The following is a 121,174-nucleotide window of genomic DNA, read 5'->3' as shown; positions in this document are numbered from 1 at the left end:
CTCACAGCAATGTTTCAGCCTGCAAATTTATTTCAATTCACATTTCTGTTTTATTGAATTTGCATATGGGAAATCATAGATGTATAACTTGATAAATTTGACAAGCTGAACACACCCATGAAACCAGCATGCAGATCGAGGAAAGCAAACATTACCAACACCTCACCCTGCAAGGGTAACTACTCTCCAGTTCTCTAACACAGTTTATTTTTGCTTCTTTTTGAACTTTTTTGTGAGTGGATTTTTCACTCAACATTGTGTTTATGCCACTCATCCATAATATTATATGAAGTTGTTAGTTTTTTCTCATTGCTCTATAAAAACTAGCTAGGTTGGAACTGAAGCATTTGACCAATAATGAGCACTTGGGTAACTTCCACCTTGGAATGATTATAAATCATTCCTCTGTGAACTTTTTTTTTTTCCCCCCTCAGTGCTGGGAATGGAGCCCAGGCCTTATGTATGCTGGGAAAATGTTCTGTCACTGACTATATCCCCGGCCCCAACCGTTTTATACATGCCTTTTGAGAAATATAAATATGCAGTCAGTCATGGAGGCATATACTATAATCCCAGCAACTCAGCAGGCTTGTTGCCAAAAGCACAGTCTTTGTCTGGATGTCAATCCAATAATCAGGAAACTGTTTTGAGAAAAAGGAAAAAGAAGGTTTATTGCTTTGCTAGCAAAGGAGAAATGCAGGGGATTCCTGTCCCAAAGGCTGTATGATTCTGCCCATCAGCAGGAACAGGGGGCTTTTATAGAGGTGATTCAAAGAAAATGAGATTAGAGAGGAGAGATCAGGAAGAAGTTTAGGCAAAAGAAAATCAGAGAGGAGAAGACTTAGGGAAAAAAGATTGAGAAAAAGAACAAAGCCACAGGGATATAGTCAAAGCATCAAGAGAACCCCTGTTACAGGCTGAGGCAGGAGAATTGCAAGTTCAAGGCCATCCTGGGCAATTTAGGGAGAGTGTATCTTAATGAAAATAAAAAGGGTTGGAGATATAGCTCAGTGGTGGCAGAACATCCCTGGGTTCAAATCCCTAGTACATCAGGTACATATATATATATATATATATATATATATATATATATATATATATATATATATATATGTCGAGTTTCAAACATTAGGATGTTCATATGAAAAAAGGTCAAGATACAGTTTTTCTTTTAAAATATTTTGTAGTCATTAATGGGCCTTTATTTTACTTATTTATATGCGGTGCTGAGAATAGAACCCAGTGCCTTACACATGCTAGGTGCTCTAACATTGAGCCACAACCCCAGCCCCAAGATACAGTTTTTATTAAACCAAAACAAACCCAACAACATCAGTAGTTTTCTTATAAAAGTTGGTTCACATTTCCTTATAATAACTCTTGACTGGAACTGAGGCATATCTTCAGTATGGCTTCTTCATCAACCCCACAAACTCCCTATGACAATCCCAGATTGACTGACTGACTTAAGTAGTTGTGTTTGTTGTTGTCTTTTTTTTTTTTTTTTTTTGGTACCAGAGATTTAAATCCCTTGGGTGGGCTTAACCACTGAGCAACATCCCCAGCCCCTTTTGTGTTTTTTAGTTTTGAGACAGCCTCACCACTAAGATGCTGAGGCCAGCTCTGAATTTACAAGCCTCCTGCCTCAGCCTCCCAAGGTGCTGGCTGCTTAGGATATCCTTCCCCCAGATAACTACAAAACTTATTTCCTCACTTCCTTCTAGCCTCTGTTCACATGCCACCTTATCAGGGAGGACTTTCCTAACTACACACCCTATAAAAAAATGGCAATTTCCTCCTGTGCTATGCTTCCTATATTCTTCTACTCTCCTTTCTTTTTCTTTGTTTTACTTATCTGACACATTTATTTTCTCCCCTCTAGAATAGAAGCTCCTTGAGCAAGAAACTTTCTTGTCTAAATATGTAGTTTCCACAACTGGAACAGTGCCAGACATGTAGTGGAAGTCTGGTAAATATTTGATGCATGAATAATTATATTAAGGGCTAGAGAAGGGTTTCAGTGATAGAGTGCTTACCTGGGATACATGAGCCCCTGGGTTCTGATCCCCAGCACTGCAAAAAGTAAACAAATAATAATAATTATAGACAGTATTCATTGAAGGTGACTATGTACCATGAATTGTTCTAAGCACTTTACACATGCTTTTTCTTAGTGAGCTTTTTCTCTGCTGTGACCAAAAGATCTGATAAGAACAATGTAGAGAAGGAAAAGTTTATTTGGGGCTCATAGTTTCAGAGGTCCCAACTCCATTGTCAACTCCCTTGCCCTGGGCCTGAGGCGAGGCAGAACATCATGGTGGAAAGCAGCTCAGAACATGTCAATCAGGAAGCAGAGAGAGAGCTCTCGCTTACCAGGGACAAAATATAAATCCTAAAGGCATGTCCTTCCTGCCTACAGTCACCATCAGTTAATTAATTCAAGTGGATTAATACATTGATTAGGTTAAGGCTCTCAAAACCCAATCATTTCACCTCTAAACTTTTTTTTTGCATTGCCTCACACATGAGCTCTTGGGAGACACCTCATATTTAAACTGTAACACCTTTCTTTCTTTCTTTTTTTTTTTTTTTTTTTTTTTTGTGCTGTGCCACGGTTGGAACTCAGAATTTCACACATGCTAGCCAAGTGTTCTGCCACTGGTCTATTCTCCCAGGCCCAACGTGTTTGTTGTTGTTTTAAAAAAATTTTTTATCTCAACATATGTTTGATCCTCACAGCTATCCTATGTGATAGATGGTATTATTGACTCCATTTTACAATGAAGAAACTAACATATTCATTCTGAACAGTAGATGCTTTGTTTTCACTTTTTGATGGTACAGAAGATGGAACCCAGAGCCTCCTCACATATGCCAATCTACACCTCAAGCTCCATGTAGCTCAGTGGTATAGTGCTTGTGGGTTCAATCCCTAGTACCACACACATAGAACAGAGCATCTTCTTTTTGCTTGGAGGAAGAAATGGGCTTCGTCCATCATGATATTGAAGGACCGGTAGCAGATGGGTAGGAAAGATGACAAGATCACTCCAGGCAGAAAGAACAGCATATGGTATAAAGAGGCTTGGGGGTGCCTGGGGATATATCTTAATGGTAGAGCCCTGCCTATCATACATGGGACCCTGGGTTCCATCTCTAGCACCAAAATGGGTAAGACAATGCATAAATAAATAAAAGAACTGCATGTACAAACTCATAGGCTCTAGAAAAAAATGCATATTTGGCAACAAGTTCAGTGGGACATAGAATGGGGGAGATGTGGCAGTTGAACTTGAGAAATATACAAGGGTGGCTTGGTTTGTACATGGTGTGGAGTACAGAGAACCAACAGAAATTCTTATTTTTTTAAATTTATATATATTTTTGGTACTAATATTGAACCCAGTGTTGCTGAAGGCTTGGTCCTTATCCCTGATGCCAATCCAATAACAAGGACACAGTTTTGGGAAAAAGGAAAAGGAAGGTTTATTGCTTTGCTAGCAAAGGAGGTACACAAGGGATTCCTGTCCCAAAGGCTGTGATTCCGCTCCTCAGCAGGAACAGGGGGATTTTACAGAGGTGATTCAGAGAAAATGAGATTGGGGAGAGATCAGGAAGGAGAAGATCAAGGAGGAGAAGTTTAGGGAAAAGAATATGAGAGAAGATCAAGGAGGAGATCAGGAAGGAGAAGGCTAGAGAAAAGAAAATTGGGGAAAAAGAAAAAAAAACCATGTAAGTTGCATAGTCACAAGGGATATAATCGAAGCATCAAGTGAAACCCTGTTACACCAAGGGTGCTTAACCTCTGGGGTACACCCCAGCCCTTTTTATTTTTTATTTTGAGACAGGGTCTTGCTAAATTGTTTAGGACCTCGATAAATTGCTGAGGCTGGCTTTGAACATGTGATCCTCCTGCCTCAGCCTCCAGAGTTGCTGGGGCTCAGTGTTTCCATAGCAATGTTTGCAGTATGCTTAGTGTTTGCACACTGATTCAATCCCTAGAACCAAGGGGGGTAAAAGATATGGAATGCTTCATCCACCCAGTGGCAGAGCCAAAACTAGAAAATAAACCAATTCCCAGTACAGTATTATATTTTCCTAGCCATAACATGATATCATACATCCCATACTTCCCTTCCTTCTTCCTAATCATTAAATGTATCAGTCTTGTGTATTCTCTTTCTACAGGAGCCTCCTAATCATTAAATGTATCAGTCTTGTGTATTCTCTTTCTACAGGAGCCTGTTAAAGCCAATGTGGTAAACTAATTCAGGTTTAGAGATTGCCCTTTCCCCAAGGATATTTGCATTTTAACTGGGGACTACTGGAGAAAAGGCAATCCCTAAGGAACTAATCAAAATTTCTTGTATCATGAAGAAGTTATTGGAAGTAAGGAGTTTTTACTTCTCTCTCTTAATGAGATCATAGGAAAAATATGAACAGTTGCCTTTTAAAAAAATTATCTTTGCAACAAACCTGTTAGGTAGGTATTATTAACTTTTTTTTTTTTTTTAATTGTGAGAGTCTGAGAAGGGTTTAGTAATTTTCCTAATGTTGAACATCTGGTGGGGAAGCCAGTGTTTAGACTCTTCCTATGTAGTATATGACTCCCAGTCTAATCCTCTTTTTACAACCCCATGCTGCTTCCAAGGGTAAGTGTAGGCAACAGCTTACACAGTTCATATATAAATCTGGGCCATGGGGTTAACTGGCTGATTATCTTTAATAAAAAGTCTTAGTAGGTTCATTTTATTCCCTTGGTGGGATCTAACCTTGGAGACTTGACATTTTACCATCTCCACTAAAAGTCTTCCTCCTTTAGTGCTTGACCTCATCATTCCAACCATAAGTGTGATTATGGGAAGGAAAATGCATTGAGCACTTTGAGCAAAATAATAATGTAAAATCCAAGATGCCATTTATTTTATTCTTAGTCCACCAGTCTTCCGTATTGAGCGAGAGGATTATGTTAGGTTGACAACTAATAGTGCATTACTTATATGTTTACTACTATTTGCAGTAACAAAAGCAGGTATTGATTGAGTCTTCCTAGTATCAACTATCCCTGCATGAGGTGGGGTTTCCCCTGACTAAAAATGCTTCTGCCGATTCTTCTTCGATTCTTCGAATTTCCTCTGGATTCTGGGTCCTGAATACACGATTTCTTTATCAAATGCACTGTCTATTAAATAGTTTTGTAACCTTGGGCAGATTAATCTGTTTTCCCAGTTGTAAAATGGAGAGACTGATAGCTATTTTGTTGTTGAAAGGCTTTGATGTGTTTCTGAGAGCCTTTACTGACAAAGTGTGGTCCATAGCAGGGTTCCCATGGTGTTAATTTTCTTCCTGCCCCAGGTCAAAGGCGTTCTTTGCTTTGAAGGGCGGGGGGCGGGAGAGGTGTGCACCCGGGAGCTCCAGCCCTTCAATAAATTTTCTTGGGCTTGAAGTGTTGAAGCTGGCCTGGAACTTGGGACCCTCCTGCCTTAGCCAATTGAGTTGCTGGGATTCACAGGCGGTGCCCCACCCTACCCGGGGGATGTTTTTTTTTTTTTTTTTTTTGAACTCAGGGGTGTTTAACCACTGAGCCACATCCCCAGCCCTTTTAAATATTTCATTTAGAGACAAGGTCTTTCCGAGTTGCTTAGGGCCTCGCTAAATTGCTGAGGTTGGCTTTGAACTCGCGATCCTCCTGCCTCCACCTCCTGAGCCGCTGAGTCCATTGGGATTACAGGTGTACACCACCTGGCCTGGCTTTGAGTTCCTTCTCAAGGTCCATGGATTTATAGGTTCTCTGGACTTATTCGAAGTACTTATAAAATGTGATGTGTGAGGTGTATTTTTTTCCTGGAAATAAATTTAACAGATTTTGGGGTCAGCGATTTCTCTGAAAAGGGAATCCCCTAATGCCAAGGTGTGACTACTCTTATTTTGTTGGGGGGGTGAGGGAGCAGGGTTTTTTTTTGTGTGTGTGTGGGGGGAGGGGGGCTGTATCGCTCTCTTGGGTACTTTTTTTTGCAGTCTAACAGGGGATGACATATTCCTGAGAGAGATGGGTGCTTGATGCCCCTCCAAGCCAGGTTCCATTAATTTTCCCTGGGCGGCGGCGGTGGGGGGGCGCATTCAGTGAGGAGGGCTCTCAGGTTCCCTCCAAAATGGGGGTGGGGTTTCATTTGTAGTTGGGAAGCGGATTTATTTAAGGTCTCGAGGGCTTCAACTGCCGCTCTTTTATTGAGAAACCGGCCATTGTGAGTTTCCTCAAGCTAAAGATCCTCTCTTCAGGTGTTAGTCAAAACCTCGTGGCGCTACCCGGATTGCCCGCATCCTCCTAGGCCCAGTCCCGAGGTGGTGGGGGTGGGGAGGCCGCTTCCGCTCCTCCAGTCCACCAGAGGGCGCTGCGGCCCAGCCTCTTCCTTCCCGGGGTGCTTCGCGCCGGGCCCTTCCGCGTGGGTGAGTGAATGTGAGAGTCAGCGCTCGCGCCGCCCGCCTCCGCCGCTCGGCGCCCTTATTCCGGCTGTGAGGGGCGGGCGCGCGCGTAAAAGCATAGAGACGGGCGTTGAGTTTTCGGGCTAGAGCGTCGCCGAGTCGGAGCCGGAGCCCGAGCCGCGCGCTGTGTCTCCGCTGCGTCCGCCGAGGCTCCCGAGTGTCAGGGACAAAAGCCGCCGCTGCGCCGCCTGCTCCCGCCGCCGGGGCTCATCCGCCGTCGCTGCCGCCCTGAGGAGAGTCCGCTGCCGTCGCCACCCGTGAGGATCCGAGAGCCATGTCGGCCAGCAGCCTCTTGGAGCAGGTACAGGCCCAGCCCGCATGCCTCGGCCATTGTGTGAGGCGAGACGGAGCCCGACTAGGCCCGGGCCCGCCGCCCCCGGTCTGGCCCAGCCGCGCCGGCGCTTCTCGCGGACTGGGTTTCGGGCCTCTCGGGCCGGCCGCGCCCAGCGTCTCGCGCCTGGCCCGCTCTTCCCGCTTCTCCCCGGGCCTCGGAACCCACCGGCCGCGCCGCGCTCCCTCCCCTCAGCGGGCCTGGTTTTCCTTCCTCGTTTCCTTCCCCTTCCTTGAAGCCCTGGCTCCCTCGCGTCGCAGCTGGCGCGTCCCCCGCTTTTTCTCCCGCGGCCGCGCCGGCCTAGCGCTTTTCCCCGCCTCCCGCTTTCAGCCTCCCCCTCACCACCATTCCTGACGCCTCCCCTCAGGCCTGCTTCTTTATTCCCTTCTCGGGCCCTGCTTTCATTTGTCTTTCCCTTTCCGTTTTTTTTTCCCGGACAACTTGCTGCTCCGCGACGTCCCCTTCGTCCGCAGAGACCCAAAGGTCAAGGAAACAAAGGTAAGCCCCGCTCCGCCGGTGGCCCCGGGCTGGGAGGGGGACGCCGCGGTGGGGGCGGGGTCTCGGGACAGCGCCCCGGGGAGGGGACCTCTCGGAAGCCGCTTAGTTCACAGGTGCCTCCCGCTTAAGTGTTTTGACCCTTTCCGAGGGTTCTTGCAGCTGGCGAACAGCTTTTTCGCTAACAAGGAGTAATTCATTCAGGGTGGGGGTGGATTTGGTTTTGAAATGCCCCAGGTCCTTAGTTTCCTGTAGGTCTTAGAAGGCCTTTGTTTTTCATCCTCGTGGATCACTTTCTGGAAGTAACTCACACGTGATGGGGGAGGGGAAGCGGGAAGGAATTGTAATCTAGAAGAGCCAATAAAATGACCTTTTTTTAGATCAACTTGTGCTGGGTGGAGGGAGGCGTTTTCACTCAGGAATCTTGCCTCTGCCCTCTCATCTTTATCCTTTTGAAGTTCAAACTTATTTGCTGTCTGAACTAGTTATGTTTTTCTCTGGCTAGGATATATTTGACTGACTTGGGAGAGAGATTGTAGAATTGCTACACTTGTTAATTTGCAGTTTTTTCTTTTAGTACAAAATGGATCTGTACATCAAAAGGATGGATTAAATGATGATGATTTTGAACCTTACTTGAGTCCCCAGGCAAGGCCCGTGAGTAATTGACCATTTACATATTTGATCAAAGGGTGTAGCATAATGTTGGTCTTTCTCTGTCCTGTCAATCATTTTGAGGGGAGAGTCACTTTCTTAATACTTATTAGTGTTATAAAACAGTTGTTACAAATGTTATAGTCTGTAAGTTTCCTAGCTCTGTATTGTCAGCAAACAATATACTGAGACTGTAGTATTTTGGTAACATTTTACTGTATACTAACTGCAATACCTGTTAGAGTAATTGGTCTTCCAGTGCAAAGCATGAGACTACTTGTCAGTGGTAAATTTTCTGGAAAAATTCCAGAAAACTGTTTTAGGAAAATTGGGTTAATAATGATGTTAGAATTTTTTTTTTTTTTTTTTTTTTGGTACTAGTAATTGAACCCAGGGGCCCTTTCCTAGTGAGGTACATTCTCTGGACTTTTTATTTTGAGACAGGGTCTCACCAAGTTTCTGAGGCTGGCCTTGAACTTGGATACCTACTGCCTCTACCCATGGGAATAATTCTAACAAAATCACCTCAACTTCATTTAGAGCTGACTGCTTTCTTTCTCTGTAGTTCTAGTTAGTGGGCTCTTAGTTTATCAGAACTATTTTGGATTTTAATACTTATTTTTTGGGGGTGGGCATGTGGTACTGAAGAACTCAGGGCCTTGCATATGCTCATCGAGTGCTCTACCACTGAGCTGCATTTGCAGATACTTGGTATTTTGAGATATACTTAACATCTACAGAGACGGACTTTGTGTACTTTCATTTCTCACTGAAGGGAGCTATAGGATTTATGAAATAAAGTGCTGCTTAGCATAAACTAAAGTCAGACAGAATGATTGAGTGAAGAGCTAGCCCAGTTGTAGAGGGCTTGTGCAAGAGTTGTGCCTGGGGATGGGGCTGTAGCTCAGTGGCAGAGCACTTGTTTAGCATGTGTGAGGCTCAAGTTCGATCCTTAACACCACATAATAAACAAGTAAAATAAAGGCATGCTGTCCATCTACAACTACGAAAAAAAATAAAAAATAGTTATGCCTGTATTATCCTCTGTACCACCACAACCCCCATTCCCCAAAAATGATTCAAGTTTTTGCAGTGTAAAGCCTTATAATGCGAAGATTAGTTGCATGTCTATTCACATACTGTTAATATGACCTGTGCATGTAGAAACTTGTTTGATTCAATAGTTCTTTTGTATTACTATTTCAGGTCCCAGAGGGACTCAGAAAATTTTAGCTAATATAACTTCAGATTAATAGATCAAAAGGAGGAAAGTCAAGATCTCTTCTAAGATTGTAAAAGATCAAGAAGTTCATGGAACATTTGTATAAATTCTGAACATATGCTGTATGAAATACAGTTGGTAGTGTTCAATAATTTGACATGTTAGTGCGGAGCCATATTTGGACCTGATACTTACATACATAAAGCTTTTAGATTTCCTCTAAGATGTTTTGCATTGGAAGTATAGAAGTCACCTAAGTAGGGCTAGGAATCTGGTTCAGTGGCTGGCATGCATGAGACCTTGGGTTTGATCCCTAGTGTTGCAACAAAATAAAACCACCTGAGTGATTGGAAACAATTTCAGAAAAGGCATCCAGTTAATCAGGAAAAATAGGGAAGGAAGTAGAGGAATGAACTACTAATAGATTCTTGATATTGACGTAGTTTATTTATATAATCATTATAACAGGGAGAGTGGGAACATTTAGAAACATAATTTGAGGTAATTCTTGTAAAACATTGCATAATTCAGATTTTTTGAGCTCAGGGGCACATAGGAACCTGCCAATTCAGGTGTAGGCATTCAGCTATAGTTTGGCATAATCTATGATGTTAAGTGCATTTAAGTTTTCTTTAAGTCAAAGCTTAAATGCCCATTTTTTAAAAAACGGGGGAGAAATAGAAACGTTGAATGAGTAGATGAAGAAAGATTTTTTTTTTTTGTAGTTTATCAAGAGTAATTTTGTGTACTTCTTTTGGCATAGGGCTGAAACCCGTGACTGAAATCCAGGGCTTCACACATGTTAATTCATTTACAACTTTATTTATTTTTTATGTCCTGCCCCTTTTATTTTTTATTTTGAGACAGTCTTGCTAAATTGCCTAGTTGAGCCTTGAACTTGAAATTCTCTTGCCTCAGCCTCCTGAGTCCTGAGTTTCTTTACGTAATGGATTTGGGTCTGTGTTAAAATTTTAACACTGTCTTGGAGAATTTTTAAATTTGAGAGGAAATGTGTGGAAAGTTTTAACTTTGTCTTTAATGACAAATTAATTGGCCAAGGAAAATGCAGCCATTTTATCATATCCCATTAGTTGAATTTTTTAAAAAAAACATTAGTTATACATGGACACAGTATCTTTATTTTGTTTATGTATTTAAATATTTATTTTTTAGTTTAAGGCGGACACAATATTTTTATATGGTGCTGAGAATCGAACCCAGGGTCTCACACATGCTAGGCGAATGGCTATTACTTGAGCTACATCCCCAGCCCCTATTTTGTTTATTTTTACGTGGTGCTGAGGATCAAACCCAGTGTCTCATATGTGCGATGCAAGTGCTCTGCCACTGAGCCACAAGCCTAGCCCTGAAAATTTTTAATATTGAAGAGATGTGTTTTTTATGGCTAAAGAGTATTATTGACCTTGGTAATACAAGCTTAGGTAGATACGTTTATCTTAGACTCTTATTTAAGATTCAGTTGACTAGTTAATGAATCCTTAAATTATCAGAACTATTGGAGTTAGGTGATTTTTATCTATGTCAAGGTATACATACTTCTGGCTTTTCACTTAAGGGGTGTCCTGTAATTAAGATTTATTTAAAAATTCTGTTAGGCACAAACTAAAGATCTAGTGATTGATGTTTTTGTAATAAAATTTATATCCTAATATGAAGATTAATTGTACATGAATTCATATTTTGACTACTTATTTTTTTTTAAAGGAGTGTGGATGTATGTTGTCTTTAATTATACTTTTCCTATTTCTAATAGAAAATTGTGCATCTCAAGTTACAGATCTTTGATTTTATAGGTGAAATAAAAGTTTTCTCATTTTAAGTCCTTTGGAAGCCACTGAACATTTTCTTTCCAGGTTATAATTATAGTGGCATTTTTTGACATTCCTAGATGGTTTTCCAAGAGGATAGCACAAAATTTTATGACTGATGCTTGTGTTAGATCTTAAAATTCCCAGTACCCCCGCCCCCCCATGGACCTATTAATCTGGTTTTGGTAGGAAATATAAATACTCCTGCTCTTCCAAAAGTTCTACTCCTTAAATCCAAAGATAATTATTATTTTTTAGTTGTCTTGTTAATGCATTATAGTTCTACGTAATACAGGAGTTTGTTTTGACATAATCATATATGCATGGAATATAATTTGTTTTATTTTACTCCTCAGTGGTTCCTCTCCTCCCTCCCTCTTAGTTTTTTTTGTCTTTCTGAATTGATAATTGATTTTAATAAAAGTCTCAGTCCAACACTTAACATAGAGCAAGACATACTTTTGATGAAATGGGTGTTTTTTTCCTGAATGTATTAAAGTTAAGGTTCATATTTATTCTACATATCAGCTTAATTATAATGCTTAAACATTTCACTTAATGTACCAAAATTCCTTAGAATACAAGGACACCAGTGAGTTTACAGAAAGAGATTATTGAATGTGCTGTTCTCCTGTTTTTTATGGTAGATTTGGCTGAAATGCTTGATTGATGGGGGAGAAAATGTCCTGTTATTTTTTTGATTGATTTGCCTCTTTCTTTCTTTCACAGAATAATGCATATACTGCTATGTCAGACTCCTACTTACCCAGTTACTACAGCCCCTCCATTGGCTTCTCCTATTCTTTGGGTGAAGCTGCTTGGTCTACGGGGGGTGACACAGCCATGCCCTATCTAACTTCTTATGGACAGCTGAGCAACGGAGAGCCCCACTTCCTACCAGATGCAATGTTTGGGCAGCCAGGAGCCCTAGGTAGCACTCCATTTCTTGGTCAGCATGGTTTTAATTTTTTTCCTAGTGGGATCGACTTCTCAGCATGGGGAAATAACAGTTCTCAGGGACAGTCTACTCAGAGCTCTGGATATAGTAGCAATTATGCTTATGCACCTAGCTCCTTAGGTGGAGCCATGATTGATGGACAGTCAGCTTTTGCCAATGAGACCCTCAATAAGGCTCCTGGCATGAATACTATAGACCAAGGGATGGCAGCTCTGAAGCTGGGTAGCACAGAAGTTGCAAGCAGTGTTCCAAAAGTTGTAGGTTCTGCTGTTGGTAGTGGGTCAATTACTAGTAACATCGTGGCTTCCAATAGTTTGCCTCCGGCTACCATTGCTCCTCCAAAACCAGCATCTTGGGCTGATATTGCTAGCAAGCCTGCAAAACAACAACCCAAGCTGAAGACCAAGAATGGTATTGCAGGGTCAAGTCTTCCACCACCCCCAATAAAGCATAACATGGATATTGGAACTTGGGATAACAAGGGTCCTGTGGCAAAAGCCCCCTCACAGGCTTTGGTTCAGAATATAGGTCAGCCAACCCAGGGGTCTCCCCAGCCTGTAGGTCAGCAGGCTAACAATAGCCCACCAGTGGCTCAGGCATCAGTAGGGCAACAGACACAGCCATTGCCTCCACCTCCACCACAGCCTGCCCAAATCTCAGTCCAGCAACAGGCAGCTCAGCCAACCCGCTGGGTAGCACCTCGGAACCGTGGCACAGGGTTTGGTCATAATGGGGTGGATGGTAATGGAGTAGGACAGTCTCAGACTGGCTCTGGATCTACTCCTTCCGAACCTCACCCAGTGTTGGAGAAGCTGCGATCCATTAATAATTATAACCCCAAGGATTTTGACTGGAATCTGAAACATGGCCGGGTTTTCATCATTAAAAGCTACTCTGAGGACGATATCCACCGTTCCATTAAGTATAATATCTGGTGCAGCACAGAGCATGGTAACAAGAGACTGGATGCTGCTTATCGTTCCATGAACGGGAAAGGCCCCGTTTACTTACTTTTCAGTGTCAACGGCAGTGGACACTTCTGTGGCGTTGCAGAAATGAAATCTGCTGTGGACTACAACACATGTGCAGGCGTGTGGTCCCAGGACAAATGGAAGGGTCGTTTTGATGTCAGATGGATTTTTGTGAAGGACGTTCCCAATAGTCAACTGCGACACATTCGTCTAGAGAACAACGAGAATAAACCAGTGACCAACTCTAGAGACACTCAGGAAGTGCCTCTGGAAAAGGCAAAGCAGGTGTTGAAAATCATAGCCAGCTACAAGCACACCACTTCCATTTTCGATGACTTCTCACACTATGAGAAACGCCAAGAGGAAGAAGAAAGTGTTAAAAAGGTAACCAGCTTACCATTCTTAAGATTTTTAAGGAAGGAGGAGGGACTAGAGAGAACAGGAGAGGTATTATAGTGAATGCTAATAAAAGCTCTGTACATAACATCACTTAACAGTTGAAGGCTTTATGGAAGTATAATTGGTCTTAATATTTGAATCCTGGTATAAAGGAAGATGAGAACATTCATGGGAGACAAATACGGACTTAAACTGCCAAGAAATTGTACTTGTTTGATGCAGAAAGGTGAAATGCAAAGGGAATAGTTGAAGTGATAGAATGATGGAAATTCAAGTAGAAAGACATTAAGGTTGTAATATGGGAGAGAAAAATATGGAAGTTCTCCATTGGAATTAATTTTTGGCTTGGTGGGGTTTTGTGGTTATTTTTAAGAATTGGTGTGTTACCAACCCCTGAAATCATCTGGCTTTCCTGTGACAGTTGGCAGTGTTTTTCAGAACTTTCTTGTTCTGTTCTTTGTGATCTTCAGTGTAATCTCTGCTCTCCAGAGTGCTGGGGATCAAACCCAGGGCTTCGTGTGCTAGGCAAGTACTCACCACTGAGCCACATCTGCAGCCATAGAAATTACTTTTTGTTATATAAAACTTGGTAAATAGATATTCAGAAAAATCTCATCTCCTGTTTCTGACATTTTTTTTGTATCCCAAGAATCAATTTTTACTGATTCCTCTGTAATGTGGGAATCTTGGGCAGAATAGAGAATGACTCCAAACTGAAGTGTTTATTTGAGAGAGTTGGTAATGCTTGTTTTATGGGTATTACTGAGTACATGTAAACTTTTGGGACCGTGATTAAACAAAAAAAATACTGGTTGGGCAGATTGGATATTATCTAGTACTTGGCCTTTTTGCATGGGGAGGAGGTGGTAATCAGGGATTGAACCCAGGGGCACTTAACCACTGAGCCATATCCCCAGCCATTTCTCATTTATTTTTGAGACAGTATCTCACTAAATTGCTGAGGCTGTCCTTGAATTTGTGATCCTCCTGCCTTAGACTCACTAGTCCCTAGGATTACAGTTGTGAGCCACCATGACCGACATAGATTACTCTTTTTTTTTTTAAATATTTATTTTTTAGTTGTAGTTGGAAACAATATTTTATTAATTTATTTTTATGTGGTGCCGAGGATCGAACCCAGGGCCTTGCACATGCTAGGCTCAGTGCTTTACCACTGAGCCACAATCCTAGCCCCCACATATATACTCTTAAATGGAAGAAAATAGATGAAAAGATAATGGACAAAAGAGAACATTTTTCTTCGAGAGTCCAGGGTTGGTTAACTTTAGATATTAAAAAAAAATTTACTAAGCTCATGTAGAAGTATTTTCCTTAAATTTGTATGAATTCATACGGATCTTGTATAAGGTATAGGATCTGAGGCCTCATGCCTCAAGATTATTAATAATTCCTTTGAGCAATGGATGAAGGGCTCTTTGGTAGATATTATTTGGAGGAGCATAATTTTCAACTAAAGTAAGGATAGTTGCCATCTCTCTAGTATAAACAGATGAATAAGAAATGGAGGGCTGGGGATGTGGCTCAAGCGGTAGCGCGCTCGCCTGGCATGCGTGCAGCCCGGGATCGATCCTCAGCACCACATACAAACAAAAATGTTGTGTCCGCTGATAACTAAAAAATAAATATTAAAAAAAAAAAAAAGAAAGAAATGGAGATAAACTTGTCATGACACTAAAAGCATTGGTAATGGAGTGCCAGGTTATTGAAAAGTTGATAGCAAAAACATTGTCTGATAGTCCTTTGAAGTCCTCTCTTACCCCAAAGTGGTTTTTTATTTTGAGACAGGGTCTCACTAAGTATTAAAAAGTATCTGTTGAGTTGTGGAGGCTGCCCTTGAACTTGGAGATTCTGCTTTAGCCTCCTGAATTGCTGGGATTATAGGTGTGCACCACTGTGCCTGGCTCTTACCCCAAAGTTTTAATAATTTAGAAGTTAATGTAAGGTGGGAATCATGAACTGAAATTGAATTCCATGCGAGTATGGGTTTGTTAGGATAAATCTGCTATGTTTAACTATAAAGCTCATAAAAAATATAATCTTGTAGAAAATGATAGTTTACTGATTCTGAAGGATTTTAAAGATATCTTCTCAGGCTCCTGTTTCTACAGGATAAGAAGATAGAAGGTCATGATTTTCATAGGTATCATGTAGTGGCATAGCAGATTATTATGAACATCTATGAGAGCCTTTTAGATGCTTGGTTTAACCACTTGAAAATTATACCATTTCAGGGGCTGGGGATGTGGCTCAGTGGTAGAGTGCACACCTAGTATGCATGAGGCACTGGGTTTGATCCTCAGCACCACATTAAAAAAAATAAAGAGATTGTATCCACTTAAAAAAATTAAATTAAAAAAAAGAAAAGAAAATTATACCATTTCATATTAGGAATCTTTACTTCTTGTTGGCAGAGTTCTGTCTTGCTTTTTTTTTTTCTTCTTCTTTGGATTAAACCCAACCCAGGGGTGCTTTACCTCACTGAGTTACATTCCTAGCTCTCTTTATTTTCTATTTTGAGACAGGGTCTCCCTTCAGTTAGCTGGCCTCAAACTTACTCCTGCCTCAGCCTCCCAAGTTGCTGGATGCAGGAGTGTGCCACTGTGCTTGGTTTGTCCTACCTCTTAAATTAAAAGCAGGAAGGCAAAGAGGAAAGTGTTATTTGTTTTTAAAGGAATGCATAGTATAGATGTTAAAGGTAAGTTCTGTGTGTTATGACCCAAAGGGGAAACCTGGGGTTCAAAATGAAGTTTGGGGGGGCACCAAAAACAAACTTGGGTACTGTTAATTAATGTTGACTCTTATTTAAAAATTTTGCAGCACTAGGAATTGGATTTAGGGACCACAAGTACTCTACCACTGAACTGGAACCCCAATCCATAATTTTTTTTTTTTTTTTTACTTTGTGGTACTAGAGATTGAACTTGGGGGGGGGGACCCCACACTGAGATGCATCCCCAGCCCTTTTTATTTTGAAATGGTTCAGCTAAGTTGCCCAGGCTGGCCTCAAACTTGCAGTTGCCTCAGCTTTCTGAGTAGCTGGACCTTGCTACTTAGCTGATATATATATTTTTTTAATATCATTTTACTTTATTTAACTGTCATTTTCAGAGCTGCAAACAAAGTTGGAACCTGATTCAATAAACGGTGTCATATTTAAAAGGGCCTTTCAGGTTTTTCTTCTGAAGCTATAACTTTTTATAGGATTCTATCATGGTATTTAGGCATTTCAGTTCTGTTTTCAACTTGAAATTACATTATTTCCAGTTTCTTGGTGTAAAACATCAACTATATGTCAGGTCTACTTAGTTGATATAAGGATGTGTTTGGATTAAATTCTCTATAGAGTGATTGAGTGAATGATAATTGAACTTTGTAAAAAGGCATGGGGCCAACCAAGTTCAGTGTTACATGCCTGTGTTCCCATCTGTTTGGGAGGCTGAAGCAGGAGGATCCTAAGTTCAAAGCCAGCCTGGGCAACTTGGTGAGAGACCCTGACTCAAAAAATAAGTGCTGGGAATGAAGCTCAGTAGTAGAGTACCCCTGGATCCAATCTTCATTTACCCCCCCTCCCCCCAAAAAAGTGTAGACATATGTTAGAATTGACCAGCTTTTTTATGTTTTCCTGCAAGAGTTGTAATAATAAAAGTTTAAGGTCTTTATTAAAAGATAACTAATTCTTAGACCTGGGGATGTAGTTCAGGGGTAGTGTTTGCCTTAGCATGTGCCCTGCCTGGGTTCAAGGGGGAAAAAAGAACTTTTGGGGTGTGTGTGGGGTGTTTTTTTTTTTTATGGGTCTGTTATTAATAGTTCTTCAAAAACATTTAATAAAGATTGTTGATCAGTGAATATCTCAATTGCTCTTGGGCTGGTAAATAAACCACCAAACAAAAAATTAAATTTTTCATACTCATGTCAGATTATATTTTAGTTTACTTTCTATAAGAAGAGCTGCTGAGGTTTCAGGAAGGTGCTTATGATTACTTCTAAGCCCAGTTACCATTTCATTCTGTATTGCCTTACTTCTCTTACTGGTTACTAGTATCCTTAGCATTCTTACGTAACTGTTCTTAGATTCTTTAATTAGGCTTCTAAGAACAAATTTCATAAGAATGGAACTTAGCTTAATGAGGCATTAAACTCATAGATAGGGTGTTTATATGTACATCTTTGTATTACAAGTGTGCAAAAAAGGTATTCATGACAAATAGGAACAGTAGCTCAACCATAAGTAGTGAAGAAATTAAACTTGATCCTGATGATGATGTCATAGTTGTCTAAAATTCTGTGATTGAGTTGCTTAGGCTGGACTAATTCTATGATTGGACTGGTGTTTTGCCAAAACAAACTGAAGCAGTCAGAACCACAGCCATTTTAATCTATTATTACTGACTTATTTTGTCATATAATCTAATTCAGTGGTATAGAGGCTTCAAGTATTGGATCTGTCTGGCTTGATATTTCCAGTGAATTTCAGTGATATTTTTGATATTTATTTGGTATTGTATACTACAGAAACTGTTTTGTAACCTGCTTTCTGTATTTTTAAAGAACATTTTCCTAATTTTTTTTCTTACACGTTATTGATGGACCTTTGTTCTCTTATTTATATGCTGTGCTGAGAATAAACCCAGTGCCTCATACTTAAGCAACGCTAGCCTCTCTTAATTGTTAAATATGATTTTGTGACATCACTTTTGATGACCTCATAGTGTCCTGTCAGAGATTTGCTATAATTTACCGGTCCCTATAGTTGAATGCCAGTAATTCATATTTTGTAATTTTTATAACTTTTTTTTGGTACGAGGGGTTGAACCTTGGTGCACTTAACCCCGTAGCCGCATCACCAGCTCTTTTTTTGTTTTGATATGTGGTCTCACTAAGTTGTTCAGAGCCTTGCTAAATTGCTGAGGCTGGCTTTCAACTCCTGATCCTCCTGTCTCAACTTCCCGAGTTGCAGGTATACACTGTGCAGGGCTTTTCTTTATAACCTTTTCCAGATAAAATAATACAGTGAGTATCTTTCGGTGTTAATATTAATTTTTTTTTTAGGCTAGGTCCAAGAGTGTATGCTTTTTGGAGGTCTTGGCTGTCATATATTGGTATATGGGTCTTTTTGTTCTTACCAAATTTTTTGTTGTTGTTGAGAAATTGGTGGGAAGCTATTATCCAGAAGACAATAGTAAGAATGTTTTGCGTGTCATCCAGTGATTTGGGAGACTGAAAGAGGAGGATTGCAATTCGGAGACCAGTCAGCAATTTAGCAAACCTCTAAGTTAAGACCCTGTCTTAAAATAAAAAGGGTTGGTTATGTCACTCAGTGATTAAGCACCCCTGGCTTAAATCCCTGTACAAAAACCTTCTCTTTTGACTATTCTTTTTTTCTTTTTCTTTTTTTGGTACTGGAGATTGAACCCAGAGGTGCTTAACTACTGAGCCACATCCCTGGACCTTTTTAAAAAATATTTTATTAGAGACAGGGTCTCATTAAGTTGCTGAGGCTGGCTTTGAACTTGCAATCCTCCTGCCTTAGTCTCCCAAGCCACTGGGATTATAGGTGTGGGCCACCACACCCTGCTCTTTTGACTAACTTTGGGATAGTCTGCCAGCAAGAGAAACTTATTCTGTCATTAGTGATGGCTTTTTAGAAACATCAGAAGTTGATTTATGTTTTGTATTTCTAGCCCTCTACAGGTTAAGAATAAGGGAAGTACTCTAGTAGAGGGAGGTAGTAGGGACTACTTCTGTTAAAGCCTCCTAATATAACGTTAGACTTAGGTATATAAGTAAGTTATTTTCTGAATGACTGAAAAAGTAATTTGGTTATGACAGCAACAGCTTGAAGTTTATAGTATTTAAAATGTCATGTTTTATTAAGTGGAAATGGAAGAATTTCCTTAAGACCTAGAATTATTCCTATTTTCAAGACCTAAAAATGGTGATTTGGGAGTGATTTCAAATATATTTAATTCTTAAACAGTCTAATAAAATGCAAGATGGAGCTATTTAACTTTTCTTTGAACATCTTTGCTGGGACCTAGACACTGCAGAGAAATGAAGAATGTATTGTCAGGGAACCTTATGTTATTAGTGGTGGATATTAGTACAAAATATAGTTTTTTTTTTTTTTAAGATTTTACCTGAAGTGCCAGTATGGAAGCTTGAAGGAGGTTGGTTGCCTAACCCAGAATGGGGTATAGGTAAATTAGTCATAGAACAATCTTAGAAGTGGCCTCAGAATGTGTCAACTATTGATAGCTACAGGTGTTTTGTAAAGAGTGAATATGGGTGCAGAACAACCCAAATCTGTAACAGTGTATAGATGATACTTGGAACAGAAAATAGTTTATAGTTTAAGAACAAGTTTAATTGTGGCATTGTGGAATGAGTATACCAAAGGAAAGTTTGGAGGTCAGATTAGGAAACAAAGATGGTAAATGAAATAATCATGCAGCTGGTTTGATACAGAAATCTGTCGATAGGTACAAAGTTGGTTTTTAAAAAACCATGGGGCTGGGCTGGGGATGTGGCTCAAGCGGTAGCGTGCTCACCTGGCATGTGTGCGGCCCGGGTTCGATCCTCAGCACCATATACAAAACAAAGATGTTGTGTCCGCCGATAACAAAAAAAAAATAAATATTAAAATTCTCTCTCTTTCTCCTCTCTCTCTCACTCTCTCTTTAAAAAAAAAAAAAAAACAACCATGGGGCTGGGGTTGTGGCTCAGCAGTAGAGCGCTCACCTAGCACGTGTGGGGCGCTGGGTTCGATCCTCAGCACCACATAAAAATAAAATAAAGATATTGGGTCCAACTACCAACTAAAACAATATTTTTTAAAAAAATTAACGAAAAAAACTAGAGGGTGAAAGAACAGGAGTAAAGTATAATTTGAGTTAGGATGGAGGAATTTCTAGATGTAACCTTTACAGGAAGGCAAGGAAAGCTTGTAGAAGTAGAGGTGAATCAACATGAATATATAAATATATAATAATAACTTCAGTGAATACGCAGCACACTTCTTTACCACATTGTTTTATAAATGTCTGTTTTTCATAATAATATGTCTTATGAAGGGCAGGGTTTTTGGTTAAAAAAGATAGGATGGGAATAGGATAGATATTTGTTTTTGCAATATTGGGGATTGAACCCAGGGCCCCCTGCATACTAGGCATGTACTCTTACTGCTGAGCTACACCCTAGCACTGGAGACTGACTGAGCTCAAACTCCTAAGGTATGTGGGTCACCACACCATACTCTTTAAATTTTTCTAATAAGCAAGTCTTTAGTGCAATTTAGATGACCATTTTTTCATTAATAATTGTATAGTGAACGCCTTAAAAAATTACCCACATGCCAAATATGTAGTTGAATTCACTGGGCATCAACTGATCTTTTCTTTCATCATGTTCTGCTGGGGATTGAACCCTGGGTCCTCACACATGGTAGGCAAGCACTCTAACTTTGAACTAAACCCTCAGGCCCTTATTTCATTACTATATTTAATATACCTACTTAAGTCAGAAATTATAGAAAGAGGAACCAATAACTTTTTTGCGGGGGTTGTGGTGGTGGTGGTGTGGATACTTGACTACTGAGCCATATCCCCAGCCCTATTTTGTATTTTATTTAGAGACAGGTTTCACTGAGTTGCTTAGCGCCTCACTTTTGATAAGACTGACTTTGAAAGCGATAGTCTGGCCTCAGCCTCCCAGCCACTGGGATTACAGGCATGTGCCATTGCACCCAGTGGAAATGATAACTTCTTAAAAGACCTGTTAAGCTTGGTGTGGTGGCGCATGCCTGTAATCCCAGAGGCCTCGAAATCTGAGGCAGGAAGATAACAAGTTTGAAGCCACCCTCAGCAATTTAGCAAGGTCCTTAGAGATTCAGACATTGTCTCAAAAAGGCCTGGGGATAGTGGGGTGCTGTTGGCGCATAACTGTAATCCCAGTGGCTCAGGAAGCTGTGACAGGAGGATTGCAAGTTCAAAGCCAGCCTCAGCAATGGTGAGGCAAAAAGCAACTCAGTGAGACTCTCATAAAATATTAAAAGGGGCTGGGGATGTGGCTTAGTGGTTGAGTGCCCCCTGAGTTTAATCTCTGATACCAAAAAAAAGCCTGGGGACAGAGCTCAGTGGTTAAGTGCTCCAGGGTTTTTAGGCTCTGGTATATAAAAAAAATAAGATTAAAAAGACCTTTTTAATACTGTCCTTTCCTCTTCATGAATTTCCTGTCATCTTGAGTCAGCTAAGCCTTGTTCATTCTTGGTTTCTGATCTGGACTGCCTCATGTATGAATCCCCTCTGTAGCATAACTATTGAAACTTTTTTAGTCTCTACTAGAAACTTTTTCTCTGCAAACACTGGGGAATGAACCCAGTGGCATTCTTCCACTAAGCTACAGCCTTAGCCTTTATTTATTTATTGAAACAGGGCCTCACTAAGTGCTTAGGCTGACCTCCAGCTTGCAATCCTCCTGCCTCAGCTTTCCAACTATTCTAGGATTGCAGGTGTGTGCCACCACTCCTAGCCCCCCCCACTCTTATTAATTAATTAATTAATTTATGTGCTTGGGGATTTAACCCAGGAATGCTTTACCACTGAACTACATCCCAGCACTGTTTTAAATTGCCTCTTGAGAACTTGAGTAGGCATCCTGTTCTTTTCATGTGTTTATAGTTTGTTCATTTGGTGTTTTTGTTTTTTGCACTGTTAGGGATCAAACATGAGCATGAGTCCTACCACTGAACCATACCCCAGCTCTGTATTTTTGTTTTTAAATGATATGTAGTAATTATACATACTTATGGGGGCTTCTGTTTTAATTAGAATGGTAAACTGAGTGTTTTTTGTAAAATTCTGAGACTCTCTGTTGCTGTTCTGTAGATAAACTTGTCTCCCTGATAAAAGGGTTGAGGAAATTCTTTGGTTTCCTCATCATCTTTGTTTTTTGATGGATAAAATGGTCTTCTCTGCACCTCTTTAAATAAAGACTACAAGACAATAGATGATGTTGAATTTGAATCTTGTAGAACCATGCCCTTTGTATCCATCTTTCCACAAGTGTTTGTATTAATTGCTAGGATAGAAGAGATAAACAAGGCATCCTCTTTGCCTTAGGAGCAGGCAAATATTAAGACCAATGAAATGGATAAAATATGACATAAGAGCTGTAATAGGAGAATGAACAGATTTTCTTTATGGAGGAGAGTGATAAATTTGGGGGGAAGTTAAGATTTACAGAGGAGGTCATGCAGAATAAGTAGTAATAAGAGTAAAAAACACTCAGGTAGTAGCACAGTGCTGGGCACATTGTGCACACAAAAATTATTTTGGGACTAGGGGTGTAGTTCTGGTAGAGTACATGGCACAAGGCACTTGATTTAATCCCTGCCACTAAGTAAACCAGAACCAGAAATTTAGGGTTTTTTTAATCTAATACTATCATTCTCTGATTTCTGATGAAGGAGAATCAGAAGTTATTTATTTAATATCTCATAGCTAGCTAGACGTAAGTTTTCAGTGATGTTTTAGAATTGGATGGTTGCAAGCTAGCTGTTTAGCTTTCAAGAATCTTAGGAGAGCTGGGGATGTGGCTCAAGTGGTAGCGCGCTCATGCATGCGGCCTGGGTTTGATCCTCAGCACCACATACAAACAAAGATGTTGTGTCTGCCGAAAACTAAAAAAAATAAATATTAAAAAAAATTCTCTCTCTCTCTCTCTCTTTAAAAAAAAAAACAAAAAACTTAGGAGCTGGTTCAAAGTATAGTCATAAGTAAATAAGTTATAATTAAGTACATTGTATTGAAAGGAATTTAAATACATTTCTGTATGTTAAATTACAATATAAGTTTGTAATATTCAGTTTTACAGTTAAATTACATAAAATTAAGTATCATTGCATTAGAAAGGAAAAAATATTCACCAAGGTGGGGGGTGATCCCAGTAAAGGCAGGCTTAGGCAGGAGAAGGGCAAGTTGGAGACCAGTTTGGGTAGCTTTGCAAGACTGTCTCAAATAAAATGAAAAGGACTGGGAATATTGGGATGTAACTCAGTTGTAAAGTGCTTACCTATGAGGCCTTGAGTTCAATCCCCAGTACTGCACGTCCCCTCCACCCCCAAAAAAAGGTGGAGTGCAGGATGGAGAAAATATTAATGCAGATTATTTAAGTCTGTAATTATTACATTTTTTCTGAACAGAAATTTGCTAGGCAAGTGCTTTACTACTGAGCTAGAGTTATATCCATGGTCTTCTTGCTCCCCCTCAATTTTGAGATAGGGTCTTGCTAAATTGCTGAGGCTGGCTTTGAATTTGTGATCTTCCCACCTCAGTCTTCTGGGACTATAGGGGTGTGTGTGCCATGATACCTGAGAAGGCCTGTCTTCTTTAAAAAAAAAAAAAAAAAGTAATGGTCAGGTGTAAGTGTATCTATAATCACAGTGGCTTTGGAGGCTGAGACAGGAGGATTGAGAGTTTAAAGTCAGACACAGCAGCAGATTAGCGAGGCCCTAAGCAAATTAGACCCTGTCTCTAAAGTATTAAAAAAAAAAAAGGGGGGTGGTGGTGGCTGGGGTTGTGGCTCAGTGGTAGAAATCTCGCCTAGCCCATGTAGGTGCTGGGTTTAATCCTCAGCACCACATAATAGTAAATAAAATAAAAAGATATTTTGTCAAACTATAACTAAGAAAAATATATTTTAAAAAAATGGCTGGGGATGTGGCTCTGTGTTTAAGTGTCCCATATTTAATCCCTGGTACTGAAAATATATATATGATAATAGTAATTTGAGGAACTACTCTTATAGCATTTGGGAAATCATTTTCCATTTTAATAGAAGGTACTCATAAGATTGAAATAAGAGCCGAGTGTGGTGGTGCACACGGTGTAATCCCAGCAGCTGGGGAGGCTGAAGCAGGAGGATTGTGAGTTCAAAGCCAGCCTTAGCAAGAGCGAGGTGCTAAGCAACTCAGTGAGACCCTGTCTCTAAATAAAATGCAAAATAGGGCTGGGGATATGTGTAGTTCAGTGGTTCAGTGCTTCTGAGTTCAATCTCTGGTACCAAAAGAAAGGCGGGGGGTGGCTTGGAATGTTGCTCAGTGGTAGAGTACCTCTGGGTTCCATCAGTACCCAAAAAAGAAAAAAAAATAGTCTTATAAATAGCTTATAGATAGTCTTATAAATACTTGTGACATGTTTGGAATGATAAGTTTAATATGATGTAGAATGATAAGTGTTAAAATTTAAAATGGGAGAGGTTGCTTAGGCCCAGTATATGAAAGGTTTGGATTTTTTTCATATGCTTTTGTTTTAATTGGGTTGTAAAGGAGGTAGTTAATTAGGGAGTGACAGTTTGGAAGCTGGGAAGATTGAAATACTTCTTGTACATTGACTTTGGCATCCTGCTAGGCACTTTCATTGTTTTTGTTTAATCCTCCACCCCTTGGAGGCAGTATCACTTACATAAGTAAAGATAAGGAAGTTGAAATTCAAGTTAGCAGCTTGTTGAAACTTACATTAAATACATAAAATGAAGAGAGGTAAATAGGTGGTTCAGAGTAATAAGACACATTAATAATGTTCTGGGAGGAAAAAAGGCAAAAACCTGAAGCAAGATAATGGGAATGAGAAGTTAGATTTGAAGAATGTGATTAGACATATTTCCTGACTAGTTTTTAGTTTTTTTTTTTTTTTTTAAGAGAATATGGGAGAAGCAGCAGTTTAGGGTTAGGATTTGGAAATATTGTGGCACCCCCCGCCCCCCTCCGTAGGGGTTGAACCCAGGGCCTTGCACATGCTAGACAAATGCTTTATTATTGACCTACATTCCAGCTTTGTTTGTTTACTTATTTTTATTACTGGTATCTGGGATTGAACCATTTCATTTTTTATTTTCGGACAGGGTCTTACTAAGTTGCTGAGGCTGGCCTCAAACTTGGGAATTCTTTTCTTAGCTACCTGTTGCTGGGATTATTGGCTGTGCCACCATTCCCAGCCTTTGTATTGGCTTCTTGAAAGAAGTATTGGTTGCCTGTGGGACAGGAACAGTAACAATATATATGTTACTGTATTACAGATGGGGATCTGGAGCTTGGAAGAGAGAGATCTGCTGATGGGAATTTGGGAGTTTTTGGCTGTGTAGGAAAAGGCATAGAACATTTTATTCCATGATGATTCAAGAATATTGATAATGGGGGCTGGGGATGTGGCTCAAGCGGTAGCGCGCTCGCCTGGCATGTGTGCGGCCCGGGTTCAATCCTCAGCACCACATACAAACAAAGATCTTGTGTCTGCCAAAAAACTAAAAAATAAATATTAATAAATAATAATAAATTAATAATGAATATTAAATTCTCTCTCTCTCTAAAAATAAAAAGAAAAAAATTGATAATGAAAATGATGAGTAACAATGCTGAATAGTTCATGTAGAATACTAGCTGGAATACTATGCATTTTATGTAAGTTTTCATCCTTGTGTTCTTGTGAAATAGGTACAACTTTCTCAATTTTATAGATTAACACTAAAGCATGGAAAAGAGTGAATAATTTTTTATAAAGTCGCACAAATTCAGCAAGCAGAGCTGTTAGGACTGGGATGTGGCTCAGTGGTAGAATGCTTGCCTGGCATTTTGGAGGCTCTAGGTTTGAACTTCAGCACTAAAGGAAAAGAAAAAAAAAGAAGAAAGAAAGCAGAGTTGGTGTTTTAAATATATAGAATGGTTCCAGAGTCACCATGAGGCGATAGAGAGAATCCCCAGAAATAAAATTCAAAGGATAGGTTAAAGAGGAAACAAATGAAAGAAATGAGAGGGAGTAGTCTGAACTTAAGAAAGAACATGGAGGTATATATACTCAGCGTATTCAGAAGACTGCACAGAGGTTACAGATGCCAAAGTAAGATTGTTTTGCTGTTAGGGATGTGAAGGTTTGATCTCTACACTTCATTCAGTAGCATTTGTTGTTTGTGTATCCTTCCAACTCTTCCCTATGTGCTGGATCTTTCCACCTATCTGTTTGAAGCTTTAATGAGAGAAGACTACTTTTTGTTTCACTAGTATGGACAATTTGCATAATTTGGTCTATGTAACAGTGTTTCAGGTACAACTGGTATATATTCCTTTGCTTTGTTTTCCAATGCTGGGGATCAAACCCAGGACCTTTAGAATGCTAGGCAAGTGTTCTACCACTGAATTATAAGCTTGAAAAGGCTAAAGATTGATCCAAAAAGAACTGCTATTTTTCTAAACTTAACATTTGTAGGGCAAGCTAATTGGCAATGCAAGAATAATTTAGCCTATACTCAGAATACATTGAACTAAGAACCACTTAGATATGAGACATTCTACTTTTGTCAAAAGTAACTTTATTCCTCTTAGCAGTTTTTGTTTTGCTTTTTTTTTGGTGGGGGGGGTACTGTGTTGTTTTTCTTGTACTGGGTTTTGAACTCACTGAGCTATATATATCCCAGTCCTTTTTAAAATTTTGAGACAGGGTCTCATTAAGTTGCTTGAACTTGAGGTCCTTTTACTTCTGCCTCCCCAATTGAGATTATACCATGCCTGGCCTATTTTCATATCAGTTTTAAAACTTTCTAGTCTTGGATTAGTAATGGATTTCTCCCACCCCAACAGTACTTACAAGGACGAATTTTACATGCACAGCTTGATTCTTGAATCATCTCCTTCATGAAGCATAGTTTAAAAAACACTAGATGACATTAAGTTTGGGGTGGGAGGAATGGTGCCTGGAAGTTGATCTGAGGGGAGTTTGTTTTGATATCAAGTGAGGATTCTGCAAGTTCAGCATCTCTTCAAGGTATGTTGTGATGTTTAGTTGGGGCAAGGCTGTGTTAGGGGTTACTGCTAGAAGAGAAGAAGAGAAAGGCTTCAGCAGTTTGAATAATGCTGTAGTGTAAGGGACAGTGAGATAAATTTACTTTCTTGTAGCTCTTGAAAAATTTCACGTATAGAAGAAAAAGTTCTGTTCCTGAATTAGGGCAAACAAAGGTGATCTCTTTTCTGCTTTTGTAAATTCACTATTGAATTCTGTAAGTTTGTAAATGAGCAAGGAGAAAGGTTGAGTGTGGCACCTCAGATAATCCTTTCTGGCTTTCTCCTTTGAAGTAGGTAGCGGTTTAAATTTGTATACCGCCACCACCTACTGGACACAATTCCAGTGCAAGCAAAACTAGTTCAAATAGCACTCTAATGTTTTTCATTCTTGTTAAATAAATAGTTGCTAGTTGAACTGATTCAAGTAGAGTTAGTTATAGAAGATAGCAAGGAATCATGACATACCAAATGAAACCATGTATATTAAAGTGCTAATTTATAATATGAGACCGAGAGCAGAAGAGAATAGCAAGACCAGTTAGGGCTACAATCATTAGGAATTTTTTATGGAAGACTTAATTGAATTGGGTCTGGAAGAATGGGTGGGGAAAGAGTGGAAAGATGAAGGAAAATACAGGCAGTTGCTCATCTTTCCAACTCATTTGCACTTACACTTACAGGCTTGTTGTATCCAAGGATTCTGCTTCAGTAATTTTAATCAACTCTGAATCAGAGATATATGGGAGCTGGGCCCACCATCACACACCTGCAATTCTGGTTACTTGGAAGGCTGAAGCAGGAGGATTACAAGTTCAAAGCTAGCTTTGGCAACTTAGCAAGACCCTATCTCAAAAAAAAAAAAACAAAAACAAAACCAAAAAAAACACCAAAACAAAACACCCTAGGGATGGAGTTTACCTTTGTTTCAGTCCCTAGTAATGGAGATGATGTGAAGGAAATCTTCTGTACTGAATATGTACTAGATTTTTTTTTTTTTTTTTTTGTCATTTTCTTAAACAATAAGTATTATGGAGGTGGGTTTGGGTAATGGTAGTGCTTGCCTAGCATGTGCCAGGCCTTGTGGTCAGGGGCACCATATGTGAGTTTTTTTATTGTTGGAGGGGATTTAACCCAGAGGTGCTTAACTACTGAGCCACATCCCCAGAACCATTTTATTATTTTTTGGTACCAGGGGTTGAATGTGGGGGCACTCGACCCCCTGAGCCTTATCTCTAGCCCTTTTTATTTTTAACTTGAGACAGGGTCTCCCTAAATTGCTTAGGACTTTATTAAATTGCCAAGACCGGCTTTGAACTAGCCCCATTTTTATTTTTAAATTTGAGATAGGAACTTGCTAATTTGCTAAAGTTTTCCTTGAACTCCTCATGCCTCAGCCTTCCTAGTCGCTGGGATTACTAGGCATGCACCATAATACTTGACCATATGAGAGGTTGTTTACAAATACTGCACCATTTTCTATAAAGGACTTGAGCATCCTTGGATTTTGTTACATGTGGAGAGTTCTGCAACCAATCCTCCATTGATACTGGTGCCAGCTGTATTTAAGATAATTATTGGTGCTTCTTGAAGAGATAGTAGTGGGCCATCTGCAAATGCAGATTTTAGCCCTGTTATTCAGGAAAAATATGCTAATGCAACATTTTGACCCTATGTGAATTTTTTTGGTAAGGTTTGGATAGCACATAGAACTTTTGTTTTGGAGTGCTGGGGATGCCCTATCAATGAGCTACATCCAGAGCCCTTTTAATTCTTAAGTTTGTGACAGGTTTTCACTGTTATTGAGGCAGATCTTCAATAACTTATAATCCTGTCAGCCTCCAGAGTAGCTGAGATTTTGGATATGCACCACTGCACTTGGCCCCTTAGAACTTTTATTATATAAAGATTATATTAATTATAAATTTTATTTGTCATTATAAAATATTGCCAATTATAAAAAGTAAAAAATTAAAAGGCACAACACTTCTGATCAGCCACTCATTGTTTTGGTATTTTTTTAAAATCTCATCTTTACCTAAACAGTTGATTATGATTTAGTCTTTTTAATATATAATACTTTATGTAGTATTTACCCTTATTTAGATATTTGTTGGGTATCAATATAAAGGCCCTTTTCATATATCTTCATTTTCTTGTAATTATCCTGTAAAACAGGTCAAATTATAGTTCAGTAGAATGTTTGCCTGCTCTGGAGTATGTGTTCAATCGCAATATCATCCAAGAAAAGAAAAAAAAATTGTCTAATTAGGAAACTGAGATTAAAAAAAGAATAACTTCCTCATGATTCTTTCCTAGCAAGTAGGATTGAAATTTTTTGCTCCAAAGCTGTTTGCTCTTTTGTCATGCTCCTTTACATTTACCACTTAAAATAGCTAATGGACCCAGGCATGGTGGCCATATTTGCCTGTAATCCCAGCTACTTGGGAGGCTAAAGCTGGAGGATGGCGAGTTTGATGCCAATCTGAGCAATTTAGTGAGACCCTGACTCTAAATAAATAATAAAGGACTGGTGATATAGCCTGGAGGTAGTGTCTCTTGGGTTCAGTCCCTAGTATCTCAAAGGATAGGGTTAAAAAAAGAAAACAAACAAAACAGTGGTTCTTATCTTCTGTACCTGAAGCCAGTCTGATCTTTGTGGTCATATGAGAACATAATTAATTGAAACTTGAACCTTTATTAAAGCACTTTAATCTCCCATCACAAGAATCCAAATGGAGCAAATTGGATCTACTGTTTATAACTTCCATGACCATTTGCAGAAACTTGTAAAGGTTGTGGTTAATTACAGGCGTCAAGAATTCACATGGTCTGGATAATGTACATTGAGAGGCTATAAAATCGAATTGGAAAGTTTATTCAATTTTGTACACAAGCTGCAAGGTTACTTCCCTTTAATGGCATAGCTAGCATTGACGTCCAGACAAGTTCTTGGGTAATTCAAAATGATATATGGCAAAAGTTAGTTAGTTTGGGGTCAGTGGACCTCAGAAAGGGGTGAGGAAGGGAGCAGGATGGACCTGGAGGAGAGCTTTGGAGTACTAATTTCAAAAAATATTAGAGATTTAAGATAACTTTTGAGCTATATGTAAAGTTTGAAAAAAATATATTGGGGCTGGGGATGTGGCTCAAGCGATAGCACCCTTGCCTGGCATGCGTGCGGCCTGGGTTCGATCCTCAGCACCACATGCAAACAAAGATGTTGTGTCTGCCGAAAACTAAAAAATAAATATGAAAAAAATTTTCTCTCAAAAAAAAGATATTGTGTCCACCTAAAACTAAAAAATAAATATTTTTTAAAAAAGAAAAAAATATATTGATACCAGGCTGGGGGTATAACTCACTAGTAGAGCACTTCCCTAGTGTGTCCGAGGTCTTCATTCCATTCCTGACATGGAAAGAAAACAAAACAGGCCTTACATTAAGAGTTAATAAATTACTATTTTACATTTTACCTAGTAAGCATCCTACATATTTCTTATAGGATTAGCAATTATTATTAAAGCTGGTCACCTACAGTCCTTGCTCCTCAGAAGGCTGAGGCAGGAGGATCTTTTTTTTTTTCCCTAAGGTATTGGGGATTGAACTCGTTTGGTTCTCTACCACAGAGCTATATCCTTGACCCTTTTTATTTTTATTTATTTATTTATTTATTTAATTTTCGGCGGACACAACATCTTTGTTTGTATGTGGTGCTGAGGATCGAACCCGGGCCGCACGCATGCCAGGCGAGCGCACTACCGATTGAGCCACATCCCCAGCCCCTTTATTTATTATTTTGAAGCAGTGTCTCACTAAGTTGTTCAGGCTGGTCTAGAACTTTCAGACTTCCTGCCCTAACCTCCTGAGTAGCTGGGATTACAGGTATGTGCTAGAATATTCAGCTAAACATGTTAATTATTTTTAGAGTTGTCAGATGATTTTAAACTAGAAGATTTAACAGTCACTAGCCATTCTGAAATTGCTCAAACTGTTACGTTAACAGCTGATTTTTAAGCTGGGCATGGTGGTGCACACCTGTAATCCCAAGAATTTTGGAGGCTGAGGCAAGAAGAATCTTAAATTTAAGGCAAGCTTCAGCCATTTAGTGAGGCCTAAAGCAAGTTAGCCCCCCTGGGTTCAATTCCCAGTACTTTTAAAAAGAAAAAAGGGTGGGGAAAAGGCTTTTAGCTGGGCCTGGTGGGCCTTGTAATCCCAGTGGTTTGAGAGGCTAAGGCTAGAGGATTGTGAGTTCAAAGCCAGCCTCAGCGCAATCGAGGTACTCAGTGAGACCCTCTCTCTAAGTAAAATCCAACTCAGTGAGACCCTCTCTCTAAGTAAAATACAAAATAGGGCTGGGAATGTGTATGGCTCAGTGGTTGAGTGCCCCTGAGTTCAATCTCCCGTACTTAAAAAAAAAAAAAAAAAGGTCAGGGGGCTTTAAAAAGGTGGTCAATTTTGGAATGTGGGGAGAGGACCCTTTAAGTATATTATGTATGATAGGTCCTTTTAAAAAAAAGATTATAGCCTGGGCATTGTGGTACACATGTAATACCAGTGATTTGGACAATGAAACAGGAGGATTATAAAGTTCGAGGCCAGCCTGGCAATTTAGACATTATCTCCAAAGGGGGAGGGGTACTAGGGATGTATCTCAGTGATTAAGTGCCCTTGGGTTCAATCCTCAGTACCACCCCCTGCCCAAAAAAAAAAATTGTGGAGTGGGTAGGATTGGATTGTTAGGAGGGTTAAATGTAGATGTATTTGCACATAGGTCTTTTTATGAAGGATTTGGGCATACACATGCCCCTCTACATCTTTGTTTGGATTAATCATTTTTTTTTAAAGTTATAGATGGATGCAATATCTTTATTTTGATGTGGTGCTGAGGATCGAACTCAGTGCTTCACATGTGGTAGGCGAGCACTTTACCTCTGAGCCACAGCCCCAACCCACTCATCAGTTTCTTTAATAACTTTTACATGATATTAATAGTGCTACTGGGAATATTAGGACTGGAGAGTGCACAGAGAAAGTATGTGGCAGAGTTCACGATGTTCAGCTGAGAAGTAATTAATGAAATTATTGTGGATGGTGAGATTGAAAAAATTCAGAAGTGGAGTTGAAGTGAAAAACATTTTCATGTATATGTAAAGTATATTCTAATGATTGCTTCATTCTTTGTAAATTTACCTATTAACTACAGAGTATCCTTGGGCTGGGGGTGGGTTGGGGTTTGACATACTATTAAAAACAGTTGTCTAATACAGTCATAGTACAAGTCAAAGTCAGTATTTCCAAACTGTTTTGAGAAATTATTTTGTTGTGAAATTAGTTTCAGTTCAAATGCAGCTCTTAGTGGAGAGCCTAGCAAACAATTTCATTTGGTTTGGAAATAAGTGTTTTCAAATCTTAGTTTTTAGTTATACTAAAACAAAACAAAACAAAATCCTAACTTGTCCTTTATTCTCATTTTAGAAATTACTTGCCAGGTTTATTCAGGTACTGAATATTTTCAGCCTTTATTTCCCTTTCAGTGAAACGTATATTGGATTTGAGCTATGAATGAACAATCTTGGAAAAGAATTAGATGGTAGGGAACATTATTAATTAATGTGTATACATCATCCTGTTGCTTCTGCTTCAGTTTCAAGAACTTAAGTCCAACTGAACGTCTGGTCTGCACCTAGAAAAACTGAGGAGGGGATGAAAGAATAGACCTTGTAACCAAAAAAGTATTTTTAAAAAGGAATAGGGAGCTGGGTGCAGTGACATGTGCTTGTAATCCCAGTGATTTGGAGGCTGAGGCAGGAGGGTTGCAATTTCAAGGCCAGCCTCAACAATGTAGTGAGACCCTAAGGAACTTAGACCCAGCCATAAAATAAAAAGGACTGGGGATGTGCCTCAGTTGCTAAGCGTCCCTGGGTTCAATCCCTAGTACCAATAGATAGATAGGCAGGTAAATAGGATTAGAGCTGTAATTCCTTGGCAGAGCACTTTTCCCACTACCTCACATGTGGGAAATCCTGGGTTCAATCCCCAGTACTCCCCAAAAGAAAATGAAATAAATTAATATGCTTCAGTTTTACTGTCCATTTAAAAGTGGAAGGAAGAGGTGGGGGTATAATTTACTGGTAGAGTGCTTGCCTAGCATGCTCAATCCCCTGGGATCCAGCACTGCAAAGGAAAAAAGTGGAGGAAGAGGGATTGTAGGAAAAATAAGAAAGGATATTAGACTAAATAGAGGAAAACCAAATATATAAACTTAATACATTGACATTAAAACCTTTCAAGTTTCAGTCAGGCACTGGTGAATTCCTGTAATTCTAGCTATTCTGGAGACTGCAGGAGGATTGTAAATTTGAGGCCACCCTGAGCAACTTAGCAAGACCCTGTCTCTCCGAAAAAAGAGCTTGTGATGGAACTCAATGATAGAGTGCCCCCTGGGTTCAGTCCCTAGTACTTTGGTGGAGGTGGCGGGGGCAGCTTTCAGATTTCTAAGAGGTTCTTGTGTTCCTCCCTTATCTGTGACTTTGCTTTCTGCAGTTTCATTTACCTGTGCTCTTTTTTTTTTGTTTTTTAGTTTATTTTTTAATTTGTCTAATTAGTTATCAATTGTGTTCTTAAAGCATTAAAAGGAAAATTCTAGAGAGAACACATTCACATAGCTTCTGTTATATTGAATTATTATGATTATTTTTAGTTATTTTCATGCCTATTACTGTGCCTAATTTAGAAATTAAACTTTCTCATAGGTTTGTATGTGTAGGGAAAAATTCATTATATACAGGGCTCAGTACTATCATTTCAGGGGTCTACTGAAGGGCTTGGAAGGTATGCACTTAGAATGAAGGGCATCAGCTTTTTATATGTGTAAATTTGAAGTAACATTACCACTTTGTGGTTTTTACGATATTTTCCCTAGAGACCAGGTTTGTTTTTCTTGGGGTAGGAAGGCAGGGGAATGCTGAAGATTGAACCTAAGGCCTTGTGCATGCTAAGCAAGCACCATTGAACCATATCCCCAACCCTATGATCAGGCTTAAAATAAGAAGGGGCTGAGGTGGAGTGAGTAGTTTGAGGAATAGGCATTACTTGTTATGTAAGCCATAGGCACAGAGGTTGAGAGTTAGAAATGTATTTTCCTTGTTTAAACGCCCGTCCCTCTTACGGATACTGGGGATTGAACCTAGGGCCACACATTAAGCTAGGCAAGCGCTCTACAATGTCTTTAAATTTATCTTTATTTAAAGATTGGGGCGGGCATGGTGGCACATGCCTGTAATCCCAGCAATACAGGAAGCTGAGGCAGGAGAATTTAAAGTTTGAGGCTTAGGAGAGTTGGAGAGGCACTATCTCAAAAAAAAAAAAAAAAAGCATAAAACGAAACTGTCTGGGGATATAGTTCAGTGGTAAAGCACCCCTAGATTCAGTCTTCAGTAATCCCCTCAAAAATTGGGTAGAGAAATTCATCAAAGGATACATAATTACAGATAGACTGGAGGAATAAGTTTAACACAGCTCTTCTGCATAGTGACTATGATGATGATACATTGTATGATATTTTTTATTTTGTGTATGATATGTTCTCTCCATGAAAAGGACAACTAGGCCCCTTGCCTAGCATGAGTGAGGCACTGGATTCCATCCCTGGCACCATATAAAAATAAGCAAATAAAATAAAGGTATTGTGCTCATCTACAACTAGAAAAAATTAGGGGAAAAAAAAACTGGACAACCATATGAAGTTGCTTACGGCCTCCCTAAGTTGCAGGGGCTGGCTTTGAACTGGTGATCCTCCTGTCTCAGCCTCCTAAATTGCTGGGATTACAGGCGTGCACACTCGTGACTGGCTTCTTAGCACTTTTTCCAGTTGTGGTGGTGTGTTTGTGCATGTTTTTTTCTTTTGAGCTGGTCTTGCTTGGAGCTCATGGTCTAAAGCAACCCTTCTGCCTCTGCTTCTTGAGTAGCTGGAACTACTAGCATTCACTATGGCATATGGCTTCCAGTTTTATTGAGGGTTTTTTTTTTTTTTTTTTTTGGTACCAGAAATTGAACTTGGGAGTACTCAACCACTGAGCCACATCCCCAGCCCTATTTTCTATTTTTATTTAGAGACAGGGTCTCACTGAGTTGTTTAGTGCCTCAGTGTTGCTGAACCTGGCCTTGAATCTTCCTGTCTCAGCCTACTGAGCCACTGGGATCACAGACGTGCGCCACCACTCCCGGCTTTTTTTTTTTTTTTTTTTTTAATAACATTTTTAGGAATAGGTGGACATAATAACTTTATTTTTATGTGGTGCTGAGGATTGAACCCAGTGCCTCATGTATGTTGGGCAAGGTCTCTACCTCTGAGCCACAATCCCAGCCTGTTTTTTTTTTTTTTTTTGTAATATACATTTTAGTTTAGAATCATTTTATTTCATGTCTCTTCAGTCTTTTAACCTTCAGTGACTTCAAGAAACATTGTCCTTAGATCAGTTAAGAAGTGCAAAATGTCTGTTTATGTCATTATTGTTAATGTTAACTTTGATCACTTGTGTATCATCCATAGAACTCTCCACTGTAGTTTTTACTACTTTTTCCTTTAATAGATGGGAAAATATTTTGAGACTGTATAAATACTTGTATCTCCTTAAAGTTTCACCCTTTTGTTTTAGCATTTATTGATAATTCTTGACTGATTCAGATAATACTGTGATAAGTGTTTACTTACATTATAGAGTTAGCCAGTGGAAGGCCCCTTGAATAGGATCCTATTGATTCTTGCTGTTTTCAGTTTGCTTTTTTTTAATATATTTTTTTTTAGTTGTAGATGAACACAATGTTTATATTTTATTTATTTTTATGTGGTGCCTTGCGCGTGCTAGTCAAATATTGTACAGCTGAGTTACAACCCCAGCCCCTCAATCTGCTTTTCTTAAAAATAAAAACAATATTTAAAAGAATCTTGGGGCTGGGGATGTGGCTCAAGCGGTAGCGCGCTCACCTGGCATGCGTGCGGCCCGGGTTCGATCCTCAGCACCACATACAAAGATGTTATGTCCGCCGAAAACTAAATAATAAATATTTAAAAAAATAATAAAATAAACAAATCTTATTCTTAATATCTTGTGAAAAGTTTACAGTTATTTTACTGATTCTAAATTCATTTACTTTTCAAGATGATTTGATGTGAATGCTTAACTATCCTTACATTCTTCAAGGAGATGAATATTAATTACTTTGCTTTTTATATTTTTGCAGTACTGGGGATTGAACCTAAGGGACTAGCACTGAGCTACATTCCCAGCCCCTTTTATTTTTTACTTTGAAATGGTCTTTCTAAGTTGCCTAGAGTGATCTCAAATTTGTGATCCTCTTTCCTCAGCCTCCAGAGTAGTTTGGAATTATAGACATGTGCCAATAAGCCTGTCTTGAGACTAAGTATTTTAAATGCTGTTATTAAAAGCATACTGGTGAACTTAATGTATTTCTTAGGACTTGGTAAGACAGTATTATAAAGTTTTAGGTTTTCTAATTTAGCATTAAAATTTGGGGCAAATTTAATCTGATTTTTGAGATTGAATTAAGAAGGCACAATTTCGGGACTGGGGTTGTGGCTCAGTGGTAGAGTGCTTGCCTTGCATGTGTGAGGCACTAAGTTCAAACCTCAGCACCACATTAAAAAAAAATAAAGGTACCAAAAAGAATAAAGAAGAAAGATCCAATAAAAAATAAAAAAGGCACAATTTCAAGGTGTGTATGTGGGGGGGGGCAGTGCTGAGAATTGAACTCGGCCTTACATGCTATAGGTAAGTGCTCTGCCACTGAGTTACTGCTCTGAATTTTGTTTTTCATTATCCTGGGGATCAAACCCAGGGCCTCAGGCGTGCCAGGCAAATGTTTTACCACTGAGCCACACCCCTAGCACAAGGCACAATTTTATTTAACAGTTAAATCTTCTGCTAAACTTAAAAGTAGTTAGTGAGGTTTTCTTGTAGACCAGGTTTTTGCTTTCTAGGAGGCTTTTTTGTGGTGCCAAGGTTTGAATTTATGACTTTATACATGGTAGGCAAGTGGTACCACTGAACTAAACCCTTGGCCCCTTCCTGGGAGCTTTTGATGTAGTTGTGACTACTCCCATGAAACATGGCAGTGCAATTTCAGTTTCAGTTGGGGGTGCAGGTTTAGGAGGATGTTGAAAGCTGCAGTGTTTAAAGAAGTCTCAAAAGAAGGGAAAAGAGAGATTGAAACTTTACCTTGAAGAACATAAGGAGAGAAGCAAGACAGTCTTTGCTTAAAGAAAATAAAAGCAGTAAGAATTGAGGAATTGTCAGGGGTTTCATGCCTGCAATCTCAGCTACTCTGGAAGCTGAGGCAGGAGAATCACAAATTCAAGGCTAGGGTACTTTCCTATCATGTTCAAGACCTTGGGGTCAGTCTGCAGTATCACCACATTTTTTTAAAAAATATTTATTTTTTAGTTGTAGTTGGACACAATAGCTTTATTTTATTTTTTGTGGTTCTGAGGATTGAACCCAGGATGTCACACATGCTAGGTGAGCGCTCTACTGCTGAGCCATAACCATTATGGTCATTATCACCACATTTTTTAAAAAGCAATAGGAATGAGCTGGATGTGATGGCACATGCCAGTAAACCCAGGAGGCTGAGGCAGGAGGATTGCAAGTTCAAAGCCAGCCTCAGCAATTTAGTAAGGCCCTAAGCTAAACTTAGTGAGACCCTGTCTCAAAAAATAAAAAGGGCTGGGGATGTGGCTCAGTGGTTAAGAGTACCCAGGGTTCAATTCCCAGTCCCCCAAAATAAAATATAATGATGTGACTTAATGAAGAAACATACTTGAAGCCTAAGGTGTATATATGTTGGCAGTAATAGAAGAGGCTAGGTAAGTGGTAGGTCTTTGTAGTTTATGAAAGATAAAACTAGGTGGATGAATTTGATTGTTTTAAGTAAAGTGCTGTTGAAAGTTTGACCAACTCCAAAGATTGTTTTATAACAGATTTTCCTATTATAAATAATATATCCTTTATTGAAACTTGGGGGGAATATATGGGAAGGAAAGGGGGAAAAAATGAATACTCCTGCCCAGGAACATCAAAACTTTTCAATTCTTTTAGGTTGGACTGAATTACTTTTCTTTTTTAGAGAGAGGGGGGAGAGAGAAAGAATTTTAATATTTATTTTTTAGTATTTGGCAGACACAACATCTTTGTTTGTATGTGGTGCTGAGGATCGAACCTGGGCCTCATGCATGCCAGGCGAGCACACTACCGCTTGAGCCACATCCCCAGCCCCTGAATTAATTTTCTTATTTGAATGATAATTGATCCCCACAGACTGGAGTATATGAGTGAATTATTAATATTTTCAAAGCAATTTCTTTTAAAAATAATATCCCTGATCGTGGTTTCTCTGAAATCTGGATATGTGAAGTGTGGGACATCACAAAAACATAACTTATTTTTCTAAATAAGCAATTTGCTTTTTTTCCCCCCTTTAAACATTCATAGAATAAGAGTAGTAGTCAGTTCATTACAGACTCATTCTTTGTTAATTTTTGTGTAAATATTTGTAATAACAATGTAGAAAGATCATGGGTTTGGTAGCCTTGTAGTCCTGGTTATGATTTTGGTTCCTTTTTGTCCTTGGGCAAGTAATTTCTTTGAGTTTTAGATTTTCTTGTCTCTGAAATAAAAAATAAGCAGGGTGTGGTGGCACAGGCCTGTTATCCCAAGGGTTTGGAAGAGTGAGACAGGAAGATTACAAGATTGAAATCAGCCCCGTCAATTTTAGCAAGACTCTTCCTCTCTCAAAAAATGAAAAGTGGGCTGCAGTTGTGGCTCAGTGGTAGAGCTCTTGCCTAGCATATGTGAAGCACTGGGTTTGATTCTCAGCACCACTAAAGGTATTGCGTCCATCTACAACCGTGCCCTCCCCCCCCCAAAAAAAAAAAAAAGGAAAAAGTGTTAGGTTTGTTGGCCTACACACCACCTGGCAACTCAGGAGACTAAGGATGGAGGATTGCAAATTCAAGGCCAGCCTTAATGACTTAGCGAGGCCCTAAGCAATTTAGTGAGATCCTGCCTCAAAATAAAACGTAAAAAACAGCTGGAGTTGTGGTTTAGTGGTTGAATACCCCTGGGTTAAATTCCTAGTACCAAAACAACAAAAAAGGAAAATACTGGTGATATAGCTCAGTGGTAAGGTACTCCTGGGTTTATTCCCTAGCATTGTTCCCGCACACGCTAAAAATAAACAGGAAAAATAACAGTCCAAGTAGGGTCATTATGAAGATTTCTGTAATATATATGTACAGTGCCTAGATCTTGGAAACTTAAGTGATAGTATGATTTCTACCAAAAAAGAATAGCAACTGACAGTCAAATCATAGTTACCTGTGGGTAAATGGGAGCAAATGTATAAATTAAGGTCTGTGAACTCCTATTTTCCACTTGTGGGCTTTTTTTCCCCATTCATTTTTGTTGTTGCTATTGTTGTTGTTGTAGATGGACACAATACCTTTATTTTTAACCCAGTGCCTCACACATGCTAGGCAAGTGCTCTACCACTGAACTACAATCTCAGCCCCATTCATTTTTTAAAAAGTGTATTGTGATGTAATGTGTACAATAGATGGCTTTTAGATTAAATTTATGAAGGACTCATAAAGACTGAGTAATAAAATAAGCCTTTAGTGTTTTTTTTTCCAAGGAAAACACAAATATAATAGTTTTTTAAAAATCCATCCCTAAGTGAATTTATTTAAGCTCTCCCTGGGGGAATGAGGGTGGTTTTCTTGTCCTATCCTGGAGTTAGGTCTTTCTATAGTCTGTTCATCAATGTTTCACAACCCTGTGAGATATTTATCTTTACATTATAGAAAAGAAATTTGTAGTCCATGAATATGTTCAGGTCCCTGGGATTAGTGTAGAATTTCCATGTAGGTTGATCTGACTCTAGTATGCATAGAATTTTGTGTGTCCTTTTTGTGCTTCCCTTTTCAGGCCACTGATGTATGTTTGAAGTTACTTCCATTAGGATGAAGTTACATTAGAATGAAGTTAGGCTAATATTAGCCTAAAATAAGTATAATAATAAAGTGAATCTGTTTAGTCATAAAATAGGACTTTAACGGGCTGGGGTTTTGGCTCAGTGGTAGAGCGCTCCCCTGGCGCGTGCGAGGCCCTGGGTTCTATCCTCAGCACCACATAAAAATAAATAAGTAAAATAAAGGTATCGTATTCAACAACAACAAAAGAATTTTTTTAAAAATGGACTTTAAAGTCAAAGAAAAGTAATTTTTATTAATTGGGATGCTTGGGTGTTGGTAGCTGTTTAAAATTGAAGAAATGTAAGTCAGTTTGCTGGATGTGGTAACACATGCCCTGTAATCCCAGCATCTCTGGAGGGTGAGGCAGGAGGATCACAAATTCAAGGACAGCCTAGGCAACTTAGGGAGACCCTGTCTCAAAAAGGGTTGGGGATGTGGCTCAGTGGTTTAAGTGCCCTGGGGTCAATTCTTTGTACAGAAAAGAAACAAAAGCCAGTTTATTTGTGGAAATATTTAGCATAAATAACTTAAACTTTAAAGTATATTCAGATAAGTTTTAACTAATCATTTCATTCTTTTCTTATCTTCATAGGAACGTCAAGGTCGTGGAAAATAGAAAGCAGTTCTGAACAGACTGCAGCAACGGTTGCATCTGCATATCCTAAGAGGAAAATTGACCTTCAAGAGAATTAGGACTTTTTTCTTAATTTCATTGACTTCAGAGACGATTGCAGACTTGCAGTTTAAGTATTGGAATTTCACAAAAGACATAGGACTTAACTGGAAAATGAAAAAAAAAAAAAAAAGAAAAAAAAGAAAAAAGTAAACAAAAAATTCCTCTAGGTAGTTTAGGTGAAAAATGTCCCTTTTATTTTGGCTTCGGTTGTGATTTCAGAGCATAATGCTTTGGTTTTTTTTGTCTTTTACTATGTTTTTCGGATTTTTAAGTCTGTAAGTGCATACAGTTTTCTCTAATTTTTAAACCCTTTCCTCCTCCCATTTTGACATTTGCACTTGGAGAACACTTGAGTTGCAAAGGTTGGGTGTCCACCCCAGAAAGTGGGAATTTGATTTTTCCCTTCCGAACTGGAAGAACATTTTTTATGAAGAATTTTTGTCTAGGAGAAATTTAACAGTGTTACCCAAGGTTGTGTCTTTAAGGGTGGTTCATTTTCTCTGACCCTTTGTTACTCAAAGTAAAGTACTAGGAGTCCTAAGAAATGTTCTGTTCTTGTACATTATACTGATTAAGTCAGGATTAATTTGATTTCAAAGCTAAGAACAGTGGTAAAAACTCGTTTTCAGAAATGCATTTTGGAAGAGAAAAATATTGTAAAACGTGTAGTGAATGTTTCTTCAGTTTCTTGTTCAGCCAATGAGGAAAGGGCATTGCCTTTCTTTTTACCATTAATCACTTCTCAATAAACGTGAGATCCTGTTGAGCATCACTTTTAGTACCATTTAGTATTATTTGAATCTGCTATATGTTGTGAAAGATTTAGAGTATAAGGAGTTCTAAGAGGCAAGATAGCAACTAATTTAGAAAGTTTGTGTTGAGAGGAAATAGTTCAGGTTTGCTTTGTACCTAGGGCTGTATAACCATGACCCCTGCAAAGCAAGGTGGGTCAATATTCATAATGCTTTATTTCTGGATACTTTCCAGAGAAGATAGAGCCACTGGTAAATCATTCATTCAACAGATACCTGTGTTTATTAGGTGCCAGGCACTACTAACTCCACAAAACTCTGGCCAGTGATGGTAGGGGAGGTGGTAGCACCCAATATCCAAGGATATAAGTGTTTAATCTAAAGTATGGGTTATTGCTTGGTGGTGCATGCCTGTAATTGCAGTAACTTGGGATTCTGAGGAGGAGAGTCACAAGTTCAAGTTTGAGTCGGTCTTAGTGACTTATGGAGACATTTCTTGAAAGGGCTAGGGATGTAGCTGAGTGGTAAAGTGCCCCTGAGTTCAATCCCCAATACTTAAATAAATGAATGAATAAATAGGACTGGGGATATAACTCAGTGGTAGAGCATCTCTGGGGGCAAAACAAAACCAAAGTATGTTTTATTTAGACAGTATTCCACCTGGATTTGTGTCCTAAAAAAATGAAATTCCAGTGAACCCAAGTCTTTGGAGTGACTTATAACCATACAACACTTAATTCATTCTTGTTTTTTCACCTAGATTTGAAGGGCTTCTGTGCCTTAAAGATTTTTTAGCTCTTAGTATGTCCCAATTCAGGGGTTGGGCATGTGGCTCAAGAGGAGAGCACTTGCTGGCATATCTGAACCCTGGGTTTGATCCCCAACACACACACACACAAGTTTAATTTTGGAGAGGTAGTTTGTTTAAAAACATCTGTACTAAGAGAACTCTGAAAATGGGTCTTAATACTTGTTGACACTTTTGCCCTTAAGTGACTCACTTATCCTCTTCTACATAGCCCAGGCTGCTAAGTCAAGGGTGCAAATGAAGTAAGTCAATGCTGATTTTTAATTAACATTGTAGTTAACACTTAGCAGGCAACAACTTTTTATATCAGAGACACAGTATAATATTCTGCATATTCCTGTCAAGCTTTTTGAAGTAACATTTCTCCCCGACCCAAAATTACGGAAATCCTTGTGGTTTTTCATTAGTTTGAATTTGCCAGATTTCCCAGTAAGAAATGGGCTGGGTGTGTGCTGCATGCTTATAATCCCAGTGACTGGGGAGGAGGCTGAGGCAGGGGGATCACAGATTTGATGTCCGTGTCAGCAACTCAGCAAGGCACTATCTTGAAATAAAGGGCTGAGGGTGTAGCTTAGTGGTAAGCCCCTGACCAAGTCCCTGGGTGTGTTGAATCCTCAGAATGGGGTGGCAGAGGGGACAGCAACACTCACTATTTCTACTTTTAGCCTTAACTTGTGGAACTTCTTCAGGGTTCCCTTGGGCTTGTTTAGTATTTTGCTTTCAAGCAGGAAAATAATCCAGAGAAAAGCAAATTTAAAAGCAATTTTACTTAGATTTTCCTATGTTGAATTCAAGTTGGATATATATATTCAAGACTTTTTTCTTTTTCTTTTTTTTTTTGTAATTTGATATGTTAAAAAGTTCAGTAGTTGCTTCCCAGTCTTTATTTTCATATTACATATAGAAAATACTCATATGGCTTTGGGAATAGACAAAAAGGAACTATACCTCCTAACAAAATCACTCATTTCACCCTCCTGAGTGTGAGGGATTCAGGATCGTGGACTTCTGTATTAAAAAGAACCCAAAAGCCACATTGGCTTTTTCTTTTCTATTTTTGTAGTGTAAGAAAATTAGACTGTTGACTCTTGGGAGGTTGATTCCAAAGTTGGTTTAGTGAAGACTCCAAAATGCAGTTGAACTAGTTGTTTACTGAAGACTTGCCACTGGGAATTTTTAACTTTTGACTATTCTCAAGGCTTTGTTCAGAATTTGCTGCTGTTTGTGAATTTTGTAACATTGAAGATAGCTGTTAAAGATGAGGGGAAATTGAATCTTATACCATCAGTGTCAAAAATTAAAAGATTTTTAAGACTTCTAATATGAACAAAATACATAAATTTTATATGTACTCAATTTTAACTATATTTGATTGGCTCTGTCTTCTCCCAATATATTCCATTAAAAAAAAAAAAAACTTTGAAATAGATTTTTGGGAAAAACATGGAAAGTTCTCATGGGAAAAATAATATGGGAAGTTCTTCACTAAGCTTCCCAAGTGTCAACATCCTTATAACCATAGTAAAATCATCAAAACCAGTACTACTAAATGATCTACAGATCTTACTTGAGTTGTGCCAGTTGTCACACTAACCTCCACCCCACTTTCCTGGTTCTGCATCCAGTCCAATCTAGGATTCCACATTTAGTTGTCTTTAGTCTCCTATAGCCCATGACAATTCTTTAGTCTTCATCTTTCATGACTAGATACTTGGAGAATACTAGCCAGTTATCTTATAAAATGCCCTCCAAACTATATTAGATTGAGGTGGTTATTTTACAAAAGTACTGTGCCCTTTTCGGTGAAATTATATCAGATTACATGTTGATATGAATTATTACTGATAACTGCAATCACTTCATTAAAGTGATGTCTGCCAGATTTCTCTGCTGTAAAGTTATTAATTTTCCCTTTGTAATTAATAAGTAAGTTGGGATATACTTTGAAACTCAATTCTTTGACCAACTAATTCTGGCATCTGTGAATTGCTACTGCCTGCAACAAATATTACTGTAGTGTTTGCCTAATTCAATAGTTCTATTCCTTTTGCATTTATCAATTAGAATTCTGTAAGGAGGATGTCACTCATCAATTTTTTCAGTGATATCACTATGGATTTATGTCAGTGCTATCATTTGTTGCTCAGATTATCCCAGCTTTAACCATGAGAGCATTTTCAGTTGACCCATGGCTTCTTTTCTTCCTTGCTAGGGATCCAAATGCAGGGCTTTGGGCATTACATTTTTTGAAACTCTTTTAGTACTACAGGATGTTTCAGGCTAGTTTTGCATTTCCCCTGCGTAACCCCATTTTCCCAAGCAACTCTGGTTCCTTTTATTTGAGAATATTTAAAATCCATCCATTGCTTTTTTTTTTTTTTAATCTTCAAATTGCAGTGTCTTGTTAAGGTGGAATTTTGGGTGGTGGTTTGCAGTGCTGGGAGCTGAACCCAGGGCCCCGTGCATGTTAAGCAAGTACTCTTCCACGGAATGTCATCATCCCCTGCCCTGATTCCTTTTGAGACAGGGTCTCACCAAGTACCCCAGAATGCCTTAAAATTTTATGATCCTTTTGCCTCATTTTCCCCAGTAGCTGGGATTACTAGAATTATAGGCTTGTGCCACTGTGACCTATAAGTTTTTAAAGTGTGTAAATGGAGGATTGGCTTAATAAAAATACTTAATCATTTTATCCCTTAAATAGCACTATATATGAAAATATCTGGAGTTAAGTCTTTTACTTGGCCTAATACTTAACCTACAACGGGGCTCAGTGCACATGGGTTAGTTTGCATCCTGCTCTGACTTCCACCTTTATCCTGAGGTCCCAAACGTTGGAAGTCCTCTCATTAGAGGTGTAGGGCTTTTCCTGTCAGAAAGCAGTCTTTCTGCATTGGGAAGCAATGCCACTATTGCTTGTCACTAGTGGTTTCTGAGCAGTTAGTAAAACTTACCCCTTTATTTGGAAATGTAATCTGCATTACAAAACTGCTGGGTTTGCAGGTGGGAAGCCTGTGGCTGCAGAATTAAGCATCCTCAGCGAAGCTAAGTGAATTAGAGAAGGCCAGTGGGTCCTGGTGTCCGGGATCCTCTCTGGAGCTCCGCCTGAGGCCTTGCTTGGCAACTGGATGGCGTGTGCACGACACCGCTGATAGAAGAGGACAAACCTCTCCCTGCTTTCTCCTGGTTCGGTCCATATTCCCCTGACGTCGCTGCATTCTCTCTCTCTTGCTTTCTCTCTGGCTCTTTTGCCATTGCTTTTGCGCCTGCGCAAAAGCCTCCTCCCCGCCCCCTCACCTCTCATCTCAGGTGAGCTGTGAGTTGCGCAAAAAAAAACTGGCTGTTGGGATTTTGCACCACTCTGCCAGCAGGTTACTCTGGTTCATTGCTTTCTTCAGCCCTTTCAATAATGCTCACATATGAGACTTGGCTAAAAATTGGAAAGCTGTTAGCACCACCTGCTGGCCATAGAGGCTGTTTATGTCCAGCACAAGGAAAAAATTGAGTTCCCCTTTAAAGGGGCAGCATCCTGAAGAAGCTATTTTATTGCACTGCAGTTTAACATGTCTCTTTTTCCATCTCTTTGGCCATTCAGTCTGAATTTTCTAAGCTCCTGTGCTAATGATGGCCACTGGGGGAAAGAAAAAGATTGTAGAGTCCAGTTTGAACACACAGTTTGAAGTTGTGGGAGTTATGCATAGTACTGTAAGACCAAGAGGGGCATCCACCCAGACTATCCTTTTTTTAATTGGCTTTTTCTTCATGGCTCCTCCCCACCTCTACCCTCCTTCACAGCTTCATTTTCCACTCACAGGCACTGTTTCATCCTTAAAGAACTGTGTACGGTGCTGTGCAAATCTATGCATATATATCTTCATTGGAAAAAGGAAATGACTTCTTAAGCCACTTGTGTTTTTTACAGGGGTTTAAATTAACTAGCAATGCTTTTTAAATAGAAGTTCAGGTTTTTGTAAAAAGCACATACTTTGGTGTAAGTTTCATTATCCTTTTAAACGTTAAAAACCTTTTGCTTTATTACACATAAGATCAGTGTGCACAGCACGTGTGTTTTTAATTTATACATACAATTTTATTTTACAAAAATGGAATAACGCCAAGCTATATGCAAGACAACCCTCATCCCCTGCAACACTTTTTAGTTATGATTCCATGAGTTTTCTGTTCTGGCCCACCATTGAAGGACCTAGAACTTTCCTGACAATGTAATATAGATAGCCTTTTGGGATCCTGGGATAAATGGAGCCCCTATGGCCTGGGGCTCCCTCAAGTCATCAAAAGCAATTTGGCAGATGCATATCCTTTTAAATCTTGCTTCCAAACTTGCTCTGGAGCATTAGAATCCAAACTTTTCAGGATTTTTGCTTCCCTGAAGCTTCTCAGTTTAAAGAGTTAGGCACTTAAGCATTTGAGGAATGTTATTTGAGATTTGAGACATTTTGATGCAGAAGTATGGGACATGTCAGGGGGTGTGTGGTTGAAGAGTAAGCTGACCAGGATTGGATAGGGTTGGGGGCTAGTCCATGCCAGGCACAGTTCTATGCATAGACTATGGCAATGGGACTTGCCTTCAGTGGGACTTCAATTCTGGTGAACAGATAAAATATTTATCATGAGAATGAATACTATATTGAAAAGTAACACAAAGTATGAGGAAGGGAAAGCCATGTTACCAGAAGCCCAGAGAGGTGAAGACAAGTTGGGTAAGGTCTTGAAGAAAGCACCCATTTTTGGAAAAAGCATATTTCATTTTCCCTCACTGGTATCTATATCCTTACCTAGCTGAAGTTTCATGTTCCATCATAATTCCACTTTACCCTCAACTCCTTGACCCTTTTTAAATTTTCCTATATTTATTTATTTATTTTTAATATGCTGAGCATTGAACCCAGTGCCTCACTCATGCAAAGCAAGTGCTCAATCACTTGGCTTGACCATTTTATCTCCCCTCCTCTCAGTGCTGAGGATTGAACCCAGGACCTTGCACATGCTAGGCAAGCACCCTGCTACTGAACCATAATCCTAATTACATTTCATTCTCCACCCACCTACACATATGCAGTTCAGAGTGGCTGAAAAAAATCATTTAACCAGTGTCTAATTATTTTTGGGTGGCACTAGGGATTGAACCCAGGGCCTTGAGCATGCTTAGCACTCAGTGCTACACTCCTAGCTTCCAGTGTCTCATTGTTAACTGATAATCATCAACCTCAGGAGGAAAGTCATTTCTCCTGTCAACTGAATCCTAATGTCAAGAAAAGCATTTCATACCCTTTCCCTTTCCTTAAGTTTCCAATACCTCCTCTTCCACCCCTGCATTCAGTTGATGACTTTCCATACACCCAGCTTACCTCTCTATTCCTCTTTGCAACAAAATCCCAAAGAGAAGCTATTATTCTTGATGCCATTTCTCTCCTTCCCATTCTTTTGGACCCACTCCTATCAGGTTTTCATCTCCTTTCAGTGGGATCACTTTTTTCAAGGTCACTAGTTACTCCACATTGCCAATTCTCTGTCCTCATCTTGTTTGACCTATAAGCAGCATATGATGTTTATGCTTCTGTCCTTCACTTGGATTCTAGCACAGCATTCCTCTTGATTTTCCTATTTCACTGATTGTTCCTACTCAAGTCTCCTTGATTGGCAGTTCTGCTCTTTGCCCTATTGGTGGCATAGATTTCATCTAGTCCTGGGACTTTACAAACAGCATCTTCGTACCAACAGCTCACATGTAGACAGATCAGAGCTCCTGAACTTATGTATTTAACTGTAAGCCTCTCCACTGGATGTCTCACCTCCAATCCAGCGCTTCCAAACTCAAAACCCTTCCATGTGTGCTCTCATCAGTAATAAACTCAGCCATTTTCTCAGATCATCTTATTAGTTGGCCATGTGTCACCCTGGCCAAGTCACACACTCACCTAGATGATTGCAGTAGCCCCTTGGCTGGTCTCTACTTCCACATATGCCTCCTGGAGTCTCCTCCCTCCACATTACAACAGAGTGAACCTGTGCAGATGTACATCAGATCAAGTATTTCTCAGTTCACACCTCCTGGCTTGTATCTCACTCAGAAGAGGCCAAAGCCTTTAATGATCCACAGACCTTAAGCCATCTGACCCCATTCCTGCTCTTGTCACACTTTCACTGTTCCCTTCTCTGCTCATCATGTTCTCCCTATTACTCTTCAGATACACCCGATCACCTGGAGGATCTGTCTTACAGCTGCATCTTTTCCCTGGAATGATCTTATAGATCTGCAGTGCCCACTCATTCCTTAGCCTCCTTTAGGTTTTTCAGCAGAGATTGTCACCTTGTCAGGGAGGTCTTCCCTGTCTATATTCTCCACCCCTATCTCCCACACTGCCTGTCCCCCTTGCTGCAGACTGACAATAGGTAGTGATGGACCTAATTCTGTTCACTCTAGCCAAGTCTGTTTCTTTTACTCAGAGATCTGGTGTCAAGAAAGCCAACAAAAAGCTGTCATTTAAAAAAAAATGTATGTATCAGTAATTACTATTTCTCAGAATTTCAAAAATAGTTTCTATTCTCAAATCTCAGCTCCTTCTACTTTACTAGGGTGAAAGAACCCTGACATGGGAATCAGGAACTAGGCTTGGATCTACCACTGTGGAGCTCTGTAACCTGTGACAAACAAGTCATTGAGTTTGGTCTGCTTGGTAAGTGAGGGGCTTGGACAAAATAATCATTCAGGTGAACCTACCTCCAGTCCATCAGCATGTCCTGTCAGCTTCACTTCCAGGATAAATCCCAACGCTGTCAATGTTTCTCCATCCCTGCTACCACAAACCACCCTTCCCATGTTGTTGTCATCTCCTGCCTGGGGGACTGCATCATCTTCCTTATTGATCTTTCTCCTTTCATTTGCCTTCCACATAACTGCCTGAATTTTTATTTATTTTTTTTACAATATAAATCAGCACCTATCCCTTTCCTTCTTGAACCCTCCAGGGGCTTCCTGTTTTATTTAGAATACCCCCTGTGTTCCTTAGCCTGATCTAGGGCACCCTTTGCCACCTGGGTTTGAGTTTGGTCTGCTTGTGAAGTGAGGGGCTCTCAGCCCTTCCAGGACACTCATTCTTGCATTGGCCATCCACTGTTTCCTCTTAGGACTCAACTTCAGCCCATTTCTTAATTGACCTTCTTTTCCTGACCACCTTACCTAAAATCGAATCTTAAAAAAAAAAAAGGGGGGGGGCTGGGGATGTGGCTCAAGTGGTAGCGCACTCGCCTGACATGGGTGCGGCCCGGGTTCGATCCTCAGCACCACATACAAACAAAGATATTGTGTCCGCCAAAAAAACTAAAAAATAAATATTAAAAAAAAATTGTCCACTTGTTATTTTAAAATTCAGCTCCCTGGCTGGGAATGTGACTCATTTGTAGAGCACTTGCCTAGTATGTGTGGGACCCTGGGTTTGATCCTAACCACAAAATTAATAATACATTTTTAGAAGTAAAAATCAGCTTCTTATTTTCTGTTTGCATCATAACATTCATCACAATGTATTTTTGGGAGGGGGTTGGTTACTGAGGATTGAACCCAGGAGTACTCTACCACTGACTTACATTCCCAATCCTTTAAAAAAAATGTTTAATTTTGAGATAGGCTCTCACTAAATTGCTAAGGCTGGCCTCAAATTTGAGATTCTCTTGCTTTGTCCTCCTGAGTTGCTAGGATTATAGGCATGCACCACTTTGCCCAGCAATGTAACATTATTTTATACTGTGCAATACTCATGTAATGGAATACTCTACATCTGTAAAAGATAGGAATCTATGTACTGATATAGAACAATTTCTACAATATGTTGTGAAATAAACCCAAGGTACAATACAGAGTGTATAGAATACCACCATTTGAATAATGGGGGGTATATTTGCTTGTATATGAATGTTATCTCTGGATGGGTACAGAGAAAACTGGTAACATTGTTTGCCTCTATAGGGGGGACTAGGTGGCTAGGAGAAGGAATGGGGAACTTTTCACTGTACATCCTTTTGCGTTTTGAATCATAATGTATCACCTATTAAAAATAAATATTTAAAAGTTGCATACTTGCTTTGTTTCCTATTTCCTTAAAGACAATGATTAAGTTCATAAGAGCATACACCATGTTCTTTCTTGTTCACTATTATTCCTTAGCATTTAACACAATATCTGGCACCTAACTAGTGCTCAATAAGTACTTAAAGAATGAATGAAGATCTCTTCCAGCTCTAACATTGTGGTTCCAATTTTAGGGCTTTGAGAATATAAGAAATAAAGAGCTGGGCACAGTGGAGCATGCTTGTAATCCCAAGGACTTGGGAGGCGAGACAGAGGGATTGCAAATTTGAAGCCAGCCTCAGCAGTTTACTGAGACCCTGTCTCAAAAAATAAAAAGGGAGGCTGGGGTTGTGGCTCAGTGGTAGAGCACTCGCCTGGCATGTGTGAGGCACTGGGTTTGATCCTCAACACCACATAAAATAAAGGTATTGTGTCAATGTACAACTAAAAAACAAAAAAAGGACTGGGAATGTAGCTCAGTTGTAAAGCATCCCTGGTTCAATCCCCAGTGTGAAAAAGAAAAAGAAAAAAGAAGGGAAGAAAGAAAGCCAGGCATAGTGGCGCATGTCTATAATCCAACCTATTTGGGAGGCTGAGGAAAGAGTATCATTTGAGCCCAGGAGTTCAAGGCCAGCCTGGGTAACATAGTGAGATTCTGATGGATAGATGTAGAGGACAGGCCTGTTGCTAGAACATAGTCTCCTACTCCAAGTGAGAGCATATGTAGCCAAAAGAGGACAATAGTCGTTTTAGACCATACCTTTTAGGGCTTTGGAGTAAGACAGTTCAGAAGCAGGCAAAGAAGCTCTCTTCCCTGTGGCTTCAAGACTTTCAAAATTATAACAATGTGTTTTCAAGACTGACTGTGGGCTGGGGATTTGGCTCAAGCGGTAGCGTTCTCACCTGGCATGTGTGTGGCCCGGGTTCGATCCTCAGCACCACATACAAACAAAGATGTTGTGTCTGCCGAAAACTAAAAAATAAATATTAAAATTCTCTCTCTCTCTCTCTCTCTCTCTCTCTCTCTCTCTCTCTCTCTCTCGGAAAAAAATGATTTCTTTAAAAAAAAAAAAAAAGACTGACTGCGCCAGATTCTAAACTCCCTGAGGTCAGGAACAGGGTTTGTGTATAGGAACTAGTATACTCAGAGCTTGGCATGGAATGAACAAAAGAATGGATGGGGACATGAATGGGTGAAGGAATGAACAAATATAGGAGTTGAGAGGACTTCAGAACAGAGAAACTCTAGAACCAAGAGATGTCATACTCCATATGGCCAGGAGGTGACACTAGAGCATTTCTGATACAGTATTTCAGCTCAAGCCTTTGAGTCTGAGGTGCAGAACCTTATCTTGACTAGGCAACAGACAGGGTGGAGTTGGAGTGATTTTTAATATATGTATTAAGGAATTTTCAGAAGAGAGACAGCTGGGCCAGGAAGGCTACAGTCCCACACAGAATTAAAAGCTATGGAGGTAGACAAGTGCTATTGTTCCCTTAGGAACCCTGAGAACGGAGGACTAAGTTTAAGGCATTTAGGGAAAATTCACAGAAGAGATGACATTCGAACTGAGCCTAAAAATGAGGAGCATTTATGTGGTTTAAGGTAGAGAGAACGGACTCATAGGAGATTAGAGGGATATAATAAATTTCCAAGGATGGCTGGATTATCCTGGGATTAATGGGAGATACAAGGGTAGAGAAAAAGTTCTGCTCCCTGAGAGTTTACTTTCTTTTTTAAGGTGTTGGGAAATTGAAGTCAGGGCCTCGTGCATGCCAAGCATGTGCTGTATCACTGAGATACACCCTCACTCTGAGTTATTTATTTATTTATTTTTTTTTTGCAGTGTTAAGGATTTAATTCAGAGCCTGGAACACACCAGACAAATATTCTTCCACTGAGCTACATTCTCAGTCTGAGAATTTACGTTTTTGATAAAATAATAAAAATCTTATGGTTCAATTAATGCAGTGCATACAGAAGGGACCCAAGAAATAGTCAGTGGATTGAGACGTATGTGTCAGGCAGACGGTAGAGGCGAATAAACTTGTTGAATGAATGAATCATGAAACTGGATAGTTTATTTGCTAAATCCTATATCCTGGCCCTGGCTGATGTTTTAAGAGTTTGTTTTCCAGGATTCTTACCCCTATGTGAGACCTTTTTCAGACAACATTTCTTTTTACAAAAGTTGAGAAATCTTGATCCCAAAGGGAAATGAATTGCAATGACCTGTAAGGTCCCTGGCATTCAGAGCCTTATTACAAGTCCTGTTGCTAGAACATAGTCTCCTACCTCAAGGTTGCTGAGACAATAGTAATCATATATACATGTGTATCCATATATATATATACACATAAACCATATGTATGTATATACATATATAAACATATATGTATATACATATATATGTATATTTGTTGTGTTTAATTTAATTTTTTAAGCAGAGATGGAACCCAGAGGTATTTTACCAATGAGTTAATGTCCCTAGAATTTTTTTTTTTTTTTTTTGCCAAGTTGATTAGGGCCTTGCTAAATTTCTGAGGCTGATCTTGAATTTATGATCCTCCTGCTTCAGTGTCCTGAGTCACTGGGCATGTGCTACCACATCCAGTGTCATATATATGTGTGTGTCATATATATTTTTATTTATATATTTATTTTATTTTACTGAGGATTGAACCCAGTGCTTCATGCATGCTAGGCAAGCTCTCTGCCACAGAGTCACAACCCCAGTCTCCACTTGTATTTTTATAAGAACTGATGACACTCATCATTTCTATGTTGACAAACTTTGACATTCTCATTCTTACTTAATTCAAGGGCTGCTTCTGTCCTGAAATATTCCCCTTTCTCTGTATGTGACCTTGTATTCTCCAATCTGCCCCACATCTCTTCTTTTCTTGTTTTCCTTTGTTAGCTTCTCTTCCTCCTCTCTGTAACCCTTCAAGTTGAGTTCCAGCCTCTGGCATCCGCTCACTCTTTCCTTGTCTCTGGGTCATCTCATTCTGCCCCATGGTTTCAGTTACTGTTTGGATGTCAACAGTCCTTGGAGTTCAGAGCTCTCCCCATAACCCTCTTTCTGAGCTCCAACCCACATACATACCCAACAGCCTACCAGACTTTTTCATTTGGATGTTTTTCAAGGCATCTTAATTTCAATACATGCAAATACTCTTCATCTTCCCTACAGAACCTGTTCACCCCCAGGGTTCCAATTGTGGAGAATGGCGGCATCATCCAGTTGGTTGCTTAAGCCAGAAGCCTGTGTGAGTCATTCTTGATTCAAGTCCTGATCAGCCCACCCCCTCAAATTATCCTGAACCTGTACTGCTCCCATCTCCACTTCTGTGTTCTCTAGCTACTTCCTCTGCAGGCCATTCTCGCCTCAGTAGCCAAAGTGACTCTTTACAAATGCAAATAGGAACATGTAATGTTTCAATACCCTCTCATTGCACTTATGTAAAACCCAAGCTGTTAGCCATGACCTTCAAGACTGCATGATCTAGGTGATGCCCACCTCTCAAGGTTCCATCTCAAGCTCTTTTATTCCCCCTCTGCTTCAGCCAACTTGAAGTTTATTAAAGCATTCGTTCACTCATTCATTCGCTCATGCAGGCATCAAGGTATTTAGGAGTGCCTCACATGAGCCAGGTGCGGTAAGAGGTGCTAGGGTGTGAATAAAGCGAATGTCTCTGTCCTCCAGGAGCCCCCCAGTGGCCTCTCTTCCTGGCTCAGGGTCTTCTTGCTGCTCCCTCTGCCTGAACTCCCTTCTCTAACACACACACTCTATGCCCCTCATCTACTAACTCCTACTGCTCCTCATGCAAGTCAAAATTGAATGTCTCTGAAATGTCCCCCAGACCTCTCAAGCTCAGTTAGGATGTTCTGTCATGAATTCCCATGCTCCTCAACCTCCCTTCATGAATCAGGTCTAAATCCCTTTCTGAACCAGAGTTTTCCATAAGACCAAAAACCAGGTCTACTCTGGTCATTGGTGCCTGGAACGTTGCTCAGCTCAGATCGTGAACTTAATACAAACTGTGGAATGAGGAATGAAAGCATGTACCTTTTCACTTGGATCTGCTTTTCTAGAACATTTGAAGATTTCATTCATATATATATATATATATATATATATTATATATATATTATTCATATATATTATATATATAATTTTTTTCCCCTTCTCCTTCTTCTTCTTCTTGGTACTGGGGATTGAGCCCAGGGGTGCTTAACCATTGAACCACACCCCCAACCCTTCTTATATTTTATTTTGAGACACAGTCTTGGTAAGTTTCTTATGGCCTTGCTGAGTTGCTGAGATTGGCTTCAAACTTGTAAACCTCCTGCCTTAACCTCCCCAGTCACTGAGATTACAGGTGTGTACCACTGCACCCCTCTGGGGAATGACATCTTAAACGCTAGCACACATATAGCCACCCTAGTCAAAATCTTGCACAATCTACTGCCATGCTTTAAAGGAGACGGATGACCCATGACATCTTCCTGATTTAATTTTTTTTTAAAAGAAAGAGTGAGAGAGAGTGAGAAAGAGAGAGAATTTTAATATTTATTTTTTAGTTTTTGGCGGACACAACATCTTTGTTTGTATGTGGTGCTGAGGATCGAACCCGGGCTGCACGCATGCCAGGCGAGCGCGCTACCGCTTGAGCCACATCCCCAGCCCCATCTCCTGATTTAAGACAGCCTGCATGAAGATCTGCTGATAAGCCCTTTCAGAACTCTGCTCTTCCTTCAGAAAGGAAGCCCAAGTGTGTCACTCTAAGACTATGGGCTTGAAGCTGAAAGAGAGTCTTGTTTCCAGTCTTCTACTTTCTAGTTGTGGGCCCAGGTCATTCAATGTTTCTGACCCTCACCCTTTCTACCTGTGAAGTCAGGCATGATAATACCTGCATTGCTGGGCCAGTGGGGAGTTTGTAAGCTGTCTCTGTTACAAAGAACCATGGGCCATTCATATTAGTTTCTTTTCTAACTGCAAGGCAGTATGGGTCAGTGGTTAGGAGTTTGGGTTCTGAGAGAAAGACCATGGTCTGATTCTGTCACCTCTTAGTAAACTGACTGGGGAAATAATATCTCTCAGTCTCTGATTCTTCAGGTAGAAAACAGGACAAAACTGGGTTCATGTGGTGCTTGCTTATAGTCCCAGCAATATGGGAGCCTGAGGCAGGAGAATCTCAAGTTTGAGGACAGCCTCAGCAACTTAGCAAGATGCTGTCTCAAAAAGTTAAAAATATTTTTAAAAGGGCTGGGTATGTAGTTCAAGTGGTAGAATGCTTGCTTAGCATGCATGAGGCTTGGGTTTGATTCCCGGTACTACAAAAAGAAAAGGGGGGGGGGAGGGAGGGAGGGAGAGAGGGGAGGATGAGAGAGAGAGAGAGAGAGAGAGAGAGAGAGAGAGAGAGAGAGAGAGAGAATAAGGAGAGAACCATATGTGCATCATGAGACTGTTGTAAGCAGTATGTGGAATTTATGTGTATAAAAAGAAAAAGCTCGGGCTGGGGATGTGGCTCAAGCGGTAGCGCGCTCGCCTGGCATGCGTGCAGCCCGGGTTCGATCCTCAGCTCCACATACAAACAAAGATGTTGTGTCCGCCGAGAACTAAAAAATAAATATTAAAAAATTAAAAAAAAAAAAAAAAAAAAAGCTCGGGGCTGGGATTGTGGCTCAGTGGTAGAGTGCTCACCTGGAATGCATGAGGCACTGGGTTCGATCCTCAGCACCACATAAATGTAAAATAAAGACATTGTGTCCACCTAAAACTTAAGAATAAATATTAAAAAAAAGAAGAAGAAGAAAAAGCTCATCCCTGAGCGCCTGGTACTTTAATAAGTGCTCAATAGAGGGCTGGGGATGTGGCTCAAGTGGTGGCGCGCTCGCCTGGCATGCGTGCGGCCCGGGTTCGATTCTCAGCACCACGTACAAACAAAGATGTTGTGTCCGCCGATAACTGAAAAATAAATATCAAAAAAAATTCTTTCTCTCTCTCTCCTCTCTCAGTCTCTCTTTAAAAAAAAAAAAATAAGTGCTCAATAGATGTGTTCAGCATGTGACAAGGATGATGAAGGGGATAGAGAGAGAAGTTCAATCAGCAGTTTAAACCCTCATTGGTAAATTTTTTTTTTTTTTTTTTTTTTGGTGCTGGGGATTGAACCCCGGGGCCTTGTGCATTCGAAGCAAGCACTCTACCAACTGAGCTATATCTCTAGCCCCAAGATGAATTCATTTTTTTTTTAAGAGAAAGAGAGATAATTTTTTTTGAAATATCTATTTAATAGTTTTCAGCGGACACAACATCTTTATTTATATGTGGTGCTGAGGATCGAACCCAGCGCCGCGCGCATGCCAGGCGAGCGCTCTACTGCTTGAGCCACATCCCCAGCCCCGAGGTGCATTCATTTTTATGGAACTATTTATTGAGCTTCTAATTTATGAAGGGTCCAACGGGAACCAGGTTGCCAAGTCCAGTAGAGAAGACTTGTACACAAGTAAGGAAGATTTCACATGCAAAGTGATAAAGGATTTAAGAAAACTTTCATTAAAAAAAAAAAAAAGAAAGAAAGAAAGAAAGAAAGAAAGCACTGGATGCAGCGGTGCAGGTCTGTAATCCCTGTGGCTCTGGAGGCTGAGACAGGAAGATCTCGAGTTCAAAGCCAGCTTCAGCAAAAAGTGAGGCGCTAAGCAACTCAGTGAGACCCTGTCTCTAAATAAAATACAAAATAGGGTTGGGGATGTGGGTCGAGTGCCCCTGAGTTCAATTCCTGATACCTTCCGCCCACCCACTGCCCCTGCCAAAAAAAAAAAAAAAATGCCAAAGGACTCAAAACCTTGTTGAATTAAAGAAGCCTAAAGCAAAAAAAGAGTAAACACAGCATGATGCCTTTTATCGAATTCTAGAACTGGCAAAACAAGAATGATTCCTGCTGGGTTTGTTGGAAACCTTCTCTGCCTTGATCTGATAGTGGACACCTGGGTATATGCAAAATATTTCAAAAATTCATCCAACACACTGGGCATGGTGCTGCACAGTGGTGCACGCGTGTAATCCCAGCAATTGGGGAGGCTGAGGGTGGAGGATCACAAGTTTGAGACCAGCCTCAGCAATATATTAAGGCGCTAAGCAACTTAATGAGATCTTGTTTCAAAATAAAAAATAAAGAAATAAAAAGGATGGGGATGTGGCTCAGCACCCTTGGGTTCAATCTCCAGGACCCCCCCCCCCCCCAATATTCATCTAATAGTATACTTAAACTTTTTATACCTTATGTAAATTGTGTTAGGAAAAAACAAACACCAGAGGAGTTTCCAGAAGGGAGCAGTTTCTCCTCTTCAGAGAACTGAGCAGGCCTCGTGGTGGGAGAAGGAACTGCAGGGGGGAAATGGGTTCTCACTTGGTGGCTCAGTGACAGAGGATCTAAACAAAGCATTTAAAGTTCCCTTAATGGAGTCAGGAATCATTAGTAAGTGGTTTTGGAGATTATTTGCTGTTTACAATGCAAAACAGAAAAAAAAAAAAAGGAAAAGGAAAAAAATGTTTGGGATTATATAATTGCAAAAGTCATGGTCAGGGAGGTAATTATCAAGTGTAACATGAGTGTTCTATTTTGGGCCTTATTGCTAGCTCTTCTGGCCCTTCATTCTCTTTGGCTAATGTGATTGGGAGTTGTTTTGCTAGCTCTCTTCTGTTGGAGGCGGCTGGATGATGGGAGGCGATGGGTGAGGGGGATGCAGTGGGGAATGATAAATCACATTTCTGCTGGTCTTTCCTGTTCATAAGACACTTGTGCACCCCCAGGAGGGAGGCAGGGGTATTAGGCACGGTGCTGATTGCAAGCAACAGAAACTGATTCTGGGTAACTTAAAAAGAGAAGGAATATGCCAGGAGGTTGTCAAATAGCTCACAGATTCAGAAGGAAAACTGGAGACCTAGGGCAGGAAAAAGGGCAGGAATCAAGGAAGACTTATGTAAAGCCCTATATTGTAGGGTGTGTCTTTCTTTTCTTTTCTTTCTTTCTTTTTTTTTTTTTTTTTTCATATCAGGGATTGAACCCAGGGGTGCTAAGCCACTGAGCCACATCCCCAGACCTTTTTATATTTTGAGACAGGGTCTCACTGAGTTGCTAAGTGTGCATTTGCTGAGGCTGGTTTTGAACTCGGGATCTTCCTGCCTCAGCTTCCCTTGCTGCTGGGATTACAGGTGTGCATCACTGTGCCTGGCTGGGTCTTTGTTTCTGGAGCATAACTATTTTACAGCTTGGGAATGACCAAGACCTATTTGTTTGTTGTTTGCTTTTTGGTTTTGGTACCAGGTATTGAACCCAGGGGCGATGAACCACTGAGCTACATCTCCAGCCTCCTCTTTCTATATAAAACCATAGTTGTAGATGGACACAGTACCTTTATATATATATATATATATATATATATATATATATATATATATATATATGGAGAGAGAGAGAGAGAGAGAGAGAGAGAGAGAGAGAGAGAGAGAGAAATTTTTTAATATTTATTTTTTTAAGGCTGGGGATGTGGCTCAAGCGATAGTGTGCTCGCCTGGCATGCGTGTGGTCTGGGTTTGATCCTCAGCACCACATACCAACAGGGATGTTGTGTCCGCCGAAAACTAAAAAATAAATATTAAAAAATTCTCTCTCTCTCTAAAAAAAAAAAAAAATTATTTATTTGCCTTCGAGCCCGGAAGCAGCAAGGACCTGCGGAGGCTTCTACAAGGGAATGAGGATTTCTATTTGCACTTTTAGACAAATAATCTGGTACCCATGAGACGTTGGGTGATGCAACAAGAATTTGGACCTGGGCCATCTGACAAAGTGAGCAGCAGTGTCAGCTGCTCCTGAAAGACAGACTGAGGGAGGAGGACCAAGGTGGGGCTTTAGTGCCTGAGTCATTGGAGGCCAGAGAGGGAGCCATTTTGGGGTGCTCTGGGGCTGAGGCCAGTTTGCAAAGTGCTAGGGACTGAGTGGGCAACGAGGGTGGAGCTCCAGGCAGATGAGATGAGGGTGACAAGTGCCAGCTCTCTGCCACCTGTTCCTGCCTGTACTGCCCTCAGCTCCTTCCGGGCTTCCCAGCCCCAGTCACAGCTCCCTCCTCACAGCTGAGTTTTGCTTCTGGAACCCTCTCCTCCAGCCTGTCCTATAGCCTGACAAAGAATCTTAACTGGAGAGACCTTAGATGTGAAAGCAGAGGCTTGGTGCAGGGAAGGGACTTGCCAAAGTCACACAGCCAGGAGGAGACAGTGCTGATCTCAAAGCCTCATCTCCTCTGTCTTATCCAGGGCTCTTCCTGGGGTAGACAGATCTCTCCTGAAAAACTGGCCCTGACTGAGCCCCTTCATGGGATCATTTCACAACCTTGTATTGTGTGTATACTCGGTTGCATTACGTATTCAATGGCTGGATCTACTTATTTGTTCAATTTTTGCAGTGCTAGAGATTAAACCTAGGGCTCCGCCCACAAGCTAGGCAAGCTCTCTATGCTTATAAATCCTATGCCTTTAATCTCAGTTACTCGGGAGGCTCAGGAAGGAGGATCACAAGTTTGTGGCCAACCTCAGCAACTTAGTGAGACCCTGCCTCAAAATAAAATATAAAAAAGGGTTGGGGATGTGGCTCAGTGGTTAAGTACCCCTGGGTTCAATCCCCATTACCAAAAAAAAAAAAAAAAAAAAAAAAAACCCAAACAACAACAACAAAAATCCCTCCTGAAATGGTAACTTGTATGTTAAGCAAATTTTAAATATTAAATATTGGGGGCTGGGGATGTGGCTCAAGCGGTAGCGCGCCCGCCTGGCATGCGTGCGGCCCGGGTTCCATCCTCAGCACCACATACAAACAAAGATGTTGTGTCCACCGAAAACTAAAAAATAAATATTAAAAAATTCTCTCTCTCTCTCTCTAAAAACAAACAAACAAAAATAAATATTAAATAGTGTTAGCATTTTCCATGCTAAGCTGACTCGTGGTAGGGAGACAGTCTCTTTTGGACCACATACCTGTGTGATCTTCTGCTTTTGCAAAGCAAGCCCAGAGCGAATATGGTGGATGACAGGGAGTCAAAGACTAATTTTCTGGGGAGAGAAGCTGTGAGGTTAATGGCTTTTGTTGGCTTTTGGTTGTAGATGTTGTTTTTGTTTTCTTTCTCTGGAAGGTCCAGGAAATGGGTGGGGGTCAGTTTGTTCACAGGAAAGATGGGCCGGGCCGGCACAGGAGAGACGGTCCGAGCAGCCCTGGAGGTGAGGCCCCTGCACGTCCACATTTGAGTTTTTCTGTAGGGCGTCGCATTGGAGTTTTTCTTGCCTGGGCTGCAATGTCCCTGTGACCTACCCAAGTTGTGAGCAAGGTTGGTTAGTGGGCAGACCTGGAATTAGCCTGTGGTTAGTGCTGACTGAGGAGTGAAAGGAAGAACAGAGGGATTGTGTCTGAGCAAAGGTGATTTGGAACCTCATGGTGCCCGAAAGATGGGATGACGGGAGAAAGCAGAGCAGCTGTTCAGCGCACGGCAGTCTTATTGGTTAAGCTGTGAGGTTTCTTCTTTCTGTTTTCTGTTGGTGCTGGGGATCGAATCCAGGGCCTTGCACATGCTGGGCAAGTGCTCTACCACTGAGCCCCCCACCCCTCACCCCACCACCAAGTCCCAACGTGTTGTAAGGGTCTGGCGAAGCGTCAGAGGAAGAGACCACCAAGAGACTGACTTTATGCAATAAGCAAGAGGGAGTTTATTGAGGATCCGATTTCAGCACGCTGAGGCTCCAGGCAGGCTCGCTCAAAAAGGGAGAGCAGCCCAGAGCCCAGAGCAGAGGTTAGGCAGAGCTTAAGTACACTTTTTGGGGAGGGTGGGGGCTTTGCATACATCAGAACAAATCATCATGAGGCACGGGAAAATTGAACAACAACTCTGAGACATGATTAGTACATTCATTGGCGGGAACACATTGGGCAGGGGTGATTGGTCACCCCTAAGCGGGGTACACATTCAAACTGATTGGTTTTAGGGCCTAAATGCCTACGTGACATACTACACAGAGTCCCAAGTTATTAGACAACCAGAGGAGTCAGTGAGAATATTTACTGGGCAGTTCGGGTATTGTCCTAACAGCTACAGGGATTACAGGTTTTGGGGGTAGCAGAGGAATTTTAACAATACTTGGTCTTTTACTTTTTAACCCAAACCCTGCAGTTTAGAAACTTTACAATGCCCGGTCTTTTACACTTTAACTCAGGCTCTGCGGCTTAGAATCAGCTTAGAAATTTTACCTTTACAGTGTGAATTTTGGAATCAGATAGTTTTTTGGTTTTGGTACCAGGGATTGAACCCAGGGGTGCTTAACCACTGAGCAACATTCCTAGACACCCCCTCCCCCATTTTATGTTTTATTTTGAGATAGGGTCTAAGTCTTTAGGCCTCTCTAAGTTCTTGAGGCTGATTTTGAACTTGTGGTCCTCCTCTGCCTCAGCTTCCCAAGTTGCTGGGATTACTGGTGTGTGCCACCATGCCTTGTTCAGACAGTTTTGTTTTGATCCCTAGATCTACCTTATAAACTGTGTAATCTTAATCTAAAGTTAAGTTAATTGACCTCTTAGAGCCAACTTCACTATTAAATGAGCCTAAAAATCTCTATCTCCTAACGCTTCCATGAGTATTAAGTGAGATACTATAAATGTATTGGTATATAGTGCCTGTCACATAGAATTCAGTTCACTCTCATGATGGGAAATTGAACTCTTTGAAAGGGAAGAGGAAGCCAAAGAGTACACAGCAGGAGATATGTTGTTATCATCAATTGTTATCCTGTTGATAATCATTTCTCTCACTTGGGATGTAGACCTTCATTTAACTCTTCAGGTTTTTGTTACCTTCATTTCCCTTGTGACCCAACCCTTGTGAAATGCCCTTCGTAACCAGATTTTACCTAGGAGAGAGTCCTCAGGAAACCTGGGCTTTGGGAGGAACCTTGGCAAGGCAGACTGGTGTACCAGAGGGAGTACAGACTGGTGTACCAGCTTTCTCCTGAGCCCTCCAGTCCTCTCTGACCTCTAGGCCCACAGGCGGCAAAGGCTGGGGGACTTCAGGAGGGCGCTGGAGGCTGCAGAGAGAGGAGGCCTTCTCTAGAACCCAGGCCTGGGACACAACTGGGAGGGAAAGACATGGAAATGGACCCTGCCTTGTTAACTTGCCTGCCCCTGAGGGTAAGTGGAAGGCAGCCCTGGCTCTGGCAGGCAAGTGGCCAGGACTAAGCTCTCCTGAGGGAAAGGCAGGGCGATTCCGGTTTCTCACACTTGCTGTGGAAAGAGAAGGGAGACATGGGCCATTTGCAAGTCTCCTCAGGAGCTTTCTTTTTATTTTTGTAGAAGCTTTAAGAACAAAACAAATCACATTTCCACATGCAATAAAGGAGGCCCAGCCTCTCTCCTCAACCCCTCTTTCCCATCTTTTCCTAGTGAGGAGGGGGACCTGGCTGGTGCTTAGGTTTGAACCGTTCTGTAGGATTAACGGCAGATGGAGATTTACTTATTAATTTTTATTTTACTTTATTTTTTGGTACTGTGGATTGAACCTAGGGATGCTTAACTACTGAGCCACATCCCTAGTCCTTCTTTTATTTTATTATTTTATTTTGAGACAGGGTCTTGCTAAGTTACTTAGGGCCTCACCAAGTGCTGAGGCTAGCCTTGAACTTAGGAGCCTCCTGTCTCAGCCTCCCATGTCAGTGGGATTATAGGCTTGTACCTCCTTGCCTGGCTCTATTTATTTATTTTAAAAATGAAGATAGCTTTGTTGGATTTATTTCCTGCTTACTGTGAAATATTTAGAGATTTGCACAAAGCTATATATATGTTTCTTTTGTATGAAGATATGAAATAAAATCACATAGTTCCATTATCCAGAAATAGCCCCTGCTAGCAGTTTGGTGTCAAATTTTCTACACCTTTCTTCTGCATTCGTATCCAGGCACCCAGAAGTCAGCTGGAATTTCAAGATTGTGACAAGAAGAGCTTGAATCCTTCATTCTGTGCCCAGTGAAAATTCCCTCTTTAGAACTTACATATGTTTCCAGGGGGCTCAAGTGGGCCCAGTTGCCTCTGGCTCCTACCAGAGTCTCTGTTCTGTAGTTCTGGTGTGTAACCCTTGGGCCACACATCCTGGGGTTAACTGAGACCTGGGATTTAGTTACTTTCCTACATTTCCAGAAAAGTCTACATGCAGGAGAAAGCGTGTGTGTATAATAAACACACATGGAGGGTTGAAGGGTGAGGCTATATTTCAGGAATACTAACGATTTGAAATTGATCCTTGCCGAGGGGGAAGGTTCTTGGGTCCCTGTTCAGGTGGGTGCTCCACCGCCCTCCTCCTTTCCTTGCTTTCTGGTGGCCCCCAACACATTCATGTCATTGCCATCGCCATCTCCTTGGCTTGCTGTCTGAGAGCTGATGCCCTTGGGTTCACACTTTCCTCCCTGAAGAGCCTGCTGCCATCTGTTAAGATCACAGTCCTTTCTTCCTGCTAGACACATCCATTTTTTCAAAAAAAGCAAAAATGGGCTCAGTCAATACATTCTCTATGACAACGGCAATGATACTTTCTTCTCCACTTTAGGAAAGAAGAAACTAAAACGAAAGTCTTGGCTTTTGCCTAAAAGCGGCTCTGCCCAGCTCTTTGCGGTCAGGCCTTCCTATCAGTCGGAGCAATGCCCTTTAACATACTCATGAACATATCTAACTAATGAGTTTAATGTGGTATTTCTATTAACTGTTTCTTCCCCGGACTAGAGTGTGAACTCAGGGAGGCCACAGACCGTGTCTGCTCTGTCTTCAGTATTAAATGCATAATAGATTCTACCAGGCAGAAAAACCAAACCAGGGCTGGGCTTGTGGCTCAGTGGTGGAGCACTCACCTAGAACGTTCAAGGCCCTGGGTCAGATCCTCAGCACCCCATAAAAATAAATAAGTAAAATAAAGGTATTGTGTCCAACTACAACTAAAAATAGATATTAAAAAAAGAAAGAAAGAAAAACTAAACCAATGGTGTGTTTGTATAGAGATATTCATTTTAAGGAACTGGATCATGTGATTATGGAGACTGGCAAGTCCAAAATCTCTAGGGTAGAGCTGGAGACCTGGGAAGAGCTGATGTGGCAGCTCAAGTCCAAAGGCTGTTGGCTACATAATTCACTGCTCAGGGAAAGTCAGGCTTTTGCTCTAGTCAGGCCTTCACTGATTGGACAAGGTCCACCAACATTGCTTTATCCATAGTTCACTGATTCCAATGCTAATCTCATTCAAAAACACACTCACAGAAACACCCAGAATAAAGCCTGACCAGATATCTGGGTATTGTGGCCCAGGCAAGTTGATACATAAAATCAGCTAATGTAGCAACATGATAATTTTTGTGGGCTCAGTAGATGAATGAATGGACTTCAGAAAGGGAATCTTGCACCTAGATCCTGCACTTGGCAAAGAAACCCCAGTTGGGATGTAGCTCAGTGGTAGAGCACTTGCCTAGCATGCACAAGGCCCTGAGTTGGATCTTTAGCACCACAAAAAACAAAAATGAAAAAAACAGGCTTTCTGCCACTATAAGGATTCTCAGAGAGGTGACCAGAGCCAGCCTGGGGCTATTGGCAGAGCAGGGAAGACATTCTCCTACAAGTACTTTACATTTTACCTACACTCACATCTGGCATCATTACAAAATGCTCATGCCTGGCATTGTTACAAAGTAGCTCTTTTGATAGAAACACTTATTGCCAGTGTGATCTGAAGCAACTGAGAATTTATTCTCTTAAGGACAGCCACATCTAAAACCTTCTCCTGTAGGTTCAAAGAACCTGAGAGCAAGGCTTGGACTCTAACTAAGCTCCTCCTCAAATCATCGCCCACTTTATTTTTTTCTTTGTACCGGGGCACTCTACCACTGAGCCACATCCACAGCCCTTTTTATTTTTTATTCTGAGACAGCGTCTCACTAAATTGTTTAGAACCTCACTAAGTGATTGAGACCAGCCTCAAACTTGCCATCTTCCTGCCTCAGCCTCCTGAACAGCTGGGATTACAGGTGTGCACCACCACACCCAGCTCAATGCCCACTTCTTTGTGCTTTCTACCCTCCAGCCACACCATGCTACTTCCTATTCCCAGTATAGATCCCGCAGGGAATTTCCTCCTCTGCATTTCACCTTGTTCTTGAAATGCACCTATCCCTCTTTGACATTTCATTTGTTTATTCTTCACTCAATGTTTTTTTCCCCAGTGTTTGGAGGGCCTCATGTGTGCCAGACAAGCACTCTACTACTGAGCTACACCTCCGGTCCTACAAATATTTCTTAGGTACCTGTAAGAGGGCAAGTGTTCTCTTTGCACTGGGGACACAATGATGAATAAGAGAGACGAGGTCCCTGTCCCCTGGAGCTCACATTCTGGTATTGGGTAAACAGACAGAACTCAAGCCAGTAATTGAACAAGATAATTTCAGGTGGTAACAAGCGCTGGGAAGAAAGTAATGACAGGTTACAAGCAGGTTGATGAGAAAGATAATATAGGCTGGGGGCGGAATGTAATTTAGATGAGAGCTCAGGGCCCTGAGTCGGGGCTCAAACACTACCCTGGTTTGTGGCTGGCACTGAAGTATTTACTTATTCAATCAACACATCTCGAGCGCCTTCTGTTGGGTGGCCAAGTGTTCCAGATTTCCAGGGTCTGAGAGGTTTCCCTGTTAAAACCAGGAGGGTCCCAGGCAAACCAAGATTATTGGTCATCCTGTCTCCTGTGTGAGTGTGAGAAGGCAGGGCCCATGGGGGTCAGAGCCATCACAGTGGCTGCAGCAGCAGAGAAGCCTGCTCCGTGGACAGAGCAGAATGGAGGGAGAGGAGAGGCAGAGAGCAAGGCCCCCGGATGCTATTCTTGGTCCCAGAGCCTTCCTATAGCAGGGGTTTCCATTACTTGCAACCAGAGTCCTAATTGACAGAAATAATACTCAGATAATAACCAGAACCAAGGGAGTATGTGTCTTCCCAGAGGGGTCTGCAGTCTGGGGTACAGCTGTGGTACAGTGCGGAAGGGCCCCACCTATCTGGCTACCTCCCCAGGAAAATCTTCCCCATCCATTTGACTCAATTGATGGTTTCTGTCTCTCAAACTCTCAACAGCTTTAATGACGTCTCTCATGACACTGCCGCCTCCTTTATGTCTTAGACATCTTGCAGACTGTACAGGTTCATGTATGATTCACTGTTCATAGTGTCTAGCATATTCTTTTTATAGAAAGTGCTCAGGCCAATTATTGCATGTACATAAGGAGCTCTACACATCTGAGAGGAGTGAATATTCTTATCAAGTAAAAAGAATCTTTCACAGGCAGGGCTGGGGTGTAGCCCAGTGGTAGAGTACCTGCCTAGCATGGAAGAGGCCCCGGGTTCAAGACTCAGTACCCCCAAAATATAAAAAAAAAAAATAAAACCCCAAACCATGCAAAAGAATCAGGCACAGTAGTATAGGCTTATAGTCTCAGCTACTCAGGAAGCTGAGGCAGGAGGGTTCCAAGTTTAAGGCCAGCCTGGGCAATTTAGCAATACTTCGTCTCAAAATAAAGAGGACTGCGGATGAAGCTTGGTGATAGAGATTTTGCCTAATATGTGTGAGGCAAAGAGGTTTTGTACCTTGGATAGGAGGGTGTCTGGATTCCGTCCCTAGTGCTGCAAAATCAATCAACATAAATAAAAGTACTTGTAGTACATAATTCCCGTTAGATGGGCCTCCAACTCTTCAGATTTTGAATATTAGTAATCACACTAACAGGGTTGGGGTTGTGGCTCAGTGGTAGCGTGCTTGCCTGGCATGCATGAGACACTGGGTTTGATTCTTGACACCACATACTAATAAATAAAATAAAGGTCTATCAACAACTTTAAAAGAAAAAGTAATCATACTAACAGCTCTTTATTCGGTGCCCATTTTATGTGCTAGGTGAGGAGAGAAAACCCTGTGGCTCAGAGAAAGTGATTTGCCCAAGGTTTTTATATGTCATGGAGCTGACCATAGAGCCTCATGTTCAAACTGCAAACCAATGTTCTCTTGGCCCCTTCAGAATTGTGGGGCAGAGTTCTGGTTGCTCAACCCCTCTCCCAGGTCTCCTGATTGGTGTCTGATTGGTGTCTTCTGGGCCAGCCCTGGGTCTGTCCTCACCCTCTTAAAGGGGTGAGGGCCTTGGTCACTGGGTTTGCCGGTCTGGCCAAGTTGGGAGAATTCGGCTCCCTGGAGCTGCTGCGGTTGCCATGGTACCTTCCTGGGCTCCTCTAGTGTAAACCTGGGGGCGAGCTGTTTTGAAGCAAATGGGGAAAACAGAAAAAATTTTCTACTAATGTGGGCAACTAGCAAACAGCCAGCCTCTCCTTGAAATTTCCTCCACTGCCTTGTAGGTGGGTCTCAGGGCCATGGAAATCAATGCCTTCACTTCACAAGTGAGGAAATTGAGGTCCAGAATGCTTAGTGTTTCCCAAAGAGGTTTTGTACCTTGAATAGGAAGGTGTCTGGAACCAGAGAGACCTTGGTTCCAATCCAGCCCCTGTGTGTCCTGAGTGTCTTGAGATGTGCCCTGAACCCAGGATTCCTCACTATAAATGAGGATCATAACTCCCTTCCCTGAAAGAGTCCTCTGAAGGATTAAAGGAAATACCTATACACCCAGCACTTCACAAAGCATCTGGCATGGAGGAGATGCCCATGTCTGAGGTCACCCTGCCCAGCATGGGCAAAAGTGTTATGGAACTCGGGGAATGTATGTTCTGGTCTTGATTCTGCTACTAACTTGATGTGTGACTCATCCCTTCCCCACTCTGGACTTCAGCATCTTTTTCAGTAAACTGAAGGAGGCTGCTGAAGCAATCTTTGCAATTCTACAGTTCTGTGCTTCTTGGGACAGGATGCTGATCCTACCAGACTGGCCCTGGGGTCCAACCAGGAGGTCAGCACCCTGAGGCTAAGGGCCCCTTTGCAGGGAGAGGGAGAGATGCCTCTGAACATAGGGACTCCCCCTGTGGCTGGGTGTCAGCACCCAATCTGGCTCCTGGGAGCCTACCTCTGGCACAGGGCCCTGCCCATGCTCTGTGGGGAAGAGAGATAGAAGAAAGGGGATAAAAGACAACTTGGGAAGAAACTCAGACTTGTCATTGGGAGGACCCATTAGACAGGGTCAACTGAAAGCAATTTTTGATGCCCTTAGCGTCAGTGTGGGTACATGGGATGGGCAAATTTGATGCTGTGGACAGTCATTGCTAAAGATGAGGGAGGACGGGGGGAGTGGGTTATTACGTTATTATTATTATTAATGTTGGATGTGATTATGCCAGTGGAGGGGCTGGGAGAAGGGCTTGTTGTGGGGCAGGAGGCTGAAGGGATTAGCAGAGTAGAATAAGCAGAGAAAGAGAAAAGGACCAGTTTTTGCCTAAGGAAATGACAGCTTGAAAGAGAAATGTGGAGCCAGGTGGAGGCTATCAAAGCATGTCCACTTCCACCATCAGGCTGTTTGCTCACTGCCCCAGGAGACTGGCAGGGGAACATTGTGCACTGTTGTCAGAGGAGAAGTCTGGAGAAGGCCCTTTTCCCTACTGGGCCACACCTGATGGCCTGGGCAGCTGGGCCCATGTCTCAGGGTTCCCCCACTTTCTGCCGGTAATACTTCGGCCTGGGTTCATGGAGCTCCTGTTGGTTCTCCACTAGGGAACTCTGAGGTGGTCTCCCAGGCTCTGTCCCTTCCCTGCTGCTGCTCACTCATCCTCCAAGTTCCTTCTGATCCCTCCCCTCATCACCCTCCACTTCAAAGGAGTAAACAAATCCTATAATTTGATGTGTGAGAATTAATTCAGGCAGTACTCAGACTACCATGCAGAACCTGTACCCAACTGGCTAAATCCCAGGGACAGACTGATCTAAAACTGGGTTTGCCTGGACCCACAAGATGAAAAAAGGAAGGATAATAAGCATGGTTATTATTGTTGTTATTTTAATAGCTTTATTTTATTCATTTATTTTATATGGTGCTTAGGTTTGAACCCAGGGCTTCACATGTGCTAGGCAAGTGCTCTACTACTGAGCCTCAACCCAGCCCTGGTTATTATTATTATTAAGGTTAGATGTGATTATTGGTAATAATGGTAGTAACAGAGAATGCTGCAAAATGTTTGTTTCAGGCTCTGGAACAAGCTCTGTATTTGCACTGCCTCATTTATCACCTTCATAATTCTATTAAGTAAGTATTGTAACCAGGTATGGTGTCTCATTCCTGTAATCACAGTTTCTCAGGTGACTGAGGCAGGAGGATCACAAGTTCAAGGCCAACCTGGGCAACTCAGAGAGATGCTGTCTTTTTTTTTTTTAAAAGAGAGAATTTTTTTAATATTTATTTTTTAGTATTTGGCAGACACAACATCTTTGTGTGTATGTGGTGCTGAGGATCGAACTCGGGCCGCACACATGCCAGGCGAGCGCGCTACCGCTTGAGCCACATCCCCAGCCTGAGATGCTGTCTTAAAAATAAAAAAATAAAGCCAGGCGTGGTGCCACACACCTGTAATCCCAGTAACTAGGGAGACTGAGGCAGGAGGATCATGAATTCAAAGCCAGCCTCAGCAAAAGTGAGGCACGGAGCAACTCAGTGAGACCCTGTCTCTAATAAATACAAAATAGGGCTGGGGACGTGGCTCAGTGGCTGAGTGTCCCTGAGTTCAATCCCTGTACCAAAAAAATAAAATGGAATAAAAATTAAAATAAAAAGGCCTAGGGATATAGCTCAGTGGTAGAGCGCCTCTGGGTTTAATCCCCAGTACCCCCCTCCAAAAAAAATAGTATTGTCATCATTGCCTCTTTTTTTTTTTGTCTTTTATATATATATATATATATATATATATATATATATATATATATATATATATTTTTTTTTTTTTAGGTGTAGATGGACACAACACAATGCCTTTATTTTTATGTGGTGCTGAGGTCATCATTGCCTCTTAACAAATGAGGAAATTGAGGCTTGGAAAAGTTCAGATGCTTATCCAGGGTCACATAACTTGAATGCAGCCCACCTAGCATTGGAACGAGTCTATGCTCTTCATCACAGAATTCTACCTCCCGGTCGCCAAGCAGATGCATTCTTGCCAGTAAGCCTGCCTTGGGTATTTTGTTGTAGTAATTCAAGATGGATAAATATATGGGGGGGACTACTATTGAGCAGTAAACTAAGACTGCTCACAGTCCCAGGCACAAGGAGGTCAAAGGAGATTTTGCAGTTTCAATTCCTCTAAGCTAGCATGCTTCTGAGAAGGCTGATCTTACCTGTCTTTGTTGATACCTATTCTAGACCTCATGGTAGTTTCTCTAATAGGTATATATGTGTTTACTCCATGACACTCAGACGAAAACCAAATTAAATCAAATGAACTCTGCCTCTGCCCCATCCATCAGAGTTGTGGGAAAATCCAGCCTCAGGCCTCAGCCGTGTGGGAGTAGGGTAAAGGGTGTGGTCCAGTCCTTCTGCTCATTTGAGGTTTACATGATCCTGTAAACTGGGACAAACACCTTTGGCAGTTGATCCACCAAAGTCATTTCTGAAATGCCTTTGTTCAAGCCTCAGGGTCCATTCAGAAGCAGGAAACTGTCTCTGCTCTGTTGACCTTGAACTTGTTATGGAACTTTTCCTGGGTCTTACCATCCATCAAAGTCTCAAGGAACTTCCTACCTTCTTGGTCTTCCCTTTCTCAGGGATCCAACTTTCTGACTTGCCTTGGACCACATTTCCTCTTCTGGTCCATTCCCTCCTCCTCTGGACAGACGCAGGCCTCCCCAGTAATGCCTGGATGGGAGGGTCTTCCAGAACCCGATCTTGACTATGCTTGTGGGAGAGATTTGCCCCAAGGCAATGGATGATGTATGATATAAACTAATCTGGGGGCATCAGGGAAGGAAGTGGCATCTCAGCTGAGACAGGATGGAGGTGACAGAGTGGGTAGGTGACAAGAGGCCAGAGAGGGGCAGTAGAGTGTTCCATGCAGAGAAACCATAGTCCTAGTGATAGCTGATGCATATTGAGCGCTGCCTATATGCCTGGTACTATAAAGTAGGTACATCTGTCCTTCCCATTTTATGAATGAAAGTTTGTGTGTGAAACTTACAGAATTTAGGTAACTTGCTCAAGGTCACCTGGCTAGCAACTGATGAACTGAGATTTCAAATCCAACCAATCTGATGCCAAAGCCCTCCCCTTAACCACTGGGATAAACCAGGAGGAGAGAGGAAGTTATTTGGAGAACCATCAGGAGTTTATTTTGGCTGAAACAGTGTGGGAAAGAGAAGATAGTATATGAGGTAGAGACAGATTCAAGTGCAGAGTCCCTGCAGCCGTGTGACTGCTTGAAGGGAATGTGGGGAGCATGTCAGTACTGTTTCAGGAGTTTCAGCAAGAAATGGCGGTGTGTCAGACTAGAAGGACAAAGAGCCAGTTGTGGTGGAGTATCCCTGCATTCCCAGACCCCAGCAGTCTGAGGCAGGAGGATCAGAAGTTTGAGGCCAGCCTGGGCAACTTAGGGAGACCCTGTCTCAAAATAAAAAAATAAAAATAAAAAGGACTGGGGATGTGGTAAAGCACCCCTGGGTTCAATCCCCAGCACCAAAAAAAAAAAAAGTTAATTAATTCTTTAAAAAGGGCAGAATACCCCTGGTTTCATTAGAGTTAGGGGTAGGGCTGGGGATGTGCCTCAGTGGTAGAGCACATTTCTAGTCTGCTAGAGGCCCTGGTTTGATCTATAGTATTGAGGGAAAAAAGAATAAAGAGTAAAGAACAATGACAGAATTCATGGGTTATAAAGGAAAAATGGACAATGGACAGGACTTGGTGATTGCTTGGAGGTGGTGAAAGAGAGAGAAAGAGTGAGACCCAAGTGAAAACTGATGTGTAACTCAAACAGCCAGATGGATCGTACCCATCCTGTTTCTTTCACCTTCTGCGTCCGGGGGGACCTCACCCAGGCGCTGTCTTCCCAGCTATCAAATGAGGATAATGAAACCTGACCTCCCCGTGTATCCGGATGGTGTCAAGATAAGATGAAGTCATCAATCTGGAAGTGCTTTGGAAAGTCAAAAGTACTTTGCAAATGTAAGTGGTTATTATTTTATGGTTATCTTTATGGTCCTCCTCCCTCCTGGGACTTGCAGATGGAGCCAGACTGAAAGGCAGCCCAGGGGGAGCTGCGAGGCGAGGCAGGCAGCCTCTGTATTTTCCATCAGGCAGATCTGTCTCTTTGGCAGGTGGGAGCCACATTCCCACGTACTAAATTGTTAATAGCTTCCCCAGGGAGTTCCTTTCTGCTCTAACTCCTTCAGTGATTTCTGTTTCTCTGTGGCTGACGCCTTCTGATGCCCTGGGTTGGCTCAGGATTTCCCACCCAGTTTTTTTTTTTCTTCTATTTTATTTTGACTTGGTTTCCCCCCTGAAGTCAGGGATGGGACTCATCCCATCAAGCAGAGCCCAGACTCTGATAAACCAGGGATGGAGATTTGGATCTACTCTTTGTTCACCAAGAGTAGGGACAGACTCAAGAATCTCTTGAGTTCCAAAGGACTCATAGCTCTTCCCAGTGGGGGACAGCTGCTGAACAGAGGCAGACGGAGTTCTTGGTGACTGCTACACCATGGGAGCACATGGTATAGCAGTTGGGAGACTGGCCATTGAACCTCCATACTATACGGGCCTGGCATCTCAGCTCTGGCTTCGGCAGGCCTCCCAACCTCTTCCAAATAGAAGAATAATCGCAGTAGCTCATGCCTGTAGGGCTGCTTGAGATGAAATGAGATAATTCATGACACACTTGGCACAGGGCAAATGCTTCATAAATGGGAGCCAACAAGAATATATATGAGGTTATGATGACAAATTTGAGAATCCCTTTTAAAGATAGATTAGGGGCTGGGGTTGTAGCTCAATGGCAGAGCCTAGCACGTGTGAGGCACTGGGTTCAATTCTCAGCCCTGCATATCAATAAATAAAATAAAGGTCCATTGACAACTAAAAAAATATTTAAAAGAAGTTTTAAAAAAGATAAGCTAAATAATAGCTGATATTCATGGAAGACTGGATTATTTCAAAGTAGAGTCATCTTTGGTTATCCTTGGGGGATTCGCTCCAGGATCCCCTTGGATACCCAAACCCAGAGATAATCAAGTCCCTTTTATAAAATGGTATAATATTTGCATATAATCTCTTGTATACTTTAAATTATCTCTAGAATACTTATAATTCCTAATACACTGTAAGTGCTACACAAATAGTTGTTATACAGTATTATTTAGGAAACAATGATGAACAAAATTCTGTACATATTCAGTACAGATGTATTTCTCTGTCTCTGTCTTTCTCTGTCTCTTTCTTTCTTTCTTGTTGTGCTGAGGATTGCACCCAGAGGCACTTTCCAGTGAGCTATATCCCCAGCCCTTTTTCTTAATTTTTTATTTTGAGACAGGATCTTGCTAAGTTGCTGAGGCTGGCCTGGTACTTGCCATCCTTCTGTCTCAGCCTCCCAAATTACTGGGATTACAGGTGTGTGCCATTGCGAACAGTATAGATAGATAGATAGATAGATAGACAGATAGATAGATAGATAGATTTATAGTGGGGGGCGGGGACAGTACTGGGGATTGAACTCAAGGGCGCTTAACCACTGATCCACATTCCCACCCTTATTTTGTATTTTATTTAGAGACAGGGTCTCACTGCATTGCTAGGCTGGCTTTGAACATGCGGTCCTCCCATGTTGCTGGGATTAAAGGCGTGTGCCACTGCACCAGGCTCAGATGTATTCTTTTCAAAAATATTTTTGATCTGCAGTTGTTGAATCCCAGGATTTAGAACCCATAGATATGGAGACTCAACCCATAGATATGACACTCAACTTTGGTGTTGTTTTGCTTTTGTTTTTGTTCTATGCTGGACATCTAACCCAGAGCCTTACACATTCTAGGCAAGCACTCCCCCTATGAGCTACACTCCCAGCCCTGACTGTCGTCACTTTGGAAGGCCATTGTGGAACCCCCTTTCGAGGCCTTTTGAGTTTCCATATGCTCTTCCAATGGCCAATATAGGAGACATTCACATGCACTTGACATGTATGACAAAGATTATTTCTTCTTCTTCTTCTTTGAGCCTCATTAAGTTGCAGAAGCTGGCTTTGAACTTGAGATCCTCCTGCCTCAGCCTCCCAAGCCACTGGGATTATAGGTGTGTCCCACCACACCTGGCTCATAGTTTCTTGATTGCAAGCTCTCAAGGGAGGGACATTTTGACTCATCTCCTGGTTTAACAGCTCATGTCTATATGGTTTTTCTCAGTTAGCAAAGCATCCATGGTTTTACCAGCTCTCCCTGCTTCCTACTTCTCTCTACCTTATAGATGAACAAATTCAGGCCCAGAAAGGTTAAGGGAACTTTTCTCAGTTTTGTGCTTCCACCAGAGCTTTCCACCAAGGAGGGATTCAAAAAACATGGTGGAAGGCAATTTTTCAAATATATATATATATATATATATATATATATATATATATATATATAGAGAGAGAGAGAGAGAGAGAGAGAGAGAGACAACACCTTTGTTTTGTTTATTTAGTTTTTTTTTTTTTTTATGTGGTGCTAGGGATTAAACCCAATGCCTCATGCATCCTAGGCAAGCGTTCTACCACCTAGACACTACCTCAGCCCCCAGAATGCAATTTTTAAAAACTCTTTTCAGAAGTGTGGGGTTGGGGTGGAGAGAGGGGATGGAGGCAGAAGAAGGTAGCAGCAAACACAGAATTGTAGGTTTACTTCTCCCAGACAGGGGAGGGCCCCGAGGCCATGCTCAGAAAGATTGGCAGACTCACTTGCTGATCAGCAAAAGCCAAGGTGACAGGTGGTGGAACTGGAAATTAGCATTTTAGTTCCAAATAAGATGTGATTAGAGCCCATTCTGTAAAGGGTTTTAGTTGCTTAGAAGAATTCTTAGGTCTGTACTAAGCTATATCTGTCCTGTCTCCCTCTTCAAAAAGGGCCCACCCAAGTTGGAACTGAGCTTTTTTATGCAATCGCTCATCAAGTGAGCACCTGGGTGTCAGGGACTGTACCATGATGAGGTACAGAAATGCACAAGAGCAATGAACAAACAGAGCTGACTCAAAGAAACATGGGAAATTATGCAAAGAAGACAAACACGGTGCTGTGAGAGCAGATAGCAAGGCAGTCTGGTCTCATTGGGATCTGGTCAGTGAAGGTTTCATGAAGGAATTGAGAACGAAGCTGAAACTTGCAGGATGAATATTAATAGCATGTAACTTGGGGAAGTGGCCTGGCCTTCCAAGTGGAAGGAATAGAATGTGCGAATGTCCTGAGGTAGGAAAAAGCAAGGTTTGTCAAAGGGATGAAGGAGGCCAGAACTCCAGTAAAATAGTCATTCTCTTCCCTATTCCAATCTCTCTCTCCTGGTGCTAGAAAAGTCTCTGAGTATGCCAGACCCTTTGAAACAAAGAAGAGAATTTGGCAGCACATGATCACTGCATGTCTGATGAGTTTTTAGATGGCCGGATGGGAAAGCCTTGGGGTGAGGGGTTTGCTGTAGCTGGTAGAGGGACTTGGACAGCCACTGAGGAGATGGAGAGGAGAGAGCGGAGAGGAGAATGACCTTGGAAATCCTCCCTGGCTTCCTTCAGTCCCCTGACCACAGGGCCTTTGCAGATGTGCTTTCTTTGTTTGGAACCATCTTCCCACATTTCTTCCCTAAGTTATGCTTCCCCACTCCCCACCCAAACTTTCATATCACACTGGTTTTGTAAAGACCCTTCCCCTTTCCTTAATTTCATCTGCAATTATATGGTTTTAGGATTAATGTCTCTTTCTTGCTCACTGTTCTATAAATGCAGGGAAGCCAGGGCTGCACCTGGTTTTGTGTCCCACTGGATCCCAATAGTACTTGGCTCTTACATTAAATAATCTCAAAATATTTGTGGTGCATAGCTGACCATGTGGCAGATGCCATTAATCTCAGCGACTCAGAAGGCTGAGGCAGGAGATCTGCAAGTTAGAGGCCAACCTCAGCAATTTAGCAAAAACCTCTCTGCAACTTGGCAAGACCCTATATCAAAATTTAAAAAGTGCTGCGGACGCAGGTCATGGTAGGACGCCCCTGAGCTCAATCTCCACTACCCAAAATAGTGCAGCCAATGAATGGAGTGCAAGAAAAGCATGGCTAATAATAGTTCTTTATGGAGCACTTTCTATGTGCCCCACTGAGCTGTTTTTCCCCTCTAAGGTTTCACATGTTTATTACAGAACCAACCTACTAGTGCAGAACATAAAAACAAAAAGAAAATCAGATTCTCAATGAAACATGTCCAGCTGTCCAGTCAGTGGTGACCTTTCAGCTTGATACGGTAAGATAGTGACCTTGATAAAGCGCAAATGTGTATGCCATCTCACGTGCAATTCCTTAGACCACTTGGTTCTTTCCCACATCTCCTCTGAATTTATTACCGGTTTTCATCCGAATCCCTTAGGGGAGTGGGACGATTTTGCTTTTGTTTCTTGTCCAGGAATCGCTTGATCCTGGAAGTCTTATGAGAAGCCATGGCAAGGAACGGAGTCCAGCACACACTGCGACAGCGGAGAAAAGGAGACCACTGAGTTCTGTGGTCGCATTATCTTAATCCCCCGACAACTCTCTGAGGAAGGTAGGGAGGTTTTCCTCATTTTACAGATAAAAAGAAAGAACTTGAGATGGTTAAGTGACTTGCTCAAGGTTACTCTGCTCTTTAGTGCAGAGGTGGGAGGCGGGATTCACATCCAGGTTCTTCTGACTCCAAAGTGGCAAGGGGGCGGGAGGTGAGTCCAGGCTGGAGTGGGGGCGCACTCGAGCCCGCAGAGTCTAACCAGAGGGGGCTGGAGACTCCTCGGCCCAGCTCCGAGCCGGAGCCGGTGCTGCAGCGCCCGCCCCCGGTTGCGGGCGCAGGCTGGCGGACGCCTCCGGGCCACGTGGTGCGCGCGGCGGGCGCGTCCGAGGAGCCCATAGCGGCTCCTGGCTCACAGCGCTCCGGGCTAGGCGAGCGGGAGGACGCCGTGTGCTGGGTCGGTGCGGGCGGCAGGGCAGCCGGAGGAGGCGCAGAGAAAGCCGGTCGGCCAGGACGCTGCAGCAGGCGGCGTCGGGGCCGCAGCTTCGGCCCTTCGCGCGCCCCTAGCGCCAGGTTCCTGCGCCCTGGGCGCACAGTGGAGAGGGACCCGGAGTCGATCGCGGGGCCGCCATGGAGCCTGTCCCCTCTGCGGATGCCGAGCTACAGCCCCTGATTCTCACCAACGCCTCGGACGCCTTCCCTAGCGCCTTCCCCAGCGCGGGCGCCAATGCGTCGGGGCAGCCTGGCGCTCGGAGCGCCTCATCCCTCGCCCTGGCTATCGCCATCACCGCGCTCTACTCGGCTGTGTGCGCAGTTGGGCTGCTGGGCAACGTTCTTGTCATGTTTGGCATCGTCCGGTGAGTCCACTGCGGGCTGGCGCCGCGGGACTTGGCCCCGGGGTGAGGATTGTGACCACGGATTTGAGACCTGGGCCTCGACTCCTCAAACCTTCGCACGAGGTCCAGAGGGGAGGGTACTTCTTTTGAGAGTGGGACACAGAAATGAGTGTCTTGTGTGAGTGTGTGTGTGTGAGTGCGCGCGCGCTTGCTTCTTGAGCTTGCCTAACATTTAATCATTCGTTTGCATCCCCTTGCTTCTGCATCAGGGTTGTGGGACAGTTTGGCAACAGTTTATGTCTGTCAGTTTGCGAGTGGGTGATTGTGACAGTAAGAGTATATGTTTAGTCCTCTGAAACCTCAGGGGTGGGCGGAGATGCTCTACAGTGCTTTGGGCCTTCGGGGTAGACTGCTGAGTATGGACACTATGTAGGTGGTGGGGACAGTGTCATATTTGCACCATGCTGGGGGGGTGCACTTACCAAGTCAGATTTGGTAACTATGTTGGGGTCCCCGTGTTGGTGTGTGCTTGTCCCAAACCATTAATTTGTAGTTCTCTCTGAGAATGAGATGTTGACAGTGATGTTTCTTGTCAAACCTCTGAAACCCCAAGGAGAGGGGTCATCCAAAGTAGTTTTGGGCACCCATCTTTGTGCAGCTACATATGCGTGCCAATGGAGAGCCCATGGATACAATGGTCAATGGCTGTGGGCTGTCTAATAGACTTTCTTCTCCCTTCCCCAGTGGCCATCTGGTCAGGAACTCTGGATATGACTCAGAAAAGGCTCTGATCTCCTCATCGATGTCCCTCTCATTTTCTCTTTTCTTCCTTAAAGTCTTTCCCCCCTCCCCCCCAAGACAGCAGTGGTTAGTTTGGGCAGCAGTGGAATTTGTGCTTTGACCTCCTCAAAGTGAGGTTCTCTTCTTGATATTTGCAGAATGTTCTGAGACCTTGTCAGTCTAAAACATCATCAGTGTTTCCCAGAAGTGGCCCTCCTGATGTCACCCTGCCAGCTCAGATCTGGGCAAAAAAGATTGAGAGGAGACTCCCATCCTTAAACAAGAAAGATACCCTAGGATTTGCTGCTGTTTGAAATGGGTCTCCCATGCTGGTTGATCCAGGATCTAATCCTGAACTTTTCTGGGCAATGGTGTCACCAGGTTGGGAAGAGGACAGATCATGGGCTCAGTGGTTAGAATGTGAACCATGGTCCCAGCCCAGCCTTGAGACCTATGCCTTATTGCTCCTGCCTCAGCCGCCATCTGCCTCAGTTTCCCTATGGAAGAACAGAGACCCAATCTACTTGGTTGAACAGTATGAATTCCAGAATGTGGGGGCTCTGCAGGGAAGCATGTTGGAGCATCTCATGGAGAATGTGGGTCTCAGGGGTCTTTGGCATTGATGACCTCTTTGCTCCTCAGGAAGAGTGGAAGGTACAAGAGTTTCCTGAGCCTTTAGTGACTCATCACCAGCTACAGTGGGAAAATTTCCCCAAGCACAGGGAGGGCTGATCTTTGCTTTGTGTTTTTGTCAGTGAATTTCCCCACTCTGTAGGCTTAGAGTTGGGCTGACGTGGGTTTAATCCCTGTTCTGCCACAAACTGGCTCTGTGACATGGGCACATCTCTTACTTCTTTGAGCCTCTGTTTCACCCATAGTTGGGGAGATAATAGAACCTCCTTCAGCAGGGTGGTTGTGAGGTGTCAGTGAAGGGGTGTATCTAATGCAGCTGGCTTGGTGCCTGGACCCAATAAATGGAAGCTGTCTGTACAATGAGGAGGAGGAATTTTCCAGATCCTACAGGAGGATCCAGGGTTGAATCAAGAAGGGAACATGAGGGAGGCAATCATCTTAAGGTGGGCCTGAGAGTGGATACAACTCGGAGAGCTACATGCTCTCTAGGGGAGCTCCAGAAGCTCAAGTCTGGGAAAAGCTGAGAGTCAGATTGTTCCCATCTCCAGCCTTTTCCCCAGGGCCTCTGGCTGCTGGGCTGATGAGCACAGCTTTCCTAAGACCATTGAGCAAGGGAGGGCCTCCTGCTTCTCAGGGACTGCTCTGGGGAGGCTCTGGGCTCAGCCTGCTGGGTGCATTTCCAACCAGCCTTTTGGAAACCAATTGTCAAATGTATGCAAATGGCATAGCTGGCTCCATAGGTCCCCATGTTGCTACATTTCCCTGGCCATCTGTCTATAACAGTCTCTGGGTCTGAATGAGTTAATGCTCACCTATAACCGTGTGCAGTAGGCATTAGGATCACCATCATCCTTGCCCTCATTTTACAGATCAGATGAGGAATCTGCTGCTCATGGAGCAGCTAGGTGACTTGTTCTTTGTTACTGCATCTGGCACCAGACTCAGAGCTAGAGCCCTAATGTTATGACTCCAGATTCAGAACTTTTTCCAGAACTACCTGGGGTAGGGGAGAGTCGAAGCACTGCACAGAAGAAGGGAGAGTCCTGTCCCTCCTCAGAACATGGATTCTCAGAACATGCTGGAGACCCTGAAAACTGGGACCCTATATGTTATTGAGCCCATACATTTCAGACTGCTGTCCTTAGGGGTGGGAGGATGATGGGGCTGAGAGGCAGGCTCAGCACAGGGCAGTTATCTAAGGGTCGACTTCTTCCAGAAAACTCCCAAGAGCAGTGGAGAGAGGGCAGCCGAGGATGGAGGGAAAAAATCCCCTGGTTCCCTGAAGGACTCCTGGAGCTCTGAGCCACCTGTGATTCCCTGGCCACCCATGCCGGGCCTGGCATAGCCAATAAACAAGCCCATGGATTGGTTACATAAAGAAGTGATTAAATGAATTGTGCCAATCAGGCCTGAGCTTCGGCAGCTGAAGGCCGCAGAAGGCTCTCAAGGGAAGATCCAGAGGACCCCTGGGGCAGGAAAGCAGGGTAGTGCAGTGGGCAGAGCTGGGGTTCTGGAGTCAGACACGTGAATTCAAATCCACTGACTGCTTGCTGTGTATGTGGGCTAGCTGCTTCTCTATGGAAGCTCACCCCCCCCCCCACCCAGAAAGTGGGAATAGCAACAAGCCCTCAAGGGCTGGGATGAGGCTTAAAGGAGATGAAGTATGAAATCTGAGCCTTTGAGACCCTGAGCCCTTTGAGAACAGGGAGGGGCTCTGTGTGAAGGAGTGAAAAGAATTGACTCGTTCAAGGAAGTTCCAAGGATGCTGTGCTGGATGCTGAGATCCAACTGTGAGGAAAAAGGAAAAAACCCCAAATTTGCAGCTGTGCGAAGGGCTTGTGGGGTGGGAGAGGGTCTCGCCTAGTCAGAGATCAGAGGTGCACTCTTCAGAGCTGCAGGAGGAGGAGACAGAGGTGGAAATGGGAAGAATGTCAGGGAGGAGGGCCTGAGAAAAAGAACCAGGAATCTCAGAATGCCAGAGCCCACCGCCCGGCTGCACTAACCCCCTCCTCACTCCACGACCCGCCCGAGGAGCCCACTCATCCTTCTGGGTCCTTGAGAATCACCCTCTTAGCAGACAGCCTGTGTGGTTCCCAGGAATAAGGTTTCCATGAAGTGCAAGCAGGATTTCTCAGGACAGCTGGTCCCCAGAGTGGAGCATCACCACCTGCTCTGCAGTGAGTCCAGCCTACCAGGGGACTCCAGCTTGGGGGTGCCCCTGGTCCTCAGTGCAGACCTGGACAACTGCTCCTTCTGGGCAGAGCCAGTGCCCTCAGCTGTGCTGACAAATCAGAGAGTTTCCATCAGTGGTCCTTTGGGTATGGTGGAATTGGAGGGTTCAGAAGAGCCTTATCTTTGATCCCCTGTCCCCTCCACTTCCTGCCCCAAACTTTCTGGTTCGCCCATCCTGGACTCTAGGCAGAAGAATGGAATCAGTATTTTCCCACCTGGTCTGTTCTAAAGGCTTCCTGCCCCGCTGCCTCTACCTCTCCCGATCCTGGGTTGGGCAGGTTTGTACCCTACCTTCTCTACCCTCTCCCAGTGTCCTCTGTCCCTTTCCAGCCCCAGTTTTCCTCTGTGTGACTGTTTCACGTTGTATACTTCTTTGCCCCTTGATCTCTCCTCATCCTGGGTCTCTTCTGGCTTTTCTCCTTGTATCAAATGCCAATTGAGGTCTTTGGCAAGCTGACTGGACTCCCTGAACCTCAGTGTCTTCATCTGTCAGATGCACCACCTCAGAGGTGCTTGGGTCCTAAAGATTGGATAAGTGATGTTGGTGAAGCAACTTGTTTTCCCTGCCACCCCAGGTGACTGCCACACACAGCAGGGAGGATGGGCCTGGCCAGATGGCCTGGGCTGTGGCAGGGTCACAGTGAATAAGGGGTTCTGGTTGTCCCTTCTGTCTTCTGAAGTGTAAGGAGCTGCCGGGAAAGGTTCTCAAGTATTAACTGCAGAATTGGGAACACTAAATCCCGGTCTCATTTTGGAGGCCCAGCCTGTGCTGTTCGTCTGTTTCTCTCTCCCCTCTTTCTCAGGTTAGGGTAGGGGCTGTTATGGCTCGGATGTGAGGTGTCCCCCAAAAGCTCACATGTGAGACAGTGCAAGAAAGTTCAGAGGAGACAGGATTGGGTTGTAAGAGTCTTAACCCAGTCAGTGAATGACTCCCCTGATAGGGATTAACTGGGTGGAAACCGAAGTGGTGGGGTGTGTCTGGAGGACGTGGAAATTGGGGTGTGGCTTTGGGTATATGTTTGTATCTGGCCAGTAGGCTCTCTCTCTACTTCCCGATCACTGTGTGAGCTGCTTCCAGAGGGACTTTGCCGCCATGATGTTCAGTCTCACCTTGATCCCTGAGGAATGGAGCCAGCCTTCTGTGGACTAAGACCTCTGAAACTGTGAGCCCGCAGATAAACTTTCCTCCTCTATAATTGTTCTGGTCAGATCTTTTAGTCACAGCAGCGAAAGAGCTGAATAAAACAGGGGCCAAGGGTCTCCAGGCCAGGAGAGATTCTGGTGAGAAAACAGTGTCACGATGAAGGTCACAGCCAGGAGTGAGCAAGTACTGGGTGGGTCTCAATCCCAGCTCCCCCACGTCCTGTTGGTGTGGCTTTGGGCAAACAGCTTAACTTCCCTAAGCCTCATTGGATCATTTGAAAAATTGGGAGGTCATGATTGGTGATTGGGGAGATTAAGTAAGGTTATGCATATAAAGGCCTCAACGCAGCACCTGGCACACAGTAGGCCCTTAATACTACATCCAGTGTGGCCAAACTTGCAGTTCCAGGGAGGGGTGAAGGGGGATAAGAAAAAGCCTCATTTGCGCAGATGATTTTGAAGATAAAGCTGGAGTCCGTGGAGGGCTGCTCTCTGATGGAGAAGCAGATCTAAACAGTGATGCCAGCAATCTTTATATATGTCTCATTATCAGGTTGATGACTATAAGAGCATTATTCTTTGTATTCAGGAAAATTACAGAACTAGAAACACCAATGCAGCTTTTCCATATTTGCAATCCACAGTTGCAATGTGCACTGTTGGGAGCTTTGTGTAGCTCTCGGGGAGGCCCGTTGCTTAAAGTTTCTGTTAAGCAGGCGCAGGAGCTGCAGAGCTGGTGAAGCACTGTGGTTGTCTAGCAGGAGAATTCCTCCATCCCTTGGAGCTATGCGCTTGAGTTCAAGGTTGAAGCTAACAGGAGTCTTGCACAGAGCCTTCCTCATGCAGAGCATTACCAAAGGAGCTAGGCATTCAATGCCTTTGCACAGAACATTCCCAGGCACTAAGCATGCCACAGCCATGAGGTCATCAGAGGCCCCCAATCTCAGTCACTGCTCTCCTATTCTCTGTCACCGCTCTCCACATTTTGATATGTGTCAGTGATGAGGTGGGCAGAGTGGGTGGCTCTTGAGGTCTGATTGTCTTCATTTCCTACCTTGTGCCCTGTCCTTTTGTCTTACATGGGCTGCACATTTAGTCAGTCAACAAACATTTGCTGATATTGACCCCTGTGCAGGCTCCTAACACAGCCCTTCCTGAGAGCCCCTGGTTAGGCACAGCTTCAGGGACAGGTGCAGGGCTGTAGGGTCCAGTGCAGGCACCTGAACCAGACAGTGGTGACGATGCCTGGGACCCAGTCACGGAAGGGGAGCTGAAGTTGGTTATATGGAAAGGTGGAGGCTGAACATTCTAGAAAGAAGAAACAGCTTGGACAATGAAAGGCCCAGTGGATGATGAGCGATAGAGAGGGCAGGGAGGTTCTCTGTGGCCAAGTGGACAGCACTGGACAGGGTGACTGTGCGGATGGAGAGGCTTCAGGGACAAAAACAGGAAAGGCCTCATGAGCAGATGTCCTCCTCACTGTGGTTGTCAAAAGCAACTGCTGTGCCCTGAGTGGGATCTGGGTGCCAGTGACGAGCCTGCCACCTTAATTCCTGCCTTCTGAAATTCCTGAGGAGGTACAAATGTTGGAGGAACTTCATGGGCCAGCTCCAGGTAATCGGAAGGGGTCATCTGGGGGGACAGAGAAGGACTGGAGACAGGCCTGGTGTGGCTGTGCTGAGGCTCCAGCTGCCAGCCCGGATGTGGGTGCTGAGACTGGGCAGGCCCTTTGGTCCCCCGTAAGGTCAGTCTTGCTGGGAAATGAGAGCACTTTGGGTCACAGGCCAGAAGATGAGAATTTGGGAACAATCTGTGCAGAACGATGTTCGAGAGGATGAATTTGCTGTGGGGGTGGACTGGATGGGGAGAGGCTCCCTGTGGGGGAACCAAAGAGGCGGGTGCAGGGCCGTGGAGAGAGCTCCTAACCTTGGACAGGTCACGGAGACTCCGGCTCAGCACCCTCTTTCCGGAATGCAGTGCTGCTTCCTAGCAGGAAGGCGGAGGCTGGGCCCCGGTGACCTCAGGTGAGGCCGAGCAGGGGGAGCAAGCAGCAGCCCTGGTCCTGTTCCCTCTGTATCTCTTGGCCTGCCACTTCCTGGGTCTCGGGTTCATTCCCTGGGGAGTGTGTGTGACTCATAGACTCACCAGGAGGAGTCACCGAGTAGCCTCTCCCTGAGCCTCTGCAGCATGAAAGAGGCTTCTCCAAGCTGCACCACAGACCTTCAGCCGGAGCCTTCTGTTCCCGTTCACAGATGAGGACATGGGGCTCCAAGAGAGCACGTGCCCCTCGCAGCAAGAAGGGCAGAGTCAAGACTTGAGCCCAGGTTGCTCTGACTCCAAAACCACTCACCATCCACTCTGCCTCTGCCAGCCACGAGACCCCTGGGGAATGGAGGCCAGAGCTGGGGATGTCTGGTCAGAGAAGCAGGAAACAAGGGTGGGGAACGGCTCAGAGTTGTCTGCTGACCTCTGAGGCCTGTATGTGGGGTGTAGAGGACTTCAGCATAGAGCCAGGCATTTAGTATTCCATCCACGTTTTCTGAAATTCTGCCTGTCTAGGAGAGGAGTGAGGCTTGCTTCTCATTCATTTGGTGGACATTTATCAAGCCCCAGAGAACTAGAATTATTGGATGGATGCTACAGGGAAACTTTGTCAGCTCCACATTAGAAATTTGCTTTTAGAATAAAGATAACAAAAGGTAGTTATTTCAGAAAACATGGAGAAGTCTAAGTTGAGACAAATGTTACCGATCACCCTGCCATAGAGAAAAGCTTTGTCATTTTGATTTCCTTTTTTTTTCTGCCCCCCTCCCCGCCCATTTTAATGAAGTCAGAATCACATAGTGAAATTGGGATCACAGCATATGTGCTTTGTATAGGTCTTTTCCCATCTATCACGAGCATGTTCTCATTCTTTGAAAATGTGATTTCTGCAGGGTTCACACTTGTGATTCTAGCTACTTGGGAGGCTGGGGTGGGAGGATCACAAGTTAGAGGCCAGCCTGAGCCAAGTAGTAATATCCTGCCTCAAAATAAAATAAAAAGAGCTGGGGATGAAGCTCATTGGTCGAGTGCCCTGGGTTTAATTCCCAGTACTGGAAAAACAAACAAACAAATAACAACATGATGTTTTGATTTTTGATGGTTACATTGTATGAATGTGCTCTATGGCAGGGAGGGGGATCGTGTTATTTCCAATGTTATGCCAATCTGGTGCTGTTGTGAATATTTTAGAACACATTTTGTGTACACCTTGTATTATTTCCAGAAGAATTGATCCTACAGCCAAAGCTTTCCAACCAGGTATGGGCTGCTGTGTAATGTAGGGAGCTTCCCGTTGTTGAAGATATGCAAGCAGATGTTGGAAAAACCATGAGATGGAGAGTTGGCGCTGGAGATTCAGTGGAGAAAAGACAAGCATAACCTAAGGCCCTTCTCACTACAGCTGAGATTCAAAGAAAAATGATTTTCAGATGCTGTGACCTCAGGATGCCCCCACCCCCAGCAGATGTCTGAACTTGAGAGGCAGGGGGCTGGGCAAGGGTAAGGAATGATTTCATTAACCACAGCATCCTGGGACCTGGAAATCAAATTGGCCACCCAGAATATCACAACAGGCACACACAGGAAGAGGGATAATCGCAGGGTAGAACACAAAGCTGGGCTTAAATTAGCAATTTGCCATCAGGCAGTCTGTAGCGGTCCTGTTACCAGTTAGGGGTGTGGGGTGGGCTGGGGTTTCTGGGTTGTGTGCTACTGATTTATAGCTGTTAGTGCAGCTGCAGAAATCAGTGGCTTTGTCTCTGGCCAAGAAGGATGTGTGTGGAAAGAATCTTGTCCTGTACAGCTTTTCCTACTGTTTCTTGAAAAGTGGAAAGAACTTGAACTTCAGAGTCCCATGAGATTAAAAAAAAAAAAAAAGCTTTATTAAACACACACACACACACACACACACACACACATGGAACTCCTTTTCCCGCATAGGTAAACTTGTCACCAAGGCCTAGAATGGTGGAAGACAATTTATCTAAAAACACTTTATTGAGCACTTATTTTGGGTCAAGCACTCTGCTTAGAGATGTATCTATATTGTATCTTATCCTGTTTGACCCTCACAGAACCCATAGAAGGGGAGTGTCATCCCCATTTTATAGATGAGAAAACCTGAGGCTCAGAGAAATGATGCAACATGCCCAAAGTCTCAGGGTCAGATGGAAATCAGAAGAGTGTCGTTCTGAGCCCAGAGCCCACACTCGAGACTGTTGCCCTGTCCTCTGCCACCCTTTATGTCGATTTCAGCCCCTCTAACTTACAAATAAGGAAACCAAGCCCTGAAATGGTTCTGTCTTTTGAGTTAGTGGCCACAGGAGGACTGGAACTCACTTTTTCTAATGTCGCCCCCTCTCTCCTGGCATCACTTGGCACACTGGGCATCATCTGAGCTCAGGGTGGCCGGGCATGGTAGTGCTTGGAGCATGAGAAGTGGGTTCTTGCACGAGGCAGCCGGGTCTGGGGGCCACTGACAACACTTTTTAGACCTGCAGAACCCCAAGTTTCCTGGAGTGGGGCCAGCAGCTGGAGACACAGCCCCTCCCTCAGAGGCAGACATGCTGGGCTTCAAGTCCAGGTCTCCTGGGCTCAGTGAGCAAGCCTCTTTTGTCCTCTGTGAAATGGAGATGACAGAAAAACACCTGCATCTCAAGGTTGTGGCAACAGCTACCTGACAGCTCCTCCTAAGTTCCAGGGACAGTTCCAGGTGCTGGGGACGCAGCCATGATGGAGATTGTCACTGCCCTGGGGGAGCTGACATTCTAGAGGGAAAAGATAGGTAATAAGCAAGTAGACGTAAGGCCAGGGCCACAAGCAGTGAGGGAAACTCAAACGGGCCTAGGAGAGACCGTGGCGGGGTGCAGTTGGGTGTAAGGGAGGGTGGGAGGAGAAAAGTGCTCAGAGGAAGTGTTTATAGGCAGAGGCAGCAGCAAACCCCAAGGTTAAGGGGGATGATGCCTGGTGTTGGCACAGGCCTGGCCCCAGCAGGAAGCCGTAGGTGCTAATGATGTCTTTGGGCTGGTTGCCCGGCACTTGGGGACCAGAGTCAAGGATTAGCCAAGGGAGAATCTGCTTTTCCTGGTCAGACCAGATGCCCCTGTAGGACAGATGGAAGTCATCTGTTTCCCTTGGTTATGAAAGCTCATGTGCCCAGAGTCCTGGGAAGTGCCCCACATCTGGTGATTTTCCATTCCTCCCTTGGGGAGCAATGGAGCCGTTCTGCTGAACAGGGCAGGTAGCTCTGAGACACTTCCCTCCCCTGCCCAGGCCTGGTCATGCCAGGGAGGAGAGTGCTCCCCAGCAAAGCTGGCATATCGACTTGGCATAGGTTTCCACCAGAACAGAATGGCTGCGCTTTCCCTGGCACTGACCAGGTGGCAGCACCTCACATGTGTGATCTCATCTAATTCTCTTAGCTCTTTGAGGTTTTTCTTCGTTTAACAGATGAGAAAACTGAGGCTTAGAGATAAATCACTTGCCCAGAGCTACAGATGGGAAGTGGTAGAGTCAGACTTTGAATTGAGGCCCCTTGATTCCCAGAGCCCAGGCACGCAAAATGTCCAGGAAGCAATGTCCATTAAGAAGGCTGAATTCATACCTCCCAATTCCTGCTGTGAAGAAAAGAACTCTTCTGTACAGCCAGGGATCTGGAGAGACTATGGAGCAGAGCAGACTTATGTGTTAAAATAATAAACCGTTAATGAATAAAGCAAAAATGACACTGTTGAGTGCCAGGCAGAGAGACAGGACATAAGAAGTACCACACAGCCGGGCACGGTGTGCTCGCCTGTAATCCCAGCAGCTCAGGAGGCTGAGGCAGGAGGATTGTAAGTTAGAAGCCAGCCTCAGCAACTTAGCAAGGCTCTAAGCAACTCGGCGAGACCCTGTCTCTAAATAAAACATAAAAAGGGCTGGGAATGTGGCTCAGTGGTTAAGCGCCCCTGGGTTCAATCCCTGGTACCAAAAAAGAAAAAAAGAACCACAACACAACATGGCCAAAGGCCTGAGTCTACTTGAGCTTTGGGGAACTGATTTTGATCTAGTTCTGTCTACTCTGCACACCTGGATGGACCCTCACTTCTGTGGGCCACAATTTCCTTCTGTGATCAAAATGGGAATATGCTGAGGCCTACCTCCCGGGCAGGGAGGGTACAATTCCATCGAGAGTATGTGTACGAAGTGCTCTGCCCAGGACTTTCCTGGCCGTCTGTCCTCAAAAAGAGTCCCTTGTGGGAGACAGGTTGGGCAAACTGTGTCACATCCACATATTGATCACAAAGACTAATAAACTTGTGGGCATTCTTTTTATATGGAATTGTGGGATTGGATCATCAACTTGACACAGAGGAAACCCTCAAAGTCATTAAAAACTCAGAAATGAGTCAAGTGCAGTGGCACTGGCCTGAAATCCCACCAACACAGGAGGGTGAGGTAGGAGGATCCTGAGTTCGAGGCCAGCCTCAGCAACTTAACAAGACCCTGTCTCAAAATGAAAAATGAAAAAAGGGCTGGGGTTGGGGCTCAACGGTAGAGCGCTTGTCTAGCAGGTGAAAGGCCCTGGGTTCGATCCTCAGCGCCACATAAAAATAAATAAGGTATTGTATCCAACTAAAAAGTAAATATTTAAAAATAAATAAATAATAAAAACAAATGGGGCTATAGCTCAGTGGTAAAGTGCTCCTGGGTTCAATACCCTGTACTAGAGAGGGGAAAAAAGGCATCTCTCTGTACAGGAAGCGTTAAGTGCAAATCTTAAAATCTTCAGGACACTTCTATGAGGTATTAACAATGTAGTGTGCCCGGTTTATAGGTGAAAAAACTGAGGCTCACAGAGGAAAGATGTTTGACTGCAGCCGGCCCTCTTGTCATCCTGTCACCTTGCCTCTCATCACATTGACCCCTCCATCAACCCAGCCTGGTGGTGGTTGTCATTGCTCTTTACTGGGTGAGGGGACTGGAGCGTGGGCTTTGGGTCTATATCAGTCACGGTCCTATCAGAGTAAAAGGACCACTGGGACATATTTCTAGGTGTTGGCTTCTGCAGTTGTAGGGTCTGAAAGGCAAGCTGGTATCTGAGGGCAGGCTGCGGGCCTGGACAGCCTCAGGCCGGAGAGGGTGCTGCGGACCTGTCCCTGGGTGGGACGCCTGCTCCCTCTGGGAGACCGCAGTGTTGTTCTTAACACCTTCAGCTGATTGGAGGAGGCGCCTCAGATGGCCAAAGAGAATCTCCTTTACTTAAAGCCAACGGGTTGGCAGTGTGAGCCCCATCTACTAAGAGCTATCACAGCCACAGCTGGGGGAGTGTTTGATTGACTAGCTGGGGACTGGAACCTCGCCACGCTGACACAACACAGAGTCAGACAGACTTGCGCTTGGTCCTGGAACTACAGCCTGTGGGTGGTGTGACACTGGGAACATTTCTTGGCCTTCTGACAAATGCCGTGGTTGTGCTCTGTGGTCAGTTGTTAAATTCATGCATGTGAATCAAGTGCCTCTCCAGTGCTTGTCACTTAGGAAAAGGGGGAACTATATTAGCTTATTTTCTGTTAATAACAACACAATACCACAGACTGGCTCATGGTTCTGTAGGTCCAAGACTGTGGGACCACATCTGGTTGATGACCTTTTTGCTGGCGGAGTCTTCGAGTGGTGCAGGGCATCACCAGGTCACATGGCAAGAGAAAGGGAACATGGGTGTGTATCTGTGTCTGTTTTTATCTTTCTCCCTCCTCTTATTTTTTAAATGTTTTGTTTAGTTGTAGTGGACACAATGCCTTTATTTTATTTTTATATGGTACTGAGGATCAGACCCAGCGCCCCACATGTGCTAGGCGAGCACGCTACTGCTGAGCCACAACCCCAGCCCCTCCCTTTTCTTTTTTTTTCCTTTTATCTTTTTTTGGGGGGAAGGGGGGAGAGGGGGTCCTGCTTTGTTGCCCAGGCTGGCCTCAAACTTCTGGACTCAGTTGAGCCTCTTGCTTCAGCCTCCTGAATAGCTGCAACCCCAGGTGAGTGCTACCTGCTTTTTCTCCCTCTTCTTATAAAACCACCAGGATTCGATCATGGGGGCTCCCCTTGATGACCTCATCTTAATTAGCCCCCAGAGGCCCCCCCTGAACACCATATTCAGCCTATTTCCATCCTTTTAATGCCTTGAAATGGGCATCAATTTTCAACCCATAAAGCCTTGGGGGACACACACAGTCCATATCTGAACCACAACAGAGACACATACAGAAACAGATGGTCATGAAGCAATGTTCTATAATTGTGGTGCCGGGGCTTATTTCTGAGTTGCTTTTCCCTTTACGGGTTGCTGCCTGAGGGCAGGAGCCGTGTTCATTTATCTATCTTGTTTCCTGGTTCAGTCCCTGACCCTAAGGGAGGCATCTACTAAATATTTCTTTTTTGGTAATGAGGATTGAAACCAGGGTTACTTAACCACTGAGCCATGTCCTCAGCCCCTTTGTAAATCTTCTTTTCTTTTTCTTTTTAAATTATATATTTTTGTTTCATTTTTTTAATATTTATTTTATTTTTATTTTTTTTTTAGGTGTAGATGGACACAACACAATGCCTTTATTTTTTTATGTGGTGCTGAGGATTGAACCCGGGTCCTGCCCGTGCTAGGCGAGCGCTCTACTGCTGAGCTACAATCCCAGCCCTTATTTTTCTTTATTAGATTATTTATTTATTCTAATTTGTTACATGATAGCAGAATGCAATTCATTTCATATTACACATACAGAGCACAAGGTTTCAAGTCACTGGTTGTACACAAAGTAGTTTCCCACCATTCATGTCTTCATACATTGTACTTAGGGTAATGATGTCTAACTCATTCCACTGTCATTTCTACCCAGTGGGCCTCCTCCCTTCCCCTATCTAAAGTTCCTCCATTCCTCCCATGTCCCCCCCCACACCGAATTGCCATTATGAGTCAGCATCCTCATATCAAAGGAAACTTTGGCCTTTGGTTTTTTGGGATTGGCTTACTTCACTTAGCATTATATTCTCCAACTCCATCCATTTATCTGCAAATGCCATGATGTTATTCTTTTTTAATACTGAGTAATATTCCATTGTGTATATATACCAAACTTTCCCTATCCATTCATCTACTGAAGGGCATCTGGGTTGGTTCCACAATTAGCTATTGTGAATTGCGCTGCTATAAACATTGATATGGCTGCGTCCCTTTAGTATGATGTTTTTAAGTCCTTTGGGTATAAACCAAGGAGTCGGATAGCTGTGTCAAATGGTGGTTCCATTCCAAGTTTTCCAAGGAATCTCCATACTGCTTTCTAGATTGGCTGCACCAATTTTCAGTCCCACCAGCAATGTATGAATGTGCATTTTTTTCCCACATCCTCGACAACGCTTATTGTTGTTTGTATTCTTTTTTTTTTTTTTAAACACAATCCCTTTATTTTTATGTGGTTCTGAGGATTGAACCCGGGTCCTGCCAGCACTAGGCGAGTACTCTACTGATAAGTCACAACCCCAGTCCCTGATGTTTGTATTCTTGATAGCTGCCATTCTGACTGTAGTGAGATGAAATCTTAGAGTAGTTTTGGTTTGCATTTCTCTAATTGCTAGAGATGTTGAACATTTTCTCACCATGCACAAAACTCAACTCAAAGTGGATCAAGGACCTAGGAATTAAACCAGAGACCTTGCACCTAATGGAAGAAAAAGTAGGCCCATCATATTGAATTAGGCCCCAACTTCCTTAATAAGACTCCTATAGTGCAAGAATTAAAACCAAGAATCAATAAATGGGATGGATTCAAACTGAAAAGCTTCTCAGCAAAAGAAACAGGGAGGTGAATAGAGAGCTTACAGAATGGGAGCAAATCTTTACCACAAACACATCAGATAGAGCACTAATCTCTAGAATATATAAAGCACTCAAAAACCTTAACACCAAAAAACTGAATAACCCAATCGATAAATGGGTCAAGGAACTGAACAGATACTTCTCAGAAGAAGATATACAATCAATCAACAAATATATGGAAAAAATGTAAATTTTATTTTGAGACAGGTCTGGCTAAATCCTTAGGGCCTCACTAAGTTGCTGAGGTTGGTCTCAAACTTGCAATCTTCCTGTCTCAGCCTCCCGAATTGCAAATATTTTTTTTCTTTCCTTCCTCCCTCCCTCCCTTCCTTCCTTCCCCAGGGATTAAACCCAGGGGTACTTAACCACAGAGCTACATCCCCGGCCCCCAACCACCTTTTAAATTTTTATTTAGAGACAGGCTTTTGCTAAGTCAATAGGGGCTTACTAAGTTGCTGAGGCTGACTGTGAACTTGCAATCCTCCTGCTTCAGCCTCCTGGGCCACTGGCAGAGTCACAGTATTTCTTAAATATCAAATTGGCACTTTGTTATTGAGATCCTCTCTGTGCAATTGCTGGGGTATGTAATAAAAATCTTCCAGTTAGAGATGGGAGGGAAATATGTGTAGGAATCTCAGAGGTGCCCCTGGCTTTTCACCTTAGTAATTCTTTCCTCCAGGAAGCCACTGATGGCTGCAGCCAACACAACCCTCCTCTGGGTTTCCATGGTGTCCTGTGTGTCCCCAACGAGCAGGGACCATGCACTATTTCGAACACTTGATTATTCATCTGTCTCTCTCTCTCTGCCCCCATGAGTGGGTGTGGAGTCAGGGAACTATCTTTTATTTAGAGTTGGAGCCCCAGCCAAGGCTGTGACACTCAGGTGGCATGCCAGTAGGTGTTTATAGGAAGGTCACATCCTGTTGCAGGCAGTGATATGCCACACTTGTGGATCCTGCTCTCTGGGGGCCTCTGTGTATCTGGCTGCCTACTCTGTGGTCCTGCCATGCGTAAAACAGAGCAGGGCCAGGGCGGTGGAGACCTGCTTGAGTCTGCCGTGGTTCTTGAACTGAACGAAGAGAGACATCTGTGCTATTTATTGCTGAGTGGGACCCGCCTGGCCTCCCCACTCTTGCTCAACTCAGGGACTCTTCTTTATCTCCAGGTCCCAGCCCTTTATCTTCCACTGTGACATGCTCACTGAGCTTTGTTATAATTAACCACTTTCCTTCCTGAGACTTTGCCAAAACTGAGACAGCTAATTAATTTCTGGCCTCTTGCCACCCCTGTTAAATGGTGGGCAGGGACACAGCTTGCAGCCCTGGCTGCCCAGCCGGGCTTGTTTTGCCCATCAGGAGAGCAATCACCCTTTGTCTGCAAATAGAGGGAGCCCCAGCTGGACCCCAACTGCTGGCAGTTGCTTTGTTTAAGCTATTTGTTCCCTGAAGTGGCAGAGACTTCCTGATCGCTGCTGTAAGTGTGCCTTTATAAAACAAAAGGATTGAATTTTTTTTTTTTTTTTTTTTTTAATATAGGAAGAAGAGAGGGTAGTGGTCAGGCATGTGGGCTCTGGAGTTTGAGAGACCTGAGGCACAACCGAGAGCCTGGGCTAGCTGTGTGCCTTTTGGCAAATCACTTCACCTCTCGGAGCCTCAACATTCCACACCTGTAAGGTGGGACTGATAATACCTCCGTGGTGTTTGTGCAGATTCATTGGAAGATTGAATACATGAATGCCACCAAGCAGGGAAAGTGACATAGTACACACTCGAAATATTTTCACCCACCACTTTTACTTTTAGAACTAATATACCATATTCTTTTTTCCATATTTTAATTGGTATCATAATTGTTCGTAATGGTGAGATTTGTTGCTATATGGTTATACATGCACACAGTGTAACAATGTAATTTAACTGATATAATTCCCCAGTTTTTCGCCTTTTTCTCCCCTCCTCCCCCCTACTCCCTTTCCTCTACTCTGCTGATCTTCCTTTGATTTGATTTTCATGCAACCCCCTGCCCCGCCTCCCCGTGACCTTTCTTTTCTTTTAGCTTCTAAATATGAGAGAAAATATGTGACCCTAGACTTTCTGAGTTTGGCTTATTTTACTTAACATAATGCTCTCAAGTTCCATCTGTTTTCCCGCAAATGACATAATTTCATTCTGGTTTTCTTTTTTTTTTTTAGGTAGCCGGGATTGAACTCAGGGGCATTCAACCACTGAGCCACATCCCCAGCCCTATTTTTTGTATTTTATTTAGAGACAGGGTCTCACTGAGTTGCTTAGCGCCTCCCTTTTGCTGAGGCTGGCTTTGAACTTGCAATCTTCTCGAGACTCTGGGATTATAGGCGTGTGCCACCGCACCTGGCTCATTCTTCATTATGGCTGGATAAAGTTGTGTATATATACTGCATTTCTGTTTCCATTCATCTATTGACAGATTCTGAGGCTAGTTCGTACTTCGGCTCTTGTGACTAAACATGGGCATGCGAGTATTGCTACAGTATGCTGACTTTAATTCTTTAGGATAAATACCAAGGCAACATGCTGTATTTTTGATGAGGAGAGACCTTTTTTGGGGGGAAGATAGGAAGGGGAACAACTTTTTTTTTTCTTTTTGCACTGAGGATTGAATGCAGGGCCTCACACATGCTAGGCAAGGCTCTTCTACTGAGCTACCTCCCCAGCCTGGCGAGCCATTTTAATAGTCGTTGCTTCTGTATTTTAGGCCATACCGGTAAAATGGATAACCCCTCTCTAATAGTCTCCTAGGGCTGCTGTAACAAATTGCTGTAAACTTGGTGACCTGAAACAACAGAAATTGTTAGAAGGCTAGAAGTCTGAAATCAAGGGCTCAGCAGGGCCACGTTCCCCAGAGAAGGACTTCCTTGTCTGGTTTCTGGTTGCTGGTGATCCTCAGTGTCCATTGTATGTAGCTGCTACTAGTTTTTTTTTTTTTTTTTTTTTTTGTACTGGGGATTGAACTCAGGGACACTCGACCACTGAGCCACATCCCCAGCCCTATTTTATGTTTTGCTTAGAGACAGGGTCTCACTGAGTTGCTTAGCGCCTCACCTTTGCTGAGGCTGGCTTTGAATTTATGATCCTCCTGCCTCAGCCTCCTGAACTGCTGGGATTATAGGTGTGCCATGTCTAGCTGTCCTCTCCTTTTCTTCTTCTTTTTTTTTCTTTTCTTTCTTTCTTTCTTTTTTTTTTGGTCCTGGTGATAGAACCCAGTGTGCTTTTCCACTGAGCCACGTCCCCAGCCTTTTTTAAATTTTGTGTTTTGAGACAGGTCTCACTAAATTGCTAAGGCTGACTTTGAACTTGCAATCCTTTTGCCTGGGCCTTCTGAGTCACTGGGATTATAGGTTACAGATGTGCACCACTGCCCCAGCTCTCTCCTCTTCTTATAAGGATACTGGTCCTATTGTCCCACCCTGATCTAGTATGACTTCATTGTAACTAATTGATCTGCAATTAGTTACAATTTTCTTTTTCGGCCCTTACCATGAAGCTTCCTTGCAGTTCTGAGGTTCTGGGAATTTTTTCCCAAGGAGACTATCTATGTACCCAGGGAAGTTTATCATAGCATTATCTATAATAGCAACAAAAAAGTGGAAACAGCCTACATATCCTTCAGTAGGGGATCTTCTTCTCTTTCTTTCTTTATTTTGCAGTGTTGAGGGAACCCAAGGCCTCCTGCATGCTAGGCAAGTGCTCTACCACTGACCTACAGCCCAAGTCCCAAAAGGGGATTTATGAGGGAACTTTACTCAGGAGCCATAAAGGAGACTAGACCTAGACCATAGTTGTTTTTTTTTTTTTTTAATGGTCCTTGAGTTAATTTTTTTTTTTTACACTTTTGCAGGCTTTTTTTTTTTTTTTTTTAAAGGAGAATATGTAACAGAGACCTTATGTGGTCTACAAATTCTAATTGTTTCTTGGCCCTTTGCAGAATAAGTTTGTTGACCCCTGCGCCAGAATAACAACCAGTCATCAAAACTAATTTATATCTATAGATATGGAAAGATAGTCATAGTATATTTCTTTCTTTTTTTAAATTTTTTTTCATTGTAGATGGACACAATATATTTATTTAATTTTATGTGGGCTGAGGATTGAACCCAGTGTCTCATATGTGTGAGGCAGGCGCTCTACCACTGAGCTACAGCCCCAGCCTGGTCACAGTATGTATGTATGTATGTGTGTGTGTGTGTGTGTGTGTGTGTGTGTGTGTGTGTATATATGTATATGTATGTATATATATATATATATATATATATATATATATATATATATAAATCTTTATTTATGTCTCAGTATATTTCTTTTTTTTTTAAAGAGAGAGAATTTTAATATTTATTTTTTAATTTTCGGCAGACACAACATCTTTGTTTGTATGTGGTGCTGAGGATCGAACCCGGACCACACGCATGCCAGGCAAGTGCGCTACTGCTTAAGCCACATCCCCAGCCCTCAGTATATTTTTTTTAAAAAAAATTTTAGGGCTGGGATTGTGGCTCAGTGGTACAATGCTTGCCTTGCATGTGTGAGGCACAGGGTTCAAGTCTCAGTATCACATACAAATGTATAAAATCAAAAAAAAGTTCATCAACAACTAACAGAAATACTAAGAAAAACAGTTATAGATGGACACATGCCTGTATTTTATTTATTTATTTTTATGGGATGCTGAGGATCGAATCCAGCATCTCACATGTGCTAAGCAAGTGCCACAACCCCAGCCCAAGGTCACAGTGTATTTTTGAGAGGAACAGCTGTCTAACAGTGTTACAGCAAGCTCTTCTTTCTATAAAATGGTCTTCATGGTATCTGTAATGATGGCTTATAATGTTAACAGTGGTTTTAAAGCTTTCTTTATGAAATTTTTTGTTGTTATTGTTGTTTGAACATTTTATATTGAGCAGCTGCTATTTTTGAGAGCTGAAGAAGCATTTAGGGATAAAATTAATTCTGAATACTCCAGCGACCTGCCCTGGATTTGATCAGGGACCCTCTGGGTTTCAATCTGGGCTGAAGCTGTTTTGTGTTTGGATCCTGAGGGGCCACAAGTTGGATTTGACTAAGTGTTGATGCTGTTATTTTTTTGTTGTTGTTGTTGTTGTTTGTTTTGGCTTAGGTCTCTTGCTCCCACTTTGACCCCGTGGGCTGTTGTGCATAAGTGGAGGAAAAAAACCCTCAGTTTTGTTAGAAACATATTAGCTCGCTTGGATAAATGATCTGAGTGAATGATTCTACAGAGCTGAGTCACTTCAGACTCAGGGCAAACAGGGTCAGGCCCAGGCGTCCTGCAGGGCAGCGGGGTTGGTCGGGTTGAGGTGGAGGAGGGAGGAAGGACAGAGAGAGGGGGTGGGGAGAAGCAATGTCCTGATTGATGTCTTTGGTCTGTGACTCTTCCAAGGATCAGGGCACTTTGACACCGGCACCCAGGGCTCCTCCAGTGCACGCTGTGTGTACCACGCCTGAGCTGACTGCTGGGACACAGTGTGAGTGGGACATAGCTCTTGCCTGGAGGCTGTCCTGTCCAGTGGGGGCGGGGGTAGAGTGTGTTCATCCCATAGTTGTGATGGGAGCTCCTGCTCTGGGCCAGGCACTGCTATAGCGTCTAGACTCAGGCGTAAGACGAGTACCAAGGAGACCACTGTCCCCGAACCCCCAAGAGAGAAGCTGAAACAGAAGCCCCAGATGAACACTGGTCTGAGTCTCCCCTCCCCCACTTTCTGACTGCAGCCTCGCACAATGGCAATCTGCTGTCTGTAAACTGGGGATAATAAATACTGCCTACCTCGTGGGGTGCCTCGAAGATTAAGTGCTATAAAACGCCCTTCCCAGTGCCAGGCGCACAGTAAGTACCCAGCAAATGTTTATTATCTATTAAGAAGCAAAATAAAGCACAGGTGTACATAAATCTTGCCAGAGAAAGCCCTGGCACAGAGTTATTGTCCATAAATACTGGACAGAGGTGTACATTTGGTTCTGAGCTGATTTCTCCTGGCCCCAGGCAACCTCCCCCGCCCCCCCCATTGTACCTGTGGCATTGTTCTGAGGTTTCTCCCAAATCCTGGGGCCTCAGGAGCATCAGGGAATGTGTGAAGAACAGCTGGACTTTGTGGAACAAACCCACCCTGGACCGGCTCGCTTTACTCAGTCCTGGCTTCTGGACTGAGCCCCTTGCGGGGGCCGCTGTTTAAAAAGCTGAGACAGGTGGCAAGGAAGCCGGGGAACGTGAACTTCAAAGCACTGATGTGCATGGTTAAGAGCCTGTGCTCTGGAAACCAGAAAGATCTGAGTTGGGATCTTGTTGCTGTCCCTTCCTACGTGCGTCCCTTTCAGCAAGCCATCTCTTCAGCTCACCTGTGGAAGGTGTTTGCATTAACCCTCAAGGGTTAATAGGATGAAATGAGATCTGGCACTTGCTGTGCTTGGCATTGCGCACCTGGCACCCGAAGGAAACGACACTCTGAGAATATTGTTCAAGAAGCTGTCAGACCAGCGCATCTGTGCCTGGTACACAAGAGGGAGCATTTCCACCTTCTGGGCTTCAGAAATTAAGATGTCAGCCTCTCTGACCAACAGCTCTGGGTTCCCTGGGGAGAAGGTTCTTACAAGGACCTTATTTGTCATTCTGCATGAGGCTATTCAGCTGGCTCTCCAGAGGCCAGAGGCCTGGGGACAAGTGTAGATTGAATGTAGCCCTGACGGTGCAGGCCTGTGGGCAGAGGGACTCACTCACCCAGCACACCCGAGCTCCGTCAAGTTGAAAGAAAATTAATAGAAGTGGTGATGATCTTCTGCCATGGGGCTGGTTTGATGGAACGTGGAGTGGATTTAGGGCTCGGAAATGAACGTGTTCCACCACTTGGTGTTTTAAGTGAAGGAAGAGGGCTGAGATAGATGGTTGGGAGCAAATGCCCCAGCAGCTGCATAATTCAACAGGAGCTAATGGGGATTTGGATTTCGCAAAGGGTTTCTAAAAGCATCTCAGAGTCAAGAGAAGTTCAGCCACAGCTTTCCCATCCTCACCCCCTGGGTCGGGTCCAATGGGTAAGTTTTAAATTTTTTCCTGCAGTGTCAGGGATCAAACCCAAGACCTTGCGCATGCTGGGCAAGGGCTCTGCCCCTGAGCCATACTTCCAGCCCCCAAAGGGCAGTGATGGAACCCTAAGAGAAAAAAGCAGAACAAATATCAAGGCGAGAAACCAAAGGGCTGCTGATTTCCATCTTCAGGATGGCCCATAAGTGCCATTTTTCACATGTATTGGCCTCTAAACAGCATCTGACACCAAAATTTCCAATGAAGAAATGCTCAGAAAGGTGAAGTGAAGTTCAAGATCACTCAGCTTTGTATATTAAGGATCCAATACCTCTTTTGTTCTGTTTGTTTTGAGAAGAGGGTTTTGCTGCGTTGCTCAGGCTGATCTTACACTTCTGGACTCAAGTGATCCACCTGCTTTGGCCTCCCAAGTAGCTGGGGCTACAGGCACATGCCACCATGCCTGGCTCAGGGGCCAAGATCGGAATGGCTCTAAGGACTTCCTTACTCCATTTTCAAGCTTATGAAAGATTATCTTTTGTGTTCCTCCACCTCAAATTTGTATGTTGAAGCCCTAACTCACCTCCACTATGATGACACTGGGACTCCTCTGGTTGCTTTTTTGTACTGGGGATTGAACCCAGGGGTCCTTTACCACCGAGCAACATTTCCAGCCTTTTTGTTTTGTAATTTGAAGACAGGGTCTTGCTAAGCTGCCTAGGGCCTCACTAAGTTGCCAAAGCTAGCCTCAAACTCTCAATCCTCCCTGCCTCAGCCTCCAGAATTGCTGGATTACAGCCATGCACCACTCTGCCTGGTGCCAGTGCCCCTCCCCCATAACTGTTTCTTGCTTTATTCTGTAATTTATATATGAATGCCCCAGACCCAAACATTTGGTTTTTCTCTTCTGACTTTGTTATTCCTTCAGTATTTATGTCAAGAGAGATTTGTTCTCCCAATAAAATATGTAGTTTGACTTTTGTCCAGTACACCTAGGCAACTATACACAATGTAAACAACAACCACCAGACATGGTAGTGCATGCATGTAGTCCCAGCTACTTGGGAGGAAGAGGCTGGGGGATTACTGGAGCCTAGGAGTTCAAGGCCACTCAGGGCAACATAGCAAGACCCTATCTAAAACCAAAACCATGTTAAGTATTTTTAAATGTATGGTATATTATGTTATGTTGTGCAACTCTTACCACCATCCACCTCCAGAACTTGTTTATCTTCTCAAACTGAAACTCCATACTCATTAGACAATGAATCCCTAAACTCTTCTTCCCCAGCCCCCGGAAACTGCCATTCTTTCTGACTCAAATGAATCTGAATCCTTTAAGTACCTCATGTAAATGAAGTCATACCCTATTCACTGGTACCGGAAATTGAACTCAGGGACATTCAACCACTGAGCCACATCCACAGCCCTATTTTGTATTTTGCTTAGAGACAGGGTCTCACCGAGTTGCTTAGTGCCTCGTTAAGTTGCTGAGGCTGGCTTTGAACGCGAGATCTTCCTGCTTCAGCCTCCTGAGCTGCTGGGATTACAGGTGTGCGCCATCACGCCCATTCACTGTTTTTGACTGGCTTATGGCCTCAAGGTCCATCCATGAGGCTTGTGTCAGAATTTCCTTCTGGATCCCTGGGTGTAGCAGTGGATAGAGCACTTATAAAGCATGTATGAGGTCCTGGATTCAATCCCCAGAATCCCCAGGAAAATAGCCTCTTTCCTCTCTAAGACTTAATAATGTCCCATTAAATGTAGGTTGAGCATCCCTAATCTAAAACTTCGAAATCTGATACGCTCCAAGATCCTAAACTTTTTGAGTATCAATGATACCACAAATGGAAGATTCCATACCTGATCTGTGATGGGTCACAGTCAAGAAGCAGATGCACTAAAAATACTGTTTATTTTATTTTTTTTAAATATTTATTTATTTATTTTAGTTATCGGCGGACACAACATCTTTGTTTTGTATGTGGTGCTGAGGATTGAACCCGGGCCGCACGCATGCCAGGCGAGTGTGCTACCGCTTGAGCCACATCCCCAGCCCCTAAAAACACTGTTTAAAATCATCTTCAGGGGGCTGGGGTTCTGGCTCAACAGTAGAGTGCTCGCCTCGCACGTGCAAGACCCTGGGTTTGATCCTCAGCACCACATAAAAATAAATAAGTGAAATAAAGGTGTTGTGTCCAACTACAACTAACAAATAAATATTAAATAAATAAATAAAATAAAATCATTTTCAAGCTATGTATATATGAAACATAAATTAATTTTGTGTTTAGACTTAGATCCTATCCCCAAGACATCTCCTTATGAATATGCAAATATTCCCAAATCTGAAATCTTTTTCTTTCACGACTTGACTATTTTACTTAGAGGCAGGGTCTCACTCAATTGCTTAGAGCCTTGATAAGTTTCTAAGGCTGTCTTTGAACTCACGATCCTCTGCCTTAGCCTCCCAAGCTGCTGGGATTACAGGAATGAACCACTGTGCCCAGTTTCAAATCTGAAATCTGAAACACTTCTGGTCCCAAGCATTTTCAATAAGGGTTATTCAACCTATACCACATTTTATTTGTCCAGTCATCTCTCAAAGGGACACTTGGATTGCTTCCCTTTTTGCCCCTCTGAACAATGCTGCCATGAATATGCGTGTACTGATATCTCTTCAAGACTGTTTTTGACAGGCGTGGTGGCTCATGCCTGTAACCCCAGAAACTCAAGAGGCTGAGGCAGGAGGATTGCAAGTTCAAGATCAGCCTTAGCAATTTAGCAAGATACTGAGTAAGTTAGTGAGACCCTGTCTCAAAATAAAAAATAATAATAATAAAAAAAAAAGGACTGGGGATGTGGCTCAGTGGTTAAGTGCCCTTGGGTTCAATTCCTGGCACTTCATCCCTCCTACCCGAGTCTGATTTCCATTATTTTGTGTGTCTCCCCAGAAGATTAATTACTAAATTATATGATATTTCTGTTTTCAATTTTTTTTAGAGAGAGAGAGAGAGAGACAGAGAATTTTAATATTTATTTTTTAATTTTCCGGTGGTCACAACATTTTGTTTGTATGTGGTGCTGAGGATCGAACCCGGGCTGCACGCAAGCCAGGCGAGCGTGCTACCGCTTGAGCCACATCCCCAGCCCTATTTTCAATTTTTTGAGGAATTGCTAGGCTGTTTTCATAGCAACTGCACTATTTTCCATTCCCACCACAGTACTCAAGGGTTCCACACCTTTGCCAATACTTGTTTTCTATTGTTATTTTTTATATCTAATAGTCATTCTAGTAGGTGTGACGTGGCATCTCACTGTGCTTTTGATTTGTATTTCCCTAATGATTCGTGGTATTGAGCATCTTTTCATGTGCTTGATGGCCACTTCTCCATCTTCTTTAGAAAAATGTCTGTTCGTCTTTTGCTGATTTTTTAATCAAGTTATGTTTTTACTGTTGAGTTGTAGGAGTTCTTATGCGTCGTGGCAGAGTGGCAATAGCAGACAGCTATATACTAGTTGGTGCCGCAGTTTGTTCAATATCTGCCCCTCTCCCAGGCCATACATTCCAAGAGGCCAGAATGTCATCCTTATGTGTAGGTTAAGCATCCCTAATCCAAATGGGACTGACAGTGCCTGGTACAGATCAGGTGATCAGATAAGTAGGCAGACCTCAGCTTATCATAAATCCACATTCCTTGACTTTTCATGTTGAGAGGCGGGTGAAGAAGGAATGATAACCTAGTCCTGAGGAACAGTAGAGCAAAGCGGTTACTAGGTTCTGGCCCTAGACTGCTTGGATTAGATACCAGCTCTGCGTCTTACTAGTCAAATGATCTTGGGTGGGTCACTTCACCTCTCCTGCCTCACTCTACCTTCCCCAAGAGATGTCACCACTTATCTTGGAAGAAAAGTGATTGGAAGAAGGTAACAAGCTGAGGGGGGTGAAGCAAGGGATTTAAAACAGGCAAGAGACTGATGCCAACAGAGGGGACAATGGGACCCTTAGGCCCCCTTTACTGCCCCTGAACCTGACACAGCCAGGTGACCACCCCTCCACTCGGCAAGACAGCAAAATTCTGTCCCCAGAGAAGTTTACTGGGAGGAACTCTGGACTCGGGGCCAGCAGACACAGAGAGTCAGAGTGAAATGCCAAATGGAAAGTGGGGGTGGGGGGACCCCAAGCCCCTTCCTTAGCCCTGCAGCCTGAATCCTGACCGCCAGAATTTGGCAGCATAGAAAGGAGAGGAGAGGCCTTCGAGTGACTGATGTGCACATGTCCTTGGTGTGAAGCCAAATTGTCAGTCACCTCACAGCAAAGCCCACCAGTCCCCCCACCCCACAGCTGCCAATCAGTTATTCAATGCATCACTCAAAGCTTATCCTGCAGTCATGTCTCACCAGATATTTCAAGGGATTCTCCAGAATCAAAGAGGGAGGACAAAGCAGACAAAGAAGCCAAGATATTTGAAGTAAGTCGTTAATGCAGAGAGCAGAAGACAGTACAGAAGTTATTAGTGTCCTCAGTGAGTTCAGAGATTGTGTCGCTGAAATAAGATGCTCTACATGCTATATAAAAAGAGAATAACAAGAGAAGAAGAAAGGGCACAGGGAGAATGAAATAATTTTTAGAAAGTCAATAGAAGGGTTGAGAGATAATGAAAAGGAAATCTCCCAAAGGCTACAACCAAAAGACAATGAGAGGAAACGAGAGGATTAGTCCAGGAAGGCTCCCATCTGATTGATGGATTTTCCATGGATTCCAGGAAAAGCAGCAAAGAGGAAACTATCAAAAAAATGATATAAGGGCTGGGGGTATAGCTCAGTTGGTAGAGTGCTTGCCTTGCATGCATAAGGCCCTGGGTTCAATCCCCAGCACCACACATACACACTCAAAAAAAAAGAAAAGAAAAGGAGAGAAATGATATAAGAAGTTCATCTTCAAGAGCATGAGTCTTGGGCTGGGGATGTGGCTTAAGCGGTAGCGCGCTAGCCTGGCATGCTTGTGGCCTGGGTTCATACAAACAAAGATGTGTCCGCCAAAAAAACTAAAAAATAAATATTAAAAAATTCTCTCTCTCTCAAAAAAAAAAAAAAAAAAAAAAAAAAAGAGCGTGAGTCTTCAGGTTCAATACAAATAAAAAAAGAGTCACCCTAAAGCAGCACATCGTCACCAAATATCAGACTACCAAGGATAAAGAGAAGATCCCTAAAGGTTTGGCAGGATAGATACAAATTATCAGGAACCACAATGGTCTCAGATGCTTCAGTGGCCACGCTGGGAGCTAGAAGATGAGGAAGTCATGCCTTCCAAGTTCTGATGGGAGGCCAGGCGTGGTGGTGCGTGCCTGTAATCCTAGCTACCCTGGAGCCTGGGGAAGGAGAATGGAGAGTTCAAGTCCAGCCTCTGCAACTTGGTGAGACCTTGTCTCAAGATTAAAAAAAAAAAAAAAAAAAAAAAATTAAAGAGCTGGGATTGTGGCTCAGCGGTAGAGTGCTCGCCTAGCACAGGCGTGACCTGGGTTCGATCCTCAGCACCACATAAAAATAAAGGCATTGTGTTGTGTCCATCTATACCTTAAAAAAATAAATAAATAAAAAGAAGGCTGAGGATAGTGGTAGAGCATCTGCCTAGCATGTGTGAGGCCCTGGGATCCATCTCACAATCTAGTGAGATCCTGTATCAAAATAAAGAATAAAAAAGGGTTGGAGATGTGGCTCAGTGGGAAAGCACTCCTGGGTTCAATTCCCTAGTACCCCAAAAAATCCTGATGGAAAATTATTTCCAACTACTATTCCAGATACAGTTAAAAAATACATAAATGAGGATAGAAAAAGACATTTTCAGACAAGCAAGGGAATAAAAAAACTGCCCCGATATGCCCTTTCTTAGGAAATGACTGGAGGATGTTCTCCACCAAAATGAGGGTATAAACCAAGAGAGATGGACACTTTCAAGCCAGAAAACAGGTGCTCTAACAGAGGGAAAGAGGTGTACAGCTGTGTAGATAGCAACCAGACTCAGGAGGAAAGGGGAGGGATAAAGAAAGGCCCAGCAGACAGATCAATAGGAAAACAAAAGGTATGGATCATGTCCCTGCACAGAGAAGGCATTTTATGGATCTACAGGGGTGTTGGAAGAGATTTAGAAATATGTGCCCAGAACTAAGCAAATGAAAAATGAGATAATTATTAACTCCAGGAAAATAAAAGTCTACATTATAAAACAAATGTAATTATAGTATACTCTTTGGCTCAGAAAGGGAAGATAATGACTATGAAATCTTCAGAGGGGCTGGGGTTTTGGCTCAAGTTGTAGCGCACTCGCCTAGCATGCATGAGGCACTGGGTTCGATTCTCAGCACCACATAAATGTAAAATAAAGATATTTTTAAAAGATATTTTATTTGCTTTAAAGAAAAAGAAATTTTAAAAAAAAGAAATCTTGGGGCTGGGGATGTGGCTCAAGCGGTAGCGCACTCGCCTGGCATGCGTGCGGCCTGGGTTCGATCCTCAGCACCACATACAAACAAAGATGTTGTGTCCGCCAAAAACTAAAAAAAAAAAAAAAAAAAAAAATTAAAAAATTCTCTCTCTCTCTCTCTCTCTCTCTCTCTCTCCTTTCTCTCTCTCTCTATCTTAAAAAAAAAAGAAATCTTCAGAATGTAAAACCTAAAAATATGAAGAAAAAAGTCGAACATGATGCCTACAGACACTCAGGAGGCTGAGGCAGGAGTATTGTTAGAATATTGTTAGAATCCATGAGTTCAAGACCATCCTGGGCAATACAGTGAAACTCTGTCTCAGTAAATAAATAAATAAATAAAAACAAAAAAGAAATAATAAAGAATAAAGAGGAGGGCTGAGATTGTAGCTCTGTGGTAGAGTGCTTACCTTGCATGTGTGAGGCACTAGGTTCAATTCTCAGCACCACATATAAATAAATAAAGGTCCATCAACAATTAAAAAAAAAAAAGAAAGAAGGAAAGAAGAGGAAAAGAATGTAAACCCTGAATAATAATAATAATAATGATAATAATAATAAGAATTATTATTTTTTGAGATAGAGTCTCACTTTGTTGCCTAGGCTGGCCTCAACTCCTGGACCTCCTGTCTCAGGCTCCTGAGTAGCTGAGATTATAAACATGTGCCACCTTACCAGGCTAACTAATCCTGAATATTGATTTAGCTAAAAATTGTGATAAAACTATATTGGAGAATGGAAAGAGGAAGAGTTGGGTCTACCATAATATGGAACTGTGCCGGACATTCCTGTGTTCACAGATACTTGGTTCTCCTTGCACATAGAAAACTGTAAGTCTCCGCCCCTTGCAGGTGGGTACAGCTATAGGACTACTTCTGGCTGGTGGGCCCGAGGTGGAAGTACCTTGCTGCTGTTAGAGGAATACTTAGATGCCTCTCTGCTCCCTCTGGGATGATCAAGGAGACCGTGGGTCAAGATGGCAGAGCCACAAAAGTGAAGCAACCTGGAATTGCCTCTTGGAATATGAGGTCCTGACAATGTTGAGTGGATTCTGCAATGTAGGAAATAAACCTTCAATCTGTTAAGCCACTGAGATTTGGGGATTGTTTGTCACTGCTGCATAGCCTTACTTAACCAAATACAAACTTCAGTAAATACTCTAAATACTCTCTAAAATTCATACATCAAGAAATAGCTTATACTTTAGAATTATGGGAATAATCACCAAAAGAATATTTAAAAACATTAACAGTGGTTACCTCTGGGGAGTAGGACGGAGGAGAGAGGAGGAGTGAACAGAGAGGGGCAACCGTTTTCATTACAGTACTCTGTGCCTTTTTGTAGTCTCTAGTTGTATTACATAGGCGGAAATAAAATTTTAACAAAAAACTACTTTTATATACGTAGTTTGGAAAAATCTCCACCAAATCATTTCAGTGACCATCTCTTGGGGGGGAAAGCCTGCTAGACAGGATGTTTGAAAAGCTACAGATGTGGCTGGACACAGGCAGGCATCGTGGGTGAGGAGGCTGAGGTGAAAATGGGGAGGTATGGAACCCTGTCCTGAGCAGATCTGCTTTTCAGAGTGAGCACCCTTCCCTGTGTGGGTGATGAACTTGGGGGAGAGAGACTGCTGATGGTGAGCAGCTGGGAGGCTGCTGCGCTGGTCTTGGTGAGAGCTGATGAACCACGGAGGAAGCCATCTCCTGTGAGCCAGGCACAGTGGTGCATGCCTGTAATCCCAGCCACTCGGGAGGCTGAGGCAGGAGGATTGAAATTTGAGGCCAAATTTGGCAGCATTTAGTGAGACACTGTCTCAAAATAAAAAGGGCTGGGGATGTAGCTCAATGGTGAAGCACTCCTGGATTCAACCCCCAGTACCAAAAAAAAAAAAAAGACATCTTTGTCACAAATGGAGCCTGATGTTTGCACTGTTGATAGCAAGAAACAAAATGGACCAAGTCCCCTTCCTTCAGGGAGCTTACATGGGCAAGAGATCCCCAGGGACAGAAGAGAAGATGCATATGTCAGTGATAACTTGAGGCAGTGGTTCATGGTCTAGAGAAAAGCAGAGAGCTGGGAGTCAGTACCTAAGGGGATACTTAAGATAGGGTGATCAGGAAGGGCGTCTCTAAGGAGGTGACATTTGAAGGGTCCTCAATTATGTGAAAGAGTAAGTCAATCAAAATTCGGGGAAAAGCAAGTCCAGAGGTTCTGGGATGGGAGCCGGGCTTGGCGGGTCTGAGGAACAGCAAAGAGGCCGGGGTGTGGCAGAGGACCCCAAGAGAGGGACAGGTGCTCGCAGCCAGGGTCCCAGAGGTTGTGGAACACAGAGGGAAATTTGGGGGATCACGGAGGTAGGGGTTGAGAGCAAGAGCATGGAGTGATTTGTCTTGGGGCTGGAGAGAAAATCGGCTAAAGAGGCCATCAGAGCAGGGCTGGGCGGTGGGGGCCAGAGAGGGAAGCAGGGAAAGAGGGGTCTGGGGTCCCCCTGGCAGGCTGCGCTGGGCCACTCAGCCCCCCTGGACCAGTGAGAGCAACTCCAGCTCCTGCTTCCCAGCATCGCAACCCCCTCAGGGAAGGGAAGGATCCTTCACAAATCAAAATAGCAGGCAAAGAACAGCCTCGAATTGTTCTGCGTAAAAGCGAGAAATTAGAGGAGTCAGCTGTGGGCCCGCCGCCGCCCTCGCAGCTGCCACCCGCACCCGCCACCCGCACCCTGCTGGAGACCCACTTCCCGACGCTCGCGATTCTGCTGTCTCCCAGCAAAACTTTTTACTTCTCCAGCCCTGAGCAAATAGCAGCTATTTTGAGAGGGAATGGGACAGATGCTGGCCCTGGAGGACAAGGAGCACGTCCATTTTTCTTTTTTAAACTCAAAAAATAAATTAAAAAACCCAACCATCACTTGAAGGAACAGCTTTGGCAGATGGGAGTTTGTTCGGCAGTGAGTGTCCTCATCCTGGGCGGTATGAGGGACTCTCAAGGAGAGAGAGAGGCACAGAGGCACACACTGTGGCACCACCCTTGCAGTAGAGTGGGGAAAGAGCGTGGGGAGGTCAGCCAAATTTTCAGGTTGGCTCTGCTGCTGTGTGATCTTAGGTGAGTTGCGCCACCTCTCTGACCTTCGGTTTCCCTGTCACTAGTATGGGCTTATGGATGCACAATAATTCTCAAATGTTAGAGTTCTTAAGAATCCCTTGGGGTTGGGGTGTGCTTGTTAAAGATGGAGAATCCCAGGCCCCAGTTCCATAGATTAGGATGTAGCAGCCAGGCATGGTGGCATTCGCCTGTAATCTCAGCAACTCAAGAGGCTGAGGCAGGAGGATAGTAAGTTTGAGGCTGGCCTGGGCAACTTATTAAGACCTAGCAGATCTGAGGTGGGTTTGAGAAATCTGCATTTCTCATAGGCTTTTCTGGTAATTGTGAAGGGAGCCCTTGGACCCCACCTTAGTGAAGTTGCTTCCCCTCAATCTCTCGGGCTCTGACATATGAGAGCCTGGTGATCTCCCAGCTCTGGTATACTCATGAGCGTTGCTTTCACAGTGAAACCTTCTTTGGGTTCCTCTGAGTTCCAGGGTCATGAAAGGAGTCCTGCCCCCTGCCTCAGTGCCTCTGTGTTCCTGTGATGTGTGCTGCTTTGGGACAGTCTCCTTCAGGCTACCCAGTGCCCAGTCGAGGCCCTGGTGCAGAAGGGACCATGGCTATAAATGTTGGTCAAACAAAGGGCCAGCTGCAGTGCAGACACAGAGCATGGAGGATGCTGGGAGTGCTGGGTGCAGAGTTTGGTTGCACACCTCTGGCTTGATCCCTGGGTTGGTGTCCTGGGCAGGGTATGTGACACTGTCAGCAACTCACCTTCCCCACACCCCTGGGGAAGTAAGGAGGGACACTGAGGTTACTCTACAGGGATGAGACCAGATGCATGACCAAGGCAGGGCCAGGAGCCTTGGTCTACCATGGAGGATAGCCCAGAGGTCTAGGGCCCCAGACCGTCTGCCAGGCAGAGTCCCTTCCTCAGAGTTGATCAATCCTATTCCCCAAAATAGGCCAATGGCAGGAGCTAGAGAGTCAGGTCATTCTGGTCAAGAGTCCAGCTTAATTCTACACAGACAAAGAGTAATAACAGTTATCCTCTCCTGAGTGATTTCTTTCATTTTTTGGTCGGGGAGAGTACTGGGGATTGAACTCAAGGACATTCGACCACTGAGCCACGTCCCCAGTCCTATTTTGTATTTTATTTAGAGACAGGGTCTCACTGAGTTGCTTAGCACATTGCTGTTGCTGAAACTGGCTTTGAACTCACAATCCTCCTGCCTCAGCCACCAGAGCCACTGGGATTACAGGTGTGCACCACCATGCTGGGGCAGAGTGATTTCTTATTTTTCTTCCTTTTTTTTCCTTTTTTGTGATGCTGGGGCTTGAACTCAGGGCCTTGTACACCCCCAGCCTTGTCCTCCATGTTTAGCAATCATAGGACTCGGGGCTAAGTTCTGTATTATCCCATTAAATTTTTACAACAACCTTAATACTGCCCAGCAAATAAAACAAACAAACAAAATAACCATCCCAAGAGGCTGGTATAAGTATGACCCTCTTTCTAAATTAATGACACTGAGGCTCAGACTGTTCAAGCTGCTGGCCCAGAGTTACTCAGTGGAGGCAGGATTAGAACCCCGATATGTTTTCCTCTGCAGCCAGTGTTTCCTGTAACCATATTGCTTAGTACCTCTCAGAAGATAAGAATTTTCCTAAAATACCTTCTGTCAAAGTCACCCACAGCAGAGAAGTCCTTTTTTTGCATCTGTTGTAGTGTGAAAGAGTGATACCAAACCAGATGATTCAGGGTTCCAGTCCCACCTCTGCCCTGACCTTTTGTCTGACCTTGAGCAAGTCACTTCGCCTCCCTGAGTTTAATAAAAACTGAAATCTGTGACATGGGATGATTATCCGTGTGCTTCCTCCTAAGGTACACTAAGTTGAAGACGGCCACCAACATCTACATCTTCAACCTGGCCTTGGCCGATGCGCTGGCCACCAGCACGCTGCCCTTCCAAAGTGCCAAGTACCTGATGGAGACGTGGCCCTTCGGGGAGCTGCTCTGCAAGGCTGTGCTCTCTATCGACTACTACAACATGTTCACCAGCATCTTCACTCTCACCATGATGAGCGTCGACCGCTACATCGCCGTCTGCCACCCGGTCAAGGCCCTGGACTTCCGCACACCTGCCAAGGCCAAGCTGATCAACATCTGCATCTGGGTCCTGGCCTCAGGTGTTGGTGTCCCCATCATGGTCATGGCTGTGACCCGACCCCGGGGTGAGTGAGGGAGGGAGCTGTGGCACAGGCCTCTGACTGCAGGAGGCAGCATGTGGGCCCCCGTGGGTCCCCGGGGCAGCTACCAGGAAGAGTGGAGGTGGCTCACCAGTGGAGGAGTGGTTGGTGGAGCAAAGGAGGTGTGATGGCTGGCCAGTGGGAGGGCGGAAGGTCCACCAGTGGGAGCGGAATTGTTGACCAAGGTGCAATGTGGGTGTTGAATATTATGAAGATGAATGACTGCTCAGGGCTCAAATAGATTGCTGGCCAAATTGGATTTTTGGGGGGGATAGGATACTGGGCATTGAACCCAAGGGTGCTTAACCACTGAGAAACATCCCAAAATATCTTATTTTGAGACAGGGACTCCCTGAGTTGCTAGGGCCTCGTTAATTTGCTGAGGCTGGCTTCCAACTCATGCTCTTCCTCCCTCAGCCTCCCAAGCTTCTGGGATTACAGGCATGCCACCAGGCCCAGTGCCAAATAGAATTTGGGATTGAGGATGGCTGATCTACGTTCACGAAGGTGGCTGGCCAGGACTGTGTGGAGGGATTGACCTCTATGGAAATGGATGATGGCCAGTGGGGTGAGGTGTCATTGACCAATGAGCAGTGGAGGCTACAAGATTTGCAGTCCCATCCCAAACTCTCTTCTATCCCACTTTGAAAACTATTGGCCAGATGACCAAAGTTAGGCTAGAAAATGGCCCTAAGAGAATGATAGATGCTTTTCCTTAGAATAAAATGGGAATCACTTTAGTTACTAACTATACTAGTTACTCTAGCTGCTGTAACAGTCTGCAAAGCTCAGGGGCTTAACACTTCAGAAATTTATTTCTCATTCACATCACAATAAACCATGAGTAAGAGGAGCACAGTTACTCAGAGATCCAGTCTCCCACTGACGGTTCCTGAATCTTCCTCTGCTGGCCTCAGGCTGGCAGATGAACATGGAGAAGGAGCAGGGAGAAAGCACAACCACTTTTCAGTGCTATGGCCCATGTCTTCCTGGTGATAGCTAGATGGTCACATAACCTTACCTTGATATAAGGAAGTGGGAAATGTAGTATTGAAGGGTGCCAAAGACATTAGTAACTAATTAACCTCTCTGAGCCACATTTATCATGGAGTGTGGAAAGGTTAAATGAGGTAATATGAAAAAAAAAACAAAACACCAAAACCAAAAAACACTTAAGCGAAGGACTGGCTTATTGCCAAGGCCCAGTAAATAGCAGATGTTAAATGATGAATGAAGCCTTTAGACAAGGCAGGGACTCCTACCTCAATTCAACTGGAAGACAACTTGGAGAGGTCAGATGGTTTACTTAGGGCTCGTTGGGTAGAACTTGGGCCACAACCCAAAGTTCCTGCACTCAGATCGGTTGCTCCTCTTGGCACTTTGGGTAGAGGTTTGCAGAGGCTTGGTGCTGTGGGTGAAAGAGGAGCAGGCTTGATGGGAGTCTTGGCGGTCATAAGACAGACACTCTGGTGCCCTTATAGCCTCTGAGTGATTGGTTTTAGCCGCAGGGCACCATTCCTCACTGTTAGCCTTTAGTTCATAAGCCATTAACTACTGCCCTGCTGGGGGCTCACTGTACACACACACACACACACACACACACACACTGTGTGTGCCATTAGCACTTGTGGGTTCTATGTGCCACTTCCTGTTTGGTTTTAAACAAGTGCTGTTCCCTTCTGAGTTTGGTTCTGCTATCTGAACAATGAAGGTTGGACTCAGTCATCTGGGAGTCCAGGCAGCCTGATGTCCTGCAGACCACTTTGTGGGTCCCCAGTCCCTTTCTTATAACTCCCAGTCTTCAAGTCTATTGTGTGGCTCCAAGAGATCTTGGGAGTCTCCTGGACCAGCCTCAAGCCTGCATCAGAATCCAAAATGCTAATGAAGCCCAGGCCCACACTCCAGGAACAGGGAGCTCCTTCCCTCCTTGGTCCCTTTCCTATCTTTGGGCAGGTATGGCTGTCAGAAAACTGTTGTTTTTCTCTTTTTGTGGGCTGGAGTTGTGGCTCAGTGGTAAAGCGCTTGCCTCTCACGCGCAAGGCCCTGGGTTTAATCCTCGGCACCACATAAAAATGAATAAATAAGTAAAGATATTGTGTTCATCTACAACTAAAAAATATATTTAAAAAATACCTCTCTCTTTTTGTGGTACTGGGGACAGAACTCAGGGTTCCACATGGTAGGTGAGCACTCTACCGCTGAGCTACATCCCCAGTTTAGGAAGTTCTTCTTGACATTAGCTGGGATCTATCTCCCTCCAGGGAAGCTGGTTCTAGCCTCAGTCTGTGGGCTCCTGTATGTATTTACCCCTGGTCTCTGTGCTCTGTTTAAGCACTTGAACTCCACTGTGCTAAATGTCTTAAATCCCTTAGCCTATTTAATCCTCATAATAATCCTGCAAGTTACACTCTGCAGAAGCTTGAAGAGGGTAAGTAATTTGTCCAGGGTCACAGTGTACACAGTCAGGGCCTGATTCCAACGCTTTTTTTTTTTTTTAGGGGGAGGTACCAGGGATTGAACTCAGGGGCACTTGGCCACTGAGCCACATCCCCAGCCTATTTTGTATTTTGCTTAGACACAGGGTCTCACTGAGTTGCTTTGGGCCTTGCTAAGTTGCTGAGGCTGGGTTTGAACTCACGGATCCTCCTGTCTCAGCCTCCCAAGTTACTGGGATTACAGGCGCATTTTACGGTGCCGGGCTTGAGTCCTGTTCCTAACTCATGCTTCATTAGTCAATCTTAGCATTACAGAACCACTGGAGCAAGTTTGGGAATGTGTGGGCCTTGTCACAGTGACTGGCAGAAGAATCACCTTGAGCAACCAGGAGGAGGTGGTGGCGCTTGACCAAGCCCAGAAGGTGCGACCAGCAGGCAGAGCCCCTGAGGTGCACAGACCCCTCACCGCCTCTTTGTCTCCCCTTGTTTTCCCCACGCAGATGGGGCGGTGGTATGCATGCTCCAGTTTCCCAGCCCCAGCTGGTACTGGGACACGGTGACCAAGATCTGCGTGTTCCTCTTCGCCTTCGTGGTGCCCATCCTCATCATCACAGTGTGCTACGGACTCATGCTGCTGCGCTTGCGCAGCGTGCGCCTCCTGTCAGGCTCCAAGGAGAAGGACCGCAGCCTGCGGCGCATCACGCGTATGGTGCTGGTGGTGGTGGGCGCCTTCGTGGTGTGCTGGGCGCCCATCCACATCTTCGTCATCGTCTGGACGCTGGTGGACATCGACCGGCGCGACCCACTAGTGGTGGCCGCTCTGCACCTGTGCATCGCGCTGGGCTACGCCAACAGCAGCCTCAACCCGGTGCTCTACGCCTTCCTCGACGAGAACTTCAAGCGCTGCTTCCGCCAACTCTGCCGCACGCCCTGCTGCCGCCCGGAGCCAGCCAGCTTCAGCCGCGCCCGGGAAGCCACCGCCCGCGAGCGTGTCACCGCTTGCACCCAATCGGTCGGCCCGGGTGGTGGCGCTGCCGCCTGACCAGTCCTGGCTGGCCCCCGCGCGCTCCTCCGAAATGACCCGGCGGTCACACTGAGCCCCCTGGGAAGCGGGGACCACTATTCGAAATGGGGCAGTAGAAGGTCGGATTCTGTTTTAGAGAAGAGCATGGGACTTGAGGCCACCCAGCGGCCACGAGGTGGAGCCTGTGCAGTGGGGTGGGCCTTGGCGCTGGGTGCAAGGTGGAAGGCTCCAGATTGGGAGTGAAGGGCGGGGCCTGCAGCTCTAGAACCGAGCCCCTTAATAAGGCCTCTCCAGCGGGGTGGAGAGTTGGGACAACCTCGAATTCTATCTCACCCCGAGTGTGACTTCTATTGGGTTCCACCCTGAGACCTGAGGATTCTGGGCCCAGGATCCAGTGGTGGGGACAGTGGCTTGAGTTGTAAGACTGGGCATGTGCATCATGTAGAGGATCCTCTCCCAGGAGGAAATGGGGGTACCGCAGAGTGAGGCGGGATGCTGCTGGAGAATCGGTCACGAGATAGGAGGGCCTGTATGCACTATCTGGAACCTCAAATCCCCTGTTCTAGCAAGGGTCAGGACTCCTTGAGGTCTTCGTTCAACTTTACTTCTTTATAAATAAAGAAAATACAAGACAAACAGAAGGAAAGAGGGAAATAATGTACTTTCTCTCTTGGACATTCATTTCCACGGAGTGGTTCAGAGATCCAGCTCCACAATTGAAGTAGTGGCCACAACACCAACTTCCAGTGGTGTTTTGGGACAGGATGGTGGAGCCGGGCTAGCTGTTCCATCAAAGACGACTGAAACGGGGCCTTGGTTGGGACAGGGTCCCCAGGGCCCTAAAGCTCAGGAAAAGGCAAGAAGGGCTGGGTGCTGCACCCAGCTTCAGTGGACCTCTGTGCCAAGGGGCAGCAGTGGGTGGGCTGAGACAGAGAGGTAAGGCTTCTGCTGTAAAATTAGGCCCTCAAGGTTGAAGGTGGATGTTTTACAGAGACCCCAGGGTCCTGGCATTTGTGGCCCAGTACTGGAACACAGAGGGCCATCTAATGATAGCTCCATGCATGGTGAGTGCTACTGGAACTGGGCTGAGGGTTGCCAGAAGAACAAGTGCAGATGCTTGGAATTCTGATAAGCACCCCAATATTCTTTCCCCTCTCCCAGCATCTGGCTGTGACCCAGGTATCTGGTGCCAGTGACTAGTGAACTGGAACTGCCCACATGGGGCCTGACTTGGAAGGAACTGGGGGAAAGTGACTTTCGTAACTGCAATGCTAGTGTTGGCCATGATCCTCTCTCCTTTTGCCCCAAGGATCCAAGGTCCCTGACCTGATTCAATTCACCCAGCTCCCCCTTCAAGCTACTGAGGGCAGGGTTCACCTAAAGATGGTCATAGAAATCTGTTCAGATATCCCAGATCTTTGCTTCCCTTCTTCCCAGGCAGGGTCTGTCTTTGCTACCCATCCTCTGGGCCTCCTCTTCCCCCGCCCCCCCAGACACTGTCTGACTGCCTCAGCAACGCACCCCTGACTCCCTATTGAAGCAGCCTGGTGACATCCTTGTAAAAACAAATTTAATTTTCTTCCTTTTTTGGGACAGATGGAAAGAAATTGACGTCTTTGTCTCAAACAAAAAAAGAAAAGAGAAAGAAACAATATACCTCTTTCCCCTTTGACAGCCATTTCTTTGGAACAAAGGCTGGAGGCTGTCACTCCAACAGGCACTGAAGTAGCATTGGGGGAGAGGGTTGGGCACCAAGAAGGGCTTCTTGCACTTTGTGCACAGGGTTTAGAGTCCCTTCGGTAGGCAAAGCACAGCCCTTCTTAGGGTGAAGAAGCCTTGGACCTGGGGTATTCTTCCTCTAGGAAATGGATCCCCTGGGACCTAGGATGCAAGGCAGTGGTCACCACTCAGATCAGCCTGCTAAGCCACCATGACCTGGGGTCTCAAGCCTCCTAGCTCACCTCACCAACTGAATGGACCCTGTGACCATAGAGACTTCCATTTGAATGTGTAGGGGATGTGTGAATGGGGGTGATCAGCAAGGCAGGGGCACCTGGATACTCCTAATCATTTGGGAATCTCCTACTTTGGGGAGATGGCAGAGAAAGGGGACAATTCAGGAATTAGGGAAGACTCCTGAAATAGATGACAGAGAAGTCAGGGCTGTTTATTCATCTAGCAAGGACTGTGTCTTCTCTGCCCCCACTCAGAAGAGGCCTGTCTCAAAGCTGCTTCAAGCCCACTCACTGCCACCCCCTGTGGGTATAATAGATCTGGTTGCTTTTTATCCCTTTGATATAAAATTGTTCTAGGTCAGCAGGGGCTGACCCAGACTGTGTGCATTTAAGGAAATGTACACTTGTGTTGAAATCTACTTCCTGCTAGGCTGTGCACTCTGGGCACTGGGACAGGGAAATGTCAGGCTTGACCCTGCCCTCAGAAATCTCAGAGCCAATGCTGGGAGACAAAGCATAAACAGGTAGTTGCGTGTCAGTGATAAGTGCAGCGGCAGGGATCCCCAGGGATGGCATCGCAGGAAGTGTCTTTTTTAGCTTTTTACTAAAAACACTTGTTTGAAACAATTTTATAAGAGCTGAGAAGGTGTCAAGGGATCCTAAAGGATGAGTAGGAGCTGGTCACCAAGAAGAGGGAACAGTGAGTGCAAAAGCATGGGGCCAAGCATGGTGGCACACACCTGTAATCCCAGCAGCTCAGGGGGCTGAGGCAGGAGGATCATGAGTTCAAAGCCAGCCTCAGCAAAAGTGAGGCACTAAGCAACTCAGTGAGACTCTGTCTCTAAATAAAATACAAAATAGGGCTGGGATGTGGCTCAGTGGTTGAGTGACCCTGAGTTCAATCCCTGGTACCAAACGGGGAGGGGGGAAAGTACAGGGATGTTCAAGTGCTTGGCAAACCCAAGAAGTTTGGTGCAGCAGGAGCACAGGACTTGACTAAGTACGTCCGAGTGCCAGGCTCACTGCCAAATGCTTTATGCACTTTATCCCAGCTGGTCCTTGTGACTGCCCATTCGGGGAAGTAGTATTATTCCTCTTTTAGATAAGAAAGCCAAGGCTCAAAGAGATCAAGCCACTTGCTCCTGAGTCACGGAGCCTGTTAACAGCTGCAGAACTCAAGTCAGTGGAATTTCAAGAAAAGTTCCAGGGTCCAAGTTTGCAGTTAATTCCAGGCATCATTAAAGTAGAAAGACATCGGGAGCTGGAACCCTGGGATGGGGTTTTTGAAGACTTGAAACAAAATGAGAAAACCTGAAGGAAAAGGGCAAATTTTCATGAACTTTTGTTCCTCCTGAAGCTCTCTAAATCTTCACATTTCAAAATGTACCATGTGTGATACATTCTAAAGCTCCAAATTGACAGTGTAATTCTAGATCATCACAGGGTTCTGAAAACTGCAGAGTAGGTCTCTACCCCCCTAATTTTCCATTGCTTATTCTCTAGGAGATGGAAGGGAAGCTTTTGCTCCTGGTTAAAAATGTCCTATAGTTGGCTGGACGTGGAGGCACATGCCTGTAATCCCAGTGACTTGGGAGGCTGAGGGAGGCAGATTTGCAATTTTGATACCAGCCTCTGCAACTTAGCAGGACCCTGTCTCAAAATTAAAATAAAAAAGGGGGACCTGGGGGGGTATAGATCAGTGTTAAAGCACACCTGCGTTCAACCCCCAGTACCAATAAATAAAAATGTCCTACAGTTTCATGTCTCTTCTTGTTGTAATAAAAGTAGTGGTTAAGGCTGGAATCAGGTCTTGGCTTTCCCAGTGGTTAAGGCTGGAATCAGGTCTTGGCCTCAGTTTCCTCATCTGTAGAGTGGACTTCCTTCCAGTGGTGGTTGTGAGGATTTAATGAAATAATGCATGTACAGGTGTTACCATAGGGTTCATCACATAAGGACGCTCTTAGCACAATAAGTAACTGGAGCTGAACTGCAAGGTCAGAGCTAAAGACTCTAAAGAGAAAGTGGACAGGCTTTCAGGGGTAGCAATGAAAAGAGAGAAGAGACTGGTGTCCTAGCATGGGGATCCCCACTCTTCCTAGGCTCAGGAGCCCCATGGGGAGTGAAAAGCTGCTGGAGAAGCAGGAGGAGGATGGGGAAATACGCTGCCATGGAAACTGGAGGAGGAAGGCGTTCCCAGGGGGAGGGAGTGATGGATAATGTCAAGTGTCATAAGAGAGGCTGGGGGTGGGGAGGGCAGAGGATAATAGGAGTAAACCAGAGCCCTCGAGTTCACTCTCCTAACATGGCCAGGAAACCTCAGAACCTGGCTTCAAGTCTCAGCCCTGAAGCTAAATGTCTGTGTGAGCTAGGCAGAGGATTTGCTCTCTCTGTGCTTCTGTTTCCTCCTGGATCTAAGACAAGGGATGGGTCAGTGTGTAATAGGATGGTCCATCTCTAATAAGATTCCTGGTTTTGCTGAGTGGTTGGCCACTCGCTGGCAGTGTGATCTTATGCAAGTCACTACACCTCTCCGAGTCCCCTCTGAAAGCTGAGATATTGCAAGCCAAGTGTGTACCAAAGTGCCTGGCACATGATAGGTCCCCAATGCAGGGATGTTCTCTAATAATTATGTGGGTGCCAGAGGCAATTGTTATAAGGTTTGCTTGGTTTGGAATTTGAAATGCCTGAAGGCAGAGGGGGCTCATCAGCCTCTGGAAAGTTCTTGAAGTAGCAAAAGTCCAGGCTGGGCACCTGCTGGGTACCTACTTGGTCTCAGTCCAAAGATCAGCCCTCATTTTCTGTATGAGTGGCAGATCTCAAGCCTAGGGTCTATCAACTGCTGCAGATCTGGACTGGAAACCAGCCTCAGAGACTCCAAAGCTCCTAGGAAGTGATAACACCCCAGTCCTGGCTCCATATACCTGCTCAAATATAAAACATATACACACAGCTTTCTTTCATTGTTTATTTATTTGTTATTCACTTCTAGGCATCAAGCCGGTAGTGCTAGGAGCTGGAAGGGGTGATAGAAGAGAGTGAGGACCTAGTTCTGAACTTGCAGATGGGGATCAGGAGACCAGGACAGCTGGGTGGGGCTCTAGCTGCAGGCAGGTTGGGGACTCAAAACTGGAGTTTACAGAGGGGCTGGTAAAGCCTTTCAAAATGCATATACAGATGCTGTAGAGTGCAGAGCTGGGAGGTGGCCCAGGGTCTAGCTCCAGTACCATCACTAGGGTTGAGCCCCACCTGATGCATAGTCTTTTCCAGAGTACAAAGCACTTTTACACATGCCACCTCAGTGAAAGGCTGTTGGGATGCTATACTAGGTGACAGACACACTTAACTGTGCCCAGCTACATACAGCAACTCATTAATGTTCCCAGCCTGACTCAAGGTAGGCATTATGATTGTTATTACCTCCACTTCACAGATGAGGAAACTGAAGCTCAGGGGAGGGGATGGCTTCTCAAGGCCACATGGCTTGACAATGATTGGCCCAGCTAGGGCCCATCTTAGTTGTGTCAAATCTACTTCCCCCGCTCTCCTCCTTCAGCCTCCCAAGAGGAATCACTCAGTGATGACACAGAAATCTCACGTCCGGTTGTGAACAAAGCACTCCCCGTGCTGGGTTCTATGGATCAGTACCTTGGCAGCACATACTGCCCCATCACCTCCTCTGCCCACGCCAGCTGTCCCCAGAACAGCCCCATCCATCCCTCCCTGCCTTGGAAGCCCGATGTGTTCTGTCATTATATTTTTTTTCAACTGCCTGCCATGTCTTTGCTGTGAGATGTCTTGAGCAAGACATTTCACTCTGAGCCCATTTCCTCCATCATGGAAGCTAACACGTACCTGGCAAGAAGCTGGCAAGATTTAGATAGAGGCTGAGAGTGAAGGGCCTGTTTGCTTTGGTCATAAAAGTTTCCAGCAAGTGCAAACAGGTCCATCGTAAGTGACTCTACCGAGTGGATGAATGGTGAGCCTGGTGCATGGTGAAGGCTCAACGGATGGAACTTTTTTAAAAAAGTCTAGTGTTTCAAGTTTTACCTGCTCCAATCCGTATTTCTTAATGCCATAGGTGGGAG

At 43.6% G+C, this 121,174-nt stretch overlaps 2 protein-coding genes across 2 annotated transcripts; both read left to right on the top strand.

The window, feature by feature from the left end:
• The first annotated feature begins 6,488 nt into the window (after positions 1–6,488).
• On the top strand, positions 6,489–44,358 carry Ythdf2 (YTH N6-methyladenosine RNA binding protein F2). Its single transcript, XM_076860924.2, has 5 exons — positions 6,489–6,784; positions 7,288–7,312; positions 7,887–7,966; positions 11,744–13,327; positions 40,835–44,358. Exons 1-5 carry the CDS (start codon positions 6,758–6,760, stop codon positions 40,856–40,858), a joined length of 1,740 nt encoding a protein of 579 aa, XP_076717039.1. The 5' UTR covers positions 6,489–6,757; the 3' UTR covers positions 40,859–44,358.
• A 33,309-nt stretch (positions 44,359–77,667) lies between these two features.
• Positions 77,668–119,263, top strand: Oprd1 (opioid receptor delta 1). Its single transcript, XM_076860922.2, has 3 exons — positions 77,668–78,139; positions 111,311–111,660; positions 114,611–119,263. Exons 1-3 carry the CDS (start codon positions 77,913–77,915, stop codon positions 115,150–115,152), a joined length of 1,119 nt encoding a protein of 372 aa, XP_076717037.1. The 5' UTR covers positions 77,668–77,912; the 3' UTR covers positions 115,153–119,263.
• The last annotated feature ends 1,911 nt before the right edge of the window (positions 119,264–121,174 follow it).

Source organism: Callospermophilus lateralis, chromosome 7 (assembly GCF_048772815.1).
Source record: "Callospermophilus lateralis isolate mCalLat2 chromosome 7, mCalLat2.hap1, whole genome shotgun sequence".
NCBI classification, from domain to species: domain Eukaryota; kingdom Metazoa; phylum Chordata; class Mammalia; order Rodentia; family Sciuridae; genus Callospermophilus; species Callospermophilus lateralis.
The sequence above is the reverse complement of the archived record's forward strand: the minus strand, read 5'-3'. Positions and strand labels throughout refer to the sequence as shown.

Excerpts from the sequence above, each read along its gene's own strand:
- Ythdf2 (XM_076860924.2), top strand. The coding sequence starts at position 6,758 with ATGTCGGCCAGCAGCCTCTTGGAGCAG. Across the intron at positions 7,313-7,886 it reads CAAAGGTCAAGGAAACAAAG|TACAAAATGGATCTGTACAT; the intron begins GTAAGCCCCGCT and ends TTTTTCTTTTAG. Across the intron at positions 7,967-11,743 it reads TGAGTCCCCAGGCAAGGCCC|AATAATGCATATACTGCTAT; the intron begins GTGAGTAATTGA and ends TTTCTTTCACAG.
- Oprd1 (XM_076860922.2), top strand. The coding sequence starts at position 77,913 with ATGGAGCCTGTCCCCTCTGCGGATGCCGAGCTACAGCCCCTGATTCTC. Across the intron at positions 78,140-111,310 it reads GTCATGTTTGGCATCGTCCG|GTACACTAAGTTGAAGACGG; the intron begins GTGAGTCCACTG and ends CTTCCTCCTAAG. Across the intron at positions 111,661-114,610 it reads GGCTGTGACCCGACCCCGGG|ATGGGGCGGTGGTATGCATG; the intron begins GTGAGTGAGGGA and ends TTCCCCACGCAG.